We start from the raw sequence: 144,179 nt of genomic DNA, 5'->3' as shown, positions 1-144,179 counted from the left end.
GGTGTTTATCTGGCCGTTTTCCTGGCTGTCTCCGCCTGTCCCTGCATGTCGGTATTTGCCTACTCTCCCTCCTGTGCTTCAAGTTCCACTGGATAGATAGGGATAAGAGATAGAAGGATAGGAATAGAGAAAGAAACAGAAACAAAACCAACCTATGTATGCGCACCCCGCACCCCCCTTCTCCCCAGCCCCCCTCCCCCCTCCCCCCCTTACTTGATGAGTGGGTGTGCGACGACAAAGTTCCCTTTGCTCCGCAATCGTCCCCGAGGCATTATGCTCAGTCGTTCACTTGTTCAAAACAGCCTTGAGCCATCCGTCGCTCATTAGCTTCGAGGGATATTGTTCTGCATAGATCATTCTTCGCGATTGTCTCTCCCTTGCCTCTCTCCATGTCTCTTATCATGAGGTAGTTACTGTCATGGAGGTAGGGCGCTGTGGTTTGCCATAGATCATTGTTCTTCGGTTGAGGGGACCACTGACACTTATTTGAGGTAGATTCTAGTGAGGTAGTTGCGGTGCCAGCTGGGTCCTCAGTACCTTCTGGGACGCCCAGGATCCTTATGTTGCCTCTTCGTGCTTTGTCTTCTTGTTCCGCGAGCTGCTTTTGCAAGGCTTTTGTAGTCTTTGAGCACTGTGCTAGGGTTCTGGTGTTTGTGATGGTAACGTCCTCGATGTCGCTTATGCGCTTTTCCGCGGCTTCTATCTTTGTATTGGTGCTGTGCAGGTCTGCTCTTATCGCTGCTAGTTCCAGCTGCATATTGTCTTTTGTGAGCTTTGTTTCTTTTGCCACTGCGTTTCCTTCGTTGACCCTTTTGAGGATTGTCTCTAGAGTGGTTGCCTCGTTTTTGAGCTTCATCGGCGACTCCAAATTATCTTTCCTGGGCTTTTTCTGGTCTCTGGCCGTTTTCCCCTCTTGTCCAGCCATTGCGCTGAGGCCTCTCCTTGTTTGGAGGCTGCCTAGTCTCCCTTCTTTCTGGGTTGAGGTTAGGGCTGTGGCTGAGTCTGTCTTTTGTGCCGGAGTTATGTTGTATGTACGGTACCTTGTGGGTTCTCTTATGTTTCTGGTTCTTGATTTTGCCCCTGCCAGCGCGTGCTTTGCCTCGTTCGCTTCTGCGCGATCTGGGGTAGTATTTGCCCTGATTGGAGTGGGACTGGTCGCTACGTGGTCGTGGCGCTGTGCCCCCGTGTCTTGTTCGTTGGCTTTCTGTATTTGGGTCTGTTGCTCTGTGTCCTTGTATCGTAATCGTGGGTTGTCGTGCTTGGTTGCCTTCACTTGTATTGCTGTGGCCGGTGTTTGCTGCGCCTTGCTTATGTTCTTCGGCGCTTGTTGGCTGCAGACCTGGCCCTTCTGTTTGTGCTACAATTTGCCCTTCCTCTTGCGTGTGGCCAGGAGTCGCTCACTCCAGTTGTGCCCTTTGCCCTCACTTCGCTAGTTTCCTGGGCTCGCTGTGTTTAGGGTAGGCGCTGCCTCTGTGGCGTGTTTGTTGGGTTTTCGTTCGCCACCGCCGCTGTACATTCGCCTGCCTTGCTGTCTCGCTTGTGTGCCCCTGGCCGGTGTGCGGTGTCGTCGCCGCCTGTAAGGCTACCCGCAGCTGCTCCGGTCGTGGTCACCGCTGTGGTAGCGATGTTGCAGCGCTTTCGCTCAGGGTGTTTAGGGTTGCGGTGCTGCCGCTGTGTCGTGTATGTAGGTTTTCCGTTCGCCACCCCGATGCGCGCTCGCCTGCTCTTGCCGTTTCGCTTGTGGTCGGTGTGCGGTGTCGTCACCGCCTGTGAGGCTGCCCCGGCCGCTCCGGCCGTGTCCACCGCTGTGGTAGCGCTTCCACTCAGGACGTGCAGGCGGCTCAATCTCCCAGTTCGTGTCACTTTCCCGGCGTTAGTACAGCGTGTAGCATTTAGCGTGGGTGCGGTGTTGCTGCTGTGCGAGCTTCTCCTCGTATCTGCTTCTCACTTCCTGCTCCTTTGTTTGTGCCCTGATGACTCCTTCCGGGGATGGCGGTTGCAAATGGCGGCGTCCTGTGTGTGGAGTGGTTTCAATTTTGTTTGTGCCGCCAGCGCAATCTCGCCTAGCTGCGTCTCTCCCCTAACGGTAGGTGTTGGTCGGCTTAATTTTGGTCTTAGCCTCTTTCGCTGTTGTGCCGGTGCTTCCCTTTGATTGTTGCCGCGTTCCTCCTGTTTTCTCCCTTCACCGCGCTAGCTCTGGCGGGGGTTGATTCCGATTTAGTCCTCCCGCCTTCTTAGGCGTTTGCTGAGGTGTTCTATTATGCCTGCATGCGTAGGGAGCTCTAAGGATGTGCTGCGCTGGGTTTTTGCTGCGAGCTCACCTCCACTCCCTTTCGTTGCTTGCGGCTATGTCTCCCGCCGCGGGCATCTGGGCGCCATTTTGCCTCTCGTCTCTGTTTCCCGCCCGGAGGGTTAAAAGGTCTGTACTCCTGCCTTGGCTACTTTTTCCTTGGTTTCCCGGCTCCGCTTGTTGCCTGTGTGTTCTGATGTCGGAAACTGGCTGCTTGTGCTTGTTTCTGTTCTGTTTGGCTGATTAAACTCGCCGTTGTTTGCCTCGGGACTGCGGAGCTGACGGACTCAGACGACCATCCTCATTGCCGTCCAAGCCACGCCCCCCGGGCCTTAAATATTTTAACATGCATTTTATACACACTTACCACCATAGACTTCAACTTCTGAAAGACAAGATGATACAAAGTAATGGAGCAAACATTTTAATATTAGTTTGGCAATAAATATGTCACATGCGATCAACACAGTTACAAGACAAGTGCACATTTAACAGAAAGGTTCATCCAGGCGTATCATGCTTGAGCACATGCAGCACAGACATGAAGCGCGTGTAGATAATTTGTGTAAATGGCCTGGTTGGTTAAAGTAAAACAAGCTAGGTCAGAGTACAATAAAGTGTATGTTGTGGTTCATCTATAGAGTAACACCTAGAGGTGGGATGGCCAACAAAGTAACAGGGAGCGCCGATCCAAGGGTCTCGCTCGCATCTTAGAGTCCATGCAAGAGCCGAGCCCTGAAAATATGTTCTATGTAAATCATACCACAAAAATCATTAAAAATATGATAAAGCCTCTTCAAAATTCAAAAAAAGATATTTCTTAGCATGTGGAAGCTTTGACTCTAATAGGACAGACACAGTACTGTCTGAGAAGTACTGATTAAAAGTGATAGTTTTGTGCAATTTGAAGTCTGAACTCACATATTTGAAAGTGCCTCCACACGCGATAATTAATGAAGGAAAAAGTGATTTTTTTTGTGTGCCTAAGGTAACACAATTCATGCGAGGAAGTGGCGATGTACCCAAGTTTTCTTGTTTCCCTTTGTACACATCTGCCAGTAAATGTTTATCTAATTGTCTGTCTGTCTTTCCTTATCTTAAGGCTTTGTTTTAACCTGTTAGTGCATTTTTCTGCACTTTTTATAATATAGCGCAAACTTGACTCAAAGGTATTGGAGCGCTTTACATGAGCATGTTACATTACACAAGGCTACATGCATGATTTATTGTCAGCCTGCGATTAAGTGATTTGCCCAGACTCACAAGATGTTGTGCAGACGCCGAGACTCATACATGGTTTGCCAGCTCCACAGTCCGCAGCTCTGACCAAACGCCATATCATGGGAAGAAGGAGGCAGGCAGAAGCCACATGAAACCTCGGCTCATTATGGCCTCGAGGTTACAGCAGGTCCTCGATCTGAGCCAGAGCCATTCTTCAGGCTCATGCCTGGCTCGCGATTTCAGTGGTTTGTCTGCCTCTAGTGACACCTTCATAGATGGGTACAGATCATCTTATTAGGCTCACTTGCAAAGGAAATCTGCAAACCACTAACAACCAAAATCGACCACAATGTAAGTTTTGTTTAAACGTTTGTTTAGCACATTGTTCTACAATTACTCTTCTTTTGGGACATCCCCTGGGACCCTCGATCTGCTACTTACTGTGTATATTCCCCGTGTAGATTTTCCAGAAACTCATGGTCTTAGCCTGAATAAGTATAGAAGATGGGAATTGAAGGGTGGACTGGTCACCCAAGATGCTGCTTTTTTAGGGGACACTGGTCTTGCTACATTCAAAGTTTAAACCCTTGACTATGTAGTATACGCTTTGGGTTTTCACTGATTCACTGGGTGACGGTTGGGTGTTATGCCCCTACACCTATGGCGAATGAAACAAAGGCCCCCTGAGCAATAAAGAATAAACAATTCCTAGATCAGGGTAAATTCATGTGTGTAAATATTTATCTAGGCAATTGTAATCGCTTGTCTCAAGACAATGATTAAAGGCTAAAGGCCATTCTCAAGGATATAGTACTACAGTTTTATTAACATAACATCAGTTCGTAAAAATTATTAAAAACAATCATTTTAATAAAACAAAAAATAATAAAAATGGCCCTTAAAGGGACATACAATACATCAACAATATAATATACAGGAAACAATAATAAATGAATACAAAATGTTTAAAAAATGTGGCACAATTATGTATCTTCTCGACGCGCGTTTCGGCGACCAGCACCTTCTTCAGGAAAACCACGCTTCGTGGCTTTTCCTGAAGAAGGCGCTGGTCGCCGGAACGCGCGTCGAGAAGATACATAATTGTGCCACATTTTTTAAACATTTTGTATTCATTTATTATTTTTTCCTGTGTATTATATTGTTGATGTATTGTATGTCCCTTTAAGGGCCATTTTTATTCTTTCTTTTTTGTTTTATTAAAATGATTGTTTTTAATCATTTTTACGAACTGATGTTATGTTAATAAAACTGTAGTACTATATCCTTGAGAATGGTCTTTAGCCTTTAATCATTGTCTTGAGACAAGCGATTACAATTGCCTAGATAAATATTTACACACATGCCCCTACACCTACCCAGTGTCCACAATCAGATGCTAGCCATTTTTTCGGAGGTTCCAGTGCACCTCTAAGGGGTCACATGAGTGATGCTCTTCTATAGTCTTGGTAAGCGGGTGTTTTAAAGCGGTCTGAGTGCAGTTTTTGCAGATGAGTAGCGCATGTCAAGATACTTAGTAAAACACACAAATGCTGCGCAGAAATTTAATAGGTACATGTTATTTAAAGTGTGTCAAAATTCAGTATTAGGCACAACATAAAAAGCATGTTAATATAGCTATTAAAAGGACACTGGAATGGAGTGGGTGTGAAAAAGTGGATTATTAGTTGGGGTAGATGGTAGCGCACCACAAATAATGTCACAATTCTAGTTAGGTCCAGTAACGGTTTCAGTCATTTTAACCCGAGCAAAACCCTTGTAGCTATGGCACATAGGCTTAACCTAAGAACATGTGTAAACAACTTAAAATACTAAAACCAGGTAAAAAGTAAAAAACCCAACAGAAATCCCACTCCCATTTATAAAATTAGAGAATAATTTAATGAACAAAATGAAATTAGCATGACAAAAATCCAATAAGGTTAACTGGTGATAGGAATTGTGTTAGGTTTTAAATAGAAAATAGTGCCAAAAAGCATTTAGGGACAACTGTGGTCACCTGGCTGCACTTGAGTGGGACCTAGGGGTGATTTAAGGCCAACCACGTTGGATCACAGGTCGGATACAAGAACTAGGGTTGTCCCAGTCTGAAGTTTTACTTTCTGACTTAGTCCCTGAAATAGAAATAATCAATGCGGCAAGACAGCAAACTGTAGCTGAAAAAGGCTCAAAGAGGTCCGATAGCCATTGGACGAGGTCCCAGTGAAGCTGCTGATTTTTGGCAGAAAATCTCAGTGCTAGAGAAATTCAAAATTCGTGCCCACAGAGGGTCCCCTGCTAGCCTTATACTTTTGCACCTTCACCCGGTAAAGATTTCTATATTATTCCTCCCACGGTGTCCCTCTGAAACAGACTTTCTACTGCGGCAAAGTTCAGAGCAAGAGCAACCTGAATGTTTGGCAAGGCACCTTTATTAAATTGACTTGGCAGATTTGTTCCAGTCCTCAGAAAACATTTGAAAATGAAAAATGCATATGTCACGGATTTCTCAGGATGTGAGCAGGAGTACATTTTGACACAGCTAAGGGTCCCAGGACCTCATAAACAGATCATGAGGAGTCAAGACTCACTTGCAGAAGCCATCAGCAGGGTCCAAGGCAGGTCAAGTTGGAACTGCTCAGCTGGGCTTTTCAGCAAGAATGGGATCCTGCAGCATTTTTGTAACCCTGAACCTAAACAAGATTCCTGCCAGTTAACCCATTGAGGTCCACTTCTATATCCTGGGTAGAAGTGGGAGCAGGTGCAGCCCCTCGGGTCTCTTAAAAATTTTCAGGGGGCAGTTCCCTTCCTGTATGGGATTGGTAGCAGTCTCACTCACTGGACAAATGAAAAGGCTGGTTCTGGAGGTAGCTGGATTTGCCTGTGACAGGGTAGGCCTCTCTGAAGTGAAAAAAATTTCTGGGCCCAACCCACAGACTTTCAAGGGAACAAAACTACCATTCCACACCCAAGGCTTATCTCAGCTCCGGGAATACATTCCAACCTCAACAAGGTGGTATTCAGTTCCTGGTTGAAAGTTGGGGCTCCTAAAAATGGGCTCCCTGAGGCTTTAGGCAAGGAAAAGATAACTTTCTAAAAGTACCTTTTCCTTAATAGTAATCACAAATTTAATTCTGCCATTAAAGAGCGAGTTACTTACCTTCGGTAACGATGTATCTGGTAAAGATACAGTCTAGCCACAGATTCATTAACTTAGGATATTCCCCAGGCGTCAGACTGGATCCGGAAAAAATGTTTTCCCCCAGAAGTACCTCTGCACGACGGGGGCGGCACAGTCCAGCTCTGTCCTGACGTCGTCCACGGAAGTGATGTCAATGGAGCCATATACAGCAATAAATGCAAGAAACCTAATTGGATATTTGTATGCAAATAAATCCTGCAAGTAAAAAGGGAGAAAAAGACAAGCCAAATGCAAATATATTCAATCAGTACCCAGAAGAGTATAGCATAGTAAAACAAGTTTTTATTTAATTATTTATAGTTTTATATAGTGCAACCAAGATCCCAAAGGATATCAAAGCACTTTACAATAAGTTGGAAGAGGGGACAAAATAAAATATACACGGCAATTGTGGGGAAAAAATGATAAAACAGTGAACAGTGGTACACATATAAGGTATAATATTATGCAGAAGAGACGATCTGTGACTGTTAGTTGTGCCATGGAGCTAGAAACCAAGAGACAGTCTCCTTATGTGTGCCTCCACTCCTTATGGTAAAAATTTCCTCATTAAGAATCTTTTGGCTTCCAGTTTGAAAGCTTCGTCGAGGAGAGTCTGCGTACATTCAGAGGAAGAGAGTTCCATATTTTAGGGGCAGCACCAGAGAAGGCTCAGTGACAAGTTCTCTTTTTGCTAAGGATGATCGGTTTCAGGAGGAGAGTAGAGGCGCTTCTCGATGCTCTCACCCCACAGGATAATTCAAGTTTTTGTGCTAAATACGTGGGAGGCATGTTTTATTAACTTGAGGGAGATGAGAAAAAAATTAAAATGTTGTATGCAGACGTTGTGCTTGGACGTTTGACACTGGTGAGCTATATTTGAATATAAGTGAAGGCAAATGTCACACTCTCTGGCCATGCAGAATGTGCAGACATTAGAAGGCCGGCAGATCGAGAGACTAAGAATGACACGTCCCTTTCTACATGTGTTTTTACCCGTGTTATGCATCGGAAAATCCAACACCTATAAAACACTGGTATATATCTATTTGTATGTTTCTTTTAAGCATGTGCTACTAGGAAAAGGCACCGCCAGATGTACGCATGCTCTCAGTAATATGATGAGACTTTCAACTGTGATATGGAAAGGGTTTCTGCTTTACATTTGGGTAGAGTCAACACGGTTAGTAGTTGCTGAATAGTGAAGATGTACAAAACAGATGAAGTCAAAGACATGCTGGTAAAGGGATTAGTGATTATGGTACTTTTTATGAGTCTTTGGGAAGGTATTGTTAAAGTGCGCTGTATATATTTAAGTGTCTTTGTGAAATGAGGAATGCAGTCACTTATGTTGAAAGGACTGCATGGTGTTGTGACTAATGTACAGGGTTGAATTAAGATCGAAAATCGGCCCGGTCAATGTAAGAGAAATGGGGAATTTGGGATGTTTGTATATTGTGGCTTGTTGGAAAATACAGGAGGGGTGTTCCTTTACAAGAAATGTGTTTTATGAATGTCTGGGAGATAAAAAAGAAATGGAAATGTTCCCTGTATATTTTGTGCACAGATTTGTTAACACTGGTGAAGTACACCTGAATATAAGTGAAGGTAATTGTCAGGCTCTCTCCCTGTGCTGAATCTGCGTACATTAGAGGGCCGGCAGGTCAAGAGTTTGGGAATGACACGTCCCTTGACTGCCCCCCCTGCCAGGTTCTCCCCCCAACAGTTCCTCCCTCTCTTCTTTCTAAATAGAAAGTAACAGAGGCCCATCTACCATGAAAAATAGCACTTAGACCTTCATTGGCCGGTTGGTGGCATCTGTACAGCACAGAGAAAGTAGCAATCGGTTTCAATGCTACACGAGTGTAGTGTGTCATGTTGCAAGGACTACATGGTCTTGTGACTAAGGTACAGGGATGAATTGGGGTCCAAAGGTGGCTCGGGAAATGTAAAAAAATAAATAAAAAGGCTTTCTGGAGATTGAACCTTGTGGGAAAATACGGGGGGGGGGCTTTAACAGGATCATGCTTTATTAACTTCAGGGAGATGAAAAAAATAAAAGGTTTCCTGCACACTTTTTTTTTTATAAATCATTTTTATTGCCATTTAAAAAAACAACAACAGTACAGTAGTATCTATTGCGAGTGTAGCTTAACATCCATTACTTATACATCCATCTTGCCATGGAGTAAAGTAACCTCTGAATACATATCCCATCAGGTATTGTCGAGCAGGATCTCATTGTTCTAGAACGGTAGGTGATGCTAGATTTAAGTCCATGCATGGTAGTCAAATCAAAATCAAATCAAAATTTTTTTAATTTGTTTTGGTACTCAACTGAGGACCACAAATATTATATAAAAAGACGGTTACAGGAAAAGGGATTCATTACAGGTTAATATAATGTTAAAAAGGGTTTTAAAAATTTATAGAAATTGTAACATACAAATTCATTAGGTGGTTGTTTGCACACAAGTAACAATTCTTTTACCGATGAAATTCTACATTTACGGTATATAGGATCAAGATGTCTTGACCGTGCTGTTACTACGTTTGTGTTTGGGCATATAAATAAAAGGTGCTTGATGTTCTGATTTCCCCCCTGACAAAGAGTACATAATGGGGATCCACCTGATGTCCATCTTGATGTAAAAGTTAACACAGGTAAAATACCTAATCGCAGCATTGTAATTGCCCTCCTTGCACCATGTGTAAGGGAAAACCCTAGGTATGTCTGTACTTGCTTGTACTCCAATGTCTCAACGTAGAGTTTATACAAAGATAATTTGCTACAGTGTGCAAGATCAAGTTCAAAACTCAATTTAGGAGTAAAACATTTTTAAAAAAGTTTCAGTTGCGAAGGTGACCAGGTAAGCAAAATTTCAGTGCTGATCTTAGCTATTTGAAATACCACGGTCATATTTCTGAAGAAAATTTGATTTGAAGCGTCTCGATCAAAAGTCTCGATCTTTAGCAAGGATCGTAGTGATCCTTCTTTTGCATGAAGGAGATTGTAAGCCCACCTGATAACATTAGCAACAGCTGTAGCATAGGAACTTGTGATTGAAAATTCAAGTCTTAGAGCTTGCACCGGTGTAGATTCAGAGACCTTCAAGATTTTCTTCAATATATTCCCTTCTTTTTGGTCCATATAAGACCACTGTTTTATTAGGATGTATTCTGTGGCATAGGATAAAACAGGGGGAATCTTTACTCTGTATACTTTTAGTAGTGAGGAGAAGTGCCTGTTCCCTGTGGCAGAATACAGTCTGGAGAGGGCCCCGGCATGTAATTCTGATTTCCTCTTTAAATTGTTGATCTGCTTTATATTTTTCAGACTCTTTGAGAAGATCCTGCCGAGATAAGTATATTCCTCGACCTCTTCTACTTTTTCTCCGCCAAGCCTCCAACAATACTTAACACTTTGTTTCCTATCAGAAAAGGAAACGACTTTTGTTTTAGTTAAGTTTGGGATTAAGAAGTTGTCCTTAGAATATTTATATAAAATATCTAGAAGCTTTTGCAAACCAAAGGGCGTAAGGTCCAACATCACAATATCATCTGCATATAGCAGGGCGTGTATGCTTTGTGCAGCAATCTTTGGAGGCAAACTTGAACCTTGTTGCAGATGGAGTGGCAAGTCACTGAGGTACAATGAGAATAATATCGGCGCTAAAAGGCACCCTTGTTTGAGCCCGTTAGTCGTATGGATTGTTTTAGTCAAACCTTTTTCACACCCCATTTGGACTTGACACCATGTTTTAGTATGAAGTTTAACAACAATCTGCAGCAATTGTTCAGGGATACCTAACATCCTTAACTTATTCCATAAAGTCGGTCTGTCAACACGATCAAAAGCAGTTGAATAATCAATGAATGCTGCGTATATTGACTGAGATTTCCCTACTGTATATTTATCAAGAATGGTCTGAAGTATTGAAATATTATCGGTGACAGAATGGTTGGGTCTGAAACCTGCTTGAAACATGGGTATTAAACCCTGCGAGAATGCCCAGACTTTAAGTCGATCCAATACTTCTGCGGCAAAGATTTTCCCAGTAGCGTCCATCAACGCTATTTGACGATAGTTACCAGCTATGTTTTTGTTCCCCTTTTTATAGATAGGAATAATGGTACTCCCCTGCCATGACTTTGGTATTTTTCCGGTTTTGAAGATGTAATTAAAGAGGGGTGAAAGCATCTGGCTCCACTCCTTGGGATCAGCTTGAAGGACCTTGATGGGTATTTGGTCAGGGCCTGAAGCGCCAGTGCTTCTTGCTTTTCGGATATGCATAGCAATGGAGAATGCTGAGGTCTTAGTAATCGGGGTAACATTCCTTTCCATAGTAGTATCGGAGTCCTTTCCTTCTGATTTAATTGGGTTTGCTTTATATAAATCACTCAGATAAGTTTCCCAGTCCTGAGGTGAGACTGGGATAGCTTGAAGTTTCTTTTTTGTTCCGGTTATTTTAGCGATTAGAGACCAATATTTTCGCTGATTATATTGTTTAGCAGCTATTTGAATGTCAACCCAGTTGTAGTCCTGCTGCATTCTTTTATAATTGTATTTCTCTCTTCGTAATTGATTTTTTAGTTTATTAATTTCTGCCTGAGTTGTTATTGAGAAATTCAAGTATTGTGCTCTAATGAGTTTATTAAGCCTTTTTGCAGTAGGTGAGTTCCGGGTTTTGTTTTTATTGTTGTTCTTATTTTTTCCAGAAGTGACCAGTTGTAACTTATTTAAGAGAGCACACTTGAGATTGTTAACTATACATTTGAAATTTGTTATTGGATCGTCTGAATGTATATTAGTTAGAAGTTGAGTGTGTGCAATCAGTGCGGTTATGTTGTCCAAGGTAGATGAATTCCAGAAAATCCGCCTCTGATTGGTGTTGACTTCAATTGTGCTATTATAAAATATTATCTGGCTTGTAGGGGAAGGGATGGCCATCCAGAGGGTAGTTAGATGTAAAAATGCATGATCACTCTCATCTATAAAGTTGGTATGCAAATGCGTAACTGTCTCCAATAAATCCATTCCACAGATTATATAATCGATAATTGAGAAAGTTCCATTTCCCCGTCTAGTATAAGATGCCGGTATATCTCCTTCCACATTGCCATTCAGGATTGTCCCATTTAAACTTGGCAATAATGATAATAACAATTTACCTCTCTTGTCCGAATTTTTACCTTTAGGAAATTTTGGGATGGACATTTCCAATGTTTCTTCTTTGTATAGGTTTACCCATTTTCCAATTTCAATGTTTGAGATTTTTCCGTTCAGATCTCCCATGATTAGGTATGACATGTATGATCGATCTTCTATTATATGAATGACTGCTTCCATGATATCCTCGAATAGGGCATCTTGGTTAGTACCGGGTGGGGCATATATGTTAAAGAGCAGAATTGCCTTTTGGGGAGCTGTAATGTGTGTTTTCAGTGACACCTTGATACACTGAAAGTTTTCGGAATTGGTCTCGAGGATTTCTTGAGCCCATAAGTATTCCTCTCTTAACAGGATTGCCAATCCACCCTTTGCGTGGCCCCGATTGGATTCTTTTGCAGGAATATCATAAACATAGTAGCCTTTCTGGCAAAAAGTTTTTGTTGCCCAAGTTTCCTGTAAAACCAGGATATCTGGTTGATTTTTAGTTGCTTCGATCATTTTATTAGTTGTTTTTCCGGCCATATTCCATGAAATGATATCCAAGCCATTGCTAAACAGTATATTGTTGATGGTTAATAATTTTTTTACTGTTTAACGTCTCCGAGATCCAAGCCCAAGACTTTATGGTATTTTTGACCTCATTTTCTTCTAAGTCATGGCTCCATACTACCCTTTCACCATTATTCACATGAATTCTTAGGGTGTCATTTCCTAAACAGTTTAATCCAGAATCTTCCAAATTGATAGTGTTTTTATACTGATATTTGTTTTGTATGTCAGAATTTAGACTTGAAGGGCCATTGTACCTTTTATTAGATTTGTTTTTCTTTGGCTCAGGTCTTTCAATTACATCATACCCACATTTATGTAATATCTCCTTCTCTCTGAGAATAATCCTGGGAAGTACTGGTGACCAGAATGATACCATCGCTAATTTGTTGTTTTCTTTTTTGGGGAAGATCACCAAGTCTATTTCTTTACTTGTCAGAGATTGTAGAGGCAATATTTGTTGGAGAAGATTGATTATTCTTCCTCGATTGAGTGGCACATTATCGATAGGGAAGAGTTCTTCAATTATTAGATGTTTTGACGATGTTCCTTCCCCGCGTAAAGATATCTTATCGTCATCTTCTCCTGCTCCTTTAATTATCAGCCCTATTTTTGAGAGTAGTGTGGCCGGGAGATATTCATCAGCTCTTGGATTAAATGATTTTACATTCTGTATGATTTTTCTGTCACTGGTTGCCTCTATTGTGGTAGTATTGGGAATTGTAGTGACATTTTGACCCTCTCGGATTTTTAGAGGAGTGATTGGTTTTTGAAATTTGAGTTTACGCACTTTCTTTTTATGAATTCTTCTTTGCGGCTTTCTTCTCCTTTTTTTCCCCCCTTCTTCCTGGGTTTCTTTTGTTTTAGAAATCTTCTCTCCTTGATCTGCATCAGGTATATTTTTAGTGATGGTTTCCTGATCTTCTTTGTCACACCCAGTTTTATGTGAATCTATTTTTTTGTTAGGATTCGAAAAAATGGAGTACTGTTTGAGAGTATTTGATGGTTCTTCTCTGAAGAGTTTCTTCAGGGAATATATGGTAGAATCTTTGTGATTTTTCCGAGTTTCCTTTATTTTTCTTTCTAGTGTTACTATTTCTGATGTTTGTGTACTAATATCACATTTTGTTAGAATCTGTGTATTTTTAGTGATATTTGTTATGTTACTATTCTGATCTTGCATCATATCAGATGTTTGTTGTTTTTTCGTTACATCAGCTGATTCTTTTTTCTTTTTTCCTCTACTAGAAATTTGAGTATACCAATTTGTACATCTAGGGTTTGATCTGAATTTTCAAGAATGTGACCTAAGAAAGTAAGGACCGATTCCAAAATTTCTTGTAGAGAGAAAAGTGCCTTTGACATTGGTGTTGCAGAATTTGTAGAATTAGTATTAAGAATGAAAGGGTCTGGAAAAGATTCTAGTGCTGGATCATGTTCTAATGATTTTTTCAGAGAGCTAGTGAATAACTTATCTGGGCTTGACTGTAGTTCTGATTTATTATCCGCTGACTTCATGCTGTTACCATAGGGATCCTCAGTGCGGTCTGGGCTACCTAAACGTTTTATTGGAGTTAAAGATGTTGAATGTGACACCTCATGATCCAAGGTTTGTAGATCCTCTGATGATAAAATTATCTTTTGATTACATTCAAGATCTAGTTCGCTTAAGTTTTGAGTGGATTGATGGTTCAAAGAAGAGAGCTGTTTTTCCTCCTTAGTTTCCAAAGGATCAAGGTTTTTTCCTACTTCCAGAGCGTGAGTGAATAATTGTTTTTTTTGGTGATAAGGCAGAAAAATAATTGCTTATTGCCGGGGTCCTTGTTATCCGGCCATGTTTTACTGCTTTGTCAGAGGATTTCCTAACTGCTTCCTCGGTGCCCATTCGCTTCATAAATATTGTGCGAGATCTTAACTTTTTTAATGCCATTATACTTTCCTAAGATAGACCTGGTAGGTGTGAGTTTTAACTCCTTCTCCGATGATTTATTTGAGAAATTTTCTTTTAGAATTTGTTTAGAATCTTCTTGAGGTATGGGTACGGATTTCTCAGGTATCGATGACTGCTCCAATCTCCTTTACCCGTGCCTCAATCTCAGTATTTCAATTGTTACACTCCACAACCTACCTTGCGAATTTACTACTTGACACCAAATTGCCAAGTAACAAGGATCAGAGCTAGGAATGTAAATAGGATGGCCCGTCCCGTCCTTGTACGTCCCCGGACGGCCACAGACGGCCCGCCCGTCCCGCGAGACGGGGGTGACGCTGTATTTCAGCGCCTCCTGGCGCGCAAATGTCGCGGCGGGTGCCGCTAAGGATGCTGGGTTCTGTAGTCTTTGGCCCTCACACCGCGCTCCACTCGGCGGCCAGACCCCGAGATGGGAAAGGGGTCAGGCGGCGGGAGGCGGGTGGGCAGAGAACCAGGTTTTGGCAATCCTCGTCGTGCAAAGAGTTTCACGGATCAACAGGAGACACAGCAGAGTAAGTTGCAGAATACTCAAGATTCCCCCCCCTCGACCGGGGTGACGCTGTATTTCAGCGCCTCCTGGCGCGCAAATGTCGCGGCGGGTGCCACTAAGGATGCTGGGTTCTGTAGTCTTTGGCCCTCGCACCGCGCTCCACTCGGCGGCCAGACCCCGAGATGGGAAAGGGGTCAGGCGGCGGGAGGCGGGTGGGCAGAGAACCAGGTTTTGGCAATCCTCGTCGTGCAAAGAGTTTCACGGATCAACAGGAGACACAGCAGAGTAAGTTGCAGAATACTCAAGATTCCCCCCCCCTCGACCGGGGTGACGCTGTATTTCAGCGCCTCCTGGCGCGCAAATGTCGCGGCGGGTGCCGCTAAGGATGCTGGGTTCTGTAGTCTTTGGCCCTCGCACCGCGCTCCACTTGGCGGCCAGACCCCGAGATGGGAAAGGGGTCAGGCGGCGGGAGGCGGGTGGGCAGAGAACCAGATTTTGGCAATCCTCATCGTGCAAAGAGTTTCACGGATCAACAGGAGACACAGCAGAGTAAGTTGCAGAATACTCAAGATATGGTAGTCAATAGGCCGTACCTTTGGTAAGAAGATTGCCCTCTAATTCAGCTCTGTATTGTAAATGTTTCTATATGCCCGCCAATGCTTTAAACTGGAGAACTGGGGTGTCATAACTGGGGGTACACCGTGTCTAATGTGTAATCATCTAAGAAGGGCCGTCTAATTACTACTGTCTGGCTAGGTCTCGGGTCGCGCCAACGTGGAGTGGAAAACATCTGAAACATCCTAGGGAGAATGTTGCGCCTGCCGTCTGGCCCAGGTCTGGGCCTATCCAGCACCTTCTCTCTAGATTGGCCCTCCTGAGAGTCTGAGGGGCAGAGTTGTATGGCAGGGGAGCGATTTCCCTGGGACCCGGACTTGTCCGCGATTTCTTGTGCAAAGGAGTGAAGTAGCATTGCAAGTAGCATTGCCCACAACAAGATCCCTTAACTTCTTCTGACCGAAGTACCTCCTCCTCCGCTGCACCCCATTTTTTGACTGCTCCCACCCATGACTCTGGAGGAGTACCCCCAGGCACCTTCCAATGCATTGCTATGCATCTTTTAGCTAGAAGGAGCGCAAGGGGCGCAAAGTGCAATTTCCACCTTGCAGTTCTTGTGTCATTTGCTTATGCCAAGTGCACAGGCCTCCCGTGTGTGGATATCTGTGGTGTGAATCGCGACCCAGTAAATATGGAGTGTTGGACATTCCCAAAACATGTGGTGAAAGGAGGCGCCGGGTTCAGGGCATCTGGGACATACAAAAGACCCATCTGGGTAGTATTGCTGGAGCTACTCTGGAGTAAGATATGCACAATGTAGTATGTGCAGTTGAATGTTTTGAAGCAATAGTTGCGGGATACCTTTTTTGGGAACACCAGGGCGTGGGCCCACTCTTTGTCATGGAGCAGCCTGCGGAATTCAGCTTCCAATTTCTCCCGAAGGGGCGATAGAGTAATCGGGTTAAGGGCTCGTAACGCTTTATATATCCAGGTAACCAGACGTCGCCCCGGTCCCATCCGTAGCAATGTATGAAGTACCAGGTGTGTAGGAGGTTCAGTGCCTATCGTGCACCATGCATTGCAGCAGTCTTCAAGAAACTGCAGATGCAGGAGGAATTGTCCCCTGGGGAGTTCCCATACTGTCACCAAGTCCGAGAATGTCTGCAGCTGCCCACTGAGGTAAAGTGATCCAACCTCCATCACTGCATGGTCTGTCCATGGTCTTAATACTCATTCTGTATAGTGTGCCCAGCCTCTAGGGAATCCCACCAGCGGCATGGCAGGAGAATACAGGGGCGCTGTGCGGTTCAGTCGATGCACGCGAGTTAAGCACGCACGCGCTACTCTCAGCTGGAGAGGCTTGTCCTGGCGCTCCTGGCAACAACATGCATCGTATGGTCGGCGTCTGGACCCGTCCCGCGACTGTAGTCAGTTACCCCATAGCCGGGTCATGTTTCCTGCACACTTAGTGCACGGGTTTGCACACACTGGTGAAGCACACGTGAATATAAGTTAAGGTACATCTCAGGTTACCTGCTCCTGCTGAAGTTGCCTACATCACAGGGGCGGCAGATCAAGAGACTGGAAATGACACGTCCCATGACCCCCACTCCCACCCTAACGGTTCCTCCCCTCTCATTTGTAAAAGAAAGGTAACAGAGGCCCATCTGCGTTGACCCTCACTGGGATGCTGGGGCATCTGACGAGTACAGAGAAAGTTGTAATCGACTTCTATGCTATACAAAAAGCTGCACACAGTTGCAACTTACATATCGCCCCAATTTATATTGCTCGCTTTGATGGGGTATGTCTATGCTTCAACATGTATTTTCACACGAGTTATGTATCAGAAGATACAATATCTATAAAAGACAGGCATAGATCTATTTGTATGGTTGTTCTACGTATGATGCCGCTAGGAAAAAGCACAGGGAGATCCATGCATCCTTTCAGTAATATGGTGAGACTTTCAAGTGCATAAAAAATGCTACATCAGCGCACATCTATTGATTGTCATGGTCATTACAATAATAAATGTAACCTAAAGAATGCATGCAATGCAGTGAATAGGTAGCCAACCTAATCAGTAAACTGTAGTTCTGGTGTATCCACAATTCACCACACTAGTTTGCAAAAGAACCAACAACGCCCGTCACATCAACCTCAACAACACCTCCATCCAAAAATTCTTGTTTTAGCATTCAATCAGTCCATCGCTCAAACAAATGAAAAAACTGTTCACCCGGACATCACAACATCAATCGCACATGACCAAGACACTACGTGAAATCAAAAGCATGAGCAACCTCCAATCTGCGCCCCCGCCCCCCCCCTGCAACACCAATCGTGGTCCCGCAGGCTCCAGCTCCCGGTCCGAAACCACCGGGCCCTTAGAAGGAGCACCAGGCCTCCGATAAGGTCGTCTGCGAGCGCACACCCCCGCCCAGGTGTACACCCAATTGAGTCCATAGCCGACAGCATCACGAAGAAACCCTCCAAGCCCTCTCTCCCGAATTTCCCCGCCACAGACACCAAGCCCACCGTTCAAGCCATCCAAAGTCAACCCCCAGCAATCTGCCCCACATCTAGTCGACAGATCCGATTCAATCGCGTCCACTTCCTCCTCCAACTCTTTGACCGTTCTGAACAACTCCTCAACCAACAATACAATCAAATCAAGTGAACATCTATCCAAGACAGCCTGCCACTTCTCCACGAATGCCCCGCTCAACTGGAATCTACATAACAATGGTTCAAGTACAGAGCTCTTAGTCAACGATTACACGCCTCAGCCCTTATACAATATCACAAGGTTCAGCGCATCCCGCTAGACTTATGCTTACCTATTAAACCATTGTTATATAATCTCCAGCTCAACAAGACATCCATGGAAAAGTGGCAGGCCGTCCCAAACAAATGTTCACTCGACCTGACTCCACCACCGATCGAAGAATCATCCAGAACAACCAGGAAGCCAGAGGAGAAAACAGACGCAAACAAATCAGATCCATCAAGTAGACGTGAAGCAGATCACTGGAAGCCGACCCCGGATGACCCAAACAACAAACTTGATGTCCATGGCAAAGAAATTCAAGAGAGAAAACCCAGAAAATCCTGCCGCGATACCACCGACCACAAACTCAACGAGGCGTTCACCTGGGCAGAGGCGCACGCTCGCAGACGACCCCATCAAAAACCCAACACTTCCCCTCAAGAATCAGCAGCCTCAGACCAAGAGCCAGAACCCACAAGAACACGACCGGCACCGTAGGAAGAGACCGCAGATCGAAAGCCGTCCATGCCCCCGACCTCTCACAGCATCCGAGTCACACGCGACCGATGCTACGATGTACAAGCAAACAGCTCTCTTGTTCAACTGAACGACAAACAACAGATTTAACACCGAAACAAGGACCCCCAGACAAAAGTGCTGTTGAAACCGACACGACAAGCATTGTTGATTCCTCTGCAAACCAACACAGCGAATTGTAAATACATTAGCTCACGCTGTGGTTTTCCACCAGAACTACCGAGACTTTCAAGTGTGACATGGAAAGGGTTTCTGGTTAGCATTTGGGTAGGCCCAACATTGTTAGTAGTTGCTGAGTAGTGAAGATGCAACAGGCAAATGAGGTTATAGACATGGTGGGAAAGTAATTAACTGTCAGTATTGCATTTGTAACATATGATACAACAGAGATATGAAACATTTTAAAAATGTTATTTTAAATAACATGGCGTAATGTGCAGTATATGTACCACAATAAAAATTAAACTATATGATAGAATTATAATCAGTATAGTAGTGAATCGATATCTGATAAAGGGAGATGTCATCAGAAAAAGAGAATAGAGAAAAGACTATCTTGAGTAACGTTTCACTCCCTGCTAAAAAGTATTATTACAAAATAGAACATCTCAGAGGTTTGTCTGCAGACTACATAACTTTTAATATAGATATTAATGTCCCCAAAGGCCAAGTCGCTCGTTTCGTCACCCAGCTCTGTAACACCCAGGCAAACCGAGCGCAAACATAACCAGAGAGTAATCAAGTCTGCAAAGAGGAATTCGTAAAGAAAGTCAATATCTGAAAATCCAAAAAGGAAGGAAAAGCAAAATGAGAAAAAGGACAATCTGCATCTCTCCAAGCAAATAGGGTCGCCATCCAATTCAGCAAGTCGAAAGAAAAGACATGGTCGTCGTAATCTTCTGCAAGCAGGAGCATGTCAGGGCAACTTGCATGATATTTGATGATAGCCTGCTGCAAGAGGCACTGCGCATGAGCGCAAGTACTCCATCTCCCCCTTATTGCATTACTAAACACATCCATCAAGAGTGTGTCTCCGGATCAGTCCTGGACAAGAGCCAGCAATGGTCGCAGCAACAGTTCATAATCCAGGGGATTGCTTGGAGTAGTAGAGAGTGGCAGACATGCAGGTGGCATTCAAAGGGGGACCGGAGACAGTAGAACACAGGTTGCACGTAGGTGAAATATACATAGATGAAAATTCAGCCTACAGCTGATGCCAAAAATCACCAATGGCAAGTGTAGGAAAGTGTGTTTCTGTTGCAGTAACCCCCCTCCACTTTTTGCAAATCTACTAATTCCTTTTGACCTAATGTGCCCTGGGTCCCTGCCAATCAGGTTCCCAGGGTTTGTGTTCTTTCCCCAAAACTAACCTAATTGGCATCTCTGGCCACAGGTCAGCCTCTGGTAAATGGTCCCACCGGTACCCAGGGCACTGTGACCAGGGAAGACCTCTAAGGGCTGCAGCACTTATTGTGCCACCCTTAGAGGCCCTGTACCTTTACACCCACACACTGCCTTTGCAGGCTGCGTGTCTTGCTGCAGAACAAAGTGAAGAGTCGACATGGCACACATCCATGTGTGCCATGCCTACAACCCACTGCCCTGGCATAGATCAGTCACTCCTCTAGCTGAATGCACTATACCAGTGGTGAGGGTACAGATGCATGAGCCGTGTACCCCCACAGTGTCTAACTCAATTCTTAGACATTGTAAGTGCCGTGCTGCCATTAAGAGTATATGGTGCTGGGGATGTTGTCATTACGAACTCCACAGCACCATAATGGCTACACTGAAAACTGAGAAGTTTGGTATCAAACTTCTCAGCACATTAAACCCACACTGATGCCAGTGTGGGATTTAATGAAAAATGCACACAGAGGGCATCTTAGAGAAGCCCCCTGACAACTAACATATCACTAGTGTCCAGGCTGTGTGGCTGCCCCAAGACATCTTTCTGGACCCCTGGGTCAAGAGCCTGCTGGTCTCTGGGTCCTAAAACAATGAACTTCCTGGGATGAGGTGCCAAGCCTCCTCCCTCAGGATGGGCAGAGTTCACGAAGGGGAAGCTTCAAAGGTTTGCCGCCTTTGTGAGCTTCCCCAGGCCAGTTGCTGCTTTCAACAACTGGTCCCCACTGGTTCTGACTCCCACTTTGGGCGGGAGAACCGGCTGGAAAAACAAGTGAGGAAGAGAGGTGTTCCCACCTCTCCCAACTCCACCCCTCAGGTGGGGCAGGCGAGGTGAAGCACAACTCTCAGTCCACGACATCTTGAAGAAGGGGGGACTCAGCCAACCAGGGACAGGCACATGCCCCCCTCCCACCAGAGGGTGGCACAATAGGGGGTAAACCCACCCCAGGGAAGGGACCCAATGATCCCTGCCTTTTACCTACCTATAATGCCCTTAATTCTAGTATTTAGCCCCCCCCCCTGAACCTTGCTTCCCCAGACACACAAAATCTTAAACATAGAAATATACAAAAGATAGGATCTGTAATTCAGAATAATGGTAATGAACACATTGACAAATAATGGTAAAATATCTATGGCAAGCAGGTTATGTTATATATACATATGTGTAAAATTCTGTTGCATTACTTACAAAGGTGCAAAAACACCTCCCCGTGGGTTGCAAGCACCCTTAGTACCAGGGAATGTAAATGGATGCACATTTTTGATACGGTTAACAAAGTCCGCAACGAGTATGAGGAGATCACACGACAAATGGCCATTTTGAACAATGGTTAAACAAGGCATTATTCCATTCCGCTTCAGACCTATGATCGCTGCTGTCCAGTCAGTTACACCTATGTAAATAATGCACCAGAATTTTACACATATGTATATATAACATCACCTGCTTGCCATAGATATTTTACACTCAGAACCCGTTTTGAATCGTGCCGACTGGTGGCGTTCTTAGAATTTCACCGCTTACATTTAGCGGGTGAGTGGTGCCTGTGAACTACTTTAATCGTGTAGATGTACTTTATTTGTTAGTATGATTGTGTCGTCTCAAGACGATATACCTAACGTTTTGTTATCATGTATGTTTATTTTTAGAACTGAAAAGAATTCATTTCCACCTTTGAACGTTGTAATTATAAAACCCCTTCTATGAGTCGGCTTTGTTTGGAGTAACATGGCACACCACTAACAGGTGAGTGCCTTCTCCTTTGAAACTCGTGCGGTTTCTTTTACTTCATGTGTCTGATCTATGTGGACACTGAGCCTCTTGCATTCTTTTATTTTAGGTGGCCCACCGTATTGGTGGGGGCATTACATGCTTTACCTAGGTCAGTTCCTTAACCCTTCGGGGTCCCCTTATGATGTTGGAATGAGCTCCTTAACTTTCCTAAACTAGGTCTCTATAGGGTTACCCCCAGGTTTCTTACCACCCCATCCTGAGGAAGACCCGTAGCTGAGGAGTTTACCTACCCTTATCGCGTCTGGGTCAAAACGTCGACCATTCCACCCCCCCACGTTTGGGGCCTGCACACTTGTTATTGATCCCCCGCCCTCTGACCACAATCACAGATGTTATATCACTGTGAAAAGAAACTGAACTACGAATAATGATCTTTTAAATTATTTTTAGGGGCAGGCTTTTCCCATCGCTAAGGATAGCTGACCTTAGCACAATACAAAGTAGCAGAATCTTTCTTATATTTTCCCAATCTTTTTGCTTTTTCTACACGAGCCCCAATCTTTGCACTTTCCTACACTGCACCTGGCAGTAACCCTCCATCTGCACTGTATCAATAAGAGTTTCTACTCTGAAATAAAATGTGAATAAACTGTTATTAAGTTAACTTGTTTTACTATGCTTATGCTCTTCTGGGTACTGATTGAATATATATGCATTTGGCTTGTCTTTTTCTCCCTTTTTACGTGCAGGATTTAATCGCATCCAAATATCCAATTAGTTTTCTTGCATTTATTGCTATAAATTGATTTATGTCTAGGACCACCTTGTCTCCTGTACCGATCAATACCCAGGTCCTTGGACTCTTCTGGGTTAACCCCATTATAACAATGGAGCCATATAGGCCACCCCACTGTGCTGACGTCAGTTTTCTTGTAGGAAACTTTTCCGCGCCACAACACGGAGCCACTGCAAAAACAGTGAGAGTACAGGAACAGTGTGCAAAAAAGAGAACACAAGTCTGTAAAACAAGAAGAACAAGAGACCATAAAATGATGAGAACCCGCACTACGTGAAAAGGGTAATCAATACTTGAAGGGACCATGCGAAAAGAGCACTCGACCTGAAGGAAGTGAAGGGGACGAGGCAGCCCCCTGTGGCATCCTGATCCTGTATCTATGAGCCTCATGACATAGCTGCGCTGATGTCATGAGACACTAGATTCTCAGATAGAATGTTATCCTTTGACCACTAAACAGTTACTATCCTACTTTATTGCTGGCTGGATGTACACCTGTGGATGGGATCTATTCTTCAAATAAACCTCTACTTTTTATCTTCAATTTGTGGATCCTTATTTTACATTTGGCGACGAGGGTGGGATGAAGAAGATAAGATCTCAACACCTATCTCAAAAAAAAAAAAAAAAAAAAAAAGGAGATTTCTTCCTCTAGAAATTCATGGACACTTGGAACAACCTGAGATACTTTGGTGGCATTCAACTTTCAAGGCAGAACACATCAGAATAACCTTGGACTGGATTTTAAAACAAAAGAGACTTCTATTTCCACTTTCAGGGTAAGAAGAATTCAACTTAATTTTTAGCGAGAAAACAAACCACTTTTTAATGGAATAACCTAGCGGTGTTAACTTTGTTAGACTTTATTGGCTTTTTTAATTACTACATCAGACACTTTTTGCGCCTATTTTATACAGCGCATTCGATCTCTGCAACTTGCATTTTTCGAAATAGTGTCCTACCTGCCAACGCCTTCACAAGCGTCTCCACGAGCGAGCGTCCTCAAGAGCGAGCTACCTCTTGTAAAAGAACGCCATTGCCAGAATCTCGAAGCTTTAGAAAACAAACATCTTGCTTCGCCTCGCTCCTTGGCTCTTCGCAACACCGGACGGACAGCACGCAAACGTGCCGCAAAGCACCCTGGGAGTCGCGCAAACGTGGGCGCCATCTTGGATTAGTGAAATCTTCGGTTTCCACTTCACAAAAAAACGCGTTACTCTACAAACGCGTTATAAACACCGCTGGTCATCGCTATTCTTCCATTGTACCCTGAACTCTTTTATTATCACATTTATGTGTACAAACTTTACCAAGTCTCTTTCAACGATTTAAAGGTACTGCTTTCTTAATTCTTTCTCCTAACACACTCACTGATAGCTCCTCTTGTGTGTCCTACCACTGTGACACACACACATATTGGACAACATGACATTAGTCAACCTCTTGTGTGTCCTGCTACTGTGACGCACACACATTGAAATTTGATACACTTATTTGGAACTGACTTTGTGTGTTCTACTGTGACACACACACATAGTAGACATCTCTTTTCTTATTTTCAATTTGTACTCTATTTATTTTTATTTAACAACAATATGCAAAATGTCACTGCTCCCCCTTTCTTTTTATCCTCACCTGGGGATCCTCCTATAAGATGGAAAAAATGGCGTAAAGTGTTTGAAAGGTATGCAAGGGTATGTGGTTCTAGCCTGAGTGCTGAAAGGAAGACAGCTCTACTTTTACACTGTTTGGGGGCAGAAGGACAAGAAGTATTCGATCATTTGCCTGACATTGATGACAGTAGTTTAAATGAATATGAAATTTGTATTGCAAAACTAGATGAACATTATCTTCCTAGAGTCAGTACGATTTTAGAAAGATATCATTTTGGTCGGAGAACACAAATGGAAGAAGAAACGATTGAGAACTATATTACAGCGTTAAGAAAACTTGCTTCCTCATGTAAGTTTGGGGCAAGTCTTGATGAGCATATTAGAGATCAGTTCATGCTTGGATGCTATATTGAAAAGGTGAGAGAAGAATTGTGGCAAAAGGATGAACCTTCTTTAGAGGAAGTTCTTACTATTGCTAAGAGGATAGAACATTCTATTAAATGTGTAGAAGTCATCAAAAAGAATGGTGACAACAAAACTACGAAAGAAACTGTGAATGTTGTGAAATCTACTACTAGAACAGGTGAAAATCAGCAAAAAGACTCTAGAAATGAAAATGTTTCCAACAAAATTCCTTATAAAAGAAAGGAGAACAGTTTAGATTTCTCCCAAGTAAAATGTCACAGATGTGGTAAAATGGGGCATTTTGCCACTGATAGACAATGTCCAGGTTGGAAAGCTTATTGTAGTAAGTGCAAAAGGAAAGGACACTTCACCTCAAGTTGTAAAGGGGGAAACTATAGAGGTAGAGTGAATGAAGTATTTTATGATTTTGAAAATGAACATAATCTAGATGAACACCTAGATTGTGGGCAAATTTATATTCAAACTGTAAGTGCTGAAGAAGCAAAGAATTCCCCTTGTGATGAAATTTTGGTAGAAGGTTATCCTACCAAAGTTTTGTTCGATTCTGGAGCAAAAATTACTATTGTGGCAAAAGATTTTTTCTTGAGTAAGTTGAGACATAAACTTGAGCTCTCACGCCCCGATATAAGACCCTTTGGTTATGCTGGTCAACCCATTAAACTACTTGGGGTCTTTGAAGGTATGATTAATTATAAAAATAGGTTGGCCAAGACAAAAATCTATGTTTCTCAAAAAGGAGATAGCATAATAAGCTGGTTTGCTCTCAAAAAATTGGGTGTTATGCTTGATCCAAACTCGACACCCCCTATTCTTCTAAAACAACCCTTTCCCTGCACACCTCAAATTGTTTCATTAGTTTCTCATGATTTCAATAGTGAACTGAAAGCCAAATTTCCTAAAGTTTTTTCAGAAAATTTAGGATGTCTTAATGACTATTGTCATCGTATCATCTTGAAGAAGGATGCCGTACCTGTCTGCTGCAAAGTGCGAAATGTACCTGTAGCAGTCAGAGAACAAGTTAAAGATGAACTTGATAAGCTGGTCAAGGGAGGCATTATAGAAACAGTAGAAGGAACGGAGTGGGTTGCCCCGATTGTCGCAGCCAAGAAATCGGACAACTCTCTCCGTCTCTGTGTTGATTTGAGAGAACTCAACAAGTGTGTGGTTACTGATCATTATCCTCTACCCAAGATTGCGGACATGCTTATGCTACTTAAAGGTGCTAGAATTTTCAGCACCATTGATCTAAGGTCCGCGTACCATCAGATTAGGTTGGAAGAAGATTCGAAAGACTTAACCTCTTTTGTGACACCTTATGGCACTTTTAGGTTTGTTAGACTACCATTTGGTTTAGTGTCAGCCGCATCGGTTTTTCAGAGGGCATTAGAGAAAGTCTTAAAAGGTTTGCATGGTGTTAGAGTCTATCAGGACGATATTCTTGTATTTGGCATAGATAATTCTCAGCATGATTTTAGGCTATTTGCTGTTCTAAGAAGGTTGTGTGATGCAGGTTTGACTGTCAAGATTGAGAAGTGTAAATTTAGAAAAACTTCCATTGATTATCTAGGTCACACTATTACAGAAGGAGGAATCTTACCTAAAGAAAATCTGATCTCTACCATTTCTAAGATGTCTCCCCCACAGAACAAGGAAGAGTTGATGAGTTTTTTAGGACTTGCTGAATATTATAGCAAATTTGTAAAAAACTTTGCCTCTTTGTGTGCCAATATGAGATATTTATTGAAGAAAGGTGTAGATTTCATTTGGGGAGAGAAATGTCAACGTGAGTTTGAAGTCATCAAGGAGAAGCTAGCTTCTGCTCCGAAATTGAGCAGTTTTGATCCTTCAGAGAAATCTATTTTGATTACTGATGCAAGCCTGAAAGGTTTAGGTGCAGTGCTTGTACAGAAATTTGAGGGCTTTGAAAGGGTCATTCTTTTCTTGTCAAGGAGTTTAAAGGGAGCTGAAACTCGATACTCAGTGATTGAGCGTGAAGCACTTGCTGTTTACTGGTCAATCAAGAAGCTTAAAAACTTATTGTGGGGAACCAAGTTTGAAGTCAGGACAGATCACAAGCCGCTTTGTGAAATTTTAAAGAAAAAAGGTATAGATGCGGTGTCTGGTAGAATCACAAAATGGGTTGTTAGTTTACAGGATTATGATTTTAGTGTAAAGTACCTACCTGGAGTAGAAAACAAAGTGGCTGATGCTTTGTCTCGCCTTGTTCCCAGTTCTGAGATTGAGGAAGAGGAAGATTGTGATGTTGATGATGAGATGGTTTGTGTTGTAGAAGAGACTGTCATTGATAAAGAGAGATGGTTGAAGATGGTTCAGGAAGATTCGACTCTAGTAGAGGTACTTAAACTCCTAATGACAGGATGGAAAATTAAACCTAAATGTAATGAAGGTCTTGAGAAATTTTGGCATGTCAAAGATCAACTTTCTGAACAAGATGGCTTACTTTTTAGAGGAACTAGATTAGTTCCACCCCTAGCTCTTCGAGATGAGCTTATGTCTTTAGCACATATTGGCCATTTAGGAATCTCTAAAACTAAGGAGATTTTAAGGAGCTCATATTGGTGGCCAAATATGGATTTAGAAGTAGAGCGCAAAATTAGAGAATGCATTGACTGTGCTCTTAGTGAGAAAGTAGCAAAACCAAAAGTCCAACCCATGGTGATTAGAGACAGACCGGATGCACCCTGGAAAGAAGTGGGTTTGGATATTTTGGGGCCAATTACATCAGCTGGTTGTGAGTGGTATGTTCTTGTTCTTGTTGATTTCTTTTCTAGATGGCCAGAAATTGCCATAACTCGAGGTATCGAGACTAGGCATGTGGTGGATTTTTTAACCAAACTTTTTGCTAGAGAGGGCATCCCTAACGCCATCCTCACAGATAATGGTCCCCAATTAGTCTCTAAAGAGATGGAAAATTTTCTATTAAAACAAGGTGTTAAACACAAAAAGTCTTCCCTTTACCACCCAGAAACCAACGGAATGGTTGAGAGGTTTAACCGTGTCCTTAAAGAGACTATCAGAATGGCTAAGTCTGCTGGCACAGATTGGAGGACAGATGTCTTTAAGAAGGTTAAAGTTTACAGGTTATCTCCCCATGCCGTTACTGGAAAGACCCCATTTGAACTTTTTAGATCACGCACTCCTAATACCCTTGTAGTACCTGCATGGGTCAAAGATTTACAACCACCTCCTCGTGATGACTCTAATGAGTGGATGTTGCGTGAACTTTCTTGAATTGAGTCTAGAAAAAGGATGTTTGATACAAGACATTCTGTTAAGGTCACACCTGTTAAAGTGGGAGATTGGGTACTTATTAAAAATCCCTGCAAAAACAGTAAAGCTCTTTCTGCTACCTTTAAGAAACCTATTCGTGTCATCAAAGTTTTCAAAAACGCCATCAAAACTGCTGATCATCGCGTTTGGAATTTAAACAGGGTAGTGGTGGTTAGCAATGATCTTGTGGAAGCTTCTTGCAGTCGTCATTCTCAAACTCCTGAAGATGAATCTTCCTCACTCCTACGCAAGTCTACAAGGGTTTCTTATTCTCCTAAATATTTAAAAGACTACGTCACTGTGTGATTAATATTCTAGCAATGTTTAGTTTTCTCTTATAATTTTCTTATTGATGTCAGAAGGGAGATGTGTGGCATCCTGATCCTGTATCTATGAGCCTCATGACATAGCTGCGCTGATGTCATGAGACACTAGATTCTCAGATAGAATGTTATCCTTTGACCACTAAACAGTTACTATCCTACTTTATTGCTGGCTGGATGTACACCTGTGGATGGGATCTATTCTTCAAATAAACCTCTACTTTTTATCTTCAATTTGTGGATCCTTATTTTACACCCCCCCCTTACCAGAAACAGCCCTGCCCAGACAAAGAGCCACGCCCCTCCGAAGAGGCAATGGCATCAGAAATGAAGGGCATGGCAAATGAAGAACTGTGCGCAACCACAGAAAGGCTGCGCATGAAAGACAGCCAGTAACCACATGGCAGAATTGCAAAGTACAAGAAGAGCAGACGTGTCATGGGAAAGAGTACCAAAAGTGAGTAACAACAGAGCACATGCACCACGCTCCCCACAATGACCTATGATGTGTACTCGTTTTCTCGCCTTCTGCTACCCTGATTGCACTCGTTTTTCTTTCCTTCTGCTTCCCTAATTGTACTCGTTTTTCTTGCCTTCTGCTCCCCTGATTGTACTCGGTTTTTCTTGCCTTCTGCTACCCCGATTATATTCATTTTCTTGCCTTCTGCTCCCCTGATTGTACTCGTTTTTCGTGCCTTCTGCTCCCCTGATTGCACTCGTTTTTCTTGCGTTTTGCTCCCCTGAGTGTACTCGTTTTTCTTGCCTCTACTCCCCTTTGTGCCCTCTGTGCCACTCGTTTCCCCCCATTTTGTGACCTTTCTGCCCTTTCTTGGGGCCTTTGTGCCTCTATGCCACTCGTTTCCCCCCATTTTTTGTGACCTTTTCTGCCCCTTCTTGTGACCTTTCTGCCTCTGTGCCACTCGTTTCCCCCCGTTTTTCGTTACCTTTCTGCCCTTTCTTGTGACCTTTGTTCCTCTATGCCACTCGTTTCCCCCGTTTTTTGTGACCTTTCTGCGCTTTTTTGTGACCTTTGACCCTGCTTGCAGGCAGGTCGCCACCACGCCGCTGCTCGTCACCTGGCTGCCTGGTTCCTGCCTCCTTGCTGCCTCCTTGTTTCCTGGGTTTTTCCATCACCTCTGCCCTGTGCACCAGTTCCCCTGCCCCCCCCGCCACTCCCGATCTGACCCTTTCCTGCGCTGTATCCCTACGGCCCACCCCCCCTGCACACCCATTCGCCTCCCTGCTCCCGCCTCCCAGCTGCTCCTCCCTCCCAAGCCACCTCATATGCAGGCCGAGAAGCAGCCACACAGCGGACACGCGCAGCGGGCGCGCCGCTGGCGTGGCCCGCCCATCCGCACCTGGACCACGCCCAGCGCCAGAACCCCTGGACCCCACGAATGCCACAACACCAGAATCCACTACGACGCCAGCACCCTCCACGAACTCAACATCGGCCGAAACCACACCTGCTTCCAGGCCACCCCGAAACGGACCCACGGACCCTTCTCCTGCCACACCTGCAGCTTCACCTGAGACAGAACCACCAAACCTCCAAGGACTGGACCCAACCACCTCCACTGCATACTCCTCAACACCCGCTCCGCACGCAAACACGCCTTCGAGCTCTGGGTTCTGCTCGACCCCTCTGCCCCAGACGTGGCCTTCCTGACCGAGACCTAGTGGAATGACTCCTTGGCGCCCGACATCGGTCACCCGCAGGGATCGCGCCAACGGAATCGGAGGAGGAATAGCCATCGTCCACAAGTCCACCCTCAAGGTCGCCACCCACGCAGACACCCTCAACACCCCCGAAAACCTGCACTTCTGGATCCACACCGACCCCCAACACCACCCTCAGAGGAACACTCATCTACAGACCCCCCGAACCCCGGGCTCAGTTCAGCGACTCCATGGCCGACCTCGCCAGCACCCACGCATTCGCCTCCACAGACTCCATCCTCCTCGGGGACCTGAACTTCCACCTCGAGAACAACAACAATGCCAACTCAGCCACCCTGATCGACAACTTCGTCAACCTGGGCCTCAGACAACTCGTCACCGCACCCACCCACGCCACCGGCCATACGCTGGATCCCGTCTTCTCCACAGGTTCCCACGTCGCCTTCAACCACACCACCGAACTCCACTGGACCGACCACCGCTGCATCCATTTCCCCTTCAAGTAACCAACCACGCACCACCGCACCCAAGAGCTGCCTCACCGCTGCTGGAGCAAAGTCACCGAAGACCAGCTGATCACCTCCCTCGCCAAGAACCCACCCACTGACCCCACCAACCCAGACGCCACTGCCCGAAACCTCAAACAAAGGATCGACGACTGCGCCAACACCCTCGCCCCGCTCAAGAAACCCTCCAACAGCCATGCCAACAAGAGAGCCACCTGGTTCACCGACGAGCTCCCGACCTCTAAACTCACATGGCTCCACGAACGCACACCGGACAACCACGCAGCCCATAACGACGCCACCCGCAGACACCACCACCTCATCAGATTATCCAAGAGATCCTCCTTCAAAGACCGCTTGGATTACAACGCACACAACAGCAAAGAGCTCTTCAGCATCGTAAAGGAACTCTCCACCGTCAACGACATCCTGCCCTCACAAGAACTGTGCGACTCACTAGCCATCTTCTTCCACCGCAAGATCGCTGACATCCACTACAGCTTCAACACCACGACCGCCCCGACTAAGCCAGACTCCACCTCCCCTGTGAACACCACCAGCCCCAACCGCCTGACCTCCTGGTCCAACGTCAACGAGACACGCAAGGTCATGAACTCCATCCACTCAGGATCTCCGTCTGACCCGTGCCCACCCCACGTATTCAACAAAGCAGATGCAGCCATCGCACCCCAACTACGGAAGGTCATCAATATCTCCTTCGAAACAGTGACATTCCCGGAAATCTGGAAGCACGCCGAAATCAACGCCCTCTTCAAGAAGCCCAAAGCGGACCCCAAGGACCTCAAGAACTTCCGGCGCATCTCCCTGCTCCCGTTCCCGTCGCACAAGTTACTACTTGTGTAATGATATATCTGTAAGAGACATTAGTTAGTGATAGATTCCTTACCTTAGAATATCCCCAGGCGTCAGACTGGATCCGGAAACTTTTACGTTGCAAAACCCCAGTGCGTTGGTAGGCGCCGTCCGCGGCTCCGCGTCCGTCATCGGCCTCGTTAGCGCCGGAATGACGTCGCCAGTGTACTTAGACGCCGCCCTCGTGCGCTGACGTCAGTTCTGATACACAGCTTTTCCGCGCCAGATATGAAGAGCCATGATAGAACCAACACTGGTGCCATGAAACTAGGGCCCTGAAAGGGGAAGAGCTTAACCCTAGATATCGGTTCGCAGAACGGGAGGATGGGTGGGTCAGTAAGGAATCTATCACTAACTAATGTCTCTTACAGATATATCGTTACACAAGTAGTAACTTGGGCATCTGAAAGAGACACGTTAGTGATAGATTCCTTACCATAGAATAGATACCCCAGCAATACAAACCCCGGTGATGGGTCTGCAAACCAATAATCACACCAGAAAGTCCTGGAGGACGTAACGGCCAAAGAAGCCATCCCTCCGGACTTGACTGTCCAGGCAGTAATGTCTAGTGAACGTGTGCAGCGGGGCCAAGGTAGCCGCCTGACAAATGTTCTGCAAGGGGACTCCCCGGCCCAGGACAGTAGTAGTCGCTGTGTCCCGAGTGGAGTGTGTAGGAGAGTGGGGTCTGCAATCCTATGGTCACCCCAGATTTTTGCTTTTTGCTTCACTGGTTTACGACTTTCCCTGGCAGTGGGCCTGCTAATCTGACCCACAGCCTAGCTGTTCTCTCTCTAAATTGACAACCATGTACCTTAGGTGCATTTACCAATTGGTACTGGGCCACCTTATCAGTCCCTGTACAGTGTACCATAGGTACCCAGGGCATAGGTGTACCCAGGGCCTACCAGGGGCTGAAGCATGTATTATGCCACCCCTGGCTGGCCATCTAAACAGACACAACTGGCTGCACGACAGCTGGGGCAAGGTGGTGCAATCACCCTTTGCTTTAGATATAGTTACCTATATCTAAACCTATAATGGACACATATATTCCTATCAGTCACTCCTATGGAAGGCCTTATCAATCCTGAAGGCAGAGTGCTTGGAATTATGTGAGATGGTGCTCTGGCATGAGCTGAGCCCGTTTGCAGCTTGCGGAATCAAGTCCTAATAGCTGTTCCATGATAACGCTATACCATATACTCTTAAGTGCATTATAATCCTCGCGGTTAAATGCTAACTCTGGTATAACATTATCAAAACATGTCGAGTAAGGTGTCATACGATTTGGAATACTACCCCCTCGCCAATTCTGGCGACGGGGGTAGCATTCCACCCTTCTAGAGGGACACGACATGTATGTAACTGAGAACCCCGGTTAAAGTTAACTCGAGCCTTGGCATCACAAAATAGATGCTGTCACCACAGACACAAGTCTGACCTCGTGCTGCTGGGAGTCCTTCCAGCGAGGGCGGCTTGGACAAAGGGTTTCCTGCCTTGGGAGGTGCTAGCACCACCCCAGACAGGATTTTGTGTATTGGGTAGGGTAGGCTTGAAAGTAATGAGACATGCCTGGGGCACACAAGGTGCCCTGTGCATACACCGGTTCAAACCAGTTGCTGGGGCACTCCAGCCCCAGCTCTGGCGGGAAGCCGGACAAAGGATAGGGGGTGTAACCACCCCCTTTCCTGGTCCCACCCAGGGGAGGGACCTAGTCAGTAGTGCAGCCCCCTTTAGAAGGATAAAGGTAGGAGCTGGTCCCATTCCAAATCAGATTCTCCTGAACATATTCTACAAGAAGAAACTCTGGACTTCGACGTTCTGCTCCACAGAAGACTGAAGAATCTCCCTTGTGGGCAAGGAGTGTCCACCCTGCACAAGCAGGCACCATCAAGCGTCCAGCGGCTTCCCTTTGTCGTCTTCCTTCCAGGATCCAGACTTCAGAGCCCGACGAGACCCGGATTCCCAGAACTCTCCGACCTCAACCCACATCTGCAGCAAAGCTGAGACCCGTGGGTGCAACGAGACACGTGGGACCGGCCATCTTGGGAAAAAATGCACTTCACTTACAGCACAACTCCCTAGGTAAACTCGACCAAGTGCTTTGGGGACTGAGAAGCCCCATCCCCGAGCAGCCCCTGCACCGAAGATCAGCCCTCCAGCATCCACGAGATCTGCGTGGGGCCCTTCTGCTTTGTTGCTGCTTGACGCATTGTCTGGTCACTTGCCGGCTGGCTACTGGCCTCCTAGACGATGAACCTTTGAATCTTTGCTGCTGGTCTGGTTGCTCCAGACTGGCTCTTGCTCCCTTCCAAAAGAGGGGCACCCCGGACTCTCCTAGTCCGACCAGACGCTTTCTCCACTCACCCCGTGGGTTGCCTTTGCCAAGGCCTGTTGACGCCGATTCCGGATCCAACACCGCCGACAGCGAGAGCCTGCGTGGGACAGCTAGTGCCTCCATCCTGGTTGTCGAAGACACCCCCTGGTCCACGTGGCTGCAGACTCAAGCGTCCACTCTTCACCTGATCGCGACGACAACATCTGGTTCCTTCCTGGTTCCACTCCGGTCACTGGCTAGTGACTGTGAACATTGTCCCCTCTGCTTTCAGGTCTCCTTCTTCACCAATCCACCCTTGGATTGCACCGGACATCTTCCTCCTGGTCGCCTGCAGCATCTTTTCTTTCAGGCTCCATTGACTTCAACGCGAGAACCCGACGCACTTTGACAGCTATGCACCCGCGGCCCGTGGGTGAGGTAACAAGGGCACTTCGGTGCTCCAGGGTAGTTTAACTGTCCTAGTGTCCAGTTCCACAGTCGTTTTAGTCCTAACTAGTCAGGATTGTCCGTACTCACCTTTTTCTTGAACTGTACTGTCCATAGACGTTGTTACGCATCTCGCGTGTGAGTTCACACTCTGCACACGCGTTCCGTGGGCCTCCTATTACTTACCTAGAGTTAGGGTAGCGGGGTCCCAACGATCCTACAGCCTCTGGACAGCTCCATTCCTTCTATTGACTTTCACATTCCACTTACTTAGTATATGGTTTGTCGTGCCCCTAGGGCACCATTGTAATTTCGTGCAACTTAACGTATTTTTCAGAAGAGATTGTCATGTGCTTAGCCCTCTGACCTCATAAAGAGTTCAGAGGTGTTGTTATTAATAAATATACTGTTTGTTTTCATAACAACCTGTGTGGTGTCCTTTCATCTGGTATTCGAAGGGTTATATTGTGGTAAAACAGCTGGCTTCACATGCCATAAAGAGTTTAGCCTAAGACTGCTTTGTCCATGCTACCATTAGGATAGCTGGTCTATAAGGTTGACTTACAACCAATCACCATAAGGGTTGTTTGGACTGATACAAGGTGATCACTAGAACTAGTGAGCATCATATATCAGGCCAACTTCTCACATTGGTGTGCAGCGGTTGGGATTTGAGCTTGCTGTTGTTTTTACCACATATAATCTTGAAATATCATTTGAAAGATCACATAAGGTACTATAGGTACATATAACACGCTTAGAAATACTCTGAGTTCTACTGAACCAGCTGCTGTAGTAGAAAGGGCCTAGCACACCCTGACTACAACTCTTAGCAAGGGATCAGTAGGAAAACCCATAGTGTAGGTAGGTGCATCATTTACACCTCACTAGAAGCATGTCTACCCATGGAGAGTCTTCAGAGACTCCCCTAGTGGTTAGTGACCCTCCACATGTCCTTTCCAGATATGCAGCTCTCAGTTTCCAGGAGATGAGACAATTGTGTACCTCCAGGAAATTTAAACAGGGTTCTAACCCTACCACTCCTTTTCTGTTAGGTCTCTTAGAGACATATGATGCCAGAAGGGCTGCTAACACAGACCCCTCTAATCCAGATAGGAGCATGCCCCCCTTAGAAGGTACTCCTGGTGATCCAGACCTCCCTGAGACAGAGAATGTAGAAGAGGAGGAGGAAGAAGAGGACACCTCTGGGGATGAGGCAGACAAAGGTCCTGAGTTAGTCAGCAGACTTACAAGGGCCAACTTAGACCTACATAGGGACGGATCTGGGGGACCCCCAGTACTGACCCTAAGCAGGCCTAACTTTGGGGTTAGGAGAGATAGATCTCATTCTAGGGACTCCAATTGATCTGTGCACTCTCATGCCTCTGCTCAGAGGAGAATGACTTCTCCCCAGAGGAGAAGGACTTCCCCTCAGAGGAGAGAACATGAAGCAAGGATGAAGCAGGCTAATCTGAGGATCCAGAGGGAAGAACTTGCCCTTGCCAAAGAGAAGCTTGCCTTTGCTAGAGAGCAACAGTTGAGTGGGGTAGTCCCCACTAGTGGCAGCAATATCCCTAAGGATAAGGACAGGAGTTTTGATAATAGACACCTGAGTAAAATAGTGCCCCCCCCATAAGACAGGGGATGATATCCACAAGTGGATGACTGCTTTGGAGAGGGCCTGCAAAGTACAGCAGGTACCCCAGAGTCAGTGGGCAGCTATATTGTGGCTCTCCTTTGAAGGTAAAGGTAGAGACAAGCTCCTCACTGTTATAGATGATGATGCTAATGATTACCAAGTCTTGAAACTTGCACTGATTGATGGGTTTGGCTTAACCACTGAACAATACAGGTTAATGTTCAGAGATACCCAGAAAACTCAGGCTCAAGATTGGACTGACTTTGTTGATTGTGCCACTAAGGCTCTGGAGGGCTGGTTACTGGGAAGTAAAGTTACTGATTACACAGGATTGTATAATCTAATTATGAGAGAACAAATCATAAATAATTGTCAGAACCAGTTGTTGCATCAGCACTTGATTGACTCAGATCTGACCTCTCCCCAAGAATTGGGAAAGAAGGCAGACAGATGGGTCAGGACAAGGGTCAAGCAGCAGAACCAGAACCAGGGTGGTGGCCAGAAGAAAGCAGACCAGAAGGGTAATGAGAATAAGCAAAATGACCAGAAGTCTTCAACAGGGCCCCAACAACCTAAGGAGGGTGTGTCCCAAAATTCCCAAAAGAAGAAGAATGATGGTCCTAAGAAACCATGGTGCCAATACTGTAAAAGTAAGACTCACTGGTTTAGTGAGTGCACCAGGAAAGGCCAAACTCCTACCACTACTGTCCCTAAACACCTGCACCCCCTAGTACAGTTAGTAGTGGTAGTGTACCTCCCAAGGCTATAGTTGGGTTAACCCTGGGAACTGAGGTGGGTTCTGACTTAGTTAGAATTCCTACTCAGGCAGTTCTTGTTTGTACTGGGGACATGGATATGACCCCTACTGTAAGTCCTAGTACTCTGGGCAAATACAGACAAACGCCTTTAATAAATGGAAAGATGGCTCAGGCCTACAGGGACACATGTGCCAGTGTCACTATGGTGACACCAACATTTGTGGACCCTGACCAGATCATGCTAGGTTCAGACTACCTAGTGACCAATGCTAGCAATGTCACTACCAATCACAGTATGGCAGTTGTTAATTTCTCCTGGGGAGGGGTAACTGGCCTCAAAAGGGTTGTAGTTAGTTCAGACCTCCCAGTAGATTGTCTTTTGGGCAATGATTTGGAATCCTCACTGTGGTCAGATATGGAGTACAGGACTCACGTAGAAATGCTAGGTCTCTCCTCACATGTCCTTGCTGTGACCAAGTCACAGGCCAAGAAATGCCCAACTGAACTAGTGCTGGATCCTGGAAGAATGGACCAGACACTATCCAAGAGAAAGAGCAGTAGGGGTAAGGCTGAGCCTTCCCCCTGCCTCAGGTCGAGGATCAGCCCTCTCAGGAGGCTGACCCCAAGACCCCAGAAGGAACTGTCCTAGAAGAGCTTGAACCTGAACAGGTTGAGTTTCTTGGGACATGGGGACCTTACAGGGCAGACGTGAGGCATGCCCAGTTAGACTGTTCCTCCCTTGAACCCCTCAGACAGCAGGCTGCTGCTGAGGCTGCAGGGAATGCTACATGTGCCCATAAGGTATATTGGGATGATGGACTCCTATACTCTGAGGCAAGAGACCCCAAACCTGGTGCTACCAGGAGGCTGGTCATCCCCTTGTCTCTTAGAGGTTTCCTTCTCACCTTAGCCCATGAGATTCCCCTTGCAGGTCACTTAGGCCAGAACAAGACTTGGGACAGGCTTGCCCCACACTTTCACTGGCCTCATATGTCTGAGGACACTAAAGAGTTTTGTCGCTCATGTGTCACCTGCCAAGCCAGTGGCAAATCAGGTGGCACAACAAAGGCCCCCCTTATACCACTACCTGTGGTGGGGGTTCCCTTTGAAAGAGTGGGGATTGACATTGTTGGACCAATGGACCCCCCAACAGCATCTGGGCACAGATTTATACTGGTGGTAGTGGATCATGCCACCAGGTATCCAGAAGCTATTCCCCTTAGGACCACTACAGCTCCTGTTGTGGCCAGGGCCCTGCTTGGAGTTTTCTCCAGAGTGGGGTTTCCTAAGGAGGTTGTCTCTGACAGAGGTGCAAACTTCATGTCAGGATACTTGACTGCAATGTGGAAGGAGTGTGGTGTAAATTACAAATTTACCACACCCTATCACCCACAGTGCAATGGGCTTGTTGAGAGATTCAACAAGACCCTCAAAGGGATGATAAAAGGGTTACCTGAAAAGCTTAGGCGAAGATGGGACATCCTTTTACCCTGCCTTCTGTTTGCTTACAGAGAGGTCCCACAGAAGGGGGTTGGTTACAGCCCTTTTGAGCTTTTGTTTGGACATCCTGTAAGAGGACCCCTATGTCTTGTGAAGGAAGGATGGGAGTTACCTCTCAAAAAGCCTAAACTTGACATAGTGGACTATGTACTTGGTCTCCGCTCCAGGATGGCAGAGTACATGGAGAAGGCATCCAAAAACCTTGAGGCCAGCCAAGAACTTCAAAAAGCTTGGCATGACCAAAAGGCTGTCCTAACTGTTTATCATGCAGGGCAGAAGGTGTGGGTGTTGGAGCCAGTGGCCCCAGCAGCTCTCCAGGACAAATGGCCTGGACCCCATACCATCATTGAGCAAAAGGGAGAAGTCACCTACTTGGTGGACATGGGAACTCCCAGGAGCCCTCACAGAGTACTTCATGTGAATAGGCTCAAAGCATTTGTTGACAGGGAGGACATGGGCTTGCTCATGGCCACAGATGAGGGGCAGGAGGAAGATAGTGACCCTCTCCCAGACCTGCTCACTCAGAACCCTGATGATGGGTCAGTAGATGGTGTAGTCTTTTCTGACAGCCTCTCTGAGCATCAACAAAAGGATTGTAAGCAGGCCCTTCAATCCTTTAGACAAATGTTTTCTCTGACCCACAGTCAGACAAACTGGTGCACACAAGAGGTGGACACTGGAGACAGTCTGCCTATAAAGAGTAAAATCTACAGGCAACCTGACCACGTCAGGGACTGCATAAAGAAAGAAGTACACAAGATGTTGGAATTGGGAGTCATTGAACCCTCAGAGAGCCCTTAGGCTAGTCCTGTAGTTCTAGTGCCAAAGCCTCACACCCAGGATGGTAAGAGAGAGATGAGGTTTTGTGTAGACTACAGGGGTCTCAAAGCTGTCACTAAGACAGATGCCCATCCAATACCTAGGGCAGATGAACTGATAGACAAGTTGGCTTCTGCAACTTTCTTAAGTACATGTGACCTAACCGCTGGTTATTGGCAAATCAGGTTAGCTGAGGGTGCCAAGGCCAAGACAGCATTTTCTACCCCTGGAGGTCATTACCAATTTGTGGTGATGCCCTTTGGTTTAAAAAATGCACCTGCCACTTTTCAAAGGTTGGTGAACCAAGTTCTCACTGGGTTGGATGACTTTTGTGCAGCATATCTAGATGATATTGCTGTCTTTAGCTCCACCTGGGAGGATCACCTGATCCACCTGAGGAAAGTTTTAGAGGCCCTGCAAAAGGCAGGCCTCACTATCAAGGCTACTAAGTGCCAGATAGGGCAGAGTCAGGTTGTGTACCTGGGCCACCTTGTAGGTGGAGACCAGGTTCAACCATTGGAGAGCAAGATACAGGCCATAAAGGACTGGGCTCCTCCAACCACCCAGACACAGGTCAGAGCTTTCTTGGGCCTGTCTGGTTACTATAGGAAGTTTGTCAAGAATTATGGGTCCATTGTGACACCACTTAATGACCTGACAAGCAAGAAAATGCCAAAGAAAGTTCAGTGGACAGTTAGCTGTCAAAAGGCATTTGATGACCTAAAGCAGGCCATGTGTACTGCACCTATTCTCAAGAGTCCTGACTACTCCAAAACCTTCATTGTCCAAACAGATGCATCTGAGTTGGGTGTGGGAGCTGTTCTTTCTCAACTGAATATTGATGGTCATGACCAGCCCATTGCTTTTATAAGCAGAAGGCTGACCCCTAGAGAGAAACGTTGGTCAGCTATAGAGAGGGAGGCCTTTGCTGTGGTTTGGGCCCTGAAGAAGTTGAGGCCCTACTTGTTTGGAACTCACTTCAAGATTCAGACCGACCATAAGCCCCTCTTATGGCTAAATCAGATGAAGGGTGAAAACCCCAAACTTCTTAGGTGGTCCATTTCCCTACAGGGGATGGACTTTACAGTGGAGCACAGACCAGGGACTGACCATGGCAATGCAGATGGTCTCTCCAGGTATTTCCACTTAGAACAGGAAGACTCACCTGGTCAAGGTTAGTTTAATGTCCCTAAGTTTGGGGGGGGGGGTATGTAGGAGAGTGGGGTCTGCAATCCTATGGTCACCCCAGATTTTTGCTTTTTGCTTCACTGGTTTACAACTTTCCCTGGATGTGGGCCTGCTAATCAGACCCACAGCCTAGCTGTTCTCTCTCTAAATTGACAACCATGTACCTTAGGTGCATTTACCAATTGGTACTGGGCCACCTTATCAGTCCCTGTACAGTGTACCATAAGTACCCCGGGCATAGGTGTACCCAGGGCCTACCAGGGGCTGAAGCATGTATTATGCCACCCCTGGCTGGCCATCTAAACAGACACAACTGGCTGCACGACAGCTGGGGCAAGGTGGTGTAATCACCCTTTGCTTTAGATATAGTTACCTATATCTAAACCTAAAATGGACACATATATTCCTATCAGTCACTCCTATGGAAGGCCTTATCAATCCTGAAGGCAGAGTGCTTGGAATTATGTGAGATGGTGCTCTGGCATGAGCTGAGCCCGTTTGCAGCTTGTGGAACCAAGTCCTAATAGCTGTTCCATGATAACGCTATACCATATACTCTTAAGTGCATTATAATCCTCGCGGTTAAATGCTAACTTTGGTTTGGCTTTATCAAAACATGTCGTGTAAGGTGTCAAACACTTTGGAATACTACCCCCCCCCACCAGTCCTGGCGGCGGGGGTAGCATTTCACCCATCTTGAGGGAGAAGACATGTAGTTACTACTTTACCCAGTTAAAGTTCTGGTATAACATTATCAAAACATGTCGAGTAAGGTGTCATACGATTTGGAATACTACCCCCTCGCCAATTCTGGCGACGGGGGTAGCATTCCACCCTTCTAGAGGGACACGACATGTATGTAACTGAGAACCCCGGTTAAAGTTAACTCGAGCCTTGGCATCACAAAATGGATGCTGCCACCACAGACACAAGTCTGACCTCCTGCTGCTGGGAGTCCTTCCAGCGAGGGCGGCTTGGACAAAGGGTTTCCTGCCTTGGGAGGTGCTAGCACCACCCCAGAGAGGATTTTGTGTATTGGGTAGGGTTGGCTTGAAAGGAATGAGACATGCCTGGGGCACACAAGGTGCCCTGTGCATACACCGGTTCAAACCAGTTGCTGGGGCACTCCAGCCCCAGCTCTGGCGGGTAGCCGGACAAAGGATAGGGGGTGTAACCACCCCCCTTCCTGGTCCCACCCAGGGGAGGGACCTAGTCAGTAGTGCAGCCCCCCTTAGCAGGATAAAGGTAGGAGCTGGTCCCATTCCAAATCAGATTATCCTGAACATATTCTACAAGAAGAAACTCTGGACTTCGACGTTCTGCTCCACAGAAGACTGAAGAATCTCCCTTGTGGGCAAGGAGTGTCCACCCTGCACAAGCAGGCACCATCAAGCGTCCAGCGGCTTCCCTTTGTCGTCTTCCTTCCAGGATCCAGACTTCAGAGCCCAACGAGACCCAAATTCCCAGACCTCTCCGACCTCAACCCACATCTGCAGACCCGTGGGTGCGACGAGACACGTGGGACCGGCCAACTTGGAAGAAACTGCACTTCGCTTCCAGCACGACTCCCGAGGTAAACTCGACCAAGTGCTTTGGGGACTGAAAAGCCCCATCCCAGAGCAGCCCCTGCACCGAAGATCAGCCCTCCAGCATCCACAAGATCTGCGTGGGGCCCTTCTGCTTTGTTGCTGCTCGACGCGTTGTCTGGTCACTTGCCGGCTGGCTAGTGGCCTCCTAGACGATGAACCTTTGAATCTTTGCTGCTGGTCTGGTTGCTCCAGACTGGCCCTTGCTCCCTTCCAAAAGAGGGGCACCCCGGACTCTCCTAGTCCGCACCAGATGCTTTCTCCACTCACCATGAGGGTTGCCTTTGCCAAGGCCTGTTGACGCCGATTCCGGATCCAACACCGCCGACAGCGAGAGCCTGCGTGGGACAGCTCATGCCTCCATCCTGGTCGTCGAAGACACCTCCAGGTCTACGTGGCTGCAGAGTCAAGCATCCACTCTTCACCTGATCGCGATGACGACATCTGGTTCCTTCCTGGTTCCACTCCGGTCACTGACTAGTGACTGTGAACATTGTCCCCTCTGCTTTCAGGTCTCCTTCACCAATCCACCCTTGGATTGCACCGGACATCTTCCTCCTGGTCGCCTGCAGCATCTTTTCTTTCAGGCTCCATTGACTTCAACGCGAGAACCCGACGCACTTTGACACCTATGCACCCGCGGCCCGTGGGTGAGGTAACAAGGGCACTTCGGTGCTCCAGGGTAGTTTAACTGTCCTAGTATCCAGTTCCACAGTCTTTTTAGTCCTAACTAGTCAGGACTGTCTGTACTCACCTTTTTCTTGAACTGTACTGTCCATAGACGTTGTTACGCATCTCGCGTGTGAGTTCACACTCTGCACACGCGTTCCGTGGGCCTCCTATTACTTACCTAGAGTTAGGGTAGCGTGGTCCCAACGATCCTACAGCCTCTGGACAGCTCCATTCCTTCTATTGACTTTCACAGTCCACTTACTTAGTATATGGTTTGTCGTGCCCCTAGGGCACCATTGTAATTTCGTGCAACTTAACGTATTTTTCAGAAGAGATTGTCATGTGCTTAGCCCTCTGACCTCATAAAGAGTTCAGAGGTGTTGTTATTAATAAATATACTGTTTATTTTCATAACAACCTGTGTGGTGTCCTTTCATCTGGTATTCAAGGGGTTATATTGTGGTAAAACGGCTGGCTTCACATGCCATAAAGAGTTTAGCCTAAGACTGCTTTGTCCATGCTACCATTAGGATAGCTGGTCTATAAGGTTGACTTACAACCAATCACCATAAGGGTTGTTTGGACTGATACAAGGTGATCACTAGAACTAGTGAGCATCATATATCAGGCCAACTTCTCACAGAGTGGGCCCTCAGCCCAAAAGGAGTTTCCTTTTTAGCCAAAGAGTAACACGCCTGGATGCACAATACGACCCACCGAGAGATGGTCCGCTTGTGCACCGCCCGTACTTTCTTAGCGCCCACGTAACCAGCAAAGAGTTGGTCATCCACCCGGAACTGGCGTGTGCGATCCAGATAGTAAGAGAGCGCACGGTTTGGGTCCAGACGGTGGAGCCTCTCTTCCTCTTTCGAGGGATGCGGAGGCGGAAAGAAGTTGGGCAAGGTGATGGACTGCCCGATGTGGAAGGCTGTGACTACCTTGGGCAGGAAAGAGGGTCTTGTCCGCAACACAACCTTGTCTGGATGGACAGAAAGGAAAGGAGGTTTGGAAGAAAGAGCCTGGAGCTCACCCACTCTCCTGGCAGAGATGATGGCAACCAGGAAAGCAGTCTTCAGAGTAAGAAGACGGAGAGGAAAGTTATGAAGTGGCTCAAAGGGAGCGCACATCAGAAAAGTTAGTACACGGTTCAAGTCCCACTGAGGCATCAGGAATGGAACAGGAGGGAACATGTGTGTGATGCCCTTCAAAAACCTATTTACAATTGGGGACTTGATCAAAGATGGCTGATCAGGTTGCCTCAAAAAGGCGGATAGGGCAGAAAGGTAACCCTTGATAGTGCCCAGAGCAGAGCCCTGCTGGGCAAGAGAAAGAAGGAAGAGGAGAACCTCAGAAAGGGGGGCAGAGAGTGGATCCATAGCCTTTTCTGTGCACCTTGCCCCAAATCTGTTCCACCTGCAGGCGTATACCGACTTTGTGGAGGGACGCCTGGCTGTCAGAATGTCAATACAGACTTCAGGAGGCAAGTGAAATGGCCTCAACTGTCGCCGCTCAATCTCCAAGCTTTTAGGTGGAGACTGGACAGGTTCGGGTGGAGGACCATCCCCTGCTGCTGCGACAGAAGGTCCTCCTGAAGAGGCAGACGAATCGGGGGATCGACAGACATGCTGAGTAGCTCTGGATACCAATATCTCTGTGCCCAGTCCAGAGCCACAAGGATAACCTGGGCCCGGTCACGCCTGATCTTCTTCAGCACTCTGAGCAGAAGTGGTATAGGCAGAAAGGCGTACAATAGACCGCAACTCCACTCGCGACGAAAAGCGTCTCCGAGCGAGTGCCGCCTTGGAAATTCCAACGCGCAGAACTGATGACATTGCCCGTCTGTGGTGAATTGATCTAACCAAGGCTCTCTCCACTGCTTAAAGAGGCCTTGCGCCACGTCCCAGTTCAGACGCCATTCGTGATCCATCATGCACTGACGGCTGAGTTAGTCAGCCCTGGCATTCAGAGAACCTGCCAGGTGTTGAACCACCAGGGTCACGCCCTGATGTCCCAGCCACTGCCAGAGGCGCAGAGCCTCCTGGCAGAGGGTCCACGACCCCACCCCGCCCTGTTTGTTGCAATACCACATGGCGGTGGTGTTGTCTGTGAACACCAACACTACACACCCCCGGACAGAGGGGAGGAATGCCTTCAGTGCAAGTCGGATCGCCCGCAGCTCCAGAAGGTTGATGTGGAGCCGGGACTCCGCCGGAGACCAGAGGCCTCTGATCTCCGCCTCTCCCATGTGGCCCCCCCAGCCCTGGAGGGACGCGTCAATCACAACTACATGCTCCGGTTGGGGTAGGGAGAGGGATCTGCCGCTGACCCAATCGCGGTCCGTGAGCCACCACTGCAACTGTCTTGCAGTGCCCTCTGAGATCAAGACATGGTCGGACAAGTTGCCCTGATGCTGGGCCCACTGAAACTTCAGGTCCCAGTGCAGAGCCCGCATCCGTCACCTGGCGTGATGCACCAGAAGGATGCAGGAGGCCATCCGCCCCAGAAGCCGCAGCGTCAACCTGACCGAGACTCGGGATAAAGGCTGAAAGATTGGAATCAGAGCCTGAATATCCCGAACCCGCTGTTCGGGAGGATAAACCCGAAACTGCGCCGAGTCTAGAACCGCTCCGATGAAAAGGAGCTTCTGGGAGGGACACAGGTGTGACTTCGGCACATTGATGGAGAACCCCAGCAGGTGCAGGAGGTTGGCCGTAGTCTGGAGGTGGCTGAGGAGTGTCTGGGGTGAGTCCACCTTCAACAACCAGTCGTCGAGGTAGGGGAAGACTGAAACCCCTAACCTGCGCAGATGAGCTGCGACCACCGTCATCACTTTCGTGAACACCCGTGGGGTGCTGGTAAGGCCAAAGGGGAGCACGGTAAACTGAAAGTGCTCATAGCCGACCGTGAACCGCAGGTAACGCCGGTCGGCCGGCAGGACGGGGATGTGGAAATAGGCGTCCTGCAAGTCCAACGCTACCATCCAGTCTCCAGGGTCTAGGGCAGCTAAGACCTGAGCCAAAGTCAGCCAAAGTCAGCATCTTGAACTTCTCCTTCCGGAGGAAGCCGTTGACATTCCGAATGTCCAAGATAGGGCTTTGGACCCCTTCGCCCTTCTTGGATACCAGAAAGTAGTGGGAGTAACAACCACACCCTACTTCTGGCCCAGGAACGCGCTCGATGGCCCCCTTGGCCAAGAGGGCCGTAACTTCCTCTTGCAGAAGTTGCAAGTGATCCCCCGGCACGCGGTGGTATTGGGGTGGCATGGCTGGAGGGGTCGTCTCGAAGGGGAGGGAGTAGCCCCTTCCGACGATTTGCAGCACCCACCTGTCCGACGTGACAGTGCACCAGTGGAAGTGGTGATGGCGAACCCTGCCCCCCACTGGCGTCACATGGGCCTGAAAGCACGGACTAGGAGGGTTTTGAGGCGGATGCTGCAGGGGGAGGTGTGGACTGGCCTCGCCGTTGTACCCGACCGCCGCCACGGTGGTTTCCACGGCCACCACCGTGCTGTGTATTAGTCTGCGGTGCGTGGCTGGCAGCACGTGTGGGGGCGCCCCTTCCTTGGCCACGAAAGGAGTGAAAGGCACCCGTTTGCTGGCGTGGGGCCTAGAGGCCCAAGGACTTGGCCGTAGCCCTGGAGTCCTTAAAATGCTCAAGCGCATGGTCTGCCTTGTCGCCAAAGAGGCGACGGCCATCAAACGGCATGTTCAGAAGGGTGGCCTGGACATCAGCCGAAAAGTTGGCGGTCCTAAACCAGGCGTGGCGTCGAACCGCCACCATCGTTGCCATCGCTCTGCCCAGTGAGTCCGTGGTATCCAACCCACACCAAATGGAATAGCGTGTCGCATCTCGACCCTCCTCAAGTGCTCGGGCGAGTTTAGTCCGGGCTTCCTCCGGACAGTGTGGCAGCACGTCCACGACCGTGTCCCACAGAGTGTGGGTGTAGCAGCCCAAGAGGCAAGGGGTATTGACTGACCGCAGTCCCAGACTCAGGGACGAGAACCCCTTCTTACCGAATTGTTCGTACCTCTTAGAGTCCCGATCGTTCGGAGCCATTGGGAATGCGGTCTGGGAAGTAGAGGCCTGGATAACTAGGCTCTCAGGGGTGGGGTGGGGTGGACAAAAAGCAAGGGTCACCCGGAGCCGCGCGGTAGCGTCTGGCCACGTTCCTATCTACAGGCTGACCTGTAGCGGGCTTGGACCAAGTGCCCAAAAGAACGTCACACAAGGCCTCATTAAACGGCAACAGAGGCTCAGCCAAGCTTGCCTGCGGTTTAAGGACCTCAGTCAGGAGGTTAGTCCTCACGGCCGTGACGTGGAGCTCTAGGCCCAATGCCTTGGCCGCCTGCGTCAACACTACACTGAAGGCAGCCCCCTCTTCCGTAGCCACGGCTGGAGGGGAGACAAAACCAGTGTCTGGCAAAGTGTCCAGTCCACTGGCATCCCCAAGCTCATATGTCCAGTCCAATCTCCCTCGTCACCCATCAACTGAAATTCAGGTTCCACGGATGGGGCCGGTTCGTGGAAGGAAAAGTCTCCCTACGACGTCGAGAGCAGCGCCCAGCGACGCCGCTTCGGCGCCGGAACCGAATCAACGGTAGGATTGGGGACGGCGTCGCCCGAAGGCGGCACCGGCGGCGACACCCTAGGGGCCGGCGTCGGTGAGGTCGTGAGGTCGACCGGCGACGACCCGGTTCCGGAACCGGATCCAGTGGGGGCCTGCGGCGCCGGGACCGAAGTCGCCGGCGGCGCCGGGGCCAAAGCACCCGGCGGCATCAGAGCCGAAGCACCCGACCCGCTAGGCCCTCCCAGCCGGGACTGCTGGCCCGAAGGCGCCACGGAGCCCGGAGGAGGAGGGAGAGACCTCATAGCCATGAGGTACCGCTCGATCTCCTCTGGTGTCGCATCGTGCCCAGGGACCGGAAGGTAAGGGGCAAGGTGCAACGGAGCCGCGTGGGTGGTGTCACGCGAATCCCCGGCCGCGTCGCACGAGCATCGGGGTAGGTCGGAAGAACAATATGTGAGAAGTTGGCCTGGTATATGATGTTCACTATTCTAGTGAACACCTTGCACCAGTCCAAACAACCCTTATGGTGATGGTTGTAAAGGCAACCTTATACACCAGCTATCCTAGAGGTAGCGTGGACAGAACAGTCTTAGGCTAAAAGACTCTTGAGGGCGTGTAAAGCCAGCTGTTTTACCAAATGTAACCCATTGAATACCAAATGAGAGGACACCACACAGGATATATATAAAATATATATGTATTTATTTACTAACACACTCCTCTGAACTCTTTATGAGGTCAGATGCAAAAGCACATAACAAGTTACTCTCAGAAATACTTTAAATAGCACAATTTACAGTTAGTCCCTAGGGGCGCGTAAAACCATATACTAAGTAAGTGGTATAAGAACCACGACTTGGGAAAGGAGAAGGCCCAGGACCTAGGGAAGCGCTGGGGCTACACCATCCGACCCTTAGGTTAGGAGTGGGGGGCCCACAGGTGGCGCGTGCAGTGTCAGTACACTCACGCGAGAGTCAATAGAAAGTCATTACGAACGTAAAAGGTAAGTAAATGGAGTTTTAGGACACTTCCGGTCAAACTAGGAATGTACAACTAACAAAACTAGACACTAGGATAGTCAATACCTACAGGAGCACCAAAGTACTCGCGTTACCTCACCCACGGGCTGCGGGTGCATAGGTGTCAAAGTGTGTCGGGTTTTCTCGTTGATTCCTATGGAGCCTTGGAAGAAGATGCTGCAGGCGACCAGGAGGAAGATGTCCGGGTGTATCCAAGGGTGGATCGCAGTTGAAGAAGACCTGAAAGCAGAGGGGACAGAGTCTAGGTCACTAGCCAGTGACCGGGTGGAACCAGGAAGGAACCAGATGTCGTCGAGGAGCAATCAGGCGCTGTCGTGAAGCTTGCCGTTGCAGCCACGCGGACCAGGAGGCGTCGAGGACGACCAGGTGCTGGAGAGGAGCCGTCCCACGAAGATTCTTGCAGATGGAGGGGTCGACTTCAAGATCGGAGCCAACAAGCCTAAGCAAAGGCAACCCACGCAGGATACACAATGAGCTTCTGGTGCAGACCAGGAGGGTCTGAGGTACTTCACCTTTTCAGGGAAGCAAGTGACAGTCTGGAGCAACCAGACCAGCAACGGATTTTCAAAAGGATCGTCGTCACAGGGCTACTAGCCAACTAGCCAGCAACCGGGACAACGCGTCGAGCAGAACAAAGCAGAAGGGCCCCACGCAGATCTCGTGGAGTGTAAAATGAAATGAAATAGGGATTTATAAAGCGCATGGCTGCCCTTGAGCATCCCAGCGCTAATGACAGGTAGTGGACAGTGGAGGGTAATCAGGGAAAGAGCCAAGTTTTCAGTCCCTTGCGGAACATGAGATGGTTGGGTTCTGCTCGCAGGGTGAGGGGGAGAGAGTTCCACAGTTTGGGAGCGATGAAGGAGAAAAGACAACCTCCTGAGCGGGCCTTTTTAATCCTAGGTACATGTGCTAGGTGAAGATAAGCGGAGCGCAGGTTTCTTTTTGTATCATGGTGTCTAATCCAGTGTTTGAGGATGGATGGGCCGTTGTTGTGGAGGATTTTATGGGTCAAACAGAGCGTCTTGAAGCTGACCCGCTCCTGCAATGGGAGCCAGTGGAGTAGCCTTAGGGCTGGTTTTGCCGAGCTCCTACGGGTAGTGCCTGTTAGCAACCTAGCTGCCGCGTTCTGTACGCCCTGAAGTTTGGCAATTACTTTTTTTGGGGCGCCGAGATACAGGGCATTCCCGTAGTCGAGTCTGGATATTAAAAGACTCTGAATAATGAGTTTCCTAGTGTCTTGAGGAAGCAAAGGCAAGATTTTACGAGTAGTCCTAAGGATACCGTAGCATGCTCCGGCAGATTTCCTAGCTTGAGTTGTGAACGAGAGGTCCTTGTCTAGCTATATGCCCAAGCTTTTAATAGAAGATTTAGGGGTCGGGCTGGACCCATACAGGGAGGCCACAGGGAATTTGGCTTGAAGTGGGCTGGGTTGCCTAGTACCATGATCTCTGTTTTCTCGTTGTTAAGCCTCAGATGGGAACGGTCCATCCAGCGTGAGATGTCACAAAGGCAAGAATGGAGATTGTCTGGGGAGCGGTCGGGTTGGCTGAGAGATACTACAAGCTGCGTGTCGTCCGCATACGTCACTAGCTTGAGTCCATGAGGGGACACTATTTCCTGGAGGGGTGACATGTAAGCATTGAAAAGGGTAGGGCTCAGAGAGGAGCCCTGAGGAACGCCACAGGGTAAGGGAGTGGAGTGAGATTTAGAGGATCCCTCCCAAATTTGGAAGGAACAGTTGTGGAGAAAGGATTCCAACCAAGCTAATGGAGGCCCTGAGATACTTAATACCCTTAGCCTGTCGAACGCCGCGCTTAGATCCAGGAGGATCACTGCCACTGATCCTCCTGAGTCCAAGATTTTGCGCGCTTCTTCCACGACAGCCAGTATGGCTGTCTCCGTGCCCTGACCTGGGCGGAAGCCCGTTTGGGAAGTGTGGAGGAGGTTGTTATTTTCAAAGTAGGTTGAGAGCTGCTTGTTAACAAATTTTTCTGCCGTTTTGCTCACTATAGGCAGAAGGGAGATGGGGCGGTAGTTACCCAGATCTGTTGGGTCGAGATGTGACTTTTTCAAAAGGGGCTTCACAATGGACTTTTTCCAGCTTGGGGGCACAATGCCTTGAGTAAGGGAAGTGTTTATGAGTTGGACCAGAGGGGGGAGGATAGTTGATATAACTGATTTAAGAATATGGGGAGGGGCTGGGTCACGTGGAGAACCACTTTTGATGGATGAAAAAATAGGGAGAAGGTTTTCTTCTGTGGCGCGGGAAAAGGCGTTCAGACCGGAGCCGGGTTGCAACTGGGTGAGGGGCAGAGGATCGGGAGGGTGTCATCTGTGAGGGGGGGGAAAGAGATCTTAATATATTTTGAATTTTTACGTTGAAGAATTCAGCGAATTCATTACAACGGTCCTTGAGCGGGTCATCAGGTGGGGGAGGGTCTGGTGTTTTTAAAAGTTTATTGATTATGCGAAACGTTTCTTTGACTGGGTTTGGGGAAGTTCTAATTTTTTCCTCAAAGAAAGCTGCTTGAGTGAATTTAAGAGCTTTTTTATAGGTAAGGATTGCGCAGCTATGGTCTTTCTTTTTTTGGGGGGTAGATTCTTTCCTCCACGCTCTTTCATGTTTTTTGTATAGTTATTTTAGTAAGCGGAGCTCATGGTTAAACCATGGGGATCGCGGCTTACCCCTAGCGATCTGGACTGGGGTCTTGGGGAGGGTTAAATCGAGGGAATTTTCAATCCAAGCAGAGAACTTGGTGTCTGCTGCGTGGGTGAGGGAGTCATTAGATGGCTTAGAGCGTTCCAGGGAGTGCCTCCATTCTACTGTATTCAGTTTCGACCAACGCCGTTTGAGACAGGAGGGGGGTAATTTTGGCCGGTATGGAACTGGCAGGTGCCAACTAAAGCAGAGTAAAAAATGGTCTGTCCAAGGTAAGGGTATCGGGTTTTGAATTTTTAAATTGGGAATGTTCGAGAATAGGGGGTCTAAAAGATTACCCTTATTATGAGTGGGTTGGTCACTGAGAAGGTGGAGTTGGTAGGCTGCGAGATCAAGTTGTAATTCTGAAGCTCCTTTATCATTGGGGTTGTCGAAGTGGAGATTTAAGTCACCCAAGATGATGAAATTGGAAGAAGTGCTGGCTAATGCCAGAGCGGCTTCCAGAAGAGAGCTTGAAAAGCGACCTTGGGGGCCCGGTGGTCTATATACCAGGAGGCCTGAGAGAGATTTCCCAGGGGCAATTTGGATCGAGAACAAAGCCTTTTCACAATCGAAAATGGGGCTGTCGGTGATGCGACAGGAGAAGTGGTCTTGATATATCAAGGCAATTCCACCTCCCTTCCCTGCTGGTCTGTCAAGGCGCTGTATCGAATAACCCAGAGGCAAGGCTTGCGCAATATCTGGGTTGCAATCAGCTGTTAGCCATGTTTCTGTGAGGAACAAGACCTCCAGGTGATGGTCTTGTAACAGCATATTTATTTCTGGAGCGTGTTTGGGCAGCGAACGGCAGTTAAGTAAAACCTCCTGTGATTCTGGGCAAATCACATAGGGCCAGATGTAGGAGCCCTAATACCGGTCGGAAACGGACGATTTCGGCCGTTTCCGACCGGTATTAGGGTTTTCAGATGTAGGGGGCTGAAAATTACAGAATCGGTATATTTACCAAATCGGTAAAATTACCGATTCGGTAAATTACCGAATCGGTAAATATACCAATTCTGTAATTCCAAATGTAGGTGGCACAGTTTACAGTGACACAGGCCCTTAAGAGTCGGTATTTTACCACACAATCCTATTGTGTGGTAAAATACCGAATTCAGGTGTGCATGTACATCTGTGCATGCACACCTGTGCAATGTGACACACAGACATGCCCTTAGGGCATGTATGTGTGCCACATGTCACACAAGCCTGTACTTGGGGTGCTAGAGGGTGTCAAAGTGACACCCCCTGCACCCTTGCAGGATTCGATATTTACCGATTCGGTAAATACCAAATCGGTATTGCCCATTGATTCCTATGGGCTTCAAGGCCCATAGGAATCAATGGGCAATACCGATTCGGTATTTACCGAATTGGTAAATACCGAATCTTACAGATTCGGTATTCCTGAATTCGGAATTACCTACATCTGCCCCCTTCCCATTTACAGACTCTTAAATACCGAATCGGTAAAATTCGGTATTTAAGAGTCTGTAAATGGGAATTACCTACATCTAGCCCTTAATCTCCCCGTGCCTAAAAAAAAAAAAAAAAATGAAAGTGTGTCCTCATGTAACGTAACTGGAAAATATGTAAAGCGCTCTGATACCTGATTCGGTTCGAGTCTAGTTCGCGCTATATAAAACTCTGCAAAAAAAAATAAAAGTAGGGCCATATTGACTGGGGCCCATGTGGGAAGACAGTGCTCGGGTCCCTGAAGTTGGAAGGGAAATGATGGGCAGTGTGTGGGTGAATTCAACAATGTGATTGTGTGGGAGCAGCTTGACTGGGGGGTCTGTCTAAGTCGGACAAGAGCCTCCCTTGCGTATACCGCTGAATGTGCAGCACTGTTGGGAATGGTGCTGGGTCCTGGGCCCGGTCTGGCGCGGAAGGGCGCAGACGGGCTTGCCTCTGGTGCGCCTCCGGCGCGCCATCGGCGCGCCCGCTGCGCTCATCCGCTGCGCGTCCTAAAGGGGTGTTGCATTTTATAGGTTGGGTTGAGTGGGCTGGCGAGAGACAAGCACGCCGACCTCCCTCACCCAAAATGGCGCCCGCGGTAAAGTCTCGCGTCCAGGAGCCCTAAATCGGCAGCCTGGATGAGCTTGTCCCACCAAGAATAGAAGCAGTAAGTAGAATTTAAAATTAGAGATCGTTTTTTTTTAAAATTACGTTTTTAGGAACAGGTGGTGCAAACACATAAATGTGATTCTTTATGGCAGCACCAAGGACAGTAAAGATACAAAGTAAGCCTAAGTCCCCGGCTTTCCGCCTCAGGGACTACTACCTTAGTCGACGGTCGTGGCAATCTGGGTGCTTTTGTAGGTTGGGTTGAGTGGGCTGGCGAGAGACTAGCACGCCGACCTCCCTCACCCAAAATGGCGCCCGCGGTAAAGTCTCACATCCAGGAGCCCTAAATCGGCAGCCTGGATGAGCTTGTCCCACCAAGAATAGGAGCAGTAAGTAGAATTTAAAATTAGAGATCATTTGTTTTTTTAAATTACGTTTTTAGGAACAGGTGGTGCAAACACATAAATGTGATTCTTTATGGCAGCACCAAGGACAGTAAAGATAAAAAGTAAGCCTAAGTCCCCGGCTTTCCGCTTCAGGGAATACTACCTTAGTGTGGAGGGCTGGTCTTCGGTGCAGGTGGAGCTTGGTGTCTGGGTGTCTCAGTCCCCAGTGCACAGCTTCGAGGATGCCACAGGAGCTGCGCTGTTAGCAAGTTGAAGACTTTCCAAGTTGCCTGGGTCCACGGGTTCCGACGCCTTCCACGAGGCTCAGCTGTGCTGGAGTCGTGCAGTGGGGTCAGAGAGGTCCGGGAGTTGAGGTCTTGTCAGCCTCTGTGCTCGGGTTCCAGCAGGAACGGGGACAAAGCTCGAATTGCTGGATGGTGCCTGGTTGCCCAGGGTGGTCACTCCTTGGCCACAAGGGAGATTCTTCAGTCTTCAGTTCAGGTGAAGGGTCCAGAGTTTCGTGTCAAATTCGATTCCAGGATTAATCTAAAGTCCTGGGGTTCGGGGGCGTGGCCAAGATGGCGGTGTGAGCGGACGTGCTTTTCGGACTCCCGCCGCCGGCCGTTATTATAGTGACTTTCACAGCACCTCCCCGCCCGCGTTTGGACGCAATCGGGGTGCGTTTGCTGCCCTGAAGTGTCTGGTGTTAGTGGGGACCCGTGCGGACTGCGGCGGCAGCCGAGAGACGCCGAGATCGGCTCAGCCTGACGCGGCCTAGTGCGGCCCAGAGAAGCCCGGCGAAGGAGGGGCTAGACCGAGGCGAGCGGCAGAGTGCATCCGAGCCTGGCGCGTCCCGGCCGGGTCGCGGCTACGTGAGGGTCGGTGCTCTGGTGGTGGGTCCGGCCCGCGTGACTCCACGCGAGGCCCCCGGGGTCTGCCTATCCGGGGGCTGCTGCGGATCTGCCACCGACGTCCTCGAGGAAGGTGGATGCGGCTTGGGAGGCCCGGAGAGTGGCAGCACGAACAGGGGACTGCCCGCCCGGTGCCCGGACTCGGTGCCCAGTCGAAGGTGGGCTGAGGTGAGGAGCAGGGGGTTGCACGCAGGGCGCTGCACGGTCGAGCACCCCACAGAGCCGGTGCGGCACGACGGCACGACACAGCCCCAATGCGTGGGGACACATGGAAGCGGACATCGCAGAGTGCACAACTGGGGTCGCAACCAGGCCTGCCACGGGCCTCAGGACGCGGAGGTTTGGCCCCTGGTGGCCACAGTACGGCGTACTAGCGGCCGCCATCTTGAGCTGCGGAATCCTTGCAGGGTTTAGAGAGAGATCGGCCCTGTCTGGTCACCGGAAGGTAACGCACTTGCCCACCGAAGTGGCGGATTTGCACTACGGCCAGCGGTGGTGCACCCCTACAACCCCAAGGGCCAGAGGGCGGTCTGAAGGCTAGAGCTACACCCAGGCACCGGAAGTAAGGGGCTGGATATAGGAGCGAAGGCCAGGTGGGGTGGTTGGAGCCAAGTTCAGTGACCCCCGGAAAAGAGATGGCCGACGCCAGTGGGCTCCCCGGAGGGGCTTACTGCGCTGCGAGTCCCAGGCTCAGCCGGAAGAGCCGAAGCCCACAAGTAGTTGAGGACTGGCGCCGCCTTGCCGTGCCGGGCCGTTCACTGGATGCAGCGGGGTCGGGGGTCATGTCCACGTCGAGAGTGCGCAAGGACAGATCCATAAAAGAGCTGTTCACCCCTACCACGGCGGGGAAGCGAGTAGAACCCCACACGTCTGGACAGAAGACGGAAACCAGCAAAATGGCGGCCAGCACCCCCAATGCCGGGACGCCGAGCACGGAGGAGCCAATTACTAAGACTTTCTTAGAGTCTCTTTTCAGTGGACTGCGAGAGTACATCTGAGCCCTTAAAACGGAGTTAAAGGAAGAGATTAGGGAGCTTCGTCGGGACACGGACGCTATAGGGGGAAGAGTGGCGGATCTAGAGACTAAAAGTGATAGCCGGGATGTGGAGATCGAAGCTCTGCAACAGGAGATCATACGCATACACGATCAGCAAGTGGACCTGCAATCCCATGTTGAGGATTTAGAAAACCGCTCTCGGCGACATAACATCAGGATCCGGGGGGTGAAACATTCCCCCGACACAGAGGACCTTTTCCATTTCACACAGGGCCTATTCAACCATATCCTGGGCAGGCCAGCAGACTCGGCCCTGCGCATAGATAGAGCACATCGGACAGGCCCACCCAGGGCCGCCGCGGCAATGCCGGCAGACATCCTGGTCTGCATCCAGGACTTCCGCACCAAGGAGGCGATCCTGAGCAAAGCCCGACAGATGGGAACCATTTCCTTCGATGGCCACTCTCCGGCCCTGGTAACGGATCCGGACACATTTCCCCAATTTGTTCTCCACGCTGAACTGTCAAGTGTGGACGATGGACATGTTCATTTCCTTTTTTCTACAGTTGAGGGGGGGTCATCGGGCTGGTTTGCAGGGGCTAGGGTTCGGTGGGGGCAGGGTATTGGGGTGGGGTTTGGATCCATGGTCAGGGAGAGGAGCGGTGCTAGCGACATCACGGAGGGTTGGCTACTGGAGGGGAGGGGGAGCTCTGGGGGCCCCGGGTGGGACAGATCGGGCCCGACTTCATTGCAGTTTGGTGGTTTCACTCCCTTGGATGGGGCCGAGTGACGTAGTTGTCCTCACTTTGAACGTGAGGGGACTGAACAATCCAGTGAAGCGCAAAGCGGTCATACTACTTTTAGAACAGTCCCAGGCAGATATCTGCCTCTTACAAGAGACACATCTCCTAGCCAGGGATTTCCACCGTCTCCAGTCTAGTAAGTTCCCCCTGCAATTCTTTTCTTCATGCCCGGACAAAAAGGCGGGGGTGGCAATTCTGGTGGCGCGCAAGTTCAAAATTGCTGAAATCAAGGGTCGACTGTGCTCAGCTGGCCCCGCTGCTTGCCAGACTCTTTACCTCGTTCGCGGAGGAGGGGGCGTTCCCCGGAGACCTACTAGAGGCCTCCATCACGGTCATACCCAAGCCGGGCAAAGATCACACAGACTGTGGTGCATATCGGCCCATTTCCCTCTTGAACGTAGACCTTAAACTCTATACTGGGATCCTCGCCTCCAGACTGGGCCCATGCATGGGAGGACTGATTGATCCAGACCAGTCTGGATTCATTCCGGAGCGACAAACCTCCGATAACACCAAAAGGGCCCCCCATCTCCTAAAGAAAGCTTCCCGCACTCAAGGTGAATATATGATGCTGGCCATCGATGCCGAAAAGGCATTCGATAGAGTGCATTGGCCCTACCTGGAGAGAGTGCTAGTGAAGGCGGGCGTGGGACCCATGTTCCGAACCAGAGTAATGAACTGCTATAAATTTCCTTCTGCTGCGGTCTGGGTTAATGGATACTCGTCGCCGCGGTTCATGATCGAAAGGGGCACCAGGCAGGGATGCCCGCTATCTCCCCTACTCTTTGCCCTCTATATTGAACCGCTGGCGCAGTTAATCCGCATGGATCCGGAGGTCAAGGGGATAAAGTTTGGGGGTGATGTTCACACCATAAGCTTATATGCCGATGACGTCCTGTTGTCCCTTTCCAACCCCCGGGGTTCTCTCCCTGCCTGCTTGGCCGACCTTATCAGGTTCGGCCGCGTATCGGGCTTTAAAGTTAATATGACGAAGTCGGTGGCCTTAGACTTGTCCGTAGAACCGGACACACGCGCCGACTTGCAGGACACGTTTCCCCTGCAGTGGGCATCGGAGGCGGTACTGTACCTCGGAATACAACTTGCCCCCTCTCTTCAGACCACAGTAGATATTAACTACTCCCGACTGAGGCAGAAAATCAGACACGAGCTAGGACAGTAGAAATACTACCCGCTGTCATGGCTCGGCAGAGTGGCAGCGGTCAAGATGACGATTCTCCCTCAAATACTCTATATCTTTCGCACTATACCCCTTACGCCGCACAAAGGCTGGATTAAATTGATGCAGTCAGAGCTCTCCCAATTCATATGGAACGGGAGGAAGCCTCGCCTGAAGTCGCAGATCGCGATGCTCGCCCCGGAACACGGAGGAATTGGGATCCCAGACCTAGCCACATACTTCCAAGCGACGCAGTTGCATTTTTGGCAGAATGGGTCCGGTGGGAATCTGGGAAACATTGGTTGTTCCAGGAACAGGCAGTCGCTGGGCGGACCCTGCAAGAGATTCCCTTTACGCGCCGGACACATAGGCCTCCCAACCTCTACGCGTCATTTATCACACGAGTCCCACTAGAGATCTGGGACCGGGTGGGGGTTCCGCTTGGCCTTACCACCATGCCGTCGCCGCTCACCCCCATTCTTGACAACCCCGATTTCCAACCGGGGATGGACGGGAAAGCTTTCGAACGCTGGAAAACAGCTGGCTGTCGCGCTCTTTGCCATATGTATGGACCTGAGGGCGCAGTCCCCTTTCCACTGTTCCATCAGGAGTTCGGCCTCCCGGAATCCAAGAGGCTCCGATACTTCCAGGTCAGACACTGGGCTCTTAACACCACAATACGACCGGTAGCGGACAGGCGCCTGACGGACTTCGAACGCTGGCTGATCACGCGCACAACTGACAAGCAGCTAATCTCGGATCTCTATAAAATGCTCATGCACAAACACAGACACACCGATAGCGCGAGCAGGGTCCGTTGGGAGCGGGAGCTGGGAAGAGCCCTCACACATAAGGAATGGGAGGGAATATACTATAGAGCGCGACACTCAGCTTACCATATGGGGCTCACAGACACTCTCACGAAGGTGGCGACCTATTGGTACTATACCCCGGAGCGCCTGTATGAAATGGATAGCAAGGATCCCTTGTGTTGTCGGGGTTGCGGACAACTGGGCACACTAACACATATACTTTGGGAGTGCAGATTTCTGCAGGAATATTGGCGCCAGGTCTTAAACGAGGTGGACACCCACTTTGACACAGAAATTCCACGCTTCCCTTCGTATGTCATTCTAGGGCTGCCCAACGCACTGACCTATCCACTGAGATCACGGAGGGGACGCTTGATAGCCATCGCGCTGGGGTCAGCGATACAGAACATCCTGGCGCACTGGCGATCTCCGCAACCTCCCACGCATCAGGGATGGCTCCACCGCCTGTGGATGGTCCTGGGCATGGAAAGGCTCTCCCTCTACAAAGCGGGTGAAGGGGCCAAGTATGCAGAGCTATGGGACCTTTCCTGGCCCTCCTGTCATCTGAGTTCGTAGAGGTGACCTGCCCGAGGTATCTTAGACTGCTGAGGTTGACAGAAACTGAGCAAGTGAGGAAAGAAGGTGGGCCCACCCGCTAGGTTGAGGGGGACAGTCGGGTTATGAAGGCAAGGGCGACCATGGATCTTACGGGGAGGGAATAGGGAGGAGGGGGGTAGTTGGGTGGAAGGGGTAGGGGGGGAGGGGGGAAGTGGTTTGTTGGGGGGGGTTGGGTTTGTTGGATGGGAGATGGGGTTATTGTTCACGGACCGTGCCAGAAGACAGAGGGACGTTGCACCTTTAGCAGACTACGAAACACTCTAGCGACAAGAAAGTGTGGGTCAGCAACTGGGATGACGGCAGGTCACATGACATTGTTTCGAATTCTAGACCCACTTCCATGAAGGAGCCAGTAGTGACAGCCGGTAGTGATCTAGCATTGCTATGTTTTAAACGCGGCCGGCCCGAGCTGGGTTGTAGGCGGCTTGCTGTGTATAACCTTGAACTTGTAAGTATGGCACCGTATTGAACGCCCTTTCGCTACATTGGTTTCCTGGCAATCGTCAGTCTTCTTGGCAACCCCTTACAGCTGTACTGTACCTATACTGTGTTGACATGCTCAATAAAAAACATTTAATACTAAAGTCCTGGGGTTCAGCTCCTACCTTTATACAACTAAAAGGGACTGGTTTACTATCTAGGTCCCTCCTATGGGTGGGACCAGGAAGGGGGGTGGTTAAACCCCCTCTCCTTTGTCCAGTTTCGTGCCAGAGCTGGGGCTGGAGTGCCCCAGCAGCGGTTTGAACTGGAGTATGCATGGAGCACCTAGTGTGCCCCAGGCATGTCTCAATCTATTCAGCCCTCCCTGTCCCAAAACACAAAATCCTGTCTGGGGTGGTGCTCGCACCTCTACAGGCAAGAAACCTATTGTCCAAACCTCCGTGACTCGAAGGACTCCCAGCAGCAGGAGGTCAGACTTGTGTCTGTGGCAGCAGCATCCATTTTGTAACGTTGGGGCTCTGGTTAACTTTAACCGGGATAGGCAGCAACTACATGTCTTCTCCCTCTAGAAGGGTGGAATGCTACCCCCGTCGCCAGAACTGGCGAGGGGGTAGTATTCCAAAGTGTATGACACCAAACACGACATGTTTTGATAAAGCCAAACCAAAGTTAGCAATAACCGCGAGGATTATAATGCACTTAAGAGTATATGGTTTGGCAGTATCTCTAGAACAGCTATAAGGAAATGGTTCCGAAAGCTGCAGACAGGCTCAGCTCATGCCAGAGCACCATCTCACATAAAACCAAGCACTCTGCCTCCAGGATTGTTAAGGCCTGCCATAGGAGTGACTGATAGGTATATATGTGTCCAGATAGGTTTAGATATAGGTATACTATATCTAAGCAAGGGGTGATTACACCACCTTGCCCCAGCTGAGTGATCAGCCAGTTGTGTCGATTTAAGTACCAGCCAGGGGTGGCAAAAGATATGCTGCAGCCCCTGAAATGAAATGAAATGAAAAATTGCACTTGTATAGCGCGTAACTACCCGGACGCCTCGCAGCGCTATAGGCCTTGGATGCACCTATGCCCTGAGCACCTATAGTGCATGGTACAGGGGCTGACAAGGTGTCCAGTACCAAATTGGTGATGTACCTATAGTACATGTATGTGAATTTAGAGAGAGAACAGCAGGCTGTGGGTCTGATTAGCAGGCCCACAGCCACATTAAGTCGAAAACCAGTGAAGCAAAAAGCAAAAATTGGGGTGACCATAGGATAGCAGACCCTACTCTCCTACACCTACGCACACAAAGCACTCCACAACGCCGGACCAGCCTACCTGAACAGCAGACTCAGCTTCCACATCCCCACCCGCCAGCTCCGCTCCGCCAGCCTTGCCCTCGCTGCGGTCCCCCGCCTCCAACGAACGACCTCCGGCGGCAGATCCTTCTCCTACCTTGCCGCCAAGACCTGGAACACCCTCCCTACCCACATACGGCAGACCCAAGACCTACTCACCTTCAGAAGATTCCTCAAGACCTGGCTCTTCGAGCAGTAGCAGCATTCCCCTCCCCTCCCCTCAGTACCTTGGGACCCTCATGGGTAAGTAGCGCGCTTTACAAGTACTCTGCTTCATTGACTGATTGATTGATTGATTGAAGAGGAGCATAGACAAATAAAACTTCAACCCAAGTTTATGAGCATAAACAAAAGGGGCCCCAAGGCAATATAGGGGAAACAAGAGGCGGAGGGATGGTGATAGTAACAAGGGATCCCCATGCCAGAAACCCCTGGACGGGAGATCAGTAAAAGCATGTAACCTATCCACCCAAATAGAAAAAGGGGTGGAGACCCAATGCGTTAGAACAGAGCGACACACCCTGCGCCAGAGGCAGGCGAGCCAGAGCATCCCTCAAGAAGGCCAAGGCCCCCTGTGAGGAGGCCAGTGGGCAGAACCCCACCTGAAAAGCGTTGTAGAATGGGGAGGAAAGGTAAGCGTTAAGGAATCTGCGACTAGACTGTGTCTCTACCAGATATTCTGGAATCGAACAGATAACAACGATATCCCAGGAGAGGTAACAGAGAGCTGGCATTGTTCAGGAAAGAGGCTATGTGGATCCTCAAATTGTGTAGTACTGAGACTTGTTTGAATATCGACCAAGAATTACATTATTTTCTGGGTAGATAATGTGCTGTTATATCTGAAACTGAACTGTTCTCATGAATGTGGTCTTTTTATAGAAATACGTGCTGACAAGACTTAGGTATTTATGACACAAATGTCATGTTGGGGCTTTATAGGTATCCTTTTGTAGGCACTGGTCTTTTATCACTTGGTTCTTGTTGCAAGATTTGCACCCACTAGGGATCTAGACTCACATGTGTACCCCCTATATAATCATTGACATCACAAACTCACACATACTCACACCCGCATTTGCTTCTTCATCCTCCATCTTTCCTTTGGTAGTTTCTCTGCGCCGTATTGGTCTTGGACTTTTCTTTCTATCTCATTATTGTATCCCATCTTGTGCATGACCTTTGATTCTATCCTTGAGGTGGATCACTTCCACAACTGAAATACAATTTTATGTTGACTTAAGGCACACGAGTCAGGACTTGAGTTCTGTTCTTATGTTTGTATTTATACAGTCTTGAAAAAGTCGCGGGACTAATTCCCATGTATGTGACGAAACACGTCGGCTGTCTTTGTGGAGATCAACTGAAAAGAAGACAGAGAGAATCTGAAATCTTTGTACTAATTGTGCTTATTGTCTATGCACTGCCTACCGTTTCTCATTGATTTTTTTTTTCACAACAAAATTTTATTTTAGTTTTGCAGTTGACAGAATACAATGAGCCACTGCTCCCTTTAAGTCAGAAAGACAGTGTGCATATAAGTATCTTCGCAAACCAGTTATTCAATCAACATTCCAATATTATTGCCTTACCCTGATCCCCCCGCCCCTAAACTCCCACCCTTAGAACTCCCCGCCCGGTACCCACCCCCAACCCTGCATTCTCATTGATTTTTGAGGTGTGCTGGGGAGTGTGAGTGTGTCTCTACCAGATACATCGTTACCGAAGGTAAGTAACTCGTTCATCTGATAGAGACATCTAGCCGCAGATTCCTTAACTCAGGATAGATACCAAAGCCAAACCCCATTTGTGGGGGGTCTGCAACTGAAAACTCACCAAGTTCCAAGAGAAGGAATCCGTCAATAACATCGACCAAAACACGTTGAGGACAGCAAATGCCAGCACGGCGGACACCAGACTTATGAAGCTCCGCAGGGAACCTATGAGAAGAGGCAAAGGCACCAAAATCCTACAGAGGACAGATGAGTAGACAGTCGTCCAGGCAGAATAAAAGAAGGAAAACATGGAACCAATAAGGCCAGTGTATGATGGAAGAACATGAAAAAACTTCTGGTAAAAGAAGTACAAAGTAACACCAGATTCCAAAGATTCACAATAAACACAGTCCCAAGGAGGGTGAGACAGTAGGTCAACGTCAGAGCATACAAACGAAGCACACATGACAGAGGATGCCAAGAAAGGAAGGTGAGGAGACAACATCACCATGATATACAGAACCCTGGCCACCAGACGAAACATGCATGTGGATGACATGATACACACAAAGAGACAGTGGGTACCATGAACCCTACACTACACCTACGTAAAAAAAAAACGGACTAAGGTATCGGGATGTCAAGCTATCCACCATACCCAAAGGCGTCAATGGCAAAGGAGAACCGGGAGAAAAAACCCAGTGTATGACACAGAGGTTTTACGCTCACAAGAGAGAGAGAGAGAGAAAGAGAGAGCGTGGGGTAAGAACCCCCAACTCCAGACATGTGAAGCTTAGTAAACGTGCATACAGTATGCGTCACCCCTTGAAGCAAGGGGGAGAACCCAGAAAGCATGCCCCAGGGAAAGAGACTCCACAGCAGGTGCCAACAGCATCAGTGAGGAGTGGGTCACAGCAATGGCAAGATACCCAAAAGCGACTGCATCCCGTCAACGAAGAAGGAATCCTGGCCTCCCATGAGACGAACAGGGATACTGACCACACACTTCACAAGGAAGTGTGAAAAATACACAGACAGAAGGTCGACAGAAAGAAGCCATAACACGGGCAGTGTCGATAGAGATCCACAACCAGCGAAAGATCTGGAGTGGAACATGGACCACAGCGAGTCATAAACAGCAGCGGCTGCTCAGCGGCTGAAGGTGCTAACCCTCAGCGGGGCAAGCAACAAAGGGACCGGAGTGCCTGCCAGGGGAGAGCAGATGGAAATAGAAAACTAGGCATCGCACAACCTTTACAGAACATAGCCAAGACAGAGGTGAAAGGAACACTGTTGACACCCTGTGACAGCTAACACATTGGGCGTGTATACAGAACACGGAGAAAATGTTCCGGGACAGAACAGAATGACACACCTCTGAAGGGGACAGGCCGACAGGCAGAAAGAGCACAGCGAAGCAGAAAGAACACGCAATGGAGAGCCAGGCATAGCAGAAGGAAGAAGAGGGCTATGGTCCAACCCGTAGAGGACAACACCAACCCCGTGAGGCTTAGCAGTGGGGGCGTCCCACCGGTAGGAAGAGCGGGGCAAACCAAGAAACCTGCAGCAGGGACAGAAAAGAAGCAGAACGCAGAAGACCCCATGGAAGCCTTATAAAAGTCCTGTGGCAGTAGATATACAATAGCCAACAAGTACCCCACATAGGGTAGGGCACATCCCTACAAGCAAGGGACACCTCTTGATATAAGCTCTTAGGTAAAGGGCTCGCAAAGTAAATACAAAAACAGCTAGCCAGCTGTAGCAAAAGAAAGGTAAGACGGCGAACAGCCGCACAGTCTGGGTAATAACGACTTGAACCCAAAGAGCTGCACTTACCAAACAAAGCAGTGACAAGTCTGCAACCAAATACAAAGTCCACACAGGGACTAGAAACCATGGAGGTCATGGAATCTAAAGTAGTGACAAGACTGCAACCAAACACAAGGACTAGAAAACTTAGAACTCATGGAAACTCAGACATGAGACATTGAACCGCCGAGTCTGCATGTCCGTCAAACAAGGAGGCCCCATCAAAGGGCAAATCCTTAAGATGCTCCTGGACATTGGCAGGAAAACATCCATCACAAAGCCAGGCACGGCAGTGCAGAGCAACGGCCTGGGCCATAGCACGACCCACCGAATCCATGGTGTCCATGGCCGATCAGATGGGAAAATGCTCCATTTCCCTGCCGTTGTGAACCAACCGATCCAGGTCAGACCAAGGACCCTCCGAAAGAGAGGCGAGGTGGCACTCGGCCGAGTCCCAAAGAGCAGCAGTGGCCTGTGCAAACACGCAACTTGTGTTTAGGGATCGAAGGCCTGAACTGGTGGAAGCAAATACATGGCGTCCACATGACTCCAACCAGCGAGACTCCCATTGAGAGTGAGTAATGGTGGAGGGGCAGAAGGCAACGAGACCAATGCTGCCTGAAGCACCAGCCCCTGAGCCTTAGAATGGAGGGACAAACAGACAGGATCAACTGGAGCTGGGCGATGTCGATGCGCAATGGCACGATTCACCGGGTACCCCGAAGAGGGCCTCACCCAAGCCCCCAGAAGAGCGTTATATAACTCACCAAAAGGCAACAAAGGCTCTATGTTCACGCTGCCATGGTGGAGAAACTCTAGAAAGGGATCAGAGGGCAAAGTGACGGGGGTGCAGGTGTAAGATGTCTGTAGCCCTGCGAACCACCTTCGCAAAGTCCGCACTAGCCACCGTGCCCATTTGAGGTGGCGACAACAGGTCATCCACGGGGGATGGCATGATACTAATCTTGCCACCAGAATGCGGTGGCTGTACAGCCCTAGGGCATCCAAGGCCCTGCCAGTTATGGGGGGCCTGGTCTGTGGGACAACGAAACAATCCAGGGGGTGGTAAACTCACAGGAGCCTCCTCAGTATCGTCCTCCCCACCCTCCACCAACCGAGGAATGTTCAGGGAGGGCACCAGTGTCGAACAGCGCCGAGGAGGCATCAACTCGACATCGAGAGCCCCCGAAGAATCCGTGTCCGTCAGGTGGGGGACCGGCGTGGACACGACCACCGGCGTCCAAAAGCCTCCGAAGGAGCCTCGTCCGCCCTGCGCCAGACCGGCATCGACGCGATCTCCACGAGGGGGCGTGGTTTAGGCGCCGATGTAGGTGGAAGCGGGACTCCGGAGCTCCTCCGTGCCCGCCTCACACCGCCACATATCCTGAGCCCCGACTCGCGCTCCGTCCCCCCACGAGTGCTCAAGAGAGCATCAGGGACGCGCAGTGAGACTTTGGGGGTCTGGGGGCCTCTGCGACTACCCCTGCCGCACTCAGAGCGGTGAGCACGGCACCCGGCGATGAGAGCGCCTAAGATGGCGGCCGCCGTCCTGTAGCGACGCGCCTGGCGCCGGAGCCTACGAGGTGGGGGAGAGCTACCCTAATGCTGTGGTGGCTGGGGTCTACCGAAGTTGCCTCCGGAACGCAAACGGAGGTGAGGAGAGCTGGCGGACATCCTCGCGCACGGAGCTGCGGGGCAGAGGACGACCTCACTGCCTGACCCTAAGATGGCGCCGGCCGGGACACGAAGACCGGCTTGAAGAACTGACTGCGGAGTCTCTGGGTCCGTGAGGGACTCGGGGTCGGCGCAGAGCACCTGGTCCGCCCTACTGAGGGGACTCCTGAGGGACCCACACCGCAGGGGGGGTGTACAGCTCAAGAGTGTCGACAGAAAAGAGTGCAGGGGGTGAGAGGCTGGCTGCCCGCCCCTGCGACGCATTGGCGGAAGAGAGCGTCTACCTGCCCGGAGGCGCCCGAGACCAGTGCGCCGCATTAGCACTGGGGCCCGTAGGTGCACATCCGGCCTGAGCAATCTCGACGCGGGAACCTCGTCAGGTGCCCTGACCCGGGACTATTGTGCCCCACAACCCTGGTGGAGCGAGCCCCAGCACTTGGGTTACTGCACGGACTGGTCCCCACGGGGCGAGGGCCCAGAGATCGGAGTGGGCGAAGGTCGTGGGGCGGACCAGGGTCTGGAAGGGGCACGCGACACTAACTGCCCGCCAGGATGACACGCGGCAGCAGGAAGAAGGGCTTCGAGGCACTGAAGCTGGACGACCCGGGGCACCCAGAGGACGAAGTCCCGCCGGGGGCGGGGGCCGGGAGCCCATCCCGCCCGCGGGACCCCTCCCTGGGGGACATAATGCAGGCGATAGTGGCGTCGCGGGAGGCCCTTGAGAAACGCATGGACACCATTGGGTCGGACCTGTCTCTGCTAAGGGACGACCACAAAAAGCTGAAGGAGCGGGTAGCGACGACCGAGGGTACCCTGAAAAGTTTGCCAGGAGACGTGGCGGAGCTAAAGACGACCCTGGCGGAAATGGCGCAGAAGGTACGAGTGCTGGAGCTCCGAGCTGAGGACAGTGAAGGGCGCTCTCGGCGCAATAATCTTCGCCTTGTGGGGGTCCCCGAAAAAGCCGAGGGGCGAGACGCGGTCACCTACCTGGAGGGCTGGCTATGCTCGGAGGTGGCCCCGGAGGGACTTTCGTCGTTCTTTGCCATTGAACGGGCTCATAGAGTCCCTGCGCGTCCTCCCAAACCGGGGGCGCCTCCGCGACCGATCGTACTGTGTCCTCTGCACTTCAGGGACAGAGACCATATCCTGCGGAGTGAGAGAGACATCCCGGACCTGAGCATCGACAACAGTCGGATCATGATCTTTCCGGACTTCACCAGAGAGGTGCAAAAGCAGCGGGCCTCCTTCCTGGCGGTCAAGAGGAAACTGAGGTCGCTACAGCTGCCCTACGCTATGATGTTCCCGGCGCGGCTGCGGGTGGTCGCAGGAGAGCGCACCCACTTTTTCCTGACACCACAGGAGGCTTGGAGCTGGCTGGATTCAAGAGGGGCGTCGGCAGAGGACCGCGCTACGAGGACCCCCCCCAGGAGACACGCGTCGGAGACGCCGCCGGCGGGACGACCTGGCTCCCCATCGGACTGGCAACAGGAACGCGCCAAGGCGGTGCAGGCAGTGGCGACCATTAGCCAGGGGGACGCCAGCCCTTCCAGTAGTGCTTCGGAGCAGTCGAAGGCCAGTGCTCCCAGCCCTGGCTCCAGCAGTGGGCATGAGTTGTCCGAGACAGACCTGCCGGTTGTGACTCCCCAGACTGCGGATGGTATCCTGGACTGAGATGGTTCGCGGGACATCGATCACATGAGTAAGGTACCGGGATATGTGGGCGGAGGAGGGCCGCTTCAGGACGCTATGCTGTGGGGTGCGGCTGCCCACTGGGACTTCTTACTGAGACCTTGGGGACGGGGAGAGTCGGGGGACATCTCCTGTTGGTTGCTGGGGGTAGTGGGGCGGGGGCGGGGGACTTCGGGCCTGTCTGGAGCCGGCATTGCCGCCACTCCAACCCTATTTTGTAATGATACGCTTTTTTGCTAACTATGTTTGGATGGGGTTTCCATGTTGGTTATCTGTCCGGGGGAGTGGGAGTTGGGGTAGGTTGATAGTACAAGTTGGGGGGGGACAAGGGGGGGCCTAGGCGTGCTGGAGGGGTGGCTGAGAGGGGGATGGGGATATGGTGGTCTCTGCCATGGGATCCAACTTAGGCTACAAATGTCTCACATGGAACGTCAGAGGGATGCACTCGATGCATAGGCGTCATAAAATTCACTCCTATCTGGTCAGGCGGGGCATTCACATCGCCTTCCTTCAAGAAACACATCTGCTGGATAAGGAGGGGAGGGCTCTGCAGCGGCGTTGGAGGGGACAGGTCTTTCACACTGGCTACTCTGCCTATGCTCGGGGGGTGGCCATTTGGGTACGGGCGGGGGTACCCTTCCTGTGCACGCAACAGGTAATTGACCCGGAAGGGAGATACGTAATGGTGCGGGGCAAGCTGGACGGGAGGGACCTTAACCTGGGTTGTTTGTACGCCCCGAATGTAGACCAACCTGCTTTCCTCTCCCTTTTGTCCCACAAACTGGCTCAGTTCTTAATGGAGCCCTTGCTCCTGGGCGGCGATTTTAACAGCGTGGCCGACGTTACCCTGGACAGGTCCCACCCCCCCCTACAGATTGCACCAGCTGGTAGACTTGCACTTGCGCGCTCCGCCTGGCAACGACAGTGGGGTCTGGTTGACTCTTGGAGGGCTAACCACCCACTAGACAGGGACTACTCATTCTTCTCCGGCATTCACGAGCTACACGTCCGCATTGACGCCTTCCTGAGCTCCCAGGACGTGCACGCGGAAGTGAACCACAGTGAGTATCTCACACGCTCGATCTCGGACCATAACCCCCTCCTCGTGCGGCTGCGCTGGTCGCAGTTTCGCCCGAGGATCCCGGCTTGGAAACTACGTCCTGAGGCGCTGGATGACCAGCTCTTCCGGACCACAATTGCGTCAGGCATAGAGGGCTATTTTCAGGTGAATGCGGGCACGGCGGGTTCAGCTGTAACGGAATGGGACGCGTTCAAATCGGTGTTGCGAGGCCAATGCATAGCAACGGCGTCGGGAGTGCGGAAAACGCTTCTGGACGAAATTGGGAAGGAGGACGAGACCCTGCGGAGGCTGGAGAGGGAAAGACCTGAGCGGCCGGACACTCACGGAGACCTGCTGGGGGCGCGAGAGGCGGTGGCGGCGTCGGTGGAGCGCCTCCGGTGCTTTGACTACAAAGCCTACCTCACACGAGCGCACTCGGAACGCGACAAATCGGGGGCCCTCCTGGCCTGGCTGGCCAACCCGGCCCGCCGGGGCTCGGTCATCCTTGAGCTCCGAGACCACACGGGAGCGGCGAGATTCGATCAGCAGGGGATCAACGCGTTGTTCTACGACTACTATTCTGAACTATACCGCAGCAGGGTCCTCCCTTCGTTGGTGGAGTTCCAGACCTTTATGGAGGATCTGGACCTGCCGGTCCTAGGTGAGGAGGATGCGAAACGGATCGGGGACAAGATCGTGGAAAGAGAGGTACGGGTTGCCATTAAGAGTATGGCAAGGAATAAGACGCCGGGCACGGATGGATTCCCTGCGGAATTCTATCTCACCTACGTGGACCTCCCTGCGCCCCGACTGACGTGGCTGTACAATGAGTCGAGGCGATTGGGCTGTCTACCCGAGACCACGAGGGAGGCGTTGATTGTCCCCCTTCTGAAGCCGGGCAAGGAACCATGGGACAGATCGGCATACCGCCCACTGTCCATGCTTAACCTGGATTACAAGATCCTGAGCAAGATCTTGGCGGCGCGTTTGCTCCCTCACATGTCCAAACTGGTGCATGCGGACCAGTCGGGTTTCATCCCGGCCCGCAATACGGCGCTTAATGTGCGGCGACTCTTACATATACTGGAGGCCGACACTTATGATGGTGATGAGGTGGTGGTGTTCGCTGTCGATATGGAGAAGGCGTTTGACAGCTTGGAATGGCCTTACTTATTCCATGTATTACGAGCGTTGGGCCTTGGGGAAGGCTTCGTAGGTTGGACGAGACTGCTCTACCAAGAAGCGACGGCGAGAGTCAGGACAGGGAGGGTTATCTCTGAGATGTGCAGGGTGGGCAGGGGCACCCGTCAGGGATGCCCTCTTTCCCCCTTACTATTTGCCTTGGCTGTCGAACCCCTTGCAGCACGAGCCCGGCTGGGCCGGGCTTATCAGGGACTGGACGTCTATGGCCAAGTACACCACATAGCGTTATACGCAGATGATCTGCTGATGTTCCTGGCGGACTCGGTGAACTCTCTGCGTGGTGCTAAGACTCTCCTGCAGTCGCTGAGCAGTGTCTCCGGTCTTCGTGTGAACTGGGCGAAATCCCACCTATTTCCGACCCGTCCGCGGGGAGAGTGCCCGCAGGAAACGGAGGGCGTGACTTGGGTGGAGAGAGGCCTACGATACCTTGGCACCACGATCTTCCACGACAGGGCCGATATCCTTGAGGGGAATATCGGGTCGGCGATCAGGCATGCTAAAGGGAACTTCGACTTTTGGGGCACGCTCCCGCTATCACTCATGGGGAGGGTGGCGCTGCTCAAGATGGTGACCTTACCACGATTGCTCTACTTCTTCGGGACCCTCCCGATCTGGATCCCGGCGAGCTACTTTCGGCAACTGCGATCGATGGTCATCGGCTTTCTGTGGGGGGCAGGCAGGCGCAGGGTGGCTCACGCCACACTTCTCCGCCCTAGAGCGGATGGCGGGCTGGCACTGCCGGACTACGAGCTCTACTACTTGGCGGCACAGCTGCAGTGGCTGACGCAATGGGTAGCACGGGCCAGGAGAGGGACAGACGGATCGGGAGAACCGGCGGGTCCAGTCCAGGTGCTGTCGCGGATCGTACTGGGTCTACCGATGGGGGATTTCCACCTCACACAGGAGTTTGCGACGGCCCGGAAATGCTGGAACAGATATCGCCGGAGGTGTGGTATTGCGATTCCGTACGCACCTGAGATCCCTCTTAGGCTCTGCGGGGCACTTCCGCATGGGGGCTCGTGGCGCGGGCTAGAAGGATGGGACCAGCAGGGGCTGTCATCCATGGGTGACCTGTACGAAAATGGGGCGATGTTACCCTTTGATCTCCTCCAGGACCGCTTTGGGTTGGCAGGCGGGGACTTCCTCCTTCATGCGGCCCTAACGGCGGCGATCCGCAGACACTGGAGAACGGGCATGTCGGAGCCACCATTGTCTCTGGGCTGCCAGTACATCGTGATGATGACAGGGACGGTCAAGGCTGTCGCGTGCCTGTCTCGTCGCATGGTCTCGGAATCTGTCGCTCCACTGCTGGCTTTGAAGGCGAAATGGGAGGCTGATTTGGCGATTGAGATCCCCGAGGAGGCATGGAAGGGAATACTGGAGGGGGCCCGAAATAGCACACGCAACGCAAGGTTCCAGCTGGTGCACTTTTATGTCCTGCATAGGGCCTACCAGACCCCTGATAAATTGCATACATACTTCCCGGCCCACCCGGCATCCTGCCCACGTTGCCCGGCAGATCCCGCCGACTTCCAACACATGTTCTGGTCGTGTCCCGAGCTGGGGCCCTTTTGGGAGGAAGTAGTGGATTTTCTAAGGGAGGTGACGGAAAGGGACCTGCAACTCACCATGGCGCATTGCATACTACACTGGTTCCCACACACTTCAAAAAATAAAGTCACTAGCAAGTTTCTGGACTTGGGGCTTCTCCTGGCGAAGCGAGCCATCACGTCCCAATGGAAGGCGTCCCGGGGCCCTGTGATAGGGCGCTGGAGGTCTGAACTGCATAAGTGGGCTAGATGTGAGGGTGAGGTTCGCCTGCGAGCCGCGCTCAGGGCAGGCAACGACACAGCACTGGAGAGGGCCATGGCGTGGGAGGGGATGGTCCTGGGACTCACTCTCGTGGACATGGAGGAGGAGGACTCCCCGGGACATAGTCCGGCTCCGGCGGAGCGCCCGTCAGACGGGGGGACGGTCTAGACCTGATTTGCTGCTTCCCTACCTTTGAGTTCCACTGTGAGGACTTACGAATGATAGCTGATAACTCCTGGTACTAAGTTCCGGATCTGGTCCTGTGATTGGGATTAAGATTCTGATTGGACGATACTTTGGCACGCCTGGGGGGGAGGGGGGTCTGGCTAGGGGTGGGAGGGCTATTAGGGGTGGTCCTGGGCGAGGGTGGAGGGGTAGTTGGGGTTGAGGGTGTTGTGGGAGAGGGGAGGGGGTTTGTTCAGGTTGGGTGACAAGAGGCTCTTGGTTCACCTGGCTTTGGGACAGGGAGTAGAGAATGTTAGGACCAAAAGCGGCCATGTTATTCCTCCTCCGATTGGTGGCTACGGGCATGTACTGAACGCCCCTGTTAAATTTTTCTTCCCAACGTGTTATTGCCGCTCGACCTCTGGGTTGTGAGCTGAATGGCTGTGTAATACTGGGGGGAGGGGCGACACACCTCAGGCGAACCAAGGAGAGACGATGGAACATGCTGTTTGATTATATGCTCTTGCTGCAATAAAAAAATATTTACAAAAAAAATCGACGCGATCTCCACCGAGGTGGAAACCTGCGGCGAGGATCGGAGTCGACTGAGGGGTGAGAGCTGTGCTGCAGCCGCAACCGGCGACGACACAGGGAGCCACACCGGGCTGTGCGAAGCCGACCTGGAAGGCTTGGACATGCGAGAAGGAAGCCCCGACAATGCAGCGACTCCGGAATTGGAGTCAGGGTGCTCGACCAGCACCGAGGGCGAACCCACCGGCGAAAACCCGATCTGAGCTCCTACCACCTCTTTGGGGCCCGAAGGCATGCCAGGGATAGGGGGTGACACAAAGATGGATAGCAAGGCCCAAGAATTAGCCTCCATATGGGCCCAAGTTGCACCAGAGCCAGGAAATGGCGGATAGGAGGGGGTCAACTCTCCAGGATCCGTGTCTGGTGGAGACTGGGAGGAACGGGGCCCGCCGTCACGTGAACTTGGCAACCTCCGTGACTTCTTTTTCTTATGCTTACCTGCGGCAGGAGAACAACGTCCACGGGAACGACTCCGCGACCTCTCCCCCAGCACGAGAAGGAGAGCGGTGACGTAGGGGCTCCAAACGGGACATCCGAGCTGTCAGCAACTTCATGTGACGTTACCGCAAGGACTTCAGCTTCAGCCGGCGGCAGGCATCGCACTCCTCATAGTCATGGTGCTCACCCAAGCACCACATACAGATCGCGTGTGGACCTGTTGCCGACATCTGCCGCGAACAGGAGTCACATGTTTTGAAGCCCGAAGGCATCACCCACTGTTCCCAGATGCCAAGGGGTGTTGAGAAGGTCTAAAAATCAAAAACAGGCAAGAGGTAATCGCTTCTCTGGATCTGCGTTGGGATGTGGAAAAGAAAACTGACGTCAGCACGCCGGGAGGGGGGGAGGGTTTGGGCCTACATGGCTCCATTAATGTCACTTCTGTGGACGACGTCAGGACGGAGCCGGACGGTGCTGCCCCCTGGCTTGTTCCCGGATCCAGTCTGACGCCTGGGGAATATTCTAAGTTAAGGAATCTGCGGCTAGATGTCTCTATTAGATATTGGAATTGAAACAACTATCAAAGAGAGTCTTTGAGTTATTATACCTTTAGTTCTTTCCTAACTAAAATTAGCATTATGAAAGAACAAGTTACCTACCTTCGGTAACAATATATTTGTAAGACACATGAGTTAGTGGTAGATTCCTTACCTTAGAATTACCCCAGGCGGCAGACTTGATCCGGAAAGTTTGTCGTCAGCAGTACCCCTGCGCATCGATAGGTCTCATCGTGTGGCTCTGTGTACTTCGCTGGTGTCGTAGTCACTGAGATGACGTAGATGGAGCTACTTAGACGTGCCCACGCGCGCTGACGTCAGTTCTGTACATGACTTTCCGCACCAGGAACGCAGAGCACTGGTGTATTGAAACTAGGGTCCTAAAAGTGATGACCTTAACCCTAGAAATCAGTTCGCAGAACGGAGAGGATGGGTGGGGCAGTAAGGAATCTATCACTAACTAATGTTTCTTACAGATACATTGTTACCGAAGGTAAGTAACTTGTTCATCTGAAAGAAACACGTTAGTGATAGATTCCTTACCTTAAAATAGATACCCCAGCAATACCAACCCAGGTGGTGGGTCTGCGAACTAAGATCACACCAGAAAGTCACGGAGAACAGAACGGCCAAAGAAGCCATCACTCCGGACTTGACTGTCAAGGCAATAATGCTTGGTAAAAGTGTGCAGCGAGGCCCACGTGGCTGCCTGACACGTCTTACAGGGGGACACCACTTCTCAATGCAGTAGTAGCTGCTGTCGCCCTGGTAGAATGGGCGCGCAACCCCACAGGAGGTTCCTTTTTAGCCAGAAAATAACAGGCTTTGATACACAAGACGACCCAGGAGATAGTCCTCGTGTGTACAGCCCAACCTTTCTTGGCACCTACTAGCCAACAGAGAGCTGGTCATCCACCCAGAAACTGTTGTGTGCGATTCAGGTAAAATGAGAGCGCACGTTTTGGGTCCAGACGGTGGAGCTTCTCTTCCTCTCTGGAAGGGTGCAGAGGCGGAAAGAAAGTGGGCAAGGTGATTGTTTGCCCAATAGAAAGGCAGTAACAACCTTTGGCAAGAAGGAAGGACGAGTGCGAAGCACAACCTTGTCCGGATGAACAGGGCATGGACAGGGAGCCAGGGAGGAGGGTAAGGAAGTAAGTTGCAGTGGAATGGAAGGATGAGGGGGTTAGGAATAAACTTGGGGGATGGGAGGACAAATTGTTGGAAAGCATGAGTGATTGGGAGTGGAGGTGTGTGAGGGGATGTCAGGAGGTGGGTACGTGGTGGAATTGGGTGGGTGGGCTGAGGGGTTAAGGGAGGGAGATGGAAAGTCTTGGGGGGGCATGAACAGGGAGCCGGGGGGAGGGTAAGGAAGTAGGTTGCAGTGGAATGGAGAGTGGAGGGGAGTTAGGAATAAGCTCGGGGGATGGGGAGGACGGGTTGTTACTTCAAAATAGTACATGAGTTAGTGCTAATAATGATACCCAGGGGTACAAGTGAACATCAATCTCAGTTATTGGACCTGATAACATCATTCCAAGCCCCCTGGGGGCATGACAAAACTGCTCCAAGTTCCCCAGGGTCATAAATAAAAAAACGCTCTAATCTTTCTGCTTTTTTGTTTTTGATCTTGGTAAATGATACCTGCGTTTAAGCACCATTGAATTAATGATTATTCTGTAAGATAAAAAGGTTCTATTACACCTGTAGAACAAAAGTACAATAATATTGACTTTCAAATAGTACACCAGGTGGTTGCTATCTTAGATACTCCAGGGGCACCAGCAAACACCAACCTCTGTTTCAAGATCAGATAACATCTCCCTAAGCCCCCAGGGGCATGATTAAAAAAACCACACCCGTCTTCCTGTTTGATCGATTGGGAACATCTGGCAAGGAACACTGCTATAAAAGCTGGCAGCTTCCCCCACTTGCTTTAAGATTCAGGCTGGAGAGGACGTGTTGTGGAGTGTACACTGAATGACTAAGGCAGAGGGAAATTATAACTGTGGGGTGACTCTCTAAACGTCTCCACAATAGTTGCAGTAATTTTGAAACCCCTTTCACTCCTTGATCTATTTATAACCCTTCAATCTACAATTTTTATAGCTTCTCCTCTCTAATGAAAGGATTAGTAATACCACGCCTCAGCCCAGACCTATGAAGACCTTCTAAACCGAAACTAAGGTACGTCGCAGAAACCTTACAAGACAGTTTTCTACCAGTTGCTAAAGGTGTTCTAATTGGAAAATGTCAACTATTTCACTCGCTTAAAAACAATGCAGGTAATATTGTGGTCACAGATTCCTTTACCCTTACCGTTCATTTTCAAAGCAATGTCTATGTTTATATCTACCTACACTCAAACTCCTTATTTTGAAATACAGTGAGATCCAAAACTTGCATAGAGGAGGCTTTGATAATAGAGCCCCCCCCCAAATCCAGAGCCATCCCAGTATGGAATACATGAGCAATTATTACATTTGCTCACATAGACGAACCACCCCAAAAGGGTTGAAGATGTTCACATTTAATGGAGCAAAAGCAAGACATTGATAGAAATCATTGGGTGCATATATTATTAGAAATATGGGACAACATCAGTACTAGATTCTAATACATAAGACATTGTTCTCCATGTATTTTTGCCTCCTTCTAGGACTGGACAAAGAGTCCCACATGACCAAAAAAGAAGAAAAGAAACTTCGAAAGTTGGAGGGAAAGTGTCCCATTTGATTTGATTTGAATTCATAAAGTAATCCTATAAAGCCACTTTTCAATCCTGACGAAAGCCAACGACCCATAGGGTGCAAAGTTGGCTGAAACATGTTGACTTGGCTCTTACAGATATATGTGAGAGACACCTATTACCTCTCTTTTCACATCCAGCATGTTTTAATCATATCACTACTTTTGATCGTCTTAATAAAATCCGTACTTTCTAATGGTAGGAGTATTTTTAAACTTTTTTTCCTCACATGGTGGATCCCATATGGTCTCCGATTCAAGAGACAATCACTCCTGGTGGAGGAAAAGACCCAATGATGTAACAATCAGTACTAAGTACGCCAACGGGAGACATGCCTTTGGTGGAACAGCACTGTTGAGGGTCTCAGAACAATTTTGGTGTTGCCCTCTCCAACTCCTGTCTCGTAAAAATTGTCCACTCCTTTTCATTTTACATGTTCATTTAAAGGAAGCTGAGTGGAACTTTAACTTATCCCTCCCTCCTCTGACTTTTGAACATTTAAGCAGTCAACTATCGTCGTGATACGTTAAGAAACCTTTCTCTATTTGAATGGTCTGATGGTAGTTTCCTTTGATTGAATTTAGGCTTCTACAAAAGGGAGTCGAAAGGGATCCAACTTGTCAGAGCACTGCCTCGCAGAACTCTTGGAGCCGCCTCTGTGTCATAGAGATGGCCTTGAAAACTCTGGTTATGCTAGAGCAAGTTGAGGGATGGGCTGAGACATCGACCGACTTCTGGAGGGAGATCGAGAGGCATGTTGATGCCATTGCGCCTGCTCAGGCGTATCAGTAGAAGGAAGGGCCGAGTCCTGTGTGGATTTTTAAATGTTTTTTCTTCAATTTACCTGAAGATTTGGAGCCCAACCACAATCGACCTTATGATCGTTGCCTGCAACTTCTGGATTAAGAGTGGGACTGAGACTGACCCTTGAACTGGTCTCAACATGGAGTCATCTGGTGCTGCGTGTTGTAGAGTTTCCTCTCAGGTTACCGTATGGTCTTTAGGTTAATCGATGTGCAGTTACTGCAGACCTTTAGAATAATGACAGGCGTCACCGGCAAAACAGATTAGGATTTATTTTCAACTAACATTGGCTTGCAATAGTCCTTACAGTGTTTAAAACCTGTCAATTTGTGCAAGTGACATTACCCTTCGCACACTACAATTTGAGTTAATTGGGTTTTGAAGAGAAAAACGGTAGCTCTTGATCCATGCCTGGTGGCGCAGAAAAGAACCAAGATCCATGCACAGGAGTTGTGCCTTCGGTAACGATGTATCTGATAGAGACACAGTCTAGCCGCAGATTTCTTAATTTAGACTATCCCCAGGCATCAGACTGCATCTGCACATTTTTTGCAGCAGCACCTCTGCGCGCCGGGGGGACGGCGCCCCATGGCTCCTCACTGACATCTGGGAACATGATGTCAGCGAAGCCATATAAGTCCCTCCCGGCGAGCTGACGTCAGCTTTCTTTGGAAAAACTGTTCCGCGCCACAACCCGGAGCCATCACTAAAAATTGTGGGAGCATGGGGACAGTGTGTGAAAAAATGATGAAAATCAGTGAAACAAAAAGAAGGGGATGGTGAGAAACACCACCACAAGGGACAGTAACAAGCACCGTACACATAAAGCAATTGACGAGCAAGAGTCAAGCAGTGCTCTGAAAAGCAGTCCTGCAAAAGCAAAGGCAATGCCCTCCCTGAGGGAAACAAAATATGCCAAGGCAGATGAGAGAAAGCCTGCAATTACAAGATCCGACCGAGACAGGCAACAAGACCTGAACCATAGAATTAAAAACGATCCACCAAAGGTTGGCAACACTAGGCATGCCTTAACCTTTGTAAGAGAACTATTGGTGAAGGGCCCAATGAGGGAGACCCCAAGCCAATGGACCGAAGTAGAATCAAAGACAAGAGACCCTAAAACAACGAAAAAGGGTGGGAGGGAGGGAAGAAGGACGCTACAGGACCCCACACTGGAAAAACCACAGTGAGGGAGTAGGAGTGTAGGAGGAGACATGAACCCTGTGCCCCCAACCAGGGTCATGGTGTAGGAATGGAGGAGGAGATATGAACCCCCTGCCCCACCACTAGAATGGGGGGAGCAAAACAGGGAAACCAGAATGGACCATCCACCCGAGGAGGAAAGATGTCACACTGCAAGAAGACAAAGCCACCTAAAGATAGGCATGAGCATAAAGCTCAACCTGAAAAGGTACTTGCAGAACAGGAAGGATGGGCGGGCGTTAAGGAATCTGCAGCTAGACTGTCTCTACCAGATACATAGGTACCGAAGGTAAGTAACTCATACATCTGATAGAGACATCTAGCTGCAGATTCCTTAACTTAGAATAGATACCAAAGCCATACCCCACAGGATCTTTTGACTGGGTGTGTGTGTTTGATTGATTCAGATGCTCCGTCCATCACCACCCCCTTTTGTACCCCTTTTGGCCGCCATAAGTGTGGCAGGGTATGCTCAGACGTGAGTCCCTTGTTCACTTTGCCACTGGATTCAAGCAAGCCGGGCTGAAGACGGCTGGAATGCCAGAAACCGGTCCTCGGAAGCTTGTTTCCGTTCCAGGGAAGACATGGCTTGGCAGTTCGGGCTGGACTGTTCCCATGAGGCACAGGGTCAGACTGATTTGCATATAGCCATGTCTGAACTGCTGTGGCAGAGTGAGCTAAAGAACGGTGATGGATTAAACCCAGATCTTTTGACTGGGTGTGAGTGTTTGATTGATTCAGATGCTCCGTCCATCACCACCCCCTTTTGTACCGCTTTTGGCCGCCATGAGTGTGGCAGGGTATGCTCAGATGTGAGTCCCTTGCTCACTTTGCCACTGGATTCAAGCAAGCCAGGCTGAAGACAGCTGGAATGCCAGAAACCGGTCCCCGGAAGCTTGTTTCCGGTCCAGGGAAGACATGGCTTGGCAGTTCGGGCTGGACTGTTCCCATGAGGCACAGGGTCAGACTGATTTGCATATAGCCATGTCTGACCTGTGGTGGCAGAGTGGGCTAAAGAACGGTGATGGATTAAACCCAGATCTTTTGACTGGGTGTGAGTGTTTGATTGATTCAGATGCTCCGTCCATCACCACCCCCTTTTGTACCGCATACCCCACAGGAGGCGGGTCTGTGACTGAACCCCACCAAGTTCCAAAGGAACCCAGCTGTCAACAAGATGACGAGACACAGTGAGGGTAGCAATGTGACTGTGGCCAATCCCAGACCAGAAGCTCTGCAAGGAGCAACAAACAGTGGGAGGCAAAGGATCATAAGCCACCGAGAGACAGCATAAAGCCCATCAGAGTACACAGTGTATAAAGGGAGCACAGAACCAGAAGGGCAGTGGGGAGCAAAATAGCCCAAAACCTCAAGAAAAGAAGGGCCCAGAAAGAGGACAAGACGGTATGACCGAGTCCAAGCATACAGGTTGAATATGGCTAACCGTGGAAGAAGCTCTGTGGAAGCGCACCAAGGACGACACCGGGGACAGCAGTGAGAGGGTGCTGACCATGCCCAGGAAGATCCAATCTCACTAGAGACACCAGACTTGATAGTGTGCAATCTCTCTTTCCTGAAGATACCTTGGAAAGGGCGGACATGAAAAACATAAAATAATGACTACAAAAAGCACATGCGGCCGGCAGAAGTACACAGAGTAGACTGTGTATAGAGCCATAACCACTCTACATAAAAGGAAAGGAACAAGAAAGTGCCGTGAGAATAGTCAAGATGCAAGAAATGCCTCACCAGGTATGTAACCTGTGAAAGGGATCTGTGAAGCGAACACACACAGCATGAAGGACTGCACCTACGAGAAGTTTATGACAAGCCCACGGACACCGCAGAAAGAACCTAGTGTGTGTGGCCCCTGGGTGTGTGTAGACGCCAGACAGAACATCAGGAGAAGACTCAGCTATAAGGACGAGTGGCACACAAGAAACAAGAGTGCACCATAGGTAGCAACAGCCATTTTGCCGCAGAACCAGACAGAAAAAGTCCAGTGCTATAAGCGATACCAGCCACTCAACAGGGATGAGCCACAGTGCCAAGCAAGGCAAACTGGAAGGGTGACCAGTACAGGAAGAACCAACACAAAGCGTAGATAGTGTAACAAGAGTTGTATAGAGATGTGCACACAAGAACAAAGAAGACAGTGAAAATCCTGAGGGAGCACCTCTACAGAGAGCAGCAGCAGCAACAGCATTCCGAAGCAGAAGTATGCCAAAGCTCCTGCTCGAATGACAGCAGGGGAAGAGGAAAACCTGTGCCCGGGGAGTACCCAGGAAAGCAAGGCACAAGGCAATGTACATGAGCGGCGCAAGTGATGAATATGCCACCATGGAAAAACAAAGTATGAAAAGCACCACCCACCACAGAAGGGGAGGGGAGAACCAGGCATCAAAAAGCGCCAGTACTCCGTAACTGAGAATAAACTGGGGAGCAACCACTGGATGCACATACAACATTGGAGAAGTACGCTGTGGCAAACCCACTCGCCTTAGTACAGCGACAGGGCACCGACCAAGGTCGACCACTGGTAGGGCATTCGCAGCAGCAGAACTATGCAGAACTGAAACAGACAAGGAAGGGAGACTGAAAGGACCCTCCTGGACGAAACAAACGAGGCAGAAACCCAGAGAAAGTTAGCATTTACACCTGCAAAGGAGTGCCACAGACAAACCACAGACTCCAATGGATAGGCAATAGAGCAATGCCAACTGGTGGATCGCACAAATGTGAAAAATTTCACAATCAGATTTGCAGGGCAGCGCCCTCCGAATAAGACCCCACAGGAGCCTACCAAGCCTTATGTGTAATGGGGGGGCAGCTACACAGTAGCCAACAACTACCACACACAGGGTATGCCTCAACCCCAGGCAGGGGCACCTCTTGACCAGGGGCTCATAGACAGAGGACCAACAGAAGAGAAGCAGCCGATCAGCTGCAATAAAGTGAAACAAAAACGCCGACAAGCCGTCCAGACCACCTGGGTATTACAAGGATAAATGGGGTTGACCCTGTGTCCCTCAGAACCTGGGTAGTTAATGGTTAATTATACAATGGTTCTGTCGGGTAGCAACACAACTGATTTGCAATTCGAGGTACATGTAACAAAAGAAAACAACCAACCGCTGACAAAAACACAAACCAGGTTCTTGCAATTAATGAGAGGAAAACCTGTATATGATTTGTTGTGCTTTTATATTTATCAAAATTTCATTCAAAACAATTCACAAAAGATTGTCAATATATTAATAATAAGTGCAAACCGTGAAAATAGTGAATAGTGATCACATGACAAAAACAATATGTACAATAAAGACAATCTATACAAATATATACACGTTCTAATTACAAAAACTAATTACAAAAACTAATTACAAAAAGGCCAACAATTGCTTTAAGTTTTTACAGAAACCTAATCGTTTCATCGATATACTAGGGTTCTGAAAATTCCAAGGCCTAGATGGAAATGTCGACGTTTCGACCCTTTTAGGCGCCAATCTTTGTGGTCGCGGCGGGTCTTTCTCAAGACAAATGTAGGGCACGACAGTCTGCAAATAAGTCAAAGGAAGAATGTGTCAGAGGAGGTAGGCTATTGGACTAATTAATTCGACCAGTAGTGTGAGTGGTTACTTTACTCACCCTGGGATCCAAGTGCGTGTAAGTCACCTAGAACGGATTGGTGCAAAATCCTTCAATCTGTGGAAAGGAAGGAGGAATTATGTCAATCTCAGTGCTGAGTATGACTCAGCACTGAGGTTTATTTAGGTTTTAACAAGTGGCTTAAAATTACTATATCAACAACCTACATGTTTACCCGGAATCCCAAATACCTGATGCCGGGAGTAAAAAAGGGAGGTATTATTTAGTGTCATTAATTAGTTGGCACCCCTGCATAAGACACATGCGTGATATACTGTTGGGGGGGTATAAGTCATTATTACCGTTAGGCAACGACTCAACCCCGCGGGACTACAGCGAAGCCTGGTGGTTACCAAACACACATTACGTGAGTCACCGGCTCCAAACAGCGAGACTCCCATTACGTGAGTCACCGGCTCCAAACAGCGAGACTCAAGCCGGCCATATTAATGTGAAACGCAGGACCTGGTAGTGTATCCAAACGCACACTACGTGAGTTGTATGCATCATGTAGATGCCGGGCAGTTAACCAAAGCCAGCCGTCAACTAACTAAGAGCTTACCGGGCAATTTTTTCATTCGTGTTCATCTGCATGTGAAGTGTCTCGATCATCGGCTGCTGTCTCGATCATCGGCTGCTGGGAGTCAGCTTACCGACGGTGCCGGGAACGTGGATTTAAAAAAATTTCCTGGCGTGAGAACGTTATGACGTCAGAGCGTCATGACGTCAGTGCGTAATTCCGTCACCATAGCGACTCGGTTACTGAACTAAGCGAATGGCTTGAGTGTATTGTAAATTCGCCATGTAATTTACGAGAACTTTAACCCTGTAAAATCTTGGTTTGGAATCACAGTGAGCCAGGTATTGATGTCCACAAAGTATAAATTACGATGATAAGTGCATTTTATCAAACAGTAGCAACCTCAAGATTAGCAATAAGTCACAGCATTGGACTGGATAGTTAGATCTATACAGTTTGTTCAATTATACATTTTTATATTATATTCACTGAAAAAACCATAAGTTATAGACCATATATAGTTAGGAATTAGCATTTACAAAACCTTGAAAATTCACTGAAAAAACCATAGGTTATAGACCATATATCGTTAGGAATTAGCATTTACAAAACCTTATTTTACTCACACAAAACCATTGAAATTCCATATATAGTTAGTTGCACTAACTATATATCGCGCACCCGCAATCCACTGCTGATGATGTCACATATTACATCATTCATTAAATGGTCAGTGACATCACTGATGACATCACTGATGACATCTCAAATGACATCACTGATGACATCACTGATGACATCATCCAGTGACTGTGTGTTTCTGTAAAGTTTAAATATGTTTTACATATTGAAGAATGAGTAGATGTATAAGTGTCTGGATGAAGCATTTAGTAGGTGGGTGACTGACTGTATGAGTGAGTGATTAAATGTGTCTCACTGAGTGCATGGGTTAGTGACTAAACTGTCTTAATTTGTGCATTATTATGTCTGTTGTTCTGTAAACTGCTGCATGTGTTGATCAGTAGCTATATGAGTAACTATATGGGTTATTAATTGATTGTCCAAGTATTTGTATGGGAGACTGAGTGTATGTGTGGCTGGCTGGGAGATGTGTGACTCTGTGCAGATCAATGTGTACTTGTATCAATGATTGTATAAGAGAGTAAGTATGTGTTAGTATATGTTTGAAAATGTAAGATACTCTATGTTTAACTGTATAGATTAGAAAATGGAAGTGTGATTGATTCTTTACAGGACTGACTAGGTGTGTGAGTAACTCCATGGATGAGTGGCAGAGTGTGAGTGTCTGTATAGGTGTATGAGTGCATATGATAGTGTTGTAAAGATGAGTGATTGTATGTATGAATGATTGTATGGGTGAATGAGTGAATGTGTGTGTAGACGTAGGAATCAGTGAGTGCGTATGTAGTAACTAGTATTGGTGTGTCAATGGTTTCAAAAATTATACTCTGTATTTAACACTGGGTGTAACAGAGGTTATATTAAAGTGTGAGGAGATGCATTGTATTGTCACATTAATGATATCATCATTGATGTGACCATTGATGTCAAATGAGATATCATCAGTGATGTCATCAGTGATGTCATTTGAGATGTCATCAGTGATGTCATCAGTGATGTCACTGACCATGTCATGAATGATGTAATATGTGACATCATCAGCAGTGGATTGCGGGTGCGCGATATATAGTTAGTGCAACTAACTATATATGGAATTTCAATGGTTTTGTGTGAGTAAAATAAGGTTTTGTAAATGCTAATTCCTAACGATATATGGTCTATAACCTATGGTTTTTTCAGTGAATTTTCAAGGTTTTGTAAATGCTAATTCCTAACTATATATGGTCTATAACCTATGGTTTTTTCAGTGAATTTCAATGGTTTTTTAATAGCAAATATCATAAGCTGTCGAATGTCAAGTACGTGGTAAGTAAAAACATTTTCGTGTTTATGCACACTGATCTGCTTTGATTGCTGCCCCCCACCCCTCATTTCTATTAGGAGTACTCTCTCTTTGCAGATAGTGAAGGGTAGTTAACGCAGGCCTTTGCCCCCGTTGTAATCCGTCGTGCCTGCTTCTCTCTCCATTTGATTGATTGTTCTCTTTGGTTCATTCTCTATTTACAAACAAGCACAGAGTCGCAATACTCTGTTTAGTCTTTGCAGATAGCGAAAAATCGTGTAAAAAAACAAAAGGAATCGAGCAAAATCAGTAGGCCACTAATGGGATCTCTTTTTGACCTCGCTAAAATAGAAACATTAAGAACAACCTGTTGAAAATAGCAATGTGTATGTACATAAGCGGCGTCCATTTGTGTTCACAGTACCCCTTGTTGATTGTTTGAATCGAGCATTGAATTGTTCGAAGTTGGTTCTCTTAAGGATCTTCTCTGCCTGCAAACGAGGAAGAATAGGAATATTCTCTCTCCCTTTGCAGATAGTGAAGGGTAGGTAACGCAAACCTTTAACACGTCGTGCCTATTTCGTTCCTCATTGATTGATTGTTTGCCCAAACATTGACTGTTTGGGAATTGGTTCTTTTTGGAGGTATTCCCTGTTTGCAAATATACGTAGGAAAATCTTTGCAAGTAGTGAAAGGGTAGGTAATGCGGACCTTTCTCCCCCATTGTAATCTGTCATGCCTATCTACTCCCCACTGATTGATGCACCTGTTTCACCCGGACCATTTACTAGAGATACGTCATCTGGCCCGACCAGAGAGCACCCCTAGTGAAAAGGACATATGCAATAATAACGAAGTGATCACTGTATCCTGTTAACAGAAACTTTAGCATGAAACAACCTGGAAAGAAAAGAATAGGAAAACGAAAATCAGTAGGCCACTGATCAACTTTTTATTAAATAACAAACAAAAAAACGATAACAATACGTAATGATAAAACCTATTATTGTCCTAGAAACAAGAAACGTTAGAAGTAAGCCTGTAATAAGAAACCTGAAAACATCGCCCCTCACTGCCCCAAAACCTGTCTGTCCCACCGCCTGCCACGGCCAAATAACGGCAAACTGGGAAAGATAGAAGTCAGCAGACATCCGCCCCATTCTAGAAACTTCCAAAGGGCAACAGGTTTTCGGCTACGCCCAGCCGGAAGCAACACATATAAGACGGGTCCTGCTGCCACGCCTCGGCCAGGAGATCATCACGTAGGGTGTAGCCGGAGGAGAGGCCGAGGCCAGCGGGACCCGGCCAGGGGGATTGACAACGCTGGAGAGTTGCAGGGGGGGGAATGTCCGTGTCCTCGACCCTCCCCTCTCTCTCCCAGTCCGGCCGCGGTGGCCCTTGACAGTTGCAGGTAGTCCCGCCACATTCTCTACCGGTCCGGCCACCAACGGCCGGGGCCGATGGGATCCGGCTGCAGCCGATAAACCAAGGAGCCCGTTCATGGGGCCAGAGCAAGGGGCGTCCAGCCGACATCCACCGGAAGCCCGGCCCGAAGACGGACGGGACATTTCTTCTTTCTTCAATAATGGCTTTGACAACACTGGGGGGGATGTCTTGCACATGCCTCCGACCCCCCCCCCCTCGTCCTCATCGCCTGGTCCGGCCATAACAAATCTCAAGCGAGACGCCGTGGGGTGCACTGGGAGGGAGAGACGGTGCGAACAGGCCTCTCCCGCCTCCCCAGTGGAGGCTTCCCACCTGCACCCTCAGCGCTCCAGGCGCCCGGAAAAGGGTTCTTCCACTGTGGCGATGCTGCAACGTCTCGCCCGGCAGGGTGGAGCCCGTCCGCTCATTTGACCCCGCGATCGCCAGTAGCTACCGAACTCTCAAAATGGCGGTCGACCTGGCAAGAGCGGGCCCAGCATAAAGAAATGGCCCGGTCACTGGTTGACTCCACCACCGTAGTCCTCCACGACCTTGAAGATTCTAGAGGAGCCGCGGGAGTCTCTGACCCCCGCAGACACCCTCGATGGGGAATGACTGCCATGATCGCCCGTGGAGTGACGAAACTGTATCCGCGGGACGTCGGCGCTCCCATGCTGGCGCCAGCCTCACTTTGAATGACTAGAATCCTGCAGACCTCAGTTCCGGTGAAAGCACACTGTGACCCGGTAGGAAAAATTGTTGCACCCCCTCCCCTTTTTGACTGATAGTTCAAACCACCGATCCTTTCCTTTGCCCTTTTACCAGAACTTTGGACTGCCTCCCCCTCTTTTACATTTTCTAGAGAAAACAAAACATTAACCACTACATTAGCATAGCAGTTGACACCAGAACTGTTTTCAAATTGAAAACCAACAACATCTTCAACAGAATCCTTTTTGTTTCTGCTGTGACCCTGCTACAGCACAGGCATTGTCCCCAGCAGTAATTCTGCAATGCCGGTAAGAATAGCTGTGGTGCCTACTGGACTCACTCACCCCCGCGGCGCCCCACGCCGTTATTTGCTGGGCGGCAACTTACTAGACATGACCTTCGTGACATCCAGATTTCAGGGCTTTCTGCTGCCTTGGAACTATTCGCACAACAGACCGCTACTGACAATCCACCCCCCGGGACGCCCCACGCCGGATACCCAAATCAGTGCGGCACCCAGGCAACATCTTCTGAATTTTCATAATTTGAAAGAACTAGTAACATGTCCTCATCAGGAATTTCCTCATGAAAAGTCTGCAATGATGATTCTTGTAACTCTATGGTCTCCAAACATTCGATAAATTCGCCATCAAGAGATTGATCAAAAAAATCATTCAAGTCATCTCCTCCTTGTGAGAATATATCATTATTGGTGCTGTCAATTTCAATAAATGTATTGGATAATTCAAAAGAAATTGCCACGGTCTCTTCGTTGTTTAAATGTTTTTACTGTTTTTGTTTTGTTGTATATATTTATAAGTTATTACAGTTTTATAATCCTACTACTTTGTTGGAGTGCTATATATTTTTAATGTGACACATAAATGTAAAAACTTTGATGTACAAAGAGTCATCCCTGGAATCTTCCGCTTCAGGCTCTGTCCCCTCCCCAATCACAATACAGGATGGTTTTCAGATAGTAGGAACACGTGTGGTGTGACGGATCTCATCGGGTGTGGGCCTTGATCTACTATAACTCCTTTGAAGAGGGGTGATTCTTTACAGCTGGGGCCATAAACTACATCTGCAGGGCTAGCTGATAGCCTGGACAATCGGACACAGAGGAAGAGGAGTGTCAGAGGGTGCGGTAGTGAATAGGGCGAAAGGGAGGTGTCGGGCGGGCACAGAGTGTGATTCTCAGGGAAGAGCAGCGCAGATGGGGGGAGGTTTATTGCCCATGCATAAGACAGAGAGTGGGGGTGACCAGTGCCTGGGGAAGATGCTTGCGAGGGTGGGGAGCCATGCTACGAATCGACAGCGTGCAGAGAGTGGGTCTGGTCAAGGCATCTAAAATGGCTGCCGTTCACGACAAAAGTGTGGCATTTCAAAAAAGGCAAGATGGCGCAAACAATGTTTTTCAACACTTCCTCATTTCCTTCGAATCGAACGTTAACAGACGTTGGTGCATATTACCAAAGTTAAGCGATATTTATCGCTAACGATGCTTACCAACGAATTTTTTACCGCTAAGCATCGTCAGAAATTATCGAAGATAAACCTTGCTATTATCAAGGTTTATCGCAAATGCGATAAAAAATGGCCGCAATGCATGAATGTCGCTAAAAAGTCAGCGATATTCATGCATTACCGAGCTAATGCTCTTAGCCATGTTATCCACCTCCCATTGGATAACATGGCTAAGAACTGCTCAGGGCAGGTGTTAGTTTTTGGAGATATTCGCGCTTAGCGCGAATATCTCCAAAAGTTGGTAATAGGAGATATATATCTTGCATGTTGTAATGCAAGTTATTGTGGTATATGGAACTCATACCATAATCTCTCAGGAAAGCAGAAACTGATCCTTTTGGGACCGCCTGAGAAGGCCTAGGGGGTGAGGGGTACTCTACTTTGCCCCCTTTTCACGTTCCGAACTATTTTATTTTACTCTCTTCTGTAATTACACAAAATAGCAGCGATAAGATGCATCAGAGACACACAGTGAGAGAAAGGAGGCCGGAGATGAAGAAGAGATGTCAAATACACATTGGAGATAATATAGTGGGAGAAGGGAAGTAAATATGAGTAAACTTACCATGTAACATAAAAATGTTGCACTCTATACTATAAGTCTCATTTTATACTACAATCACTTCGCTACAACCTCATAAATTAAAAATAAAAATGAATAATGTCTCAAACAATTTTTGATTTCTAAATATAAATGTATTCTTCTGAATTTTCTAAATTTGAAAGAACTAGTAACATGTCCTCATCAGGAATTTCCTCTTCAATCATCTCATCTGGAATCTCCTCATTAAAAGTCTGCAATGATGATTCTTGTAACTCTATGGTCTCCAAACATTCGATAAATTCGCCATCAACAGATTGATCAAAAAAATCATTCAAGTCATCTCCTCCTTGTGACAATATTTCATTATTGGTGCTGTCAATTTCAATCAATGTAGTGGATAATTCAAAAGAAATTGCCACGGTCTCTTCATTGTGAGCCATTTTATTTTGAAATTGCTTGCTGTAAATTGCAGAAAAAAATAATCACTTTCATTTATCGTTTTTAGTAATACATAATATAAAACTAACTTTATCAAGTATTTAGTATAACAGAAGGACTGCAAATAAATAACAGAAAACATTTTTCAAATTATCTTCAAGTGTACAACATAGTTCCCCTTACAAATTAACAACTCACCTTTTTAAAAGTAGGAGAAGTGTTAGTACTGTGTAAATCAAACACCAGAAATTGACCACCAAAAATTCCTCACAAATGTACCTCAGACAGTAGTATCACAAAATGGCTGTGGTTTCCTCTCATTTGAGATATATACATAACCAATTAACTTTCATCACACACAAATACAAAACCAAAGTAACATTTTAATTGGTTCTAAATTTCAACACTTTCAAATGTGTTTTCCCCATGCAATTTTCCATAGGACATTTACATACGTCTACAGCCTGAATGGCTGAACGGAATTACACCAAACTTGGCAAAATGGTACATCAAACCTAAGAGGTCAGGGAGGCTCTACTATGCCCCCTTATGGTCATTTGCCCCTTCGCTTTGGCCTCCTCTTGTCTCTCGATCCTACCGAGAGACAAGATGGCGGCCGCTACGGACTGTTTGGAATGTTTACAGACGCCGGAGAACCAATCAGCTTCGCAAAGCTCCGTAACGCGAAAAGTACGCGAAGCGGAGCGCTGTTACAGATATATATCTTTTTTTGAACGTTAATTTCTCAAAATCCACTGGAGCACATATATTGAGACCTAGCAAAGGCACATCGGGCTACCAGTCCCTAATATTTTGCCAAGTTTCGTGCAAATCCATTCAGCCGTTCGATTATTATTATTATTTATTTTTTTTGCCCCGCGGGGCCCTTTTAAAACCTCCACATCAAACCTAGGGGGTCAGCGAGGATCTACTATGCCCCCTTATGGTCATTTGCCCCTTCGCTTTGGCCTCCTCTTGTCTCTCGATCCTACCGAGAGACAAGATGGCGGCCGCTACGGACTGTTTGGAATGTTCACAGACGCCGGAGAACCAATCAGCTTCGCTTCACAAAGCTCCGTACCGCGAAAAGTCCGCGAACCGGAGCGCTGCCCGGTCCGCTGTTACAGATATATATCTTTTTTTGAACGTTAATTTCTCAAAATCCACTGAAGCACATATATTGAGACCTAGCAAAGGCACATCGGGCTACCAGTCCCTACAATTTTGCCAAGTTTTGTGGAAATCCATTCAGCCGTTCGGGCTAAAAGTGAGGCCAACCGCCCTATGGAAAACTCAATGTTAAAAACACGTTTTGGGACCCCCCTTTTTTCTCGGCCCCCCCTTGACGAACCCCCCCCCCAATTTTCCAGGGGCTGCTCAGAAACAAAATGTTCCATTTTCCAGAAAATTTCAGCCAATTCCGTCCACAAACGCCAAAGTTATTAGACATAGAATTTTCAAAAATCCCATAGAGAAAAAATCCTAACTATATATACCTACTGGCGACCGCCAGTAGGTAATGTAATTGGAAACATATTAATCCAGTTGTGTTGTTTGTTCAATTATACATATCTGTATTACACATGATTGAAAACATATTAATAAAATTGTATTACTCAAATGATGTGTTATGTCCATGTCAATCACAAAGTCAGAATTACATTTTGAATATGGTTGACCTACTTATTCAAGCAGAGTAACAGATCACCATTGATATTTCATATGAAAACCAACTCGTTCATTAACAAGCATCATGATGCCATTTTCATACCCTGTTGGTGCACTAATCTTGGTCACCTAAGCATAATTCGAACAATAGCGGTTCATATACGTATCCCTCATTGATAAACATCTATTGTATTCTACTTGTGAAGTCTAGGGTTCTCTCATACGGTTGTTTGTGCGAAAGACAGATGAAAACGGAATTTTTGAAAATTACACATGAACAATAGTTACTTACAACAGGCCCATTTGTTTGGCAAATTCCTCCTGTTCATTGAGGCCAAGGGATACCGAATCTAAAGTGTGTTTCCATTTGCATTCCTTTTTATTCAAGGCAGCTGACATTGATCCGCCTCTCGGATTGGCAGTGATTTTTTCAAGTATTCTCCATCTCATACTGTCCGCAGAGTGGTTATGAGTAGTAAAGTGTTCCACAATTGGTGCCCCCTGCGTTTTGCATCTAATGCGACTCATTTGTTGCAAGATCCTCAATTTAACTTTTTGCGTTGTTTGACCAATGTACGGCTTGTTACATGGACACAAAATGATGTAAATTACGTTAGAAGTGTTACAATTGGTCAGAGATGGAAGTTTGTAGATCTGATTCCCATTGGTAAATGAAGGACCTTCCATGCATAGAGGACAGACCTTGCACATTCCGCATTTGAAATGTCCCAATACCGGGGGTAATCCCAATTGGTCTCTCAGGTTCGGTGGTTTTGGGGGTTCCAAGTAGGCTTATACCACATTGTCTTTAAGATTTCTACCCCGTTTGAAGGCAAATAAGGGGCCTTCCTCATTCTGAATTTCTGATGCTACCAGATTCCAATATTTTAGGATAATTTTCTTGATATTGTTACTCCTAGAATGGAACGTGGTGACACAAACAAGATTGTCCTTGGTTAATTATTTTTCATCCTTGCTGAGTAGTTGTTCTCTAGAGTAGTACCAGGCTCTTTTTCGGGTCCTTTTCCGAAGACCCAGTGGGTAGCCACGTTCTCGTAATCGTGTTGTTAGGGTATCAGTTTCTCTAAAGAAATCTATCCTCCTTGTACAATTGCGTCTCATTCTCAAATATTGTCCAAACGGTAAATTATCTCTTAAATTGCGTGGATGACAGGAGTCGTACTTTAGTATTGTATTTCTCTCCGTTGGTTTTCTATATAGATCGCAATAAATGAGGTTGTTCTCCACTTTGAATGTCAAATCCAAAAAGTCAATTGTGTCATGATTGTAAGATATGGTAAATTGGATGTCTTGACTTCTTTGGTTTAGCCAAGTGAAGAAGTTCTGTAGGTGTGATTCAGTTCCTGACCAGATCATAATCACGTCATCTATATATCTTTTCCAGACAGCTATGGAATCGATGTAGGGATTGTCATGTGAATAGAGATGTTCTTCTTCATAGCTGTCCATATAGATGTTAGCCAGGCTCGGCGCATATGTTGCTCCCATTGCTACCCCTTTACACTGTAAATAAAACCGCTGTTGAAATAAAAAGTAATTTTTCTTCATGGATATTTCTAAAAGATCCACTATAAAACTCGTGGATATCCAATGTGGCGCAGGGCGTTTATCCAGGGCATCTTTGATTACCTGGATCGCTTTATTCTGAGGTATTGACGTATAGAGCGAACACACATCCAGTGTTACCATGAACTCTGTATCCGGATCAATGGGTTGGTTTTCCAATAGTTTTATTATATGGGTCGTGTCTTCTACAAATGACTTAGTCTGTAGCACCAGAGGTTGCAAAAAGGAATCAATAAATTGATTTACTGGCTCGAGGACCGAACCACAACCCGATATAATCGGTCTTCCTGGAGGATTTTCAAGCCGTTTATGCACCTTCGGCAAGGTATATATAGTGGGGGTGCGAGGTTCATTCTTAATCAGAAATTCTTTCTCCGATTGACTGAGGAATCCTTCTTTTAAACCTTCCTCAGCTAGAATTCCAATGAGAGACTTGATATTGTTTGTTGGATTTCTAGCTACCAATTGGTAGCTGTCTCTTACTTCCAGTTGCTGTTGAATCTCGTTGATATAGTCACTGGTGTTTTGTAATACAATCGCGCCCCCCTTATCTGCTGCCTTCACTACGATCGAGTGGTTTTCACGTAGAGCACCAATTGCCAATTTCTCCTCTTTGGTCACATTATGTTTTAAATACTGTCTCTCGTTCAATGTATCCATCACCTCCTGCATTACGATTTGTTCAAAAGCCAAAATCCGTTGACTCATGCTGTACGCGTTTGGTGTAAACGTTGAGGGTGGTTTAAAAGGTGTGGCAGTAGGCTTTGGTGTATATATATTCCTTCCAAAATAGTATTTTAGCCTCACCTTACGGAAAAATCTTTGTAACTCCAGTTTAGTTATGAAGGAGTTAGGTCTGGCAGTGGGCACAAATGATAACCCCTTACTCAGTACTTCTCTTTCTGCAGTTGTAATTATATGGTCAGAGAGGTTGATGATGGGATCCGTAGGGTTCATGTTTGGGTGCAATTGTCCATCCATATGTATACTTATAGTCTGTGTGCCATCTGTATTATTAGGCATTGTGATTGATGCTATAATTGGTGCATCTATCTCACTGATGTTTTGATGTGGTGGGTTGTTCTCTACTACCGACATCTCGGTAGTTGTTACCATCGGTAAGTTTGTTTCCGTGTGGAAATCTCCCCATGTCCCTCTGAGGGGAAGAACCTCACTCGTGACCCTCCTCTCCTCGGGCCTCTTCCCCGATTCCATCTCCTCTGGGTCCCCCAGCCTTGCTCAGCTGAACCACCCCGGCTGGGTTGGCGGTAGCCCTGGTCTAAAAAATGTTGTTGTTGTTGGGGAGGTTGGAGCGATTGTTTACTTGTGGAAGGGCCGTCGTATTCTGAATCCGATCCGCTTTCGACTGACGAATGCGAGAAGGTGTAAAAACGTCTTGTTCGCTGTCTGTTCTTGTTGGTTAGGAACCCTTGTTGATCCTGCTGGTAGTGATCGTCTGATAGATAAGGATATGTTAGTTTTTTGTCGTAGTTCTTAATATCCTTTGCCAATTTATCAAGCTTTCTGTTCAGAGTGATGGTATTAAATTCCACAAGTGCTTTCTCAGCTCATTCTAGTGCTTCTTTGGCATTCTCTAAAGCACTGTCCTCTGAGATTTCTTTTTTGAGGTCCGCGATTTCTTGGGTAAGTTTTTTCACGTAGTCGATAGCCGTTTCCACACCTAGCACCATCCAATGCCTTGAACAGTTGTTCGCTACGAAGCTAAAGCCTTCTCTGAATCGTGGCACTTGAATGAAATTGGCGGGTTCGTTTCTCACTTGCAGGCCTTTAGGAATTATATTTGCTGACAGATATTTTGTCAGAACATGACCATGAAGCCGAGCCCTCACCAATTTCTTTTCTAAACGTTCTATCTTTTGCAATTTTTCGTTAAGTGTAACGTCTACTGGAGTATGATCTGCTCCCAGTAGGAAGTTTGACGCTCCTTGATCATGTATGAGCTTGGCAATATAATCTTCACTATAAGAAAGAGTTTCTTTCTCTGCCATATCAGGAATATTCTGTTGTTTTTGACATGTAATGCACCTGATGTTAAGTGTAACTAATACAGAATATTCAAATTAATTCGATAATACAAATAAATGAAGGTAAAAATGAACCCTCGCAGGTCCCCACCTGTTAATACAATTTATAAGGATAAATGGGGTTGACCCTGTGTCCCTCAGAACCTGGGTAGTTAATGGTTAATTATACAATGGTTCTGTCGGGTAGCAACACAACTGATTTGCAATTCGAGTACATGTAACAAAAGAAAACAACCAACCTCTGACAAAAACACAAACCAGGTTCTTGCAATTAATGAGAGGAAAACTTGTATATGATTTGTTGTGCTTTTATATTTATCAAAATTTCATTCAAAGCAATTCACAAAAGACTGTCAATATATTAATAATAAGTGCAAACCGTGAAAATAGTGAATAGTGATCACATGACAAAAAACAATACGTACAATAAAGACAATCTATACAAATATATACACGTTCTAATTACAAAAACTAATTACAAAAACTAATTACAAAAAGGCCAACGATTGCTTTAAGTTTTTACAGAAACCTAATCGTTTCATCGATATACTAGGGTTCTGAAAATTCCAAGGCCTAGATGGAAATGTCGACGTTTCGACCCTTTTAGGCGCCAATCTTTGTGGTCGCGGCGGGTCTTTCTCTAGACAAATGTAGGGCACGACAGTCTGCAAATAAGTCAAAGGAAGAATGTGTCAGAGGAGGTAGGCTATTGGACTAATTAATTCGACCAGTAGTGTGAGTGGTTACTTTACTCACCCTGGGATCCAAGTGCGTGTAAGTCACCTAGAACGGATTGGTGCAAAGTCCTTCAATCTGTGGAAAGGAAGGAGGAATTATGTCAATCTCAGTGCTGAGTATGACTCAAAGGATTTTAGGTTTTAACAAGTGGCTTAAAATTACTATATCAACAACCTACATGTTTTCCCGGAATCCCAAATATCTGATGCCGGGAGTAAAAAAGGGAGGTAATATTTAGTGTCATTAATTAGTTGGCACCCCTGCATAAAAAACATGCGTGATATACTGTCGGGGGGTATATGTCATTATTACCGTTAGGCAACGACTCAACCCCGCGGGACTACAGCGAAGCCTGGTGGTTACCAAACACACATTACGTGAGTCACCAGCTCCAAACAGCGAGACTCCCATTACGTGAGTCACCGGCTCCAAACAGCGAGACTCAAGCCGGCCATATTAATGTGAAACGTAGGACCTGGTAGTGTATCCAAACGCACACTACGTGAGTTGTATGCATCATGTAGATGCCGGGCAGTTAACCAAAGCCAGCCGTCAACTAACTAAGAGCTTACCGGGCAATTTTTTCATTCGTGTTCATCTGCATGTGAAGTGTCTCGATCATCGGCTGCTGTCTCGATCATCGGCTGCTGGGAGTCAGCTTACCAACGGTGCCGGGAACGTGGATTTAAAAAAAATTCCTGGTGTGAGAACGTTATGACGTCAGAGCGTCATAGCGTCATGACGTCAGTGCGTAATTCCGCCACCATAGCGACTCCGTTACTGCACTAAGCGAATGGCTTGAGTGTATTGTAAATTCGCCATGTAATTTACGAGAACTTTAACCCTGTAAAATCTTGGTTTGGAATTACAGAGACCCAGGTATTGATGTCCACAAAGTATAAATTACGATGATAAGTGGATTTTATCAAACAGTAGCGACCTCAAGATTAGCAATAAGTCACAGCATTGGACTGGATAGTTAGATCTATACAGTTTGTTCAATTATACATTTTTATATTATATGTAATTGGAAACATATTAATCCAGTTGTGTTGTTTGTTCAATTATACATATCTGTATTACACACGATTGAAAACATATTAATAAAATTGTATTACTCAAATGATGTGTTATGTCAATGTCAATCACAAAGTCAGAATTACATTTTGAATATGGTTGACCTACTTATTCAAGCAGAGTAACAGATCACCATTTATATTTCATATGAAAACCAACTCGTTCATTAACAAGCATCATGATGCCATTTTCATACCCTGTTGGTGCACTAATCTTGGTCACCTAAGCATAATTCGAACAATAGAGGTTCATATATGTATCCCTCATTGATAAACATCTATTGTATTCTACTTGTGAAGTCTAGGGTTCTCTCATACGGTTATTTGTGCGAAAGACAGATGAAAACGGAATTTTTGAAAATTACACATGAACAATAGTTAGTTACAACAGGCCCATTTGTTTGGCAATTTCCTCCTGTTCATTGAGGCCAAGGGATACCGAATCTAAAGCGTGTATCCATTTGCATTCCTTTTTATTCAAGGCAGCTGACATTGATCCGCCTCTCGGATTGGCAGTGATTTTTTCAAGTATTCTCCATCTCATACTGTCCGCAGAGTGGTTATGAGTAGTAAAGTGTTCCACCATTGGTGTCCCCTGCGTTTTGCATCTAATGCGACTCATATGTTGCAAGATCCTCAATTTAACTTTTTGCGTTGTTTGACCAATGTACGGCTTGTTACATGGACACAAAATGATGTAAATTACGTTAGAAGTGTTACAATTGGTCAGAGATAGAAGTTTGTAGATCTGATTCCCATTGGTAAATGAAGGACCTTCCATGCATAGAGGACAGACCTTGCACATTCCGCATTTGAAATGTCCCAATACCGGGGGTAATCCCAATTGGTCTCTCAGGTTCGGTCGTTTTGGGGGTTCCAAGTAGGCTTGTACCACATTGTCTTTAAGATTTCTACCCCGTTTGAAGGCAAATAAGGGGCCTTCCTCATTCTGAATTTCTGATGCTACCAGATTCCAATATTTTAGGATAATTTTCTTGATATTGTTACTCCTAGAATGGAACGTGGTGACACAAACAAGATTGTCCTTGGTTAATTCTTTTTCATCCTTGCTGAGTAGTTGTTCTCTAGAGTAGTACCAGGCTCTTTTTCGGGCCCTTATCAGAAGACCCAGTGGGTAGCCACGTTCTCGTAATACTGTTGTTAGGGTATCAGTTTCTCTAAAGAAACGTATCCTCCTTGTACAATTGCGTCTCATTCTCAAATATTGTCCAAACGGTAAATTATCTCTTAAATTGCGTGGATGACAGGAGTCGTACTTTAGTATTGTATTTCTCTCCGTTGGTTTTCTATATAGATCGCAATAAATTAGGTTGTTCTCCACTTTGAATGTCAAATCCAAAAAGTCAATTGTGTCATGATTGTAAGATATGGTAAATTGGATGTCTTGACTTCTTTGGTTTAGCCAAGTGAAGAAGTTCTGTAGGTGTGATTCAGTTCCTGACCAGATCATAATCACGTCATCTATATATCTTTTCCAGACAGCTATGGAATCGATGTACGGATTGTCATGTGAATAGAGATGTTCTTCTTCATAGCTGTCCATATAGATGTTAGCCAGACTCGGCGCATATGTTGCTCCCATTGCTACCCCTTTACACTGTAAATAAAACCGCTGTTGAAATAAAAAGTAATTTTTCTTCATGGCTATTTGTAATAGATCCACTATAAAACTCGTGGGTATCCAATGTGGCGCAGGGCGTTTATCCAGGGCATCTTTGATTACGTGGATCGCTTTATTCTGAGGTATTGACGTATAGAGCGAACACACATCCAGTGTTACCATGAACTGTGTATCCGGATCAAAGGGTTGGTTTTCCAATAGTTTTATTATATGGGTCGTGTCTTGTACAAATGACTTAGTCTGTAGCACCAGAGGTTGCAAAAAGAAATCAATAAATTGATTGACTGGCTCGAGGACCGAACCACAACCCGATATAATCGGTCTTCCTGGAGGATTTTCAAGCCGTTTATGCACCTTCGGCAAGGTATATATAGTGGGGGTGCGAGGTTCTTTCTTAATCAGAAATTCTTTCCCCGATTGACTGAGGAATCCTTCTTTTAAACCTTCCTCAGCTAGAATTCCAATGAGAGACTTGATATTGTTTGTTGGATCTCTAGCTACCAATTGGTAGCTGTCTCTTACTTCCAGTTGCTGTTGAATCTCGTTGATATAGTCACTGGTGTTTTGTAACACAATCGCGCCCCCCTTATCTGCTGCCTTCACTACGATCGAGTGGTTTTCACGTAGAGCACCAATGGCCAATTTCTCCTCTTTGGTCACATTATGTTTTAAATACTGTCTCTCGTTCAATGTATCCATCACCTCCTGCATTACGATTTGTTCAAAAGCCAAAATCCGTTGACTCATGCAGTACGCGTTTGGTGTAAACGTTGAGGGTGGTTTAAAAGGTGTGGCAGTAGGCTTTGGTGTATATATATTCCTTCCAAAATAGTATTTTAGCCTCACCTTACGGAAAAATCTTTGTAACTCCAGTTTAGTTATGAAGGAGTTAGGTCTGGCAGTGGGCACAAATGATAACCCCTTACTCAGTACTTCTCTTTCTGCAGTTGTAATTATATGGTCAGAGAGGTTGATGATGGGATCCGTAGGGTTCATGTTTGGGTGCAATTGTCCATCCATATGTATACTTATAGTCTGTGTGCCATCTGTATTATTAGGCATTGTGATTGATGCTATAATTGGTGCAGCTATCTCACTGATATTTTGATGTGGTGGGTTGTTCTCTACTACCGACATCTCTGTAGTTGTTACCATCGGTAAGTTTGTTTCCGTGTGGAAATCTCCCCATGTCCCTCTGAGGGGAAGAACCTCACTCGTGACCCTCCTCTCCTCAGGCCTCTCCCCGATTCCATCTCCTCTGGGTCCCCCAGCCTTGCTCGGCTGAACCACCCCGGCTGGGTTGGCGGTAGCCCTGGTCTAAAAAATGTTGTTGTTGTTGGGGAGGTTGGAGCGATTGTTCACTTGTGGAAGGGCCGTCGTATTCTGAATCCGATCCGCTTTCGACTGACGAATGCGAGAAGGTGTAAAAACAACTGTTTGATAAAATGCACTTATCATCGTAATTTATACTTCGTGGACATCAATACCTGGGTCTCTGTAATTCCAAACCAAGATTTTACAGGGTTAAAGTTCTCGTAAATTACATGGCGAATTTACAATACACTCAAGCCATTCGCTTAGTGCAGTAACGGAGTCGCTATGGTGACGGAATTACGCACTGACGTCATGACGCTATGACGCTCTGACGTCATAACGTTCTCACGCCAGGAATTTTTTTTAAATCCACGTTCCCAGCACCGTCGGTAAGCTGACTCCCAGCAGCCGATGCTCGAGACAGCAGCCGATGATCGAGACACTTCACATGCAGATGAACACGAATGAAAAAATTGCCCGGTAAGCTCTTAGTTAGTTGACGGCTGGCTTTGGTTAACTGCCCGGCATCTACACGATGCATACAACTCACGTAGTGTGCGTTTGGATACACTACCAGGTCCTTCGTTTCACATTAATATGGCTGGCTTGAGTCTCGCTGTTTGGAGCCGGTGACTCACGTAATGGGAGTCTCGCTGTTTGGAGCCGGTGACTCACGTAATGTGTGTTTGGTAACCACCAGGCTTCGCTGTAGTCCCGCGGGGTTGAGTCGTTGCCCAACAGTAATAATGACATATACCCCCCCCAACAGTATATCACGCATGTGTCTTATGCAGGGGTGCCAACTAATTAATGACACTAAATAATACCTCCCTTTTTTACTCCCGGCATCAGGTATTTGGGATTCCGGGTAAACATGTAGGTTGTTGATATAGTAATTTTAAGCCACTTGTTAAAACCTAAAATCCTTTGAGTCATACTCAGCACTGAGATTGACATAATTCCTCCTTCCTTTCCACAGATTGAAGGACTTTGCACCAATCCGTTCTAGGTGACTTACACGCACTTGGATCCCAGGGTGAGTAAAGTAACCACTCACACTACTGGTCGAATTAATTAGTCCAATAGCCTACCTCCTCTGACACATTCTTCCTTTGACTTATTTGCAGACTGTCGTGCCCTACATTTGTCTTGAGAAAGACCCGCCGCGACCACAAAGATTGGCGCCTAAAAGGGTCGAAACGTCGACATTTCCATCTAGGCCTTGGAATTTTCAGAACCCTAGTGTATCGATGAAACGATTAGGTTTCTGTAAAAACTTAAAGCAATTGTTGGCCTTTTTGTAATTAGTTTTTGTAATTAGTTTTTGTAATTAGAACGTATATATATTTGTATAGATTGTCTTTATTGTACATATTGTTTTTGTCATGTGATCACTATTCACTATTTTCACGGTTTGCACTTATTATTAATATATTGACAGTCTTTTGTGAATTGCTTTGAATGAAATTTTGATAAATATAAAAGCACAACAAATCATATACAGGTTTTCCTCTCATTAATTGCAAGAACCTGGTTTGTGTTTTTGTCAGAGGTTGGTTGTTTTCTTTTGTTACATGTATTCGAATTGCAAATCAGTTGTGTTGCTACCCGACAGAACCATTGTATAATTAACCATTAACTACCCAGGTTCTGAGGGACACAGGGTCAACCCCATTTATCCGTATAAATTGTATTAGCAGGTGGTGACCTGCGAGGGTTCATTTTTATCTTCATTTATTTGTATTATCGAATTAATTTGAATATTCTGTATTAGTTACACTTAACATCAGGTGCATTACATGTCAAAAACAACAGAATATTCCTGATATGGCAGAGAAAGAAACTCTTTCTTATAGTGAAGATTATATTGCCAAGCTCATACATGATCAAGGAGCGTCAAACTTCCTACTGGGAGCAGATCATACTCCAGTAGACGTTACACTTAACGAAAAATTGCAAAAGATAGAACGTTTAGAAAAGAAATTGGTGAGGGCTCGGCTTCATGGTCATGTTCTGACAAAATATCTGTCAGCAAATATAATTCCTAAAGGCCTGCAAGTGAGAAACGAACCCGCCATTTTCATTGAAGTGCCACGATTCAGAGAAGGCTTTAGCTTCGTAGCGAACAACTGTTCAAGGCATTGGATGGTGCTAGGTGTGGAAACGGCTATCGACTACGTGAAAAATCTTACCCAAGAAATCGCGGACCTCAAAAAAGAAATCTTAGAGGACAGTGCTTTAACGAATGCCAAAGAAGCACTAGAACGAGCTGAGAAAGCACTTGTGGAATTTAATACCATCACTCTGAACAGAAAGCTTGATAAATTGGCAAAGGATATTAAGAACTACGACAAAAAACTAACATATCCTTATCTATCAGACGATCACTACCAGCAGGATCAACAAGGGTTCCTAACCAACAAGAACAGACAGGGAACAAGACGTTTTTACACCTTCTCGCATTCGTCAGTCGAAAGCGGATCGGATTCAGAATACGACGGCCCTTCCACAAGTAAACAATCGCTCCAACCTCCCCAACAACAACAACATTTTTTAGACCAGGGCTACCGCCAACCCAGCGGGGGTGGTTCAGTCGAGCAAGGCTGGTGGACCCAGAAGAGATGTAATCGGGGGAGAGGCCCGAGGAGAGGAGGGTCACGGGTGAGGTTCTTCCCCTCAGAGGGACATGGGGAGATTTCCACACGGAAACAAACTTACCGATGGTAACAACTACCAAGATGTCGGTAGTAGAGAACAACCAACCACATCAAAACATCAGTGAGATAGCTACACCAATTATAGCATCAATCACAATGCCTAATAATACAGATGGCACACAGACTATAAGTATACATATGGATGGACAATTGCACCCAAACATGAACCCTACGGATCCCATCATCAACCTCTCTGACCATATAATTACAACTGCAGAAAGAGAAGTACTGAGTAAGGGGTTATCATTTGTGCCCACTGACAGACCTAACTCCTTCATAACTAAACTGGAGTTACAAAGATTTTTCCGTAAGGTGAGGCTAAAATACTATTTTGGAAGGAATATATATACACCAAAGCCTACTGCCACACCTTTTAAACCACCCTCAATGTTTACACCAAACGCGTACTGCATGAGTCAACGGATTTTGGCTTTTGAACAAATCGTAATGCAGGAGGTGATGGATACATTGAACGAGAGACAGTATTTAAAACAGAATGTGACCAAAGAGGAGAAATTGGCCATTGGTGCTCTACGTGAAAACCACTCGATCGTAGTGAAGGCAGCAGATAAGGGGGGCGCGATTGTATTACAAAACACCAGTGACTATATCAACGAGATTCAACAGCAACTGGAAGTAAGAGACAGCTACCAATTGGTAGCTAGAGATCCAACAAACAATATCAAGTCTCTCATTGGAATTCTAGCTGAGGAAGGTTTAAAAGAAGGATTCCTCAGTCAATCGGAGAAAGAATTTCTGATTAAGAAAGAACCTCGCACCCCCACTATATATACCTTGCCGAAGGTGCATAAACGGCTTGAAAATCCTCCAGGAAGACCGATTATATCGGGTTGTGGTTCGGTCCTCGAGCCAGTCAATCAATTTATTGATTTCTTTTTGCAACCTCTGGTGCTACAGACTAAGTCATTTGTACAAGACACAACTCATATAATAAAACTATTGGAAAACCAACCCTTTGATCCGGATACACAGTTCATGGTAACACTGGATGTGTGTTCGCTCTATACGTCAATACCTCAGAATAAAGCGATCCACGTAATCAAAGATGCCCTGGATAAATGCCCTGCGCTACATTGGATACCCACAAGTTTTATAGTGGATCTATTAGAAATAGCCATGAAGAAAAATTACTTTTTATTTCACCAGCGGTTTTATTTATAGTGTAAAGGGGTAGCAATGGGAGAAACATATGCGCCGAGCCTGGCTAACATCTATATGGACAGCTATGAAGAAGAACATCTCTATTCACGTGACAATCCGTGCATCGATTCCATAGCTGTCTGGAAAAGATATATAGATGACGTGATTATGATCTGGTCAGGAACTGAATCACACCTACAGAACTTCTTCACTTGGCTAAACCAAAGAAGTCAAGACATCCAATTTACCATATCTTACAATCATGACAAAATTGACTTTTTGGATTTGACATTCAAAGTGGAGAACAACCTCATTTATTGCGATCTATATAGAAAACCAACGGAGAGAAATACAATACTAAAGTACGACTCCTGTCATCCACGCAATTTAAGAGATAATTTACCGTTTGGACAATATTTGAGAATGAAACGCAATTGTACAAGGAGGATAGATTTCTTTAGAGAAACTGATACCCTAACAACACGATTACGAGAACGTGGCTACCCACTGGGTCTTCTGAAAAGGGCCCGAAAAAGAGCCTGGTACTACTCTAGAGAACAACTACTCAGCAAGGATGAAAAAGAATTAACCAAGGACAATCTTGTTTGTGTCACCACGTTCCATTCTAGGAGTAACAATATCAAGAAAATTATCCTAAAATATTGGAATCTGGTAGCATCAGAAATTCAGAATGAGGAAGGCCCCTTATTTGCCTTCAAACGGGGTAGAAATCTTAAAGACAATGTGGTACAAGCCTACTTGGAACCCCCAAAACGACCGAACCTGAGAGACCAATTGGGATTACCCCCGGTATTGGGACATTTCAAATGCAGAATGTGCAAGGTCTGTCCTCTATGCATGGAAGGTCCTTCATTTACCAATGGGAATCAGATCTACAAACTTCCATCTCTGACCAATTGTAACACTTCTAACGTAATTTACATCATTTTGTGTCCATGTAACAAGCCGTACATTGGTCAAGCAACGCAAAAAGTTAAATTGAGGATCTTGCAACATATGAGTCGCATTAGATGCAAAACGCAGGGGGCACCAATGGTGGAACACTTTACTACTCATAACCACTCTGCGGACAGTCTGAGATGGAGAATACTTGAAAAAATCACTGCCAATCCGAGAGGCGGATCAATGTCAGCTGCCTTGAATAAAAAGGAATGCAAATGGATACACTCTTTAGATTCGGTATCCCTTGGCCTCAATGAACAGGAGGAAATTGCCAAACAAATGGGCCTGTTGTAACTAACTATTGTTCATGTGTAATTTTCAAAAATTCCGTTTTCATCTGTCTTTCGCACAAATAACCGTATGAGAGAACCCTAGACTTCACAAGTAGAATACAATAGATGTTTATCAATGAGGGATACATATATCAACCTCTATTGTTCGAATTATGCTTAGGTGACCAAGATTAGTGCACCAACAGGGTATGAAAATGGCATCATGATGGTGGTAATGAACGAGTTGGTTTTCATATGAAATATCAATGGTGATCTGTTACTCTGCTTGAATAAGTAGGTCAACCATATTCAAAATGTAATTCTGACTTTGTGATTGACATAACATATCATTTGAGTAATACAATTTTATTAATATGTTTTCAATCATGTGTAATACAGATATGTATAATTGAACAAACAACACAACTGGATTAATATGTTTCCAATTACATATAATATAAAAATGTATAATTGAACAAACTGTATAGATCTAACTATCCAGTCCAATGTTGTGACTTATTGCTAATCTTGAGGTCGCTACTGTTTGATAAAATACACTTATCATCGTAATTTATACTTTGTGGACATCAATACCTGGGTCTCTGTAATTCCAAACCAAGATTTTACAGGGTTAAAGTTCTCGTAAATTACATGGCGAATTTACAATACACTCAAGCCATTCGCTTAGTGCAATAACGGAGTCGCTATGGTGACGGAATTACGCACTGACGTCATGACGCTATGACGCTCTGACGTCATAACGTTCTCACGGCAGGAATTTTTTTTAAATCCACATTCCCAGCACCGTCGGTAAGCTGACTCCCAGCAGCCGATGATCGAGACAGCAGCCGATGATCGACACACTTCACATGCAGATGAACACGAATGAAAAAATTGCCCGGTAAGCTCTTAGTTAGTTGACGGCTGGCTTTGGTTAACTGCCCGGCATCTACATGATGCATACAACTCACGTAGTGTGCGTTTGGATACACTACCAGGTCCTGCATTTCACATTAATATGGCCGGCTTGAGTCTCGCTGTTTGGAGCCGGTGACTCACGTAATGGGAGTCTCGCTGTTTGGAGCCGGTGACTCACGTAATGTGTGTTTGGTAACCACCAGTCTTCGCTGTAGTCCCGCGGGGTTGAGTCGTTGCCTAACGGTAATAATGACATATACCCCCCCAACAGTATATCACGCATGTGTTTTATGCAGGGGTGCCAACTAATTAATGACACTAAATAATACCTCCCTTTTTTACTCCCGGCATCAGATATTTGGGATTCCGGGTAAACATGTAGGTTGTTGATATAGTAATTTTAAGCCACTTGTTAAAACCTAAAATCCTTTAAGTCATACTCAGCACTGAGATTGACATAATTCCTCCTTCCTTTCCACAGATTGAAGGACTTTGCACCAATCCGTTCTAGGTGACTTACACGCACTTGGATCCCAGGGTGAGTAAAGTAACCACTCACACTACTGGTCGAATTAATTAGTCCAATAGCCTACCTCCTCTGACACATTCTTCCTTTGACTTATCTGCAGACTGTTGTGCCTTACATTTGTCTTGAGAAAGACCCGTCCGACCACAAAGATTAGCGCGTAAAAGGGTCGAAACGTCGACATTTCCATCTAGGCCTTGGAATTTTCAGAACCCTAGTATATCGATGAAACGATTAGGTTTCTGTAAAAACTTAAAGCAATTGTTGGCCTTTTTGTAATTAGTTTTTGTAATTAGTTTTTGTAATTAGAACGTGTATATATTTGTATAGATTGTCTTTATTGTACATATTGTTTTTGTCATGTGATCACTATTCACTATTTTCACGGTTTGCACTTATTATTAATATATTGACAGTCTTTTGTGAATTGCTTTGAATGAAATTTTGATAAATATAAAAGCACAACAAATCATATACAGGTTTTCCTCTCATTAATTGCAAGAACCTGGTTTGTGTTTTTGTCAGAGGTTGTTTGTTTTCTTTTGTTACTTGTACTCGAATTGCAAATCAGTTGTGTTGCTACCCAACAGAACCATTGTATAATTAACCACCTGGGTATTACACCATGAACTCAGGGCTCACAACATCACTGCACATGGTAGTAACAGACCGTAAAAGAATGTAAAAAACATGAAATTATGGCAGGCTAGACAGCAGGCGTTTGACAGCTACGCCATCAAACAAAAAATCCCGTTAACTCGCCTGGATATTTTCAGGGAAACCACCATTGTGCATGGCTATGCAGTGCGACAGACCGGGCCATTGCCCGACCCACAGAGTCTGTAGAATCCATGGCCGATCTAATGGTAAACTGTGCCATGTCTGGGCCATGATGAAGGAGACAAGCTAAGTCAGTACAAGGACTTTCTGGAAGTGAGGGAAGAAGACTTTCAACCGAGTCCCAAAGGGGAAAAGTAGCACGTGCGAACACGCAAGTTGTGTCAAAGCACGGATTCCCGAACTAGTGGATGCAAAAATATGAAGACCACAGTTCTCCAACCAACGAGACTCCCTGGTGGGAGGCAGTAACAGGAGAGGAGAGGAAGGCTGCGTGGCGAAAGCCACCTGTACGAACTGGCCCTGAGCCCTAGGATGAAGGGACAAGCAGACAGGGTCATCCGGAGCTGGAGGATGCCAATGTGCAATGGCTCGATCCACAGGGTCACCCTAGGAGGGCCGAGCCCATGTGCCAAGAATGGTGTCAAATAATGACCCACCAAAAGGCAAGATCTCCCCTTCCACCTCACCCTGGTGGAGGATATGCAACAATGGGTCGTTAGACAAAGAGAGTGAGGGGGGGTGCAAGTGTAAAAGAGTGGCAGCCCCGCGAATAGCCCTTGCAAATGCAGCAGTAGCCCCTGTAGCCATTCAAGGGGGCAATAACAGATCATCTGTAGGGGACGGTTGAAGGCTAACTCGTCCAATGGAAAAGAGAGACACCGCAGGCGGATGAACATGTGCCCAATGGCCAGGGGGCAGCGGAGGCAAAGGGCAAGGAGATACCCCTGGGTGTTCTGGAGGTGCGTCCTCTTCAAACAGAGGAACAGAAGGGGCCGATGTCCGCTCCGGCGTCGACCAGTGTCGATGTCGACAATAAGCAGAGGCGACTTGGACCTGTCTGGGACATGCGTCGACTCACCCTCCACTGAGAAATGTGGAGAGGAAGGATGTCAACAAGGAGTCGATACCCGCGGTGCGGCAGTCGCCGATGGCGCAGGAAGCAGCAATGGGCTATGCGGAGACATGGCAGATGGGCTCAACGTCTGACTGGGATGCCCATCCGGGCCATATCCCGACGTCCCACCTACTCCGGAACCGGAGTCGAGGGACTTGGCTAGCCCCGAGAAGATCCTACCTGAGTCCCTACCTCCCCTGTTGAGGTACTGGGTTTTTCAGAACCGGTACTGATCCGGTAACCCAGCGGTGCCAGGGTACACCCAAAGACCTCGGGTACTTTCCTGATTCAGACCACAGAAACTCAGAGTCTTCTAGGTGAAGTCAAGGATCGATTTATTGGCTGCAACCAAGGTAACAAGCGTCCTAGAAGTACAACACACGGGAAGTATGTTCTCAGGAGACTGCCGCATTTCACAAAGTCAGACTTCTCTCTTTATACAAAATAATAAGCTTCAGGCAAACATTCCTAGATTTTCGGGATACTATTCACATATTTCGAACACAAATAAGTAACAGAGTTATGATGACAAGCTCGCATTTCGGTTGTCCAACCCACAATAAATTACCCGGCAAGGTCCGGCATTTCCATCAGATATCGGTGTACCCCCAATAAAACCGGGCACCTCCCCATCATAAAACAAGTCAGAGAAAAAGGAGGAGAGCCAGGTGTGAGCAAGATTCGACAGAGCGTGCGTGCGATGAAAAGGTTTTATGGCCGGTTGCGCCTAGATGCTATCTCGACCGGCCACTGGGAGAGGAACTGACCAAACGGGTTTGGCCTGGGGCGATGGTTCTAACTTGCCCAGGTCACAGGAAAGTCAATCAAGGTGTACGTGTCCTTTTGAATTAAGCCTATGTAAAGGGCAACACACAAAATGGCTGCCGCATACAAAATGGAAGCCAAAGGTTCAGGAGGTAAATGACGATTTCGAGGTGAAGTCGTCACTCGAATAAGACGAAAATGCTTGTACATAGTGTACTAGCCATTCTCGGTCTTTTGATACCAAAATCGTCATGTTCTGATGAAGTTTCATTCTCGAGTGCAAAATTGTTACACGAGTTCGGGATGTTCAGTACCACAGACCCTCCTTTTGCCCTTACATAGGCAATTTAACCTAATCTCGTGCTAATCTGAGTCCAGGTCGATATTCCTAAAGTCATTGAGATGTTGCTGTAACATCATCCTAGTACTTAGCTCGTCTCTTGATACAGGTTTCCTTACACATGATGTAGCACAGAGGCCACATATTGCAGGAGCACACTGCACACACAGACAGAACAGGAAAAGAATGGCTAAGACCATCCCAATGACCATCAGAATTTTCCATCCCCAGCCGGATATCAGTTCCCAGAACCACCCCATTAATGACCAATCTCCTTTATCTACATGAATAGACTCGGAAATCTTGTGCAGTTTGGAGATGGCCTGGTACACTGTTGGAGCGTTATCTGGGATGAAAATACAGCAGCTTGATTGGATCAATCTACATACCCCACCTCGGTCTGCAAGTATGACATCTAAAGCAACTCTGTTCTGAAGGGTCATAAGACGATCAGACTGGAGCTCAGCAGTCAAGTTACTAAGGGCACCAGCAGTTTCAATCACGGTGGACTCAACTACCCTAGTCAATTGCCTTATGTTCCTGCTGTTAGCCATGGATCCCCAGAACGGCAGAAAACCCTTTGCAAAGTCCCCAAATTCTTGACCTGCAGTGTCTTCTTTACTCAAGACACCTCTAACTACCCTTGTCCTGTGGTAATCTGCCGCTGCTGTGTAGGTGGGAGGCAACAGGAACGAAACAAAACATGAGCCCGAAAAGTCAGGGGGCAACCATGTATAGGCTCTATCATGGCAGATGAAATAGGTACCCTTAGCTGCTAAAAACGCAGGGGAAGTCTGAGACCCAAAAACATATGTTTCTGTACAGACACTTTTCCCTAACTGAGCTCTGGGATTCTCGCCAGTACCTTGCAGACACAGGTGACCCTGATGGGGTACAATCCAGATTGGGGACGATCTCTTAGCTTGCTGTTTCTCGTTCAGAGTAGCTTCATATCCGGTCACGTTCCTATTTATATATGCAAATATCTCATCGTCCGGGGTATTTTCATAAGAGATTTCTCCCTTAATCATGTCGACAATACCCTTAACCAAAGCGCTATTCTTGGGATTGTCTTTTACACAACGTAGGGGGTGGACTTCACGTGCGTATATGAACATTGTTCTGTATGCCCACACTGAACCATTATGACTGAAAGGCAGGACTAGATAAGGGATACCTTTGTCTGTTGTGTGAGGCATAAGGCCACAAACCCAACAGTTAGTTGTGTTCATTACTAGTTGGTGTTGGTGCAAAAGCTGAACAAAGGAGTTATTAATGAACTCTAACCTTCTATTGGATTCATGGTCCGGTAGAGGGTGAAAAGAATGAGAGGAAATAGTAGGAGGAGGAGGTGTAGGAGATGCAGTGGGTGCAAATGTTACACGAAAAGAGAACAAAACATATCCTATTAGAAACGTCATCACACTAAATAGCATAAAAATGCACAATATTAAAAAGCTTTTCTTTGTCATAGTTTCACATAATTTGTGTTTAAAGTTCGTGGGTTTGGCAGGTCTCTCCATCTCGGAAAACTCCATCCTCTCTAGAGTGCTGCCCGCGGTGGGAGGTTGATTCTGCTAAGGGATGCGTCTGTCAGTCCAGGGCAACTCCCTTGGACCAACCAGAACTACCGACCATCTTTGGATCCGCTGAAACCAGAAAACTACCGCCCTATATCTTTGCTCCCTTGGCCGGCCAAGGTCATGGAGGCCCATGTAAATCTGGCCCTCACAGAGCATATGACCCGAGTTAATGTCCTGGATCCCATGCAGAATGGGTTTCGTGCTGGTCACAGCACTGAGACGGCCCTTCTGGCAATGGTTGAGCATTTGCGGACTGTGCTGGATGCAGGTCAAACGGCAGCGCTTATTTTATTAGACCTGAGCGCTGCCTTTGACACTGTTTCCCATCGCATCCTTCTACACCGCCTGCAGGACATTGGCATCTGTGGCTCAGCTCTGCAGTGGTTCCGCTCCTTCCTTAGTGATCGCTCCTTCTGCGTTGCCACCCCTCCTTTTCAGTCCAAGTACCTTCCTTTGGACCTGGGGGTGCCTCAGGGCTCCTCGCTGAGTCCCACGCTTTTTAACCTGTACGTGCAGCCGCTGGCTGAGGTCGCCAGGCAATGGGGCCTAACCATGGTTTCCTATGCCGACGACACTCAGCTGGCGGTCACGATCAGCGGGGATGCCAAGAAGGATGCCCTCAGGTTCCGTAGTGGACTGAGAGAGGTGGCCAGCTGGATGAATAACAACTGTCTCCAGCTGAACGCGACAAAAACGGAGGTGATGATCGTTGGAAAGGACGCGGACCTTTGGGGGGACGGATGGTGGCCTCCTGAGCTGGGATCAGCTCCAGCCCCTGTCCTGGAACTCAGGAATCTGGGAGTATGGCTTGACTACACGCTAAGCTTTGTGACTCACACGAAGAGAGTGGCGGCCTGCTGTTTTGGAGTATTACGCGGGCTAAGACCCCTGCTCAAATTTTTTGATGCTCCTACAAGACAGCTGGTCATTCAAGCAATGATTATCTCTCGGCTGGACTACGCTAGTTCACTCCTTTTAGGAGCGAACCAAGCTGAGATCCTTCGTTTACAGCGAGTCCAGAACGCTGCGGCTAGGGCAGTGGTCGGTTTGCCCCGGACCTGCCCCACCTCTAATACTCTGCGGTCCCTGCACTGGCTCCCGATGAATAAGCGAATTCAATTTAAAGCTCTCAGCCTGGTTTTTAAAATTCTTCGAGAGTCGGCACCTGTGATACTTAATAAACTGATCTCTCCCTATGTTCCAACTCGCTCACTTCGTTCCCTTGGACAATCCTTGGTGGCTGTTCCCCGTTTCAGACTTAGTCGGATGGGGGGACGCTCCTTTCGAGTGAAAGCTGCAGCCCTCTGGAATGCGCTCCCTTTGGAAATCCGCCTCTTGGATGAGTTAATATCCTTTCGTAGGGCCCTGAAAACCTTCTTGTTTTAAATGCTCCCTGTTTTAAGTGTTCTGCTTTTCTGTTGCTGGTTTTAGTGTTGTGTTGTGTCTGCCTTTCCCTGCGCCAGGACGCTCCTTCGCTGGAGCATCTGTGCGCATTAAAAATGTAACATAACATAACATAACATAACATAACGTCGTCAGCTGCACCCCAAAGACTTTTAGTTAACCGCGGCCCCAGCAGCGGAACCCAGATGGCGGTTCGAAAAACAAAAATAAGCACGTTTCTCAGATGGGAGAGCTGCACTTTCAAAAAATAGTACTTGGAGGGAAAAAGGAATTTTTTTTATTTGTCCATAGGTCTAGGTCTCAAATTATAACGTTTTCGTCCAGGTACCGTTTGATCCTGAAACAAGAGTTCAGGCTCCAAAGTGTTCAATCGCTTTGATGGTGGCACACCCTCTTGCAAAATGTCCTCGCTTTCACGTTCAGAGTTAGTTCCTTTCACTCGTGCATCACTGAAAGGCAGGAGCTTTGGCACGGTGTCAGTCTCTGAGTCCGCGACACCTTCCTGGACCCACTGGTCATACGGCAGAGGAAGAGGGATCCTTTTACAGTGGACCCCGTGGATCCAGTGCTTCCTCCCCTCCACTCGAACCGCTGATCTTGTGGAGAGAAGGACGAGGTGCGGTCCGGTCCACCTGGGCTGGTCGTTTTTCGTCCTCTGAAAATTTCTCACGAGGACCCAGGATCCAGGGCTGATGGCGTGGCCTGGAGTTCCAGAGACCGGAGGCAGGGTGTCGTTGACCTGTTGATGCAAAACACGCAATTTAGCCGTCAATTCATACAGATAATCAAGCAAAACAGGGTGTTCCAACTCGCTGAATTTGGTGGGCCTAGGCACTCCCCATATGTTGGCCGGACGGCCAAAGACTATCTCGTAGGGGCTCAGTTTCACTCGCGAATGTACAGTCATTCTGGTGGATAGGAGAGCTAAGGGTAGAGCATCAGGCCATTTAAGACCTGTGCTCGCTTGGATTTTGGCTCATTTTAACTTAAGCATGCCGTTGTAACATTCTACTAATCCAGCTGATTGGGGGTGATTTGCAGCGTGGAACTTCTGCCGGATACCTAGTCCTTCACACACATTCTTCATCACACGACCCACAAATTCACTTCCGTTATCACTCCAGATCATTCTAGGCATTCCAAATCTGGGGAAGAACTCTTTCACAAGGGCTTTCGCTGTGGACAAGGCAGTATTGTCTTTTAGGGGATATGCTTCTACCCATTTTGAGAAGGCGCAAACAACAACGAGTACGTATTTTAAATTGTTGCACCTTTCCATGTGGATGAAATCTAGTTGCAAAACCTCAAACGGATACGTAGGAGGTGCAAAATGACCAGCTGGAGTTGGGGTTCCCCTACCAGGGTTGTGTTGCAGACACACCATGCAATTCTTGACAACGTTCTCTGCACACTTGGGAATCCCCGAATTTTGCCATACTGGAGCCAATAACTTGCAAATCCCTTTCACGGTGATGTGTGCCATTCCATGAGCCATTGTAACTACTGCAAGCACATATGCATCGGGTAACAACCATCTCTGATGCTCTGACAGTTCAACCCAACAACCATTCGCATCCATTCTACCCTTACTTTCTCTCCACGTGTTCAACTCTTTCTCTGTAGCCTCAGCTTGTATAGATTTCACACTTTCTATCGTATCTTCACACATACCAACATCACCAACCCATCTTGCAGGGCCTGCCACGTACATTCGGCTCATCACATTCTTTGCAGTTTCTTTCGCGATTTCATCAGCAAATGCATTTCCTCGACCAACATCATCAGTCACTTTCTTGTGAGCACTACATTTCACAATCGCCACTTGTAGAGGCAAGGTCAGTGATTCAAGAAGCTCATTCACCAACTGACCATGCTGAATCTTAGCTCCATGCGAAGTCAAGAATCCACGTTCTTTCCACAATCGTCCAAAACTGTGAGCCACACCAAATGCTTACTGGCTGTCGGTATAGACAGTCACTTTCATTCCCTTTGACAATACACATGCTCTCGTGAGTGCAATTAATTCTGCTGCTTGAGCTGAATTATGTGGAATACGTGCAGTTTCAACAATCGTGTGTAAAGTCGTGACAGCATATGCTGCAGTCACGTCACCGTTCGGGAGCTTGAAACAAGAACCATTCTCCCACAATGTACCATCACATTCAGCAAGAGGAGTATCATAAAGATCTACTCTCCCTTTCGTTTCTTCTTCTGTCTTAAGGAAACAATCATGCTGTTCTGAAGCATCTAATTCCTCTGCAATTGGCAACAATGTAGCTGGGTGTAATGTGCTACATCTTTTTATGTGCACATGACTTGCTAGCAAGGTTAATTCGTAGCCGGACAATCGAGCACTAGTTAAATACTGTGTCCTGGTTCTGTTTAACAATATGTCTACTGCATGTGGGACCATTACGACTAACGTGTTATCCATCACTAGACCAGCAGACTGTCGAATAGAAACAGCTGCTGCTGCTGTAGCTCTTAAACAACTTGGCAATGCTTTAGCTACTGGATCAAAAGTCGATGAAAAATATGCACATGGACGTTGTTTGTTTCCAAACAACTGTGTCAGTACTGATAATGCACAGCCTTGTTTCTCGTGGACATATAATGTAAAGGGCTTACTGTAGTTGGGGGTACCTAACACAGGAGCCGAACATAATGCATCACGTAGTTCAGAAAAACTTTTCTGGCACACTTCAGACCAAGGAACGGGATTGGGTGTACCTTTACATGTTAATGCCACCAAAGGTTTGGCCAATAACAAAAAATTTGGAATCCACTGTCTACAGTATGATGTAATACCCAAGAAAGCACGTACTTCTTTCTGTGTTCTTGGCACACTCAATTTCGCTATTGCCTGAATTCTCTCTGGGGTCAATTTCCTTCCCTCCTTCGATAAGAGATGACCTAAGTAGGTCACTTCTTGTCGACAGTATTGTAATTTGGAAAGTGACACCTTGTGATGCAAATCACACAGATGACGCAACAATGACAACGTTGCTTTCTTACATATGTCTTCAGTATCTGCAGCGACAAGCAAATCATCAACATACTGTACAAGAGTAGCACCGTCAGGTAAAACAATCGTATCAAGCTGTGTCTTTAAGGCTTGACTGTATATTGATGGACTTTCACAGTAGCCCTGAGCAGCGCGTTTAAAACGGAAGCTTCGTCCTCCTAACCTGAAGCCAAAAATGTCCCTGCTTTCCTCAGCAATGGGGATGCGTCAATCACTGAGAACCATGTTGCAGAAGCCGGAATCATAGTCAATAGGGCGGTAATGTCAGGGACAACTGGAAATTGTGGCACAACTATTTTATTCACCTCTCTTAGATCAATAACAAATCTGTACACAGGTGGCTGAGAAGGGTCAGTTCGTTTTAAAACAGGCAGAACAGGACTATTGCAAACGTTGCCTCTTGTCTCTTCAATGACATCTTTTTCAATTAGATCGTAAACGATCGCTAGCAACGCTTTTTCACCTTCACTGGAAATTCTATATTGGGGAATTCGTGGCATTTTAACATTGGCTTTCAATGTTATAACATATGGTGGTATTTCTAAAAGACCCACATCATTAGGACCAGTCGCCCAAAGAATATCAGGAAGAAGCGACAATTCTGTTGGAATTTTATCCCTTGACAAATACATTGGAGAAACCACTTTCTTACCTAGAGTAAGTTGTACTCCTGAAGGAGAACAGTACAAAGTCGCATGCAATCTTTTTAACAGATCTAATCCCAACAAATTTTCACCACAACCTGTTGTCAGGATAAGGGGTGCTCCTAATTCACAGGGACCAACAGAAAGAGACAAAGGGTCAGAAATCGGATTTCTAACTGGGGCGCCAGAAAAACCTACTGATACATTCGTTTTGCCAGACAAAGGTGCGCCAGGGAGTTTTGAGTGCATAATAAAACTCTTTGTAGCACCAGTATCCAACAGAAAAGGTTCTGACACACCTGATGTAATCACCTCAACATATGGTCCATTCTGATCTACTGGAACTGAAGCAACTCCCTCTCTTTGTCCATGGCTGTCCTAGCAATCATTACCATCCCATTGCTCACCTTCTGTATAGTAATCATCAGCATAGTACTGAGCTGTCCTACCAGATGCGTTATTCTGCTGATCGAACTTATTCATAGAACTTTGAGGTGGAAGAGACTGTGTGTTTTGGGGGACGTTCCCACGTCCGCTACCTCTAGGCGCTTGCTGAACACCTCTACCTCTTGTGTTTGAACCACCATTCGCGCGCTGTAACAGAATAGGGCAACTATACTTAAAATGACCTTCTTCCTTGCAATACGAACACTGGTTGGGACCTACTGGGACACATGGCTGATTATACTCGACTCTTTGCGAGTTCCTCTGATACTGTTGAGGCTGCTGATAATTACTCTGATAGTTATTCTGACCACCATTATTCTGGCCATTACCACCACCACGTGGCGGATAGGCTTGCTGTAACAAAACCTTCGTTTTCAACTCTTTAGTTTTCTTCTCTGCTCTATCTTTCTCGTCTTTGTCTCTATTTTCGTAATATTGGGCAGTGGCCAATATCTGTGCTGAAGAGGAAACAGCCCAAGAACTCTCTGAATCCTTTAACTTTTTACATAACTCTGGAAGCAGATTGTGCACAAATTTATCGACGAACAATCGCTGACCACCTTCTGTGCTCATATCTTGACCACTGTGGTCGACAAACGTTTCTTCAAACCTTGTGAAGAAGTCAGACACCGTTTTGTCTTTCTTCTGCTTACACGCAGACAGTTTATCCCAGTTTACGCGCATCGCAGGCATTATCGTTTTCATGTAGTTAATAATCCTACCAGGGAGTTCAGCTACTAGAGGCTCAGGTTTAGCACCACCAATTTGTAGGGCATCGGCAGCAGTAATATTAGCCCATGAGTCACCTAACTCCTGATCATGATCTGTATGACGAATCTTTCCCCATAAAGGCTGTGGAACAACGTTCCCAAATAACATATCGATATTGGCTAAATTCATGATACATGAACCAGCAGTCTGTGACAACTCTTTGTAATACCCTGCAGGATTTTTACGCGGATCAGGCAATGTCTGTTTAAGGCCAAAATTTCAGCTCGCTTCCATGGCACATGTACCCACACACGCTGGAAATGAGGCTGAATAGGAGGATTAGCTTGCAGGTCACCTTCCCTCCATTGTGGGGGAACTTCCCTCATTGGGTACTGTCGCGCCTTTTTCCTACTGGATGCGCCATGCTCAGACAGTGATTGAGAAGTGCCTCCCTTACTCCTATATGACAACAATGTCTCAACCGCTTTCTTGACATCGGGACCTACAATCATGCCTTCTGCAAAATCGAACCGCACACGACACAACTCGGGCGGAATACATTCCATATCATTGTCTTCCAAATCTTCACAGAGAAAAACACACATCTGTTCAAAAACGTATCTCTGCTTCGGTGCTTCCCATTGACGGAAGACGTCCATGACAGACTCTACATCATATTTTACAGTGTCCATAACCCATTTATGCGCTAAACGATTCAGTAAATCTCTCTCTCGATAGTCAGGCAGTTGACTTCGCAACTGTCTTCGTTCGGTGTTAGGGGTCGTACTAGGTGACCCGAGAAAAGGTGAGAAAAGATTAGTAACAGTGTTGGACATTCTCTGTCGAATGGAAGGAGAAACTGATGGAAGAACGGGCGGAAAAATAGGCTGAGATAAGGTAGGAGCAGAGATAATAGCAGAGGGAGCATTAGGAGAAGTAGAAGGTGCACTAGGCAAAGTCGTAGAAGGCACAGGCGGAGCAGATGTGATCGGTGAGCCTTGAGGAGGCTGCACCAGAGGAGTATGAGCCAGCTGAAGAGTAGCTGGTGAGTGCCTTGGAAGAACAGGAGGCATAGCAATCCCAGGTGGTGCAACTAGAGGTTGCGGAGGTGCTGTAGCATTTTGTGCATAGGGCGGTGGCGAACTTAACAGATGTGCCATTAAAGGATCTTTTTCAGGCTCTTTTGCTGCACTTTGCTTAGGAGTCGGCAAAACTGGATAGCATTTATCTATCGCCATTTTACGTTGCCTGTGCAACTGCTCACTCATCTGTTCATCTTCATTGTCTTTAAACTGCATAGCAGCTTGCATTATTGAAATACCCCTTTCTCTCTTATTTTTCTTCTCTAATTTAATTTCCTTTTGTTTGGCTTCCTTACGCCATAGGCGGAAAGAGTCAAACATCACCGGCCGGGCTTTCTTCTTGAACAGTTTGACCTCAAGATTATCTAGAATTTCAGCGTCAAAACTACCGTATTGGGGCCATTTTAAAACACCATCTTTTCTGGTGTATTTGATCCATACTTTGTTATATGTGATGGGGCCTACTCCATGTTTCACATACAATTCATATGTTGGAGTTCCAACCGGAGGAACCGGACACGAGTCCTCCAATCGGGAGTCCCTATTACTACAACCAAGACAAAACAAATTTCCAAGTCTAAGACCAGGCATTTTCGCTCTCTAGTCTAGTTCCAAACTTCAAAGGATTATCGATTACGATATTTCTCGTGAATACACGAGTCCTTCGGTTTTGGTGCTTGCAAGTACCAAACAAAACGATCCCAAAGGATACCCAAGATTAAGAACCAACTAAGGACTGGGAGACGCTCCACTCATACTTAACTGAAATATCGATGACGTCACTAGAAGACTCGTCTTAGCGTTTCGCTCTACCAAACTTCAAGGGTCCATATCAGGGCGATAGCCAGGGCAGCAGTCCTTCGTAGCCATCGGGAAGCGGGGAACCTCGCAGTAAAGACTTTCGGACCACTTCGACATGCAGGGGTCGTTGAAGTGGTTGGCCGTCCTCCAGAATTTCCACACGAAGCTCCTCACGAACCTCAGGCTGGACCGGTACCGCTGGAATCGCCCCAAACGTTGGGCGCCAACTGAGGTACTGGGTTTTTCAGAACCGGTACTGATCCGGTAACCCAGCGGTGCCAGGGTACACCCAAGGACCTCGGGTACTTTCCTGATTCAGACCACAGAAACTGTCATGTATTCCTATAGGTCCTGAATCGACCCCCCTATTCCTGACCCTATTCTAGTTAAACAAACCAACAAGTTAACTAGCAGTCAGCCCATGAGGCAGAAAACCCCCATGATGCAGATACCGTTATCTGACGCAGTCACACTACGGCACAGGAACGTGTTATCTGATTAGGTCATAACGCTTGCGATCTAATTAGACAAGCGATATTCCTCCAGCCCCTGATAAGGCATACGGAGTTCTCATAACAAATCAAACCTATGACAACCTGGGCAAAACCCTGCGGCCATTGTTTTGATTTCACCGAGAACTTTAGTAAAAGAATGTGCTAACGAGCAAGTCGTATGACATCTTTATTGACGTATCTATGTCCATCCTTACGTCAATCTCGGCACCTTAAAGGTATAAATATTACCGATCTTGCCATATGCAAACACACGCGTGGTGACGAGATGGAGCAGCCATACTTGCCGAAGCGAAAAGCAGAGCAGACCCCGCTGGCGCAGCCCCGCCTTTCTGACGCGCTGAGAAGACGCGCTGCTTTCTCCTGCCGAGAATCCAGCACCGGCGTTTCCGGGTAGTGTGGTTCTGAAAAATATGGATCCGTAATAGTACCGGACTCGAGAATAAAAACTTCGTCGAAATAGGACGAATTTGGTATCAAAAGACCGAGAATGACGAGTACATCAAGTACATGTATTTTCGGCATATTCGGGTGACGATTTCACCTCGAAATCGTCATTTACCTTCTAAACCCTTAGCTGCATGTTGCCCTCTACATAGGCCTTAATCCAGTCGAATTTGACTCCACAAGGACACATACTCCTTAATCGTCTTCTTCCTGACCCCAGTACAAGTTAGAACCATTGCCCCAGGCCGAGCTCGTTAGGGCAGTTCCCTCCCAGTGGCCGAGCAAGATAGTATCTAGGCCCAACCGGCCATAAAGCCATTTTCTGCACGCACACCTGCCATATCTCGCTCACATCTTTCTCCACTCCTTTTCCTCACTTGTTTTATGGTGGGGAGGTGACCATTTTTATTAGGGGTACAGCGATATCTGATGAAATGTTGGGCCTTGCCGGATGATTTGTTATGAGCAGCACGACGTGAAATATGTACATGTCATCATGACTCTGCTTTTCTTTTGTAATCAGTAACCATAAATGAAATACCGCGAATCCAAGGAATGTTTTGCCCAAGGGTGAAAATTGTGTATAAGAAGAGAAACCTAACCTTGTGAAAGTGTGCAGTCTCCTGAATATACTTGTATCGTACTTCTAGGACCCTGTCACCTTGGTTGCAGCCAATAAACGAATCTTTGACTTCACCTGGAAGACTCTGAAGTTTCTGTAGGTCTGACTCAGGAGAACCCGAGGTCTCTGGTGTGTTGATCCCCTGGCACCGCTGGGTTACCGGTTCGGTACCGGTTCTTAAAAACCCAGTACCTCATTTGGCGCCCAGCGTTTGGGGCGATTCCAGTGGTACCAATCAAGCCTGAAGATCGTGAGGAGCTTCGTGTGAAAATTCCGGAGGAGGGCCCACCACCTCATCGACCCCTGCATGTCGACGTGGTCCGAAGGTCTTTATTACGAGGTTCCCCGCTTCTCGACGGCTACAAGGACTGCTGCCCTGGCTATCGCCCTGATGTTGGACCCTTGAAATTTTCGGTAGAGCGAAACGCTGAGACGAGTCTTCTGGTGAAGCCATCGATATTTTCAGTTAAGTATAAGTGGAGCGTCTCCCAGTCCTTAGTTGGACTTACTTTGTGGTATCTTAGAGATACATAAAGGTTTTTATTGGTTCTTGCAAGCACCATAACCGAAGGACTCGTGTTTTCACGAGCAATATCGTAATCGATAACTCCTTTGAAGTTTTGGAACTAGACTAGAGAGTGAGGATGCCTAGTCTTAGACTCGGGAATTGGTTTTGTCTTGGTAGTAATAATAGGGACTCCCGATTGGAGGACTCGTGTCCGGTTCCTCCAGTTGGAACTCCGACTTACGAGCTGTACGTTAAACATGGGGTAGGCCCCATCGTTTACAACGAGGTATGGATTAAATACACTAGGAAAGACGGTGTTTTAAAATGGCCCCAATATGGTAGCTTTGATTCTGAAATTTTAGACAACCTTGAAGTTAAACTCTTCAAAAAGAAAGCCCGGCCGGCGATGTTTGACTCTTTCCGCATATGGCGCAAAGAAGCCAAACAAAAAGAAATTAAATTAGCTAAGAAAAATAAGAAAGAAGGGGGACTTTCAGTAATGCAAGCTGCCGTGCAGTTTAAAGATAATGAGGAAGAGCAGATAAATGAGCAATTGCACAGGCAACGTAAAATGGCAATAGATAAGTGCTATCCAGTTTTGCCGTCTCTTCAGCAAGGGACAGAAAAAGAGCGTGAAAAAGACCAATTAATGTTGCAATTGTTAACTTCGCCACCCCCCTATGCGCAGAATGCTACAGCACCCCCGCAACCTCTTGTTGCACAAGCTGTGCCTCTGGCTTTTCCACAGCACCCACCAGCTGTTCGTCAGCTGGCTCCTACTTCTTCGGTGCAGCCTCCTCCAGGCCCACCGACCACTTCTGCTTCATCTATGTCTTCTACGATTTTGCCTACTGTACTTTCTACAACTCCCAATGCCCCTTCTATGATTTTGCCTAGTACCACATCTATTATTCCTCATACCTCTTCTGCCATCTCTGCACCCGCCTCATCTCACCCCGTTCTTTCATCTGTTTGTTCTTCCGTTTCACCTTCCCTTCGGCAGAAAATGGCCAGCACTGTTACTAATCTTCTTTTACCGCTTTTCGGGTCGCCTGCTACGACCCCTAACATAGGAAGAAGACAGTTGCGAAGTCAACTGCCCGATTATCAAGAGAGAGATTCCCTGAATAGTTTAGCTCGGAAATGGGTCATGGACACTGCAAAATATGATTTACAGTCTGTCATGGAAGTTTTTCCTCAATGGGAAACAGCGACACAGAGATATGTGTTCGAACAGATGTGTGTTTTTCTTTGCGAGGATTTAGAAGACAATGATCAGGATTGCCTCCCACAAGAAATGTGTCGTAAAAGGTTTAAGTTTAGTCTGGGTATGATTGTAGGTCCCGATGTAGAAAAAGCAGTTGAAATGCTATTATCATATCGGAGTAAGGGAAGTAGTTCTGGGTCACCATCGGAATCCAGTACATCTAGTAGGAAAAAGGCACGACAATACCCTATGAGAGAAGTTCCCCCACAATGGAGAGAGGGTGACGCGACAGCTGTCCCACCTGTCCTGCCCCACTTTCACCGCGTATGGGTACATGTTCCATGGAAGCGAGCTGAAGTTTTAGCACTCAAACAAACACTACCAGACCACGATCGCGCACTCCTGAGGCTGAAGCCGGGAGATTTTTAAAACTTTGTATACTTTGTTCTCACTTGTGTCACCTAATTTCTGTGCATTTTAAACCTCACTAAACGCCAGCAAGCGCCAGGGCACTTACCCTTCTCTTGAACACAGCGAGCAGCGGATTTAGCGCTCACTCGCTGTTTGGAACATCCCTCTGAGGAAAACGCCAACCCGGCGAGAAGTCAGGCCACGCCCCCCTGTAGGCCACGCCCCCTTGACGCGGTATTCAAAGCGCTGATCACAAGCGACTTTAGACCACGATCGCGCACTCCTGAGGCTGAAGCCGGGAGATTTTTAAAACTTTGTATACTTTGTTCTCACTTGTGTCACCTAATTTCTGTGCATTTTAAACCTCACTAAACGCCAGCAAGCGCCAGGGCACTTACCCTTCTCTTGAACACAGCGAGCAGCGGATTTAGCGCTCACTCGCTGTTTGGAACATCCCTCTGAGGAAAACGCCAACCCGGCGAGAAGTCAGGCCACGCCCCCCTGTAGGCCACGCCCCCTTGACGCGGTATTTAAAGCGCTGATCACAAGCGACTTTAGACCACGATCGCGCACTCCTGAGGCTGAAGCCGGGAGATTTTTAAAACTTTGTATACTTTGTTCTCACTTGTGTCACCTAATTTCTGTGCATTTTAAACCTCACTAAACGCCAGCAAGCGCCAGGGCACTTACCCTTCTCTTGAACACAGCGAGCAGCGGATTTAGCGCTCACTCGCTGTTTGGAACATCCCTCTGAGGAAAACGCCAACCCGGCGAGAAGTCAGGCCACGCCCCCCTGTAGGCCACGCCCCCTTGACGCGGTATTTAAAGCGCTGATCACAAGCGACTTTAGACCACGATCGCGCACTCCTGAGGCTGAAGCCGGGAGATTTTTAAAACTTTGTATACTTTGTTCTCACTTGTGTCACCTAATTTCTGTGCATTTTAAACCTCACTAAACGCCAGGGCACTTACCCTTCTCTTGAACACAGCGAGCAGCGGATTTAGCGCTCACTCGCTGTTTGGAACATCCCTCTGAGGAAAACGCCAACCCGGCGAGAAGTCAGGCCACGCCCCCCTGTAGGCCACGCCCCCTTGACGCGGTATTTAAAGCGCTGATCACAAGCGACTTTAGACCACGATCGCGCACTCCTGAGGCTGAAGCCGGGAGATTTTTAAAACTTTGTATACTTTGTTCTCACTTGTGTCACCTAATTTCTGTGCATTTTAAACCTCACTAAACGCCAGCAAGCGCCAGGGCACTTACCCTTCTCTTGAACACAGCGAGCAGCGGATTTAGCGCTCACTCGCTGTTTGGAACATCCCTCTGAGGAAAACGCCAACCCGGCGAGAAGTCAGGCCACGCCCCCCTGTAGGCCACGCCCCCTTGACGCGGTATTTAAAGCGCTGATCACAAGCGACTTTAGACCACGATCGCGCACTCCTGAGGCTGAAGCCGGGAGATTTTTAAAACTTTGTATACTTTGTTCTCACTTGTGTCACCTAATTTCTGTGCATTTTAAACCTCACTAAACGCCAGCAAGCGCCAGGGCACTTACCCTTCTCTTGAACACAGCGAGCAGCGGATTTAGCGCTCACTCGCTGTTTGGAACATCCCTCTGAGGAAAACGCCAACCCGGCGAGAAGTCAGGCCACTCCCCCCTGTAGGCCACGCCCCCTTGACCCCTACATCATGTGCCACCACCGGAAGCGCAGCGGACGAGCGCAGCGGGAGCGCCGTTTGCGCGCCGAAGGCGCGCCTAAGGCAAGCCCGTCTGCGCCCGTCCGCGCCAGACCGAGCCTAGAGCCCCCACCCCTGGCCGGTCCGGAACCGCCCCGACTCACATACTCCCAAGAAACTCTGTACCAACTTAGAGAATCACTAAATATTAGATGCAGCGGATCTATTACCCCAGAACAAGCCCCTCTCAGATGCTCCAAATGCTCCTACAGAGCGTCTCCTGCATCCATTTCGGAATCTACTTGCCTGGAGATGGCCCTGTTGAACTGCAGGTCACTCCCCAAACACCACACGGAAATCAATCTGTTACTGACAGAATCAGATCTTGACGTTCTATTTTTAACTGAAACGTGGTTGTCCGAGAGTTCTGACCCAGACATTATTCAAGCATTACCTCCTGGGTATTTCATTAAATCCCTCAATAGACCGATAGGCACGGGAGGAGGCATCGCTATTATCTATCGAGAGAAACTCGCATGTCAATTCAAAGACAGCCCCATTCTCGATAGCGAAAATGTCCTTTTTTCTTTACACCTTCCTCCATCTACCACACTAACTGGTGTACTAATCTACCGGCCACCAGGACAGGTGGGTCGCTTCTCAAACTCACTCATGGACGCCGTCTCCTCGCTGGCTTGTGGGACGCCAAATTTTACTATCCTCGGGGACTTAAATCTCCACTTCGACGATCCTAGCAACAAACCTGCCTTTGACTTAAAAACCGATCTCAATTCCTTAAATCTACAGCTACTTAGCAGTGATCCCACCCATTCGAAAGGACACCTATTGGATCCTATCTTTTCGAATCTCTCCAAACTTACGGTCCAAACCCCTCTCCCCATCCCCTGGTCAGACCACTTCTTGGTCCCCCTCAAACTCCAACTACCAGGGAAGATTACGGACATTTCCCATCCCTGGGCCCCGTCACGCCCATGGAAAAAACTTGATACCAGCTTATGGGAACACTCTCTGTCCTCATCCCTTCCCATTATGGATCCCGACCCATCAAAAGCTGAAAGCCAATTACATAAATGGATTAGCGACTCTCTCGACACAGTCCTGCCACTTAAAGCCCTCCCCCCCAATAGGAAATCATCCAAACTACCATGGTTCACCGATGAACTACGGGAATTAAGACGGAAAGGCAAAAGGCTGGAACGCCAATGGAGAAAGCACTGGACAACAGAAGACAGAAGTGGATACAAAGCTCATATAAGGCTCTATAAAAACGCACTAAAAACAGCACAAGCCTCCTTCTTTGAGGATCAAATAGTAGCCGCATCTAACTCCGCAAAAGAGACCTATCGGATAGTCAAACTCCTCTCCAAAATACAGGATCCCCCTCCACCCCCTGACCAGGATGGGACAAAATGCAACCAGATGGCCGAATTCTTTTCGAAAAAAATCGAAAAAATTCTGAACTCCCTCCCGGCGGCCCCATTCGATCTAAGAGACCCCTACCATCTGGCTTCCCAAAACAGCCCGAGGCTACTCTCCTTCCCCCAAATTACCACCGAAACTTTTCTCAAGGTCCTGCATAAAGTAAAAAGCGGAGCCCCATCAGACCCAGCCCCGATAAGTAAACTAAAGCATGTTGCTTCCACCATTGCCACACCTTTTACCAACCTGATCAATGCCTCTTTCAAAAATGGGTCAGTTCCAGCAAACTGGAAAAAAGCCACTGTGAAGGCTCTTATAAAGAAACCCCACCTCGACCACAATGATCCATCAAACTTCAGACCGATCTCACTGCTTCCGGCGATTAGCAAAATCGCTGAGAGAGTAGCAAACCAACATCTCTCCGAGTTCCTAGAGACCAATAACATCCTCCGTCAGACCCAGACAGGTTTTAGACCTGGACAGGGGACGGACACTGCATTGTTAGCCGTGGTCGAGGAAGCAAGGGGCATTCTGGACGAAGGAGGATCAGTGGCAGTGATCCTCCTCGACCTGAGTGCCGCCTTTGACACGGTGGACCACTCAACCCTTGTTCACCGTCTGAGACTGATTGGAGTGGAGGACTCCGCGTTGGCCTGGATTACGTCTTTCCTTGAAGATAGGTCTTTTCAAGTGACTGATGGATTCTCTATCTCGAAGGCTCAGGCACTCAAGTGTGGGGTGCCTCAGGGATCCTCCCTGAGCCCCACACTTTTTAATGTATATATGGCACCCCTCGAGGACATTGTCAAATCTTTCGGGATTAAATCAATAATGTATGCCGACGACACTCAGCTTGTCGTATCCCTCAACCAATCAGACAATGCCCTCCCCAATCTATTTAGATGTCTAGAAAAAGTTCACCAGTGGATGTGCGAGTCCCGGCTAAAGTTGAACGGGGAAAAGTCAGAAATACTTCTCCTAGGAAATCCAAAAAAAATCCCCTCACCCCTTCCCTGGCCACCATGCATGGGATCTCCACCACCCCCAAAATCCGAGGTAAAAAGCCTAGGGATATGGTTGGACCAGGATCTGAGCTTTAAAACTCAAGCGAGAAAAACTGCTGGAACGTGCTTTGGCCTTATGAAGATGGCCCGAAAGATCCTCCATCTACTTCCTCTTCAATCAAGGAAGCTTCTGATGCAGGGGCTGGTGAACTCCAGATTGGATTATGGGAACGTCCTATATCTGGGGGCCCCAGTCTCTGTAATTCACAGACTGCAATGTGCACAAAATGCGGCGGCAAGAAAACTCACAGGAACCGCAGCAAGGAACTCGGCTAAGCCAGCCCTCAGAAGTCTGCATTGGCTGCCAGTCAAGGAACGAATCAACTTCAAGACCCTGTGCATTGCCCACAGAATACTTCACAATGAAGGCCCCCCCATCCTCAGGACTTTTGTGTCTCATCAACAGTCAACTAGACATCTCAGATCCAACTCCCTCTCCCTGGCAAAAGTCCCCAGAATTAGTAAGGCCAGAACAGGTGGTCGCCTGTTTTCATACAACGCCCCCAGGCTGTGGAATGCCCTCCCACTCCCTCTGAGGCAAGAACAAAACCACCTCAGATTCAGGAAGAGATTGAAGACCCTTCTCTTCCCCTGAGCACCCCCCCCTGACTTTCTAACCTCCAGGACCGCGGTCTCCAGCGCCGGGATGCCCTAGGGTAGCTGTGCGCTCTACAAAACTCAAAATCAAATCAAATCAATCAATCAAATCAATCAGATCCGCGTAAAAATCCTGCAGGGTACTATAAAGAATTGTCGCAAACTGCTGGATCATGTATAATGAATTTGGCCGATATCGATATGTTATTCGGGAACGTTGTTCCACAGCCTTTATGGGGAAAAATTCGTCATGTAGATCATGACCAGGAATTAGGTGACACGTGGGCTAACATTACTGCTGCAGATGCACGACAAGTTGGTGGTGCCAAGCCTGAACCCCTGATAGCGGAACTACCTGGTAGGATAGTAGATTACATGAAAACAATAATGCCTGCAATACGCGTAAATTGGGATAAGTTATCTGCATGCAAGCAAAAGAAAGAAGAGACTGTTTCAGATTTCTTCACCAGATTTGAAGAAACATTCATTGACCACAGCGGTCAAGATATGACCACAGAAGGTGGTCAGAGATTGTTTGTCGATAAATTTGTGCACAATCTACTTCCAGACTTGTGTAGAAAATTGAAAGATTCGGAAAGTTCTTGGGCAGTCTCATCTTCAGCCCAGATATTAGCTACCGCACAGTACTACGAGAATAGAGACAAGGATGAGAAAGATAAAGTAGAAAAGAAAACTAGAGAACTCAAAACGAAGGTTTTGCTACAGCAAGCCTATCCGCCACGAGGTGGTGGTAATAAAAATAATAATGGTCAGAATAACTACCAGAACACTTTTCAGCAGCCTCAGAGAAACTTGCAGAGATTCGATTACAATCAAAACCGCGTAGGTCCCAACCAGTGTTTATACTGCAAACAAGAGGGTCATTACAAATATGACTGTCCTGCCCTACCACAACGTGCGAATGGAATTTCTGGCGTAAGAGGTCGTGGTAGTCAGCAAGCGCCTAGAGGTAGAGGGCGTGGAAACGCCCCTCAGGACGCACGTCCCCTTCCACCACAAAACTCTATGAACAGGTTTGACCAGCAAAATAACGTATCTGACAGGACAGCTCAATACTACGTTGACGAGTGTTACACAGAAAATGAGTAGTGGGAGAGTAATGATTGCTAGGACAGCCTAAGACAAAGAGAGGGAGTTGTTTCAGTTCCAGTAGATCAGAGTGGACCTTACGTTGAGGTGATTACATCGGGTGTGTCAGAACCTTTTCTGTTGGATACTGGTGCTACAAAGAGTTCTATTATGCACTCCAAACTCCCTGGCGCACCTTTGTCTGGCGAAATGAACGTTTCCGTAGGTTTTTCTGGCGCCCCGGTTAGAAATCCGATTTCTGACCCTTTATCTCTTTCTGTTGGTCCTTGTGAATTCGAAGCACCCCTTATTTTGACAACAGGTTGTGGTGAAAATTTGCTAGGATTAGATTTGCTAAAAAGATTGTATGCGACTTTGTACTGTTCTCCCTCAGGAGTACAACTGACTTTAGGTAAGAAAGTGGTTTCTCCCATGTATTTGTCGAGAAATACGCTTCCAGCAGAATTGGCACTTCTTCCAGATATTCTTTGGGCTACTGGTCCGAATGATGTAGGTCTTTTAGAAATTCCACCATATGTTGTAACATTAAAGTCGAATGTCAAAATGCCACGAATTCCCCAATACAGAATATCCAATGAGGGCGAAAAAGCTTTGCTAGCGATTGTTTACGAGTTAATTGAGAAAGACGTAATTGAAGAAACACGAGGCAATGTTTGCAATAGTCCTGTTCTGCCTGTTTTAAAACGACCTGACCCTTCCCAGCCACCTGTGTATAGATTCGTGATTGATCTTAGGGAAGTAAATAAGATAGTGGTGCCACAATTCCCAGTTGTCCCCGACATTACAACATTATTGACTATGATTCCAGCCTCTGCATCCTGGTTTTCGGTGATTGACCTGAAGAATGCTTTCTTCAGTATCCCGATTGCTGAGGAAAGCAGGGATATTTTTTCCTTTAGCTTAGGTGGTCGCAGTTTCCGCTTTAAACGCGCTCCTCAAGGCTACTGTGAAAGCCCCTCAATATACAGTCAAGCTCTGAAAAGCCAGCTCGACGCAATGGTTTTGCCCAAAGGTTCCACTCTCGTACAGTACGTGGACGATTTGCTCATAGCTGCGGATACTGAGAAAATATGTAAAATGGCCACGTTGACATTATTGCGTCATCTATGTGATCTGCACCACAAGGTGTCACTTTCCAAGCTCCAATATTGCCGACAAGAAGTGACCTACTTAGGTCATCTCTTATCGAAGGAGGGAAGGAAACTGACCCCAGAAAGAATTCAGGCAATAGCAAAATTAAATGTGCCAAGAACGCAGAGAGAAGTACGCGCTTTCTTGGGCATTACATCGTACTGTAGACAGTGGATTCCAAATTTTTCGTTATTAGCCAAACCCTTATTGGCACTAACGTGTGCGAATACACCCAATCCCATTCCTTGGTCTGATGAGTGTCAGAAAAGTTTTCTCGAATTACGCACAGCATTATGTTCGGCCCCTGTGTTAGGTAACCCCAACTACAGTAAACCTTTCACATTATATGTCCACGAGAAGGAGGGTTGTGCATTGTCCGTGCTGACTCAGTTATAAGGAGATAGACAACGGCCATGCCCCTATTTTTCGTCAACTTTGGATCCGGTAGCACGAGCATTGCCAAATTGTCTAAGGGCCACAGCAGCAGCAGCTGTTTCTATTCGACAGTCTGCAGGTCTAGTAATGAATAATACACTAATCGTGATGGTCCCGCATGCAGTAGACACGTTGTTAAATAGGACCAAGACACAGCATTTAACTAGTGCTCGACTGCCCAGTTATGAATTGACGCTACTAGCAAGCCATGTGCACATCAAAAGATGCAGTACCCTGAACATAGCCACCTTGTTACCAATTGCTGAGGAATCGGATGCTTCAGAACAGCACGATTGTTTCCTCAGAACGGAGGAAGAGACGAAAGGGAGAGTTGACCTATTCGATACTCCTCTCGCTGAATGTGATGGTACATTATGGGTGGATGGTTCATGCTTTAAGCTCCCAAATGGTAACGTGACTACAGCGTATGCTGTCACAACTCTGCACACGATCGTTGAAACTGCGCGAATACCACATGGTTCAGCTCAAGCCGCCGAACTCGTGGCGTTAACGAGAGCATGTGTGTTATCAAAAGGAATGAAAGTGACTGTCTATACCGACAGTCAGTATGCTTTTGGAGTGGCTCACAGTTTTGGACGATTGTGGAGAGAACGTGGGTTCCTGACTTCGCATGGAGCTAAGATTCAGCATGGTCAGTTGGTCAATGAGCTTCTTGAATCACTGACGTTGCCCCTGAAAGTAGCGATCGTGAAGTGTAGTGCACACAAGAAAGTGATTGATGATGTTGGTCGTGGAAATACATTTGCTGATGAAACTGCTAAGGAAACGGCAAAGAATATGATGAGCCGAATGTATGTTGCGAGCCCAGAGAGATGGACTGGTGATGTTGGAATATGTGAAGACACGATAGAAAGTGTGAAGTCCATCCAAGCTGAGGCCACGGAGAAAGAGTTAAGCATGTGGAGGGAAAGTACAGGGAGAATGGATGCAAATGGTTGTTGGATTGAATCGACAGAGCAACAGAGATGGTTGTTACCCGATGCATATGTGCCTGCAGTGGTTACAATGGCTCATGGGATGGCCCATATCAGCGCGAAAGGGATTTGAGAGTTGTTGGCCCCAGTGTGGAAGAATTCAGGGATTCCCAAGTGTGCAGAGAATGTCGTCAAGAATTGCATGGTATGCCTGAAGCACAATCCTGGTAGGGGAACCCCAACTCCAGCTGGTCATTTTGCACCTCCTACGTACCCGTTCGAGGTTTTGCAGCTAGATTTCATACACATGGAGAGGTGCAACAACTTAAAATATGTGCTCGTGGTTGTTTGCGCCTTCTCAAGGTGGGTAGAAGCCTATCCCCTAAGGGACAATACCGCCTTGTCCACAGCGAAAGCCCTTGTGAAAGAGTTCTTCCCCAGATTCGGAATGCCTAGAATGGTCTGGTCGGACAACGGAAGTGAATTTGTGGGTTGTGTGATGAAACGAGTGTGTGAAGGGCTAGGCATTAGTCAGAAGTTCCACGCTGCAAATCACCCCCAATCATCAGCTGGATTAGTGGAATGTTAAATTGGCCAAAATCCAAGCGAGCACAGGTCTTAAATGGCCTGACGCTCTACCCTTAGCACTCCTATCCACCAGAATGACTGTGCATTCGCGAATGAAACTCAGCCCCTATGAAATAATCTTTGGTCGGCCAGCCAACATATGGGGAGTGCCTAGGCCCACGAAGTTTAGCGAGCTGCAACACCCCATTTTGCTCGACTATCTGTATGAATTGACGGCTAAATTGCGTGTTTTATATCAACAGGTCCACAACACCTTGCCTCCGATCTCTGAGACACCGGGTCACTCCATTGACCCTGGCTCCTGGGTGTTGGTCAAGAATTTCCAGAGGACAAGAAACGACCAGCCCAGATGGACCGGACCTCACCTCGTCCTCCTGTCTACAAGGTCGACCGTTAAAGTGGAGGGGAAGGCCAATTGGGTCCACGGGATCCATTGTAAGAAGATACCCTTCCCTCTGCCACATGACCAATGGGTCCGGACAGGAGGCACTGACTCAGAGCGCACAACTAATGAACGTGTAAAGGAAGCTAAACGTGATTGCAACAGTGAGAACATTTTTCAAGAAACCACGCCGCCATCAGAACAATTGAACTCTGTGGAACCTGAGCTACTATTTCCGGACCAGACAATAACCGGGAAAAGACGCTATAATTTACGACCGAGAAAAACAGACTAAAGTAAAAGTGATTTATTTTATGATCCGAGAGAAAAACCTGTGGACTAATAAAAATAAGTTTTTTCCAAAATGCTATTTTCGAAAGTACAGATTCTCCCATCTAGGTAACTTGCTTATTTTTGTTTTTTTTCCGAACCGCCATCCGGGTTCCGCTGCTAGGGTCGCGGTTGATTAAAGACTTTTGGGTGCAGCTGACAACAATAGGTTGCTGGTTCCAGTTGGTCGAAGGGAGCCACCCTAGACTGACGGAAGCATCCTTTAGCAGAAACAACCTACCGCCGCGGGCAGCACCTTAGAGAGGATGGAGTTTCCTGATGTGGAGAGAACTGCCAAACAAATGAACTTTAAGCAGAGACTTTTGAAAGCAATGAGAAAGAAAATTTTTATAATAATGTGTATTTTTATGCTATTTAGCGTAATGGCGTTTTTAATAAGCTATGTTCTATTCTCTTTTCATGTGACATTCACGCCCACTACATCACCCATACCTCCCCCTACTGTTTCCTCTCATTCTTTCCACTCTTTGCCTGACCACGAATCAAATAGGGGATTAGAGTTCATTAATAACTCCTTCGTTCAGCTATTACACCAACACCAACTTGTAATGAACACAACCAACTGTTGGGTGTGTGGTCTCATGCCCCACACCACGGATAGAGGTATCCCCTATTTGGTCCTGCCATTTAGTCGCAATGGGTCAGTATGGGCATATAGAACAATGTTCATATATGCACGAGAAATCCAACCCCTACGTTCGGTAAAAGACAAACTCAAGACTAGCGCCCTAGTCAAGGGTATAGTTGACATGATCAAGGTAGTAACTTCTTACGAAGATACCCCGGATGATGAGATACTTGCATATGTAGGTTGGAATGTGACCGGATATGGCACTACAGTAAGTGAGAAACAGCAAGCCAAGAGATCGTCCCCTATCTGGATCGTACCCCATCAAGGGCACCTGTGTCTGCAAGGTATTGGTAAGAATCCCAGAGCTCAGCTAGGGAAGAGTGTCTGTACAGAAACGTAAGTTTTTGGATCTCAGACTTCCCCTGCCTTTTTAGCCGCAAAGGGTACTTATTTTATCTGCCATGATAGAGCCTATACATGGTTGCCCCCTGACTTCTCGGGCTCATGTTTTGTTTCATTCCTGTTACCTCCCACCTACACAGCAGCGGCGGATTACCATCGGACAAGGGTAGTTCGAGGTGTTTTGAGTAAAGAAGACACTGCGGGTCAAGAATTTGGTGACTTTGCAATGGGTGTTCTGCCGTTCTGGGGAGCCATGGTTAACAGCAGAAACATAAGGCAATTGACAAGGGTACTTGAATCCACCGTGATTGAAACTGCTGGTGCCCTTAGTAACCTGACTGCTGAGCTCCAGTCGGATCGACTGATGACCCTTCAGAACCGGGTCGCTTTGGATGTAATACTTGCGGACCGGGGTGGGGTATGCAAATTGATCCAGTCCAGTTGTTGCATTTTCATTCCAGATAATGCTCCAACAGTGTACGGGGCCATCTCCAAACTACATAAGATTTCCGAATATATTCATGTGGATAAAGGAGATTGGTCATTAATGGGATGGTTCTGGGGACTGATATCTGCCTGGGGATGGAACATTCTGATGGTCATTGGGATGGTCTTAGCCATTCTTTTCCTGTTCTGTCTATGTATACAGTGTGCTCCTGCAATATGTGGCCTCTGTGCTACATCATGTGTAAGGAAGCCTGTGTCAAGACATGAACTCAGCACTAGAATGATGTTGCAGCAACATCTCAATGACTTTAGGAATATAGATCTGGACTCAGATTAACATGAGGATAGATTAATTGCCTATGTAAGGGCAAAAGGAGGGTCTGTGGTTCTGAAAAAATATGGATCCGTAATAGTACCGGACTCGAGAATAAAAACTTCGTTGAAATAGGACGAATTTGGTATCAAAAGACCGAGACATGTATTTTCGGCATATTCGGGTGACGATTTCACCTCGAAATCGTCATTTACCTTCTAAACCCTTAGCTGCATGTTGCCCTCTACATAGGCCTTAATCCAGTCGAATTTGACTCCACAAGGACACATACTCCTTAATCGACTTCTTCCTGACCCCAGTACAAGTTAGAACCATTGCCCCAGGCCGAGCTCGTTAGGTCAGTTCCCTCCCAGTGGCCGAGCAAGATAGTATCTAGGCCCAACCGGCCATAAAGCCATTTTCTGCACGCACACCTGCCATATCTCGCTCACATCTTTCTCCACTCCTTTTCCTCACTTGTTTTATGGTGGGGAGGTGACCATTTTTATTAGGGGTACAGCGATATCTGATGAAATGTTGGGCCTTGCCGGATGATTTGTTATGAGCAGCACGACGTGAAATATGTACATGTCATCATGACTCTGCTTTTCTTTTGTAATCAGTAACCATAAATGAAATACCGCGAATCCAAGGAATGTTTTGCCCAAGGATGAAAATTGTGTATAAGAAGAGAAACCTAACCTTGTGAAAGTGTGCAGTCTCCTGAATATACTTGTATCGTACTTCTAGGACCCTGTCACCTTGGTTGCAGCCAATAAACGAATCTTTGACTTCACCTGGAAGACTCTGAAGTTTCTGTAGGTCTGACTCAGGAGAACCCGAGGTCTCTGGTGTGTTGATCCCCTGGCACCGCTGGGTTACCGGTTCGGTACCGGTTCTTAAAAACCCAGTACCTCAGTAGCCCTCACAGGCAGCCTGGAATATCGAGACCAGAGAGAGAGATACCATTCCTCATTCAACCTAAATTCCAGGTACAGAACTGAATAACCCCTCACAGAGAATTCTTTAGTTATTCACTTGGCAAAAACAAACTTAACTTAAACTGTAACTATCTATTCCCGCCCATGTATTAGACTTAGGTCAGGTACACGGGGTAGGTGTATCTAGAAACACCAGTTGAGTACGTTTAGTCAAATGTATATGTGTATATAATATATTTTATTCATTTTAAAACATCTTATGGCTTAGAAACCATATCAATGTTTTTACAGTATTATTTTATACTATTGCTTTTAATGTATGCACTTTACTTAACTATAAGTATTGCAATAATATCGATCCATTTCTCTTGTATGAGAAAAGAGACTGATCAATAAATAACACCTTTTTATTGAACACGCCCGTCTCTTCCTTTTCTCTACATTCTGATGAGACTAAGAATGCACGTACTGACTGAGTAAAATAATTTGCCTTTTGTTCACACGACTCTCGAGATTGACTCTTGATTAGGGGAGAGCAAAGTTGTCATGTTCTATGGTTGTCAGAAACTAAATCCCTTCTTGTCTAATCAGGGAAGTTAATTCCTCCTTGAACATTCGAGAAAGTTTCTAGTGAACTCTGAGCTACGCTGGCAAACCCAAAACTTTAAGTCTAGTATCGACAGTAGTAGACCTAGTTAACGTCTGGCCTAGGCCTTTACTGCTGTAGGTATTATTCCAATGCGCAGAGCCTATTGGGAAGATAGGAACTACACTACATGGCGCCCAACGCGTTTGGAAAGGGCGATAAAACTAACGTAAGACATTTAGAGTAACTCAGTCGTGCTTTCTCACTCAGACCCCTTTTCCCAAATACTCCAAAGACGTCTGGAGTGGGTGAAAGGTTATATCCGCCAGACCTCGCAGGAGGGAACTCCTATGTATGGTTCTTGGTATAGTCAACGTTGAAGGATAAACAGTTCCAAAATATTGTGCATCTAATCTTTGTTTCCATAAGAAACTTGATCTGCAAACAAACAAAATAACCATCCTGTCAGTAAAATGACAGACAGTGATGAAGAAAGAGAGGCAGTTAGATTAGCAGCTGACATAGCAGAAGCTGATACTGCACTACAAAATGCAGACCCGGATATAATACTCATCCCGGTCATTAAAAGAAAATCTATAACCTTGAAACTTATAGAAAATGGACTGACACCTAGAGGTGGCACAGTCATATTCGTAATTGAGGCACACGAATATCGGCAGACAGAGGTATATTATTCATGGATACATTTTCCAGCAGCAAATGCTGTAACAAAGGACTTCCACTATTACAAAATAGAGGAACCTCCTAATGAGTACACTCCTTTCGAGGAGGTGGAAGTACCACTCAAATTCCAAGAGCATTTGCTCTTATTTGATGGCGCCCTAAAACATAATAATCACATCACCAGGCTCGGTCCTTTAGGTAGACCAGGAGCAACGTGGCCGGTCCTAGCCGGATACACACCACATCCAGACATCAATGGGATGTCTGCAGCAGAGCTGTTAACACAGCTAAAACAATTAATAAAAATTCATAGACAATTAGTTCAGTATGTGATGCGGACTTCAACAATTCAGCCAGCGATTAAACTTCCACAGCTGACCCCTCACCAGGGGAACACAAATAAAATTACACCACAGAACATCCAATCCTGCCTAGGTAAAGTACCGGCTAAACGGGAACAAATACCATTCTGGTTGGCACAGAAAATTACCCAAATAGAGGCGGTGTTTCCTGACACCACCCCGCTAGAAATACACAGGATTCTGACTATCTGTCTCCCAATGGGAATCGCACCACACATAGAGGACTGTGACACTTGGGGTACAGTCTTTGCTTCCATCTACACAAAAACGCACGGTGTCCAATCCATTTCGGTGATACCAGATGTGCTAAAACAAATTCAAGACGAATACGGTCCAGAACCCGCTTTAACTCTTGGTATGAAATTACTGAAAGACTTCAAGCAGGTCTCAGCTATATTATTAGCCAACATAAAAGGTGAAGCAGCCAACGTGGCGATCCGCCAAAGGTTAAAAGAGACAGATATAGCAGACCAACCAGCTGAAATTGCCAGAATCATAGAAAAATCCTATGAGGAACTAGGTAGAGATAGTTTAGGTGGAATACCAGTAAAACCGCAACTGACTGAAAGTCCAGAAAAAATATTTTTTAATAATAATTCACCAAAAAAGAACTGGGATGGAAACAAACAATCCAATCCTAAAGAAAAGAAATTCCAGTCCAGAGGAAGGTCTCCTAGGCGAAGAGAGAAATCTCCGAACCAAAGACACAGGTCACCCCAGAGTGACCCCTCTGGGAAAAGATATAACCTTAGAAATAGGGATAATATAAAAAAACCTGATAGATATCAAGACATTGATACGCGTCCCTCTCAATCTTTTCAGACTTCCTCGCAGAAATCGGAAAGAAGAGGACAATCAGAACAAAGAGAAGAGCAGGCCAAGTCCAAAGACAAGGAACCTGCTCAACTAAAAAAGAAATTACAATTTCCAAAAAAGAAGGTAGCCAGTATCAAGGTAGTTAACAATGCCGAGAATACTGAGGACACAACTGAAAAACGGAGAGTGGGCTCAGACAATGTTAGACAGCGCAGCAGAAGTGAGCATAGCTCGCAAAGTCCTTATGAATCATCTGGAGACAGTGGACACGAATGAATATCTTCAAGTGGAAACTGCAGACACCAGGGTTAGCAAACCTCACAAGATATACGAGATAACATTACGTATAGAGGGAGATAAGACTAGGAAAATAAGGGGACTATTTTGGGATAACCTCTCCAAGGGTTATGACATCCTTCTAGCTGAAAAAGACTGGCCACCAGAGTTTGTCAGGGAGTGCCCTCATGGCGAAGAAGTAATTATGCCTGCCTTCTCAAATCAAATTCCAATTCATAAAAAATACACACTTGCTAGAAAGTGGGCAGTGGCTCTAGTACCTGCTTTATATAAAAATCATGTAGGATGGGATGAGGATTCTCCTCCTCACAAAATCCAGCTAAAATCACAACCTACTGCACAAAGGCAGTACCCAATTAAGCAAGAAGCTAAAAAACAGGTAAATGAAATACTAGATCAGCTAGAATACCAGGGGGTGATTGAAACTTGCACCTCACAAATGAACAATCCTTTGTTTCCGGTCTCCAAACCAGACAATTCATATCGTCTAGTTTTGGATTACCGACACCTTAACACATGTTGCAAAACTTTTGCAGTGCAAAACTCACACAGTGCTGCACTAATGAATAACATAGTGCGCAAAAAATACAAAACAACCTTGGACATCTCTAATGGATTTTTTTGTCAAAACATAGCACCAGAGAGCAGATATTTAACTGCATTCTCAGTAAATGGCACTCAAAAACAATTCTGTCGGTTAGCCCAGGGGTACAAGAACAGTCCGGGGGTATTCTCAGCGAGAGTAACAGAATTACTACAACTATATGATGATGAAGCATTATCTTATGTCGATGACATTTACTTAACAGTTGATGACTTGGAGACTCACTTGAAAAGAGTGAACACCATAATACTTGGGTTCGCAGCAGAGGGTTACAAATTCAATTTTAAAAAATCCAGAATTGCCCATCTAACAGTCTTGTACGTAGGATATGAATTATCAAGTATAGCCTGGTTGACAATTTTCTAAGAACTAGAAGAATTGAAAAATCTAGTATATGAAGAAACATATCCTCTGCCAATCGACATTCTGCCTTTACGACATTACGCCTGTGTAATCTATACAGACGGACATGCTCAACCCTCCGTTTGGGGAGAACGAGCATACAACCCCACATGTGAGATTACAAAAGAAGTGTGGCGCGGAGGTAAACTAAAACCTCTATTAACAAAGACACACTCAGTAGAAAGTAATTCAGAACAACAAACTGAAATATTAGCTTTAAAAATGGCGCTAGATAATGCGGATCGCGAATTCCCGACACTTATAGTGTCAGATTCATATTACTGCGTCAAATCATATAACAGCGATTTGCAGACATGGATTCAAAAAGGTTACAAAGATGACACAGATGCACCAATAAAGCAGAAACTGCTCTGGGAACAGATAGCTCTTTTACAAAAAGAACTACCAAAGACTCACGTGACTCACTCACTGAGTCATCAGCGTGATGGCGTTCACGTTGTAGGGAATTCATTGGCTGAAACAGCCGCAGCGGCAGCCACTAAATCGGCTCCCGTAGTTCGAAAAAAGCGTACATTAAAATACATTGACGGTGAAACAGTGCTGGCGGTGAAAACGTCATCAAAAGGTGACTGCTCAGCGTTACCGATCAACTATCCACTCAATTATACATACATAATCGATGCAAACTCCGTCCCTTTTGCTCGAATCCCTGGAGTGGGGGATAGGGTGATTCCAAACATGGACAGGAGAAACTTGTTAATCGCAGACGCACATATGGGCGAGGGTCTCAGACACCTTAAACTAAAAGATTCTCTGGAAGAATTACAAACAAGGTACTGGTGGCCAGGCATGAGCCTGCGTCATACCATGTTTGTAAAAAACTGCCCAAACTGCAACAGAGATCGCAGTGGGGAAAGAAACAGTTTAATACCTCGTCGTTCTACTCCAGAAAAAATCAGGAGTAAAAAGGAAGGGTTGCGATTAACATATACAGGCTAGCTCCACTTATAATGTAGATCACCAGCACTCGGCTGACGTCCGGACTGTTATACTAAGATTTGCGAGTCTAAATGGCATATACGCTAAGAGCATGCTACGTTTGACCATTGTCTCCACTCTAGCCCTCAAGCCTGAGGGGAAACATGACCAAATGAGCATAGCCCAGCGGGAATCTTCTCACTTCCTTCCTAAGGGTACGGGATGGTGTAAAGAAAAAACCAAGGCATAAAGCAATCTATAGCGGAAAGGATATTAGGTTCGGGAGCTGGGTGGGTCAAACATCTAATAAGTGTCCAACGTAGTCTCAATAACTTGCCAAGAAATTCTCTGAAGGGATTCAGTGCGTACGAATTATTATTTGGAACTAGGATGATGATCTCTGACATTGATAGTCAGACTTCAGTGGTGAAAGAAAAAACCTTTGATATCAAAGACCGTTTGGCTATTTTGCAGGACTTAAACAAAACAAGAAAAGACCTGAGCAACATAAAGTTGAAACAACAGCCAACAACCACTGAAGAACCACCACCTGTCCCAGCAAGACCTGTCTGGATTCCAAAAGTCGGGGATCTAGTCAGGGAAAAGATCGCGGTAAAGAAGGAATTTGGGCCTTCTTACAGAAAAGCAGTTCCTGTCTTGTCTGTCAACGGGACAAGATCAGTTGTACTACCGCCACTTGCTGGTAAAAAGGAGAACCGAGTTGTATCCATCGACCTGGTAAAACCACAACATGTGGCCGATAACAAACAGTAGGCCAAGTGGACTCCCAATAAGTAGCAGAACACCAAGGTTTGCTACCAGTACAGAGGTCCTAATGAAGAGGCTCATCACATTCGAAACGCCTACAGAAGAACAACAAGGACTATGCAACAGTGCAATAGAACTAAGACCTCTGAAAACCCAAATAAAAACATTTAGCAGAGACACACCAATCTATAATGAAGTACCAAGTGAAAATGCAAGAAACAGAAATCCTGAACCAATTGGAACAATTGACAGAACTGCATCCGGCTACTTCATTAACTTCGATGATTCCTCTGAGGGCTTCAGCGAATCAAAGACACAGCCATCATCAAAAACCTTTAAAGACAAAGCTAAGGAACTTTTGAGACAACTGAAAGAAACATATCTGATTTCTCCATGGATTGAATTTTGGGTGGGTTTTGGTGCATTTATCCTCATACTTTGGCTCATCATGGTACTTACTTTGGGACGCTTCATTGAGGGAAAATATGCTAAAATGGACACAGCAAGTCAGAAAATCAACTTGATCCTCAAACCACACACATCTTCACACATCGAGAAAAGAGAACTTTCTTCAGTCAACTTCACAGCCAATCCGATACCGGGTGGGGTAGCCTGGGACAACACTGACTATGAAATTTATGGTCCGGTCGAGATCCTGAAATATCCACACCAAATTAAGATCTCATTGAGTGACTTTGCAAAACCAAACTCATTTGCTGATGATTGGGACTTCGAAAGCATTAATAATATGATGTCTGACTTAGTAATGTCTGCTAAATTTACCAAACATGATTATTTGCAGGGTTCTACAAATTATGACAGTATGTATTGCTATAACCACTAAGGTAACCACTTTTTACATAGATCTGCACAACCTAGAAACGTTTTAAATTATAATCAATGGGAACATTGTGCAACACCTCCAAAAGGGAGCTCAAGAACCGTTTACGACAAATATTCATATTTTTCAGGTTTTAACACAAGTAATGCTGAAACATTTTATTTTAAATTGTCGAACAAGACAGGAACCAAAACCATGATAACCAACACAAAATTGTTATATTCAGACTCATTTTTTGAACAAATGAATACTTTTGGATTTGATTATTGGGACAAAAATGTTGAATTGAAAAGTGTTTGGGGTACAAAAGAATGGCAAGTACAGGGTATAGAAGCTTTGTTTAGAGCCTGCATGATCCCAGAACAAATGATATTTTTAAATGACACTGTTCAACAAACCACCTGTCTTGGCCTAGCCAAAATCAAAGATTTAAATAAACCGTCTATTCCAAAGCCAACAATGTTTAGCAATAACTCTGATACAGATGAAGAGATAGACGTAAACCATATATTAAACCAAAACAGAACACATCCTGATTGGAAACAGTGGTTGATCTGGCCCACAGATACTAATAACTGTCAAGACAGATTCCTGAACAAAACACAGGGGTTCAAAATGACCAGGCCAGACCCTAGATATCCTCAAAGACAACAGCCAGGGATAATAACCACCTACAGTGTGGGCAAATGATGCCTTCAATGGCTACAAACTTCCACACTGGCAGAAATTAAGCAACACCTAACTTTACTTACTGATGGTGCTGACTTGCGTGATTTCACTTTGGGACCACGCAAACAGCGTCAAAAGCGTTTCATAGCAGCCTCTGTATATGCAGCATACAATGAGGCCTGGAAGGTTACTCAAATTGAAACAGCAGAGAGAATACGGGAAATTGACCGTATTAATTTGGAAAAATCACTTTCTGTAGTGGACAATGGGTTAATGACTCTGTCCTCCAGAATTTTTTCTTTGGACAGCATTGTGTCATCAGCAATCGATATATTATCGCAAGACTTACTGCTATTACAACACGGTCAGTCACAATTGCGTTCTATTGTACAGCTTGGCTGGACGTTACAAAATCTGCGTTCAGGCTATGTGCCTTGGCGTTTAATCAACACAACGTCACTATTTCAAATCTTTAACCTTACTGATAGACAAATCAGTATGGCGCAAAAGGGTGCTGATTATACAATCTTGAGCATTGAAAAACTAGAAAGATTACCAATGACAATGTCAGAACGACCTGTCAATGAATGGATAATACATGGGATAATAAATATTCCAATCTCAACCTTCAGGTTTCAATACTGCCAAAAATATATACAGGCTGGCATGTACGAGAAATTGGGAAAGGGGTACCTTAAAACAACATGGAACCTGCCCTATTCACATGCATGTGTCAGTAATAAAGGACAGAAAGTGTTTCTTAGTGGCAACAATTGTGCGATGTCACTGAGTGGCACACTTCTGTGTAACGGAATTAGTTTGCATGGAGCCTGTGAAGGGAATTCATACAACCTTTCATGTCACCAGCAAGGCGCACCTGCAACAGAAATAGAACCATTCTTTCAAAGACTCTATAATGGGAGTTACATTCTTATTGTAGACCGCAGATGTTGTAGTCTTATGCCCGGGACTCCTTATCTAGTAACTACTACTGCGAAGGTCAAGTGCTGTGGACGCACATTGTTCCCCAGCTCCTTCCCAGACAGGGAGGCAAGGGCATGGCCCGATTTGAAAATTACTTCTATTCGAATAGATACTTTAAGCAGAATGAAAACAGTCCTTCTTCAGACGCCTACCAGGCTCTCGTCATCAAAAGAAACGTATGATCTACAAGTCGCAAGGACGACTGCAGAGATACATACATTATTATCAACTAATTCCCCCGTACATTTTGCGGAAATCCTGAATGAAATCTTAAATATTTCTGATACCAATGGGGTCTCAAAGGTATTTAAGACAGTATTTTCGATGGCATTAACACCATTCAAAGCCATACTGGGTATTTTTCCAGATTTCGTCCATTCGATTTTTGGCGGACTTCCCCTGATCCTGGGACTAATTGCAGGAATCCTATTCTTAGTCCTTATTTTTCGTTATGGCAACCCATGTCACAGACAAAACTCTTGCGACAAGGGAAGAAACAATCCTAGCCATTGGATACCGGGACCGGATATCAAAAATCCTGGGACTCTCCCGGCTTAGAGACCTGAACATGACTTGGTTTCTATCATTTCGACCAATGTGGCAAAGATGTGTTTTACCTGTATTGAGGTGTCTGCTATGCGGAGAAGAATGCGTGTTAGACACCTGTCTGACGCTACAATCGGATGCGCCGATGGATGCAGAAACATTGTTGAGCCCGATCAAGGTTCATGCTTTGTGCTGCCCTCAAAGGCTACCAATCCTGATGACGGCATTCGTGGAAGCTTCACCACTACGATTGATGGGTAGTGAAGTTCAAGATGAAAGCAGCATCGAACAGGTACGACCTTCTGTCAGTAATGCAAATCAGAATGTCAATGGAGACAATCATGCGCAAGAATGCATGATTACACCTATTTCCGAGTTAGTGGAACTTTCCCAGGAAGCTGTTGACAGTTTTTTCGAAAGCCTAAATGATATGATGTTCTCACCCGAACAGAAATAGAGACTTTTGAGCAAGCTCGCACACGGCGTTCCCTGAAATCGGCCTTCAACTTTAAAAATAAAGTCACATGAACATTTTCGCTCCAGTTCACGGACAGCAGTTTTTCCAGCAGCCCCAAATATTTTTGCATATTTTTCGGGACACTATCTTCTGCTTAAAGTAATAACTATTCTTAGAGAACTAAGGTTTCTAAATTTTAGATAGCTTATAGACATTAGCTGCCCGCTGGCATGTTCATAAAGATATTTTATTCTGTGATGGAATGGTCTCGAAACTTTTTTCTGTAAGAAACCATTTCATGTGTAATTCTCATATACCAAATAAGCAATAATGTATACAAATGCGATTACTTTGGCATTTTTCTACAGCTTGAGTGCATACCATATATATATGTCTGCAATTTTTTTCAGTATATTTGAAAATTTCAAAATGCATTTATGTATTTTGGGGTGGTAAGGTATACACACTACTCTATAGTATGTTGTACTATGTTATACTATGCCTAGATTAGTAAATATGTCCATAGTTAGCGTGGAGTGGGTGTCATGTATTCCTATAGGTCCTGAATCGATCCCCCTATTCCTGACCCTATTCTAGTTAAACAAACCAACAAGTTAACTAGCAGTCAGCCCATGAGGCAGAAAACCCCCATGATGCAGATACCGTTATCTGACGCAGTCACACTACGGCACAGGAACGTGTTATCTGATTAGGTCATAACGCTTGCGATCTAATTAGACAAGCGATATTCCTCCAGCCCCTGATAAGGCATACAGAGTTCTCATAACAAATCAAACCTATGACAACCTGGGCAAAACCCTGCGGCCATTGTTTTGATTTCACCGAGAACTTTAGTAAAAGAATGTGCTAACGAGCAAGTCGTATGACATCTTTATTGACGTATCTATGTCCATCCTTACGTCAATCTCGGCACCTTAAAGGTATAAATATTACCGATCTTGCCATATGCAAACACACGCGTGGTGACGAGACGGAGCAGCCATACTTGCCGAAGCGAAGAGCAGAGCAGACCCCGCTGGCGCAGCCCCGCCTTTCTGACGCGCTGAGAAGACGCGCTGCTTTCTCCTGCCGAGAATCCAGCACCGGCGTTTCCGGGTAGCCCTCGCAGGCAGCCTGGAATATCGAGACCAGAGAGAGAGATACCATTCCTCATTCAACCTAAATTCCAGGTACAGAACTGAATAACCCCTCACAGAGAATTCTTTAGTTATTCACTTGGCAAAAACAAACTTAACTTAAACTGTAACTATCTATTCCCGCCCACGTATTAGACTTAGGTCAGGTACACGGGGTAGGCGTATCTAGAAACACCAGTTGAGTACGTTTAGTCAAATGTATATGTGTATATAATATATTTTATTCATTTTAAAACATCTTATGGCTTAGAAACCATATCAATGTTTTTACAGTATTATTTTATACTATTGCTTTTAATGTATGCACTTTACTTAACTATAAGTATTGCAATAATATCGATCCATTTCTCTTGTATGAGAAAAGAGACTGATCAATAAATAACACCTTTTTATTGAACACGCCCGTC

The 144,179-nt window shown here is 46.9% G+C and overlaps 1 protein-coding gene across 1 annotated transcript; it reads right to left on the bottom strand.

Moving 5' to 3' along the window:
* Nucleotides 1-107,894: 107,894 nt before the first annotated feature.
* LOC144773832 (endogenous retrovirus group PABLB member 1 Env polyprotein-like) lies at nucleotides 107,895-109,394 on the bottom strand. The gene has a single exon (XM_078658927.1). The coding sequence runs from the start codon at nucleotides 109,392-109,394 to the stop codon at nucleotides 107,895-107,897; it is 1,500 nt and encodes a 499-aa protein (XP_078515053.1).
* Nucleotides 109,395-144,179: the final 34,785 nt, after the last annotated feature.

The sequence above is a fragment of the Lissotriton helveticus genome, chromosome 8 (genome assembly GCF_964261635.1).
Source record: "Lissotriton helveticus chromosome 8, aLisHel1.1, whole genome shotgun sequence".
NCBI classification, from domain to species: Eukaryota; Metazoa; Chordata; class Amphibia; order Caudata; family Salamandridae; genus Lissotriton; species Lissotriton helveticus.
The sequence above is the reverse complement of the archived record's forward strand: the minus strand, read 5'-3'. Positions and strand labels throughout refer to the sequence as shown.

What these genes read in the sequence shown, in the direction of transcription:
- LOC144773832 (XM_078658927.1), bottom strand. Translation starts at nt 109,394, where the DNA reads ATGGAGAGACCTGCCAAACCCACGAACTTTAAACACAAATTATGTGAA.